General features: G+C 37.8%; 15 protein-coding genes, 2 long non-coding RNA genes and 1 pseudogene across 35 annotated transcripts in view; 3 read left to right on the top strand and 15 right to left on the bottom strand.

Moving 5' to 3' along the window:
- LOC133716604 (disease resistance protein RPS6-like) overlaps positions 1 to 1,034 on the bottom strand; it is a 2,370-nt gene extending 1,336 nt beyond the window's left edge. Inside the window, exon 1 of the mRNA XM_062143290.1 lies at positions 169 to 1,034. Within this exon, the coding sequence (XP_061999274.1) occupies positions 169 to 1,034 (866 nt within the window). The remainder of the gene's footprint in view (positions 1 to 168) is intronic.
- The window catches only part of LOC133715370 (putative disease resistance protein RGA3), a 7,470-nt gene extending 1,949 nt beyond the window's left edge, over positions 1 to 5,521 (bottom strand). For 2 of the 4 annotated variants that reach the window (XM_062141853.1, XM_062141854.1), the window contains exons 1-3: positions 4,512 to 5,296; positions 3,183 to 4,333; positions 26 to 2,757 (exon numbers count right to left, since the gene is read on the bottom strand). In XM_062141853.1, the coding sequence (XP_061997837.1) occupies positions 1,051 to 2,757; positions 3,183 to 4,333; positions 4,512 to 4,605 (2,952 nt within the window). In that variant the 5' untranslated portion in view covers positions 4,606 to 5,296 and the 3' untranslated portion in view covers positions 26 to 1,050. Of the gene's footprint in view, positions 1 to 25; positions 2,758 to 3,182; positions 4,334 to 4,511; positions 5,298 to 5,325 lie in introns of those variants that run through there. The other 2 variants (XM_062141855.1, XM_062141856.1) reach the window with 2 other exon arrangements.
- A 3,707-nt stretch (positions 5,522 to 9,228) lies between these two features.
- LOC133716047 (protein transport Sec1a-like) lies at positions 9,229 to 17,228 on the bottom strand. Its single transcript, XM_062142784.1, has 23 exons — positions 17,190 to 17,228; positions 16,965 to 17,030; positions 16,489 to 16,544; positions 16,241 to 16,322; positions 15,584 to 15,662; positions 15,440 to 15,490; positions 15,215 to 15,311; positions 15,072 to 15,104; positions 14,824 to 14,949; positions 14,381 to 14,572; positions 14,190 to 14,273; positions 13,987 to 14,085; positions 13,828 to 13,904; positions 12,769 to 12,865; positions 12,025 to 12,150; positions 11,846 to 11,941; positions 11,502 to 11,618; positions 11,313 to 11,393; positions 10,725 to 10,933; positions 10,314 to 10,404; positions 10,130 to 10,219; positions 9,720 to 9,824; positions 9,229 to 9,615 (listed from the first exon to the last, which is right to left on the bottom strand). The coding sequence occupies exons 1-22, from the start codon at positions 17,209 to 17,211 to the stop codon at positions 9,771 to 9,773; spliced, it is 2,025 nt and encodes a 674-aa protein (XP_061998768.1). The 5' UTR covers positions 17,212 to 17,228; the 3' UTR covers positions 9,229 to 9,615; positions 9,720 to 9,770.
- A 1,728-nt stretch (positions 17,229 to 18,956) lies between these two features.
- Positions 18,957 to 21,720, bottom strand: LOC133718563 (vestitone reductase-like). The gene is made up of 4 exons (XM_062145424.1): positions 21,494 to 21,720; positions 20,476 to 21,000; positions 19,348 to 19,543; positions 18,957 to 19,265 (listed from the first exon to the last, which is right to left on the bottom strand). Exons 1-4 carry the CDS (start codon positions 21,612 to 21,614, stop codon positions 19,124 to 19,126), a joined length of 984 nt encoding a protein of 327 aa, XP_062001408.1. The 5' UTR covers positions 21,615 to 21,720; the 3' UTR covers positions 18,957 to 19,123.
- A 4,640-nt stretch (positions 21,721 to 26,360) lies between these two features.
- On the top strand, positions 26,361 to 28,961 carry LOC133718377 (kinesin-like protein KIN-7C, mitochondrial). Of its 3 annotated transcripts, XR_009850264.1 has the most exons (5): positions 26,361 to 26,892; positions 27,045 to 27,170; positions 27,747 to 27,917; positions 28,276 to 28,331; positions 28,530 to 28,961. XR_009850264.1 is itself a non-coding variant. In XM_062145212.1 (4 exons), exons 2-4 carry the CDS (start codon positions 27,075 to 27,077, stop codon positions 28,572 to 28,574), a joined length of 312 nt encoding a protein of 103 aa, XP_062001196.1. In that variant the 5' UTR covers positions 26,361 to 26,892; positions 27,045 to 27,074; the 3' UTR covers positions 28,575 to 28,961. The 3 variants fall into 3 exon arrangements, 2 of the variants coding, with proteins under 2 accessions (XP_062001196.1, XP_062001195.1); XM_062145212.1 differs by lacking the exon at positions 28,276 to 28,331; XM_062145211.1 differs by lacking the exon at positions 28,276 to 28,331 and having other exon boundaries at positions 28,527 to 28,961.
- Positions 28,962 to 30,130: 1,169 nt separating this feature from the next.
- Positions 30,131 to 32,590, bottom strand: LOC133715921 (serine/threonine-protein kinase Nek5-like). 2 transcript variants are annotated; one of them, XM_062142621.1, is made up of 7 exons: positions 31,937 to 32,590; positions 31,755 to 31,821; positions 31,581 to 31,646; positions 31,423 to 31,469; positions 31,270 to 31,315; positions 31,081 to 31,161; positions 30,131 to 30,509 (listed from the first exon to the last, which is right to left on the bottom strand). In XM_062142621.1, the coding sequence occupies exons 1-7, from the start codon at positions 32,032 to 32,034 to the stop codon at positions 30,417 to 30,419; spliced, it is 498 nt and encodes a 165-aa protein (XP_061998605.1). In that variant the 5' UTR covers positions 32,035 to 32,590; the 3' UTR covers positions 30,131 to 30,416. The 2 variants fall into 2 exon arrangements, with proteins under 2 accessions (XP_061998605.1, XP_061998604.1); XM_062142620.1 differs by lacking the exon at positions 30,131 to 30,509 and adding an exon at positions 30,518 to 30,994.
- Positions 32,591 to 44,929: 12,339 nt separating this feature from the next.
- On the bottom strand, positions 44,930 to 47,339 carry LOC133715308 (vestitone reductase-like). Its single transcript, XM_062141754.1, has 4 exons — positions 47,099 to 47,339; positions 46,112 to 46,636; positions 45,311 to 45,506; positions 44,930 to 45,220 (listed from the first exon to the last, which is right to left on the bottom strand). The coding sequence occupies exons 1-4, from the start codon at positions 47,217 to 47,219 to the stop codon at positions 45,079 to 45,081; spliced, it is 984 nt and encodes a 327-aa protein (XP_061997738.1). The 5' UTR covers positions 47,220 to 47,339; the 3' UTR covers positions 44,930 to 45,078.
- Positions 47,340 to 48,634: 1,295 nt separating this feature from the next.
- LOC133713602 (vestitone reductase-like) lies at positions 48,635 to 51,577 on the bottom strand. The gene is made up of 4 exons (XM_062139633.1): positions 51,381 to 51,577; positions 50,534 to 51,058; positions 49,318 to 49,513; positions 48,635 to 49,013 (listed from the first exon to the last, which is right to left on the bottom strand). Exons 1-4 carry the CDS (start codon positions 51,520 to 51,522, stop codon positions 48,872 to 48,874), a joined length of 1,005 nt encoding a protein of 334 aa, XP_061995617.1. The 5' UTR covers positions 51,523 to 51,577; the 3' UTR covers positions 48,635 to 48,871.
- Positions 51,578 to 57,109: 5,532 nt separating this feature from the next.
- Positions 57,110 to 64,219, top strand: LOC133717324 (uncharacterized). 6 transcript variants are annotated; one of them, XM_062144015.1, is made up of 10 exons: positions 57,110 to 57,288; positions 57,389 to 57,519; positions 58,503 to 58,574; positions 61,512 to 61,605; positions 61,712 to 62,263; positions 62,357 to 62,572; positions 62,776 to 62,868; positions 62,972 to 63,073; positions 63,286 to 63,549; positions 63,718 to 64,219. In XM_062144015.1, exons 4-10 carry the CDS (start codon positions 61,588 to 61,590, stop codon positions 64,027 to 64,029), a joined length of 1,557 nt encoding a protein of 518 aa, XP_061999999.1. In that variant the 5' UTR covers positions 57,110 to 57,288; positions 57,389 to 57,519; positions 58,503 to 58,574; positions 61,512 to 61,587; the 3' UTR covers positions 64,030 to 64,219. The 6 variants fall into 6 exon arrangements, with proteins under 6 accessions (XP_061999999.1, XP_062000000.1, XP_062000001.1 ...); XM_062144016.1 differs by having other exon boundaries at positions 57,112 to 57,288; positions 62,357 to 62,462; positions 62,762 to 62,868; positions 63,286 to 63,609; XM_062144017.1 differs by having other exon boundaries at positions 57,112 to 57,288; positions 62,357 to 62,467; positions 63,286 to 63,609.
- On the top strand, positions 58,581 to 61,361 carry LOC133717325 (uncharacterized). The gene is made up of 4 exons (XM_062144018.1): positions 58,581 to 60,094; positions 60,182 to 60,466; positions 60,547 to 60,652; positions 60,753 to 61,361. Exons 1-4 carry the CDS (start codon positions 59,973 to 59,975, stop codon positions 61,359 to 61,361), a joined length of 1,122 nt encoding a protein of 373 aa, XP_062000002.1. The 5' UTR covers positions 58,581 to 59,972.
- A 5,962-nt stretch (positions 64,220 to 70,181) lies between the features above and the next one.
- LOC133713910 (uncharacterized) lies at positions 70,182 to 74,425 on the bottom strand. 3 transcript variants are annotated; one of them, XR_009848320.1, is made up of 7 exons: positions 73,694 to 74,425; positions 73,077 to 73,331; positions 72,793 to 72,903; positions 72,628 to 72,654; positions 71,862 to 71,989; positions 71,375 to 71,483; positions 70,182 to 70,558 (listed from the first exon to the last, which is right to left on the bottom strand). It is a non-coding gene; the product is annotated as an uncharacterized LOC133713910 (long non-coding RNA). The 3 variants fall into 3 exon arrangements; XR_009848318.1 differs by having other exon boundaries at positions 72,628 to 72,903; XR_009848319.1 differs by lacking the exon at positions 72,628 to 72,654.
- Positions 74,426 to 75,037: 612 nt separating this feature from the next.
- On the bottom strand, positions 75,038 to 76,684 carry LOC133718657 (uncharacterized). 4 transcript variants are annotated; one of them, XR_009850463.1, is made up of 5 exons: positions 76,357 to 76,684; positions 75,937 to 76,052; positions 75,676 to 75,801; positions 75,451 to 75,558; positions 75,038 to 75,356 (listed from the first exon to the last, which is right to left on the bottom strand). It is a non-coding gene; the product is annotated as an uncharacterized LOC133718657 (long non-coding RNA). The 4 variants fall into 4 exon arrangements; XR_009850461.1 differs by having other exon boundaries at positions 75,711 to 75,801; XR_009850464.1 differs by having other exon boundaries at positions 75,510 to 75,558; positions 75,711 to 75,801.
- A 12,409-nt stretch (positions 76,685 to 89,093) lies between these two features.
- On the bottom strand, positions 89,094 to 91,504 carry LOC133715835 (vestitone reductase-like). 3 transcript variants are annotated; one of them, XM_062142494.1, is made up of 4 exons: positions 91,282 to 91,501; positions 90,294 to 90,821; positions 89,462 to 89,657; positions 89,094 to 89,379 (listed from the first exon to the last, which is right to left on the bottom strand). In XM_062142494.1, exons 1-4 carry the CDS (start codon positions 91,400 to 91,402, stop codon positions 89,199 to 89,201), a joined length of 1,026 nt encoding a protein of 341 aa, XP_061998478.1. In that variant the 5' UTR covers positions 91,403 to 91,501; the 3' UTR covers positions 89,094 to 89,198. The 3 variants fall into 3 exon arrangements, with proteins under 3 accessions (XP_061998478.1, XP_061998480.1, XP_061998481.1); XM_062142496.1 differs by having other exon boundaries at positions 90,294 to 90,716; positions 91,282 to 91,490; XM_062142497.1 differs by having other exon boundaries at positions 89,237 to 89,387; positions 91,282 to 91,504.
- A 5,884-nt stretch (positions 91,505 to 97,388) lies between these two features.
- On the bottom strand, positions 97,389 to 99,863 carry LOC133713521 (protein BRI1-5 ENHANCED 1-like). The gene is made up of 4 exons (XM_062139568.1): positions 99,706 to 99,863; positions 98,863 to 99,387; positions 97,941 to 98,136; positions 97,389 to 97,622 (listed from the first exon to the last, which is right to left on the bottom strand). The coding sequence occupies exons 1-4, from the start codon at positions 99,827 to 99,829 to the stop codon at positions 97,481 to 97,483; spliced, it is 987 nt and encodes a 328-aa protein (XP_061995552.1). The 5' UTR covers positions 99,830 to 99,863; the 3' UTR covers positions 97,389 to 97,480.
- A 13,022-nt stretch (positions 99,864 to 112,885) lies between these two features.
- LOC133716603 (uncharacterized) lies at positions 112,886 to 117,013 on the bottom strand. Its single transcript, XM_062143289.1, has 2 exons — positions 115,919 to 117,013; positions 112,886 to 115,810 (listed from the first exon to the last, which is right to left on the bottom strand). Exons 1-2 carry the CDS (start codon positions 117,011 to 117,013, stop codon positions 112,886 to 112,888), a joined length of 4,020 nt encoding a protein of 1,339 aa, XP_061999273.1.
- A 2,126-nt stretch (positions 117,014 to 119,139) lies between these two features.
- On the bottom strand, positions 119,140 to 121,670 carry LOC133715938 (vestitone reductase-like). Its single transcript, XM_062142641.1, has 4 exons — positions 121,351 to 121,670; positions 120,073 to 120,597; positions 119,465 to 119,660; positions 119,140 to 119,349 (listed from the first exon to the last, which is right to left on the bottom strand). Exons 1-4 carry the CDS (start codon positions 121,469 to 121,471, stop codon positions 119,187 to 119,189), a joined length of 1,005 nt encoding a protein of 334 aa, XP_061998625.1. The 5' UTR covers positions 121,472 to 121,670; the 3' UTR covers positions 119,140 to 119,186.
- A 7,346-nt stretch (positions 121,671 to 129,016) lies between these two features.
- Positions 129,017 to 130,228, bottom strand: LOC133716602 (vestitone reductase-like; annotated as a pseudogene).
- Positions 130,229 to 132,261: 2,033 nt separating this feature from the next.
- On the bottom strand, positions 132,262 to 136,520 carry LOC133717981 (vestitone reductase-like). The gene is made up of 4 exons (XM_062144749.1): positions 136,333 to 136,520; positions 133,810 to 134,331; positions 132,813 to 133,008; positions 132,262 to 132,704 (listed from the first exon to the last, which is right to left on the bottom strand). The coding sequence occupies exons 1-4, from the start codon at positions 136,451 to 136,453 to the stop codon at positions 132,563 to 132,565; spliced, it is 981 nt and encodes a 326-aa protein (XP_062000733.1). The 5' UTR covers positions 136,454 to 136,520; the 3' UTR covers positions 132,262 to 132,562.
- Positions 136,521 to 139,566: the final 3,046 nt, after the last annotated feature.

The raw sequence follows: 139,566 nt of genomic DNA, 5'->3' as shown, positions 1-139,566 counted from the left end.
TTGAGAAAAAAGAAGAAAAACTCACAATAAATGTTTGGAATATGGGAAATCTTGGGCCATTCTGGGCCACTCGCCTTGCTGCATCTTTCTTGTAATTTGGGACATGAGGAAATTTCTAACTGTTTTAATTTGGTGAGGCGTTGCATCGATCCAACTGATGGTAGATACATCAGACTAGAGCAATTCTGAATACGTAGGACCACGAGAGATGCAAGGTTTCCAAACCATTCTGGAAAAGCCTCCACTTGTTCGAAGGACTGTATAGTCAATTTTCTCAAAAGAGTCAGGTGTTGAATTTGTTCAGGCAGAGACTTGAGCTTAGGCCACCCCCACAACCTTAGCACATCAAGCTGTTGTGATGTAACTTCAAAAGCAAGGAATGACTCAAGATCCTTTTTGAATCCACCAATTTCCAATTCCTTCAGACAGGTGAGGCTGGTAGGTGAGGATGCTATTTCTAATGCTACCCCACCGGGTAGACTTGTTAATCCAGAACAATTGGAAATATTCAACATTTGAAGGGAGGTGAGATTACTTAAACTTGGAATAGTCTGCAGATTACGGCAATAGCTTATCATCAACTTTTCAAGAGAGACATGGCTTTGTAACCCATCCGATAAATACCTCAAGCTTCCACACATAGAGATGTTGAGTGATTTCAGCTTCGGAAAAGCTTCTTGCCCGATTAGCAAACAAGTCAATCTCTCACAACCTTCAATTATGAATTGACGGAGTGATGTGAAGCCCTGTACAGTGGAAACTGACTCTAGACTCTCACAATACTTTATAGACAACTTGCCGAGGGATGGGAGACTGTGAAGTGAAATTGAGGTTAGCTTATCACAATTTCTTATGCTCAAATTCTGAAGAGAGGTGCAGTACTCTAGCCAACTCGGTAGGCTTGATAGTTGAAGACAATCTACAATATCTAATCCGCGAAGGAGTGGAAGGCCATGACCTATTGGAATGGAAGTTATTTTAGAGCAGCTCCCTATTTCCAACATTTCAAGAGAGGTGCAACTTTCTAACCCCATAGGTAGACTACATAACTTAGGACCAGCCTAAAATAGACAGTTCCTGGAGAGATGTAAGGCCTTCTGCAATTGGAATGAACTCTAGACTCTCGCAATTGTCTATAATTAACTGCTTAAGACACTGTGGGTGTAGCCCTTCCGGTAAATACCTCAGATTAGGACACTTTGAAATGTTCAGTGACCGAAGAGCTGTGCAACAACCCATTAATACATCAGGACCAATAGAAGTCAAATCTTGGCAACTTCTTATCTCCAAATAGGCAAGATTCTTGTTGTTGCTTAATGTTCCATCTGGCAGAGAAGTAAGTCCCTTCACATTCATAATTGTCAGGGAAGTAAGAGTGGTCAACCTATTGCTCAGAATACTTGCTATTGGATTGCAACTATCCATGTGTTCTATGACCAACCTCCGTAGAGATGGAAAGTGACTGGGAGCAATTGTCAACTGGCGACAATGAAGCAAGGACAGCTCCTCAAGGCAAGGAAACGCTGGCAACACTTCAGCTTCCATCCATTGAAGAAGATTACTTGCTTCTATAATAGACAATGTTTTCAATGCAGGGAACAATGCATTTGTCTCAATCCATGATGGTAAATTATCACCCATAAAGTTGTTAATCTCCAAGCATTCCAATTGAGGAGGTGGTTTAAGGCCCTCCAGGACATCTTCATCATGCTTGTTTCCTGGCGGCCAGTACTTTGCCCACTCAAAGCTTAATTTTCGAATCCTTGTCTTTTCCACTAAATTTGCTTTCTTTGCTTCATCTCCATCTTTCACAAGTTCCAGATGATAAATAGACAAGTTGCCTTTCAATTGATTTAAGCTGGCCAACTCCTCAATTCCAGGACTTCCCTTTTGACCCACAATGAAAAATGGAATTGACTGGAGATTCGTGAGTCGCCCAATTCCAACTGGAAATTTATTGAAACATAACCGAGCATCAAACTTAACATGTCTCAAGCTGATTAAATTTCTCATTTCCTTTGGAAATTTAATAAGCTTCAGGCCGTACATTCTCAGCGTCTGTAGGTTATAAAGCTTGCCAATAGACTTGGGGAGTGTTGTGATTTGTGTTCTAGATATTTCCAGGTACCTCAAGTGTAGCAAGTCTCCAATTGAAATTGGCAATTTCAGAATATTTACCATGTACAAGTTCAAAACACGCAAACATCTAAAGCTGGGAAAGATGTTATCAAGAACAACTTGGAAATAAGGATTCAGAAAAAACGAGTGCAATTTCTGAACACTTCTTTTTGGTATACTTTGCAGCACTGAAGTATGAATGTGCCCCACATGTCGAATGTCATTGGAGTTGCTCTTTGATTTTGATACATGTTCAGCAAGATCATGCACAAGATCGTGCATCTTGCAATGGGTGATAACACCGAATTCATCCTTGGTAACATCTTGAAAGAAAGAGTTCTCCAATAGAATATTGAAATATGCATTGCCTGTATCCTCCATCTCTCGATTGGGAGAAGGGTGAAGCAATCCCTGAGCCATCCAAAGTTGGATCAAATCATTCTTTTCAATTTTGAAACCTTTCATGAACACTGAGCAATATGCAAAGCATTGTTTCAAAGATGGTGATTTCAATTCATCAAAACTCAACTTCATAACCGAAAAGATCCTATTTTCTTCTTCTGGTAACTCCCATAATGTACTTTCTTCAATTGCCGACCATTCATCACTGTTTTTAGAACGCATTATACTTCCCAAAACCTATTGTACATGAATTACAGAATTTCTATATATTAAAACATATTAGTGCAAAATCAACATTATGACAACAAACAGTGGAAAGTCTTCAATACAATAGTATCTCAATACATTAATGGTATACCAACCCATGCAGTATAGACCAGCTCCGTCCATTGGTAGATCATGGAGAGTAGTCTAACACTGCATGAGCTGGTTCATTAATATATTGGTAACTTAACGCCACGAACAATAAGCAACTTAATTGAAGATGGCTGCTTAGATCTGTGGTCATCAGCACTCATCAGTGCTCACTAGATGTCATTCATTCTTCAGGTATTTACTTAAAAGTTTCACTATCCAACAGAAGTGTAGTTATTAAAATCTAGCTGATAGTCAAATATCCCAATAATTGATAATACCGAAACCAAATAAGTAAATTGACATACCTTTGCAACTAATGGTACACCTCCACATTTTTTAGCAATCTTCCTTCCAGTTAGCTCTTGCTCTTTAGACATGGGAGCACTCCCAAAGGGAACAGCTTTATCCTTTAATATGAGCCAACATTCATTGTCCGATAGTTTTCTCATATCACATCTTGGAAGCGTCTCAACAACTTTTGCAGCTCTGTCACTTCTGGTTGTGACAATAATATTACTTCCTCGGGTATCATTGACTTTTAACAAACAACTCATCAAATCATCCCATTTTTGAGGATTATCATTCCAAACATCATCTAGTATGAGAAGATATCTTTTCCCTTTCAAATCTTCTTGCAGGTTTTTACATATTGCATCCTTCCCTTTTATTCCAGCCTTTTCTGGTTTAAGAGATTCCAAGATCCCACTTAGAATCGCTTTCACCTCAAAAGGGATAGATACACATATCCATATTTTTGTGTGAAAGTGTGTATCTATCTGACAGTCATGATAAACTGATTTAGCCAAAGTTGTCTTCCCTATTCCAGCTAATCCTACAATTGCCATCACAGAAGGAGTATTTTCTAGGTTATTGTTTGAATCAATCAAGGTTTTAACTATAACTGACAGAAGCTCCCCCCTTCCAATTATGTTGTTTTCATCTATCTGAAAGTTGGAGTCGGTTTCCCTGTCAACTCTTGCATCAATATCATGAGAAGTAGTATCTAAGGACACTAACCCAATGCTAGCTGCCTCATTCTTCAAATTCACCAAGGATAAGTTGATTTTTTTAATTTTATGTGCCATGTTTACACGAAATGCTAATGGATTATGGAGTGAATAGAAGTTTTGCACCTTTTTGTACATCTGATTTTGAAGTACCACCTTACGCCGTAGAACTTCATATTCGTACTTATCCAATACATCATCCGCATCATGAGCTATGTCTTCAAGTTTCTTCACCCAGATTTTCAGCACCTCAGGAGCCCGATCTTGTCGTTGTTCAGCATCTCGTAACATAGCCTGAATCAGGGATAACGAATCACGCAGTATTTGAAGTTCTCCTTTGAATCCCCATAAAAGGCTGAAATTTTGTTCGGCAAGTAAAGCCACCCTTGTCAGTATTCCCTGGGCAGCAAAAGTAAGAAACTCTGCCATCTTTCTTTCAATGCTAGCTACTACAGACAACACGAAGAAAAAAAAAATTAGAATTAAAGCTGGCTTTATTAATCAGAAAACTAGAAGATAGACTGATAGAGCAGAGACACTATTATGTGAGAAGCATAGTTCCAGTAGCATTCCTGGAATGGTAAACTTGATCATGGCCGGCCTATTTATGAAACACCTTAAACTCACCTTTGGTTATTTTTCGCAATTGAATCATAACCCTTGATAAACTGGCACAGGCTTCTCTATAAATAGGGACGATTCTCTCAGCAGAATTACGCATCCAAAAGGGATAGTTACTAAAGCTACTACTTTTTACTTTTAGACAGCTTTTTATCAATCACTAAGATCAGTTTTGTTTCTTTCTTCAAGAACATCAAGTAACAGAAGAAGAAAAAATGATTAACCAAATTTACACTTCCCATTTACAAAATATACCCCTTTCATTTTTGTTACTCAAATTGTCAAAACTACCGCTTTCACCATCTCTCAGCTCGATAATTCTTGCCGCAAATCTGATTCTCTTCTTCCTTTTATCTGATTTTGATTGATTCATTATAGTGCAAAAATGCCTAAAAGCAACAAATGAGACCGGGGTCTACAACCTGGTGATATGACTGGAGTGGAGTATTACTTGTAGATTGGCTCCATTAAGCTGATATTCATGACTGACATGAGGAATAGGAACCAACAGTAACTGGGTTCAAAATTTGGGGATTCTCAAGTGGAATATACACAGTAGAATCAAACACGGATTCATTAGAGCTCAATCGATGCTACAGAAAATTTAGAAAAAGAACAAAGAAGACCATACCAGTTCAAATTCAAAAGCCACTTCATTATGTAAAGCTACACACACATGAAAATCAGATTGACACTGACTAATGACTATGAATACTCCACAAGTGAACAGTATCTGTTTTAGCATTTTACCACAAACTAAACACAACCAAATAACCCACAGAAATATATATATAGTTAATGGTAGAGCAAGAAGACTCGCCTGAGTGATAGAGGTAACGATGCGGAGGTGATAGTGACTATCTTGCAAGAGAGCGCAAGTTTGAGTGCTTGTAGTTGTAGACTTGTATTTAACTACAAGTTGAGGGAGCGCGAGGAAATGGGTTTTGATGGGTGTAGACAGAGTCAACTGATTAGTGGGAAGAGGAATAAATATCCAGGGAGGCCTGGTGGTGGAAATGTTGTTGGGAGGGAGTTGATGATTGGTGAGTTGTTGTTTTGTTGTTTTTAAAATAAAATTGTTCACGTGTATGGTTTGAAAATTCGTCACACGTGTGAGAGCGTGTTGATAGTATAATTTCCACATGAAAAAATATGAGGATCTTACTTTTGAGTTTATAAGGTTTTGGCCATTTTCATCCATTATCAATTGAGTTTGGATCATTGGATGTGAAAAGCCCATATTATCATGGTGTCAGAGCAAATTATCCCACGTGTGCATGCCTCGGAATATGTCACCCAATATAAGCTATTCACATGTATGGCTTAAAAATTTGCCACACATGTGGGGACATGCTAAGAATATGAATCCCACCTGGAAAAATGGAGACTTTTGCCTAGGAGATTATAATGATTTGAGCCACTACATCCTTTGCTAATTAGTTTTGGTTGTGAAGCCTAGATTACTTTATATGAACCCGCATGAAAAAAATGGAGATCTTGCCTATATGTTTGATCCAAATTAACTCCATCGATTGTCAATAAGTTTTGAATGTGAAACTCATTTTACTTTATCATCGTATCAAAGTGAATTATTGCACGTGTGCATACCTAAAGGCTACATAAGCTCCACGTTACCCATATAAGTTGTTCACATGTATAGTTTGAAAATTCGCCATACATGCGGGAGCGTGTTGAGATTATAAATCCCACACGAGAAAATGAAGACATTGCCTATGAGTTTATAAGGGTTTGAGTCAGCATCAACTTCATTCATTGTCAATTGGTTTTGAGTGTGAAGCTCATATTACTTTATCATGGTATCACAAAAGATTATCTTACGTGTCATGCCTCGCGACCACACTAGTTTCACGTTACCCAATATATGTTGTCCACGTGTATGGCTTGAGAAATCACCGCACGTGCGGGGACGTGTTTACAATGTGAGAACTATAAATAACTCTCACATTGGAAACATATAACATTGTGGATGGATTTATAAGGATTGTGAAGCCTAAATTACTTTATTAATGATAAAATTAACTAAGAATATCGGATCATTTAGTTCGGAACTTCGGATTTGAGTCCCAGACTCGGGTCCATAAGTGACTTCTTGTATCACCTAAAAGAAATGTTGATACATTTCAAGGGATCCATGATCCATCAGTGTGTGGTTACTCTCGCGAGGTTTTTGCTTGAACATAGGAAGAGGCTTGCAAGAAATGGTTCCAAGTTCCCAGCTGCTCAAATGATCCAACAATGCATCTCTTTGGGAAGACAACATTAGTTTACTGGAGGGAGATTCTCGTGCATCTGCTGATGTCAAACTCTCAGTTGCTTAAACTACTTCGCGATCTCGATTGTGGATAACATTTTTAAAAACAATTTCATTCCCACTAAGGGTGCCAGTGCCGACATAGTTGATTGATGCATTTTCTATTGGGTTCTTGACCAAAAGCACCAAAATAACAAAAAATTATCCCACTTACCCCAGCAACAGTTTTTTCATCCCACCTACACAATTTAACAACAAATGACTATTTTGCCCTAAACACAATTAATAAATTACAGCTTCACCACTCAATATCAATCTCTCTGACTCTCTCTCCTCTCTCCCAACTGACCTCCGGCTCTCTCTCCTCTGGCTCCGGCGATCGACCCAGTCCTCTCTCTCTTCTGGCTCCGGCGCTCGACACGACCCTCTCTCTCTCTCTCCCCTCCAGCTCCGGTGACGACGCAGCAACTCGGAGATCGGAGGAATCCGGCTTCGTTTCCGGTTTCATGTGGTGTCGCCTTCCGTCCTCACCGCCCTCAGGGGCATCGCCGCGGACCTCAGCGCCGCCCTCAAAACAATGTCGTCTTACTCCAAAGGCAAAATCTTCGTCCTCATCCACTGCCTCTCCCTCTGCAAATCCCTCAACGAAAACACCGTCGCCGTCTCCGGCTGGCTGGCCCTCCTCGACTCCGTCGTCGAGGACCTCCCCGATCTCCGCAAAAAAATCGCCGATCTCTCCAGAGACATGAAGCAAGCTCAATTCAAAGTAAGTGAAGTAATCCAAGCTCTGTAAATCAATTCCTCACTGTTGTTCGAAATTGAACCTCTCAGTATTGAAATTTAGGTCACAGAGAACGAAGAGAGAACTGATTTGGACTAGGCCGATCCTGTCACGGCGAAGCAGACGACCATCATCCACGAAGGACGTCAGCGACATGGAAATGAGTGAATCAGATCGGGTTTCGAGGAGGCTCTGGGCTCGAGCTCCCGGAGGACGTCAGCGACATCATCCACGATCTTTGCCTCGCCGGAAGACTACTTCCGGTCTCGGGTATGCAGTCGGAAAGATGGGAGAAGATGACATGGGTGCCCAGATCATTTTCTGGTGCCCAATCAGTTTTTTTTTTTTTTTTTTTTTTTTTTTTTAAGTAACGGGACAGTGAAAGAAAAAAAAAATTGAATGTCTATTGGGGGGCAATAGACGTTTTGAATTGATGTAATCTTTTTTTTTTTTTTATAATCAAAGTTTTAGTTGTCTAAATTTAGGGAGATTAATTCTCATTCTAGCGATTGAAAGTCCTATTGGAGGGCAATAGACGTCTATTGAGGAGCAATACATGGCTGATAGTCATCTATTGAGGGGCAATACATGGCTGATAGTAGTCTATTAGGGGGCAATAGAGGTCTATTGTCCCTCTATTGGGGGGCAATACATGGCTGATAATCATCTATTGGGGGGCAAGATCATTTTCTGGTGCCCAATCAGTTTTTTTTTTTTTTTTTTTTTTTTTTTTTAAGTAACGGGACAGTGAAAGAAAAAAAAAATTTGAATGTCTATTGGGGGGCAATAGACGTTTTGAATTGATGTAATCTCCTTTTTTTTTTATAATCAAAGTTTTAGTTGTCTAAATTTAGGGAGATTAATTCTCATTCTAGCGATTGAAAGTCCTATTGGAGGGCAATAGACGTCTATTGGGGAGCAATACATGGCTGATAGTCATCTATTGAGGGGCAATACATGACTGATAGTAGTCTATTAGGGGGCAATAGAGGTCTATTGTCCCTCTATTGGGGGGCAATACATGGCTGATAATCATCTACTGGGCAATACATGGCTGATAGTCGTCTATTGGGGGGCAATAGACGTTTATTGGGGGCAAAAAAACTTTCCGGTGAGATTTTCAGCAAATTCCGGTGGGTGGTAGCCGGTGACTGGAATCTGGCGAAATTTGACCGAAATCCGACGACCGTTGACCGGAATCTGGCGAAAGTTGACCGGATTCCGGCGACCGGGCTCCGGCGAAGTCTCTCATGGTTTCTCTCTCTTCCATTTTCTCTCTCTCTCTAAGTAATAAAGGGGTGAGGGTAAAATGGTATTAAAAAAAATTAAAAAACAAAAAAAAAATCTTAATGGGGTATTAGGGAAGACCTCCTTAGAGTGTTTTGGGTAGGAGGGAATTAAAAAAACTTAATGGGATAAGTGAGAAAAAAATCTCTAAAAATGGTGTAAATGGACAAAAACCATTTTCTATTTGTATAAGCAGTATAGTAATTTTGTTGTTGGTTCAATCTAAATGTTAGAGTGGCATGATTACAACTATAGCTCTTAATCCTCTTATTGCCCGAGGTTTGCACATTTTGAACTTTGCTCCTGGACTGTACAACAAAGTCTAGATTTCCAATTAAGGAAGCAGAAAGATCAAACCATCCACATACTATATAGGCTTTTAAGAGTCAATCGTATATTGCCATCCTAAGCACTCAAATGAAATTTCATCTTTAGAGTGAGTCATTACATACATCAGGTACCATTATCACTGAGATAGTTTGAATCATAATAATTGATATCACAAATCTGAAACACACCCATATACATGCAGTCAGGTGTTGGCAAGAACAGAATGAACACTCGTTCAAAATGTATAGATAACACACTTGGCTGATTCAATTCCAATGCAGAATCCTAATGGCCCTTTTGTATTTGGGAGCTACCAACCCCTTTCCGACTCTCTGATATGAACAGCGATTACCAGTTGAATAGAAGTATATATATGCATCATGGAGCTGCAGGTTCTTTTATGTAACTTGTACACAACCATGCTTCAACAGGCAATGAATCTGCGAAAACACAGGAAAAAATGTCATTGTTTCCTTCAATGCCAAAGAGTGAGGGCAATAGGAGGCTATAGACAGAACAATGATAATGAAACATTATGGCCAACCTTGTTTCATAGAGCAAAGGTGCATTTGGGAATCCACTGGCACCCTTTAATTTAGAGTTTAAGGCCATCAACTGACAGTTCTTTTTCTGATAGCAGCTTCAGTTTCTGGAACATATGGAATAATCATAAGAAACCACATAAACAGATGAGCTGCAATTGATATCTTGTGCAATAATTAGTCTATATTCATTCTCTGAAAAGTGATTGAAAACTAAAAATGTCTAGATTCCTATCTAAACTGCATGCAGTATTTTATGTGATTCCAGAAAGGAAATGATGAGAATAGTATGGGCATACATACCGTATTATAATGTGGTTGAAAACTAAAAAGACTATTCCTAACCAAACTGCATGTGGTATTTGATGTAATTCCAGAAAGAAAATGATGAGATTGGTATGTGCATACATACCGTAATATACTGTGGTGGTTCTTGGATACTGGTAGTTCCAAGGATTACTTCCCTTTTCAATTTTGTTGTCATCTTGTAACAAACTCGTAGCTGAAGATCGCACCAATATAATACATGAGGGGAGATCTGTAAAACCACTATGCAGATATATAAACCAAGCAGAAAAGTTTTTGACAAATCCTACCTCCGATCGAGTTGCCCCACCAATCATAAATACAAAAATACGTTTCCCCAACTTCTTGAAATCCGTAGACTCACCTCTCAAAATCGAATCACTACAAAAGTAGTAGAAGAGCAACAAATAGTTGAGATCCAAGAGTCACGCAGGTCAGAGTTTCCATATTAACATCTTTTAAAATTCAAAAAAAAAAAAAAAAGGCGCTGAAGTTCTATCAACAACCAAATACTAAATCAGATATCATCTTGTTTCTGACAAAGTATGTTAGGAGTGGCAGGGGATATGACCATATGGACTAGTATGATCTCAAGAAATTTAATTCAAAAGATGACCTGGCCACATTGTGGAAGTTTGGAAATCTCTGCACATTAGCGAGTGAGCATAATACTCAACTAGATACGGGCACTGTGACGCTACCTTGAATATCCATCATCAGAATGCCGAGCCCGTCCCCAATTTGCAGTTCTCCTTGATCTTATCGAATGGGGATTAGTCGACTGAGTTGACCTTTCAGATGTACTCTGAGTACGCCTCTGGCTTCCTGGCTCAGGAGTTGGACCAGGTTCATTCATACATGAATACTCATCCTTTGGTAATAGACCTTTGTTAAGATTTTCAATGAGTTCCTAAAAAAAAAAAAAATCTAATCAGATACTGCTTTTATAATAAAAAAAATTAAGCTCCAATTACAAATCCTACTTTTGTAAACTAATTCAGCTTCAAATCTGTCTGTGGTTTGGACACACTCTTCTACCTTTCTTCTTTGGCGAGCATCTTTACGTTTATTTTATGAATAAGTGTGTTTGTTTATTTTCTTGATACTATAGATTGTCATACTTAACTAATGCTATAGAATCACCAAGACCAGTCTCTATTCCCATCTGTCAGAAGGAGAGAGTGTAGAGTGGGGTTGTAGTTCAGATTAAAAACACCAGTTGAAAAAATGTTGCATGTTGTGGAAGGAATACATGTGGAGAGGCCTGCATGATGTTCAAGCATACATACCTCCATCAGTGGAAAAAATCGGAATAATTGCCACGTTTCCTCCTCTTCACCTTCACGATCCTTTCTCGCTGCTTGTTTAGTCTGATTATTAAAACAAGAAAATTTATGAACTGAAGCCTTGCTTTGCCCGCTGCTTGTTTTCTGATAAAGGATTCTTCACTAATAGACAAAAGCATCTAATGTGCTTACCTTCGCATTATTGAACTTGAGTGAAAAGCTACCAGTCGTCTTTTTGGAATCTGATGATCCCTTAAGCGATCGCATGTTATCCACAACCTTCATGTCCTCATGTGATAACCTTGCCAACTAAGTAGATAAACAAAAACCAATTAATTTAACAATAGTTTTTTCTTTCTCTTTTAGAAGTTAACCTAACTAGTCTAAATATTAGATATTCACTCGGATTTTAACATATCCATAAATTCCTAATAACTGAAAGGAGTTGAGGGTGCTTACTTCATCAGAGGAAGACAGGAAACAACTAATTATAGTAATTTCCACATGAAAAAAAAGGAATTGAAAGCTATAGCTACCTGCATTAGCTTATTAGCTTTGTCCCCTTCAAACTTCTCAGGATATACAGAGGCATAAATCATTAGCAAACGCAACTTATTTTCAGGACTTGTATCCTGCGTAAATCAGAGAAATGAATAAAATACTATTGAGTGTTAACAAGTACTTAGTACTCAGCTACATGTCCTCTGTACATCACCTGATTGGTCCTCAGATAATTGATGACATCCTTGGCTCCTGCATCTCCAAAAACAAGATCCTGCTCCAGTTGCCCAAGGTCTCGAAGTCCTGTTTCCCTGATGATTTTGTTAAGTTTTCCTGCAATCTAAGACAAAAGAATCCAGCAAAAATAATCAGCATGAAAGACTACATCCAAAAAACTAAAGAAGCAGATGGGAGAAGGAACATATAACAGCAATTCTTAAAATCATAAACCAAAAGCAATTTGCTAGGTTGTCATACATGCTGATACAAAGTAGTCAGACATTCTCTACAACCACCGTCCAGGTTCTGCTCCAACATTTCCCATCCCCAAACATAGGCTTTCTTTGAAACAAAGGAAGTAAAAATTAAAAGAAATTAAATGATTTTCTAGACCTAAAATCTAATTCTATCCGGTTTCTTCATATTTTTTCACATCTGGCATCTCACTTCTCTTTTGTTTCTCTGCCCTCTCTTTTTAACCATAGAACACAGAACATTACCAAATGACCACAAGTTACTGAGCTTCAAACTCCAAAAAATTAAATAATTTAGAATCTTGAGAAACTGCTTTTTAATGGTTCTGAGTGTCGTGACATTGGTTCCTTCAAACATACAAAGAGAAATGAATCCAGCTTCTACTTAACATTGTGATAGGTTAATGCTTTACGATTCTATCAGAAGTAAAAGCATAGATATTCCATCCAAAGACACACAATGCCAGAAAATGATCAAAGCAAACCTCAACATGGAGAGAAATCTTTTCCATTTGTTCAGTGTATTGTGGCAGAGCTTGAACCATTTTCTGCAAGTCCCGTGTAGATAATTCATTGCCATCTCTACATAAATACATACATTAGATGTGTATGGAAACAATATCTCATAAGCCATAAGAACTTAAATTCAAAACATAATCTAGAGCAATTACAAAGAAGCAAACATAATTTATAATGCTTGAATACCCTGTTATATCCTTATGACCTAAATAACTATCTTTTAAAATTAGTGTGTAGTGTCCTCATTTTACATGATATATATTTCTTAAAATATATGACCAAGTCTCCTCTATTATGATTCAAAAACCCTAAAATCCAAATGCCCCATCAACAAATGATCCTAATGAAGGAAACCCATGCTGAATTACGGAATCTGAGAGTAAAGTTCAGTGTGCAGGATGCAGCATGAAACGTGTAATGCTAAACATAATCTGGACTGCTTTTGAGGTCACATTTCAACACCCATAACATGGTCATTTTCACACAGTTATAGGACAGCTTTGAAACCAGTCCTCCATTTCTTCCACAGTTGAAATGAAACCTAGAAAACATGAAATACAACTGAAAAGTGATGCTTAATCATCTACTAGAAATATTCAATCCCAACAGATATTACATATGTTGCCTCTCTATAGGTGACAGCAAAAAGATAAATGTGCTATCTGGTCTAGAGGCAAACTAAAACCTATTGGACAACTCGTGCTCCTAATAGTTAGTCAGACAGCTAAGTTGTGTAATCATAGTGATTATTTGTGCTATTTTCTTCAACAATGACTCCTGAATGGAGGACAGGTTTCTTATGGGGTTAAACAGCATTCATATTATTATATACCATAAGACCATGATATCAAGGTCTTCAATCAAATTCTAATAATATGAAGCGCAATACATAGAAGATGACGAAGAATGTAGGTGAATGGAATGATCATATATACTGCCAGTAATATAAGGACAGCAACAGTAAAATACATCCTCTTTGGCAAACAACTTCCAAAGAGTTCCTATTAGACACTAGTAGAACCAACCTTGCACTCTGTTGGAGCTGTGCAGCTTTATTCTTTGATTGAAAGGTGGAGAACTTGTCGCTCAATCGTTCACTAGCCTGGTATTTCAGTTAGTGGACCATAGCATTCACACTTATAATATATTCATGTAATTGAAAAGTTTAAGGTCGTGAAATATACATCTGCTATATGTGTATGGCGAATCTCGAGCCAGACAGGATCATTATCTTCCAAAAGGACCTCCTTTCTCTCAGGATCTCCACCAGTTTTGCTAGGAACCTAACATAAAATATATGTCATTCCTTTATCTAGAGAAAACAACTGCAGTTGAAAATAGGTATTAAAATAAAAAGGAAAGGGTTATAAAAAGCAACAAGGCATACCTCATGCACATATTTGTTGCCATCCATATTCAATAAATCGTGACACATAGCATCATATGTCCATTCGTGTATGACAGGAGCAATCTATACATGCGAATCCCACACATTCAAGAGATCAAAATATAAGATCATAGGAAAAAACAAAAAGAAAAAAAAAAAAAGCTGGCCAATACAGGACAATAAATAAGAACCTGATCAACAGTTCTATCCAAGATGAGTAAGTCGCATGTTTCTTTCTGTGGAAAGTTGGGAATAGAAGATTTATATTTTGAAAGAATGTCCCAAACAGCAGTAGCAAGCTTTGTAGGAATTAAATCACGAGGTGTTGCTTCTGCTGATTCATCCAGTGCCTTGGAAGCACGGTATCGCACATATGGCAGCTCCTGAGATAACGTAAACTTGTTTGTAAATTATCAGCCAAAAAGAAACAGCAGGGTACAAAACACCCAATTTTGTCCCCCTCCCTCCCAAAAACAAAAATGGTAAAGGTGACCAACTATGTTATTCTTACTACAAACTTAAAAGAACCAAGCATGTTGGAAATAAGCCAGAAGCAGTAATTGCAGTAATTAAGGAGCCTCATGAAGTTTATGGCATCCTACCAAACCAACATGCTGAATTATGAAGACCATACCTTCATTGAAGCAAAAACTGTCGCAATTCGAGTTGCCATTATGTTCAAGCACTTCTCGACTCTCTTAGAATTCTCAACATCACCGAAAAGCTCCTCCAATGCCCTATCTTGATCAGTGATAAAAGCCTGCATTAAAATGATCACACTGAAGAAAGTATTCCCTACATGCTTCTGTAAACAGCTCCAATATATAAAGCTATTGATAAACCATGTTTGAGGAATGATAAATGAAATATTCATACAATTACCTGATTATCTATGGGAAAGTATTCCAAATTCATCTGCATATTACCAGCCAAAAATAAGATCGGAAAAGAAGTAAATGAATCGTCAAAAGAATTATTAGATTAAAAGCAATAAGAAGATAATTTTTTTTTTCTTTTTTTTTTACCTCTCTCAATGCACCTATACGTGGTAAAACACTTGTATCACTCTTTATGTGATTTACAAGTTCCTTTGGGATAGGTGAACTGAAAAATATGAACGCTCTGGAACGAGGAAACAAAGATACACAAGAAAGCAAAAGGAAACCACAATCAGATGGTGCCGGTTGAACTAAGAAGTGATAAAAGCTAAAAGAAAAAGATTTAAAAAAAAATTAAAAAACTACTCTTACTTCCTGTATAAAGGCTCCCTTCCAGACATGTCAGACAAGAGCATGACAATACTGCATGCTAGCAAAAGATAGGGTTAAAAAGAGTCTAAACGAAAATCAAACCACAATCAGAATAATGATTGCATATTTTGACAAATTCTGTACTTCTCTTTTGTTGGCTGGATAAAATAAATAACATCCATTGACGGCAATGGCTCCCTCCTCCGAAAAAGGTCTTCCACCACTGTGATAAAACATACTCAATTTTTAGTAAGTTTCAACTAACATGCAATAAAAAGAATCATGAAACACATCATGAATATATTTCTTAAGATGTTTTACACAATACTGTAAACAATGACTTGTAGCCATTGCAGTGCACTCACATTTCAATGATTCAGTAAATCCTGGTAGTGTTCACTTCATCGGAATAAACCTTAGAAAAGAAGGTAAATTCTCCAAATTGATGGATGGTACCAATATTTAGATTCCTTACTAATATTCATTTATTCCTATATTACCATCTAACTCACTCCATATTCCAGCTTGTTGTGAATCCATTCCATTTCAATCTCAATTCTGTTTCAACCAAAAGTTCATTCCGCAGCCAAATACTTGGTACATATCAACAGTTTGGAATTACTAGGACCACAAACTTTGAAGAAATATAAGCATTAAGGTGGAAACGAAAATTGACACATGCATAGATTTCCTGTATCTAACACAAAAGAGACATGAACATTGTAAGAAGAACTGGGAATACTCCCTAATTTGGAAAGCAGGAGAAAAGAAAACGAACAACAAAGATTAAGTTGTGCTCACATGAAATTTCTTGGTCTGTGATATCTGCCATTTTACATGAATGGGACATGACTTTCACTGTCACTTTATCCATGATGAGCACCTGTTGTAAAACATTTGAGGATGATCAGAATAACAATAGCTGAATAGCATTATGTAAATAAATGAACTCATTCCACTGCAAATAATTCAAGTTGACCTAACCAAGTACACAATGATGAGTACACGAAAAATCGAAAACTTTATAAAGGAAAAACATTGAACACAACCTTCCAAGACTTGGAATTCTCCGTTCTGGTTGATCCAAGCATTTCGTGCAATAACCCTACAAAACCATCCAAAGAATCTGAATCACAAACTTACAGTTACTCCACGCATTTCTCAACCCTAGGAAATCCAAACATGAAAATGATCAGAATCAAATCTCTATTTCATTTTTTTCTTTTATCCCCACCCGGACGATTCTCAGTGAGATTTGAACCCATCACCTCACAACGGAGAATAACATGTGACCTACATGGTGATGGTTTTATAAATAATCAACCGACCACAGCTCCCCGGAAAATTTCTATTTCATTTCCACCCATACATTTTGTGAGAAAACAGAAAGTGCCTAAGATATATAAACCAAAAGCCATAGCCTCAATGCCATTCAATTCTACATTTGATCGTTCAGAATCTGGGGATTCAAAATTTTGTAGCTCATGCATGTTGTCGGGAACCGGACGGAAGAGAAAGTACTTACGGTCACGGCTGAACTGACGGAAACACTTGTACTCCGAGACTCCGCCATGGGAAGAGGATTCAGAGTCTGAAAACGACATCGTTGCAGGAGCAGATTATATCAGATTTCAAATTCCAGGAAATAGTGATAAATTAAAAGAAGCATTCAGAGAGAAAGAGAGAGAAGAGAAGAGAAGAATGAGTTTCAGAGGCGAGAAAGGAGCGGGAAAGAGGAGAAGGTCGTTACAGAAGTCTTGGACGTGTCGCATGAACCGTTAGCTTCGCCTTCGTTTCACTTTTACGGACGAGCAAAGGCTTCGTACTCTTTATTAGTACTCTGTCTGCTGACGACGTCGTTCCATTCTTCTCTTCTCATGTGAAATTTTTTTTTTGGGGGTCATAATTCTCTCTTTTTGAGAATTTATTTATTAGTATTGTTAATCACAGAGTGGTGATTGGTGAACGAAATGTTGATTATTGGTTTAAAACTTTAAACATAAAAAAATTTGATTAGTGTGAAATGTATCGGGACATTTACATAAATCAACAATTATCAGTAACTAGCGTACATAAATTCGTGCACGTTGCTCTCATCAAAATCCGACAGCATAAAAAACAAAAAAGATAGAAGGGCATTAACACCAAACTTTTGCTTTTGAACATAAAAAACAAAAAGATAGAAGTGCATTAACACCAGACTTTTTTTTGGGCCCTCAAGAGATCTCAAACTTTGAATTGTATAACATTTTTATTCAAAAATAGAGTTATGTTCACTTACTCAATTAATTTCATATTGTGCTCCATTGTCATTGGATCTAAATCATATGATGGAAATAATAATGTGGTTGGAATTTATTTATTTCCATTAGTATCCTCTACCATTGAATTTAGATTCAACGGTAATTGAGTACAGCTGAGTATTCATACTATTGACTAGGTGAACATAATTGTTCAAAAACAAAATTAGAAGACTCTCACTAATGTTTATTACATAATTTGCATCTGAATTTGATAATGTGCCCACACTCACCGACAGGGCCACAGACCCAATGCTCAGTGCTGAACTTGAAACATCACTTTTCCAGTTTTCCCTATTTGATTGCCTCACAGAAAGAAAGGGTGCTCTATATGACTAAATTTATTTATTTATTTATTTTTATTTTTTTTGAGAATGACTCTATATGACTAAATTTAACTATCATTGATGAGGATTCTTTGTACCTAAAAAAGGCAAGCCTTAACCTATTAGAATGATGAACGTGATATTTGCAATTAGTTTCTTTTTAGTCATCTTCAATGAGTTCAGTCCCCTAATAATTAACCATTCCAAATCATTTTAGGGTGCGGCTATTTCCACCTTACCATTTTCTTTGTTCACCCTACTTGCTCATTACACCCTACATTTTAATTTCAATTATTAAATTTACTTATGTAACCCATTTCTATTTCCTAGAATATCCTTATATGACATATCCAATTAAAAGAGATTTTTCTAATGAAAATCTCACATTTAATTTATACCAATAAAAAAACTATAATATATTAAAATTTCTTGACAAAATCATAATCTAATTTACTTCCTTTTTTTTATTTTTTCTTTCTGCTTCAATGTTCATCTATTTCAATCTATGTCAAAATATTAGTTAGTTAATAACTATGAGTAATGAAGAAGATATTGAGATTTTTCTTGTGTGTTTTAAATTTTTACTTTCAGTGTTCACAAAAGGTATTGCAAAGATTTTGATGTAGTTAACACTAATGAATTTGTAAATTAAATAACGAATTCAGGATGAAGAGGTAACAAAAAGACAAAAAAATAGTAATAAATGCAAATTTGGATGGAGAAGATGAAGATTAACGTTATCCAATGAGAAATTAAGTAATTTTTCTATTTAATTCATTGGTTATTTATTAATTTTTCCTTACAAATTTGGATTTTTAGAAAATTAATGTACTTAGTAGTCATTTTACACTTGGGTAATATAATATTTCAATAATTCAAATGTTTATAGGGTGAACAAAGAAAATGGTAGGGTGGCAATAGACGCACCCATCATTTTATTTCTACATTATTAATATTAAACCAGAAAAGTTCCTTTCCCAACCAAATTGGGAATGATTGTACCGGTAATGTATTAAATGCATATGACCATATGTAGACCTTATAATGGCAGATGGGAATTACAGATAACCATTCTCTTTGCAGCAGTGAATTGCCTCACTGAACATCTCATCAACCCCATACTTAAATTTGAAACCCGTATCCAAGAGCTTCTTTGATGACAGACCAGGAATCTTAGGACCTTTAACTTCCTTCAATGACCTGCAAAACATAGATAGATCCAAGACTAAATACATTGCAAAAAGAGAGATTGAAGTAATATGAAGTAGAACAGTTAACTTACTCTGTTGAGGGTATTTGAAATTCGGGGAATTTGGCAGAAAGGAACTTGGCCATTTCTTCAATTGTTATGACATTTGATGAGCAATTGTATCTCCCTTTTGCATCATGATGTTCAAAAAGGAAAATGTGTGCTCTGGCGACATCATCCACATGTACCACTGATAAATTGATAAGAATAGGATATTCATCCCTGTTACCTGCATTAAGTATAGATGTCAAAGAAGTTTTTTGACGTGTGGTTAGGAGTTTAGGACTTCGGAATCAAATAAATTTTTAATTATTATAGATTTGGATTTTAGATCCTTCATTTTCATGTCTGTCATTTTAAATGTGCAGTATCCTTTACTAATCCATGAAAAGAGAGCATTTCCAAATTTGCCGACTCCAACAGGCTAACTTGGAATGATATAAACTCATACAGATTAAAAAGATACTTCACCAAATAAGGAACCTTGATCGAATTCTAGACGTCAAACATCTATTCCTAACATCGACTTTCAGTAAGAATGTACTAAACTCATGAGTTGTCTGAAAATGTTGTTATACTTGATTCAAAACAGCCTTATATATATTATACTAGCATTTTTCCACACATGCATGTGCAAGTTATTAATTTTTTTTTTCAGAAAATAAAAAAGAAAAAAGTTGGTTATTGCAAAGAAAAGAAAGTGAGAGAGAAAAAAGTGGGCTGTGGATACTTTTTTTTCAAATTTTTTAAATAAAAATATATTTTGTAAATGTCTTAATTATCCATGTGATTTAATTAATTCTCAAAGTTTATTAATATTCTAGAGTCAATTCTGTCAAAATTTTAAATTTTGGCTAACAAAGCCTCTTCTCTTAATAATAGTATAGATTAGGTGTTTGCTTATCCTAAGGCCTAACATTATATCCGGTAGTATTGCAAATACGAGTATAATTGCGTTGTTAAAACAGACTTCTTGGATGCATGCAATGATGTTTACAACTTCAAGGAAGTACATTGTATGCCATTGAAGCCCCCAAGTTTAACAGAAGGCAAAGTAGATGGTTTGCACAAATAGAAATTGTATAGGATATACTAGTACTAGTTCTTTTTGGACATGCAACCAAAGCAGAAGTGTTTTTAGTCATTTTATGCTAAACATACCTAAAACCAGAGCCAATGCGGATCGAATAGAGCTGGGGAACTTGGGACAAATGAAGGGGCCAACAACAAAAGAAGGAATTACTGTCACAACATCCAATCCATTTTTCTCCGAAAATTCAAGAACTGCTCTTTCAGTCAATGTCTTCGAAATCACGTATGATCCTCCATATGGCTTTAGAGCTTTAATGTAATCTGTGTCACTCCAAAAACTCTCATCCATGTCTTCCACATCCTTGTTGTTAAATTGAACAGCAGATAAACTAGAAGTGTACACAACTCGTTTCACTGTTTTTGCATATAGGCACGCCTTGAGGATACCAAGGGCTCCATCGACTGATCGTTTGGTCACTACTGGTTCAGGTTCCTTGTCTTTGAAGTCAACCGGAGTAGCAACATGGAACACTCCGACGCATCCTTGGATGGCTGCATTGAAACTTTCCGGGTTGCTTAGGTCCGCGTTGAAAATTTGGAGCCTTTCTTCTGCTCCAGGTAGAGCTGTGAGGAAGCTTACATCTTTCTTGTGTTCTGATTGAAAAAGTATTATTGTTATGATTTGATTTTCAAGTACACACTAAGTAAGTAGCTAGCAGTAAATTTGCGCCAAACTTCAGTTTGTGCTAACAATAAAGACTTCTTTATGTGTGAGGCAGAACAATTCAACAATAAAGAAAACTTGTAGATTGGCCTTTTATCCCAATATACTGAAAAAATGTTTCAGAAAGGCAAAGGTTTGAACATTCATAGCAATAACTCACTTCTAGGCATTAAATTTAAAACTTGGTTCAATTTCTTTTACAGGTTTACAAAAGGAAAGTTCATATTTTATTTTTTTTTTGAATAAGGGAAAGTTCATATTTATTATGATCAAAACATACCCAGAGATAATTTGGCAAGCAGATATATAAACAAACAGCTCAATCAAAATTAAAACCCCTAGTTCTTTAATCGAAAAATCAACTAATTAATTAATACCCACATTTATAAAAGCAAAGGAAGTGAAACTGTGAAGGTGGCTCACCTGGGTCTGATCTAACAGTGGTATTGACATAGTAACCATGCTCAAGAAGCCTCATAATCAACCAGGACCCTATGAACCCTGAACCTCCCGTTACACATACTCTACCTTTCTCTCCTTCCATCTATATCTGTGAGACTCTGTCTTCAGTTCACAAATCTTGTTCGTTGCATTCTCTAGATCTATGTATTCATTTTTACCCCATACTATTTTTTCAACTCCATTGTCTCGTCACTTTCTTATCAATTCTTCTGGAGTGCACTAGACTTTTCCCATGGTTGTTGGTGACTTGGTGGATGCTGGGTCCCTATCCCATGATTAGAAAGGCTCTATTGTCGTTGTTGTTCTTTTCTAGTTATTTTTTTTTTAATAAAATAGAACATATCAATAGTGTGCCCCGATTTATAGATAAAGAATAGTACAGAAGACTACTCCGTTTAAACACTTCTATTCAGAGTAATATATGCCACATAAAAATACCTCATCTTGCAGGCAATCTAGTTTACCTAACGTTACACGCCGAGCACACAATTGTGGTACACTAAAGCTAAACACTTCCACAAGACACATAGAGATATTCTTAGTTTCTCACTAACATATGCATTTATTCTAGACAAAATAAGCTAACTAAGCAACTACAGGCCCAAGGGTTTGAGCCCTCCGCAACATCAATGATGGTAAAATGCAGCAGGCCATAAGGGATCCTGACTTGGGCCCAAAGGCAACCAAAAAGTTGTCAATTTTGATCTGGACACCCAGCCATCACTGGGCACCCAACCACGGCAGAGCGCGGCCTCCACCTCTGATCACCTCTGCATCTCTGACGTTGACCGCAACAAGGCAAACATGCCTTTGCCGACCCAGCGAAATCAACCTTCGAACAGCCTCCAAACCAGAAGGCAGCCACCACTCTGCGGCACCGCAATTGAAGCCAGTATCAGAAGCCCAGCCTTGATTCCGCTGTCAAAGGTCCGCCAAAGCTGACGAGAGAGAGGACACCCACTGATCCAGAACCAAAATCCCCGACCCAGAAAGCAGCAATCACGAAGCCTACCCCGTTGGGGTCGAGGCACGAATCAAAGCAACCCAACTAGCACCACTAAAAAAATCGAGATCCACCAATCCTCATATAGAGGAGGCTGCCCAATGATGGCGGCAGTGCTAGGGTTTCGAGAGAAACCGCCCTCCATTTGTCCAGATATATTTTCACGTTGTTGTTCTTTTCTATTATTCTTTTTTTTTTTCTCAAAGGAATATTTTATTATTAATAAAGGTTACAATACATGATACATTGTCGGATATGAATATTCAATACCAAATTATCAATGAACACCGATCCTCGGTTCAACCGTGCAATTTAGAAGACGCAAATGCACTCCTCATTGGTAGGTGTGTTGCCCCTATTACATTGTACTGAGCTATGTTAACATAGAAGATAGCAAGACTAAAAAGTGCACAACCCTCCTTATTTAGGCATTTCTTCTAGTAAGATAATATTAGTTTTTATAAACTCATAGATATTTTTGTCAAAATAAATAAATTCATAGATATACTTATTCTTTTGTTTGGAAATATTAAGAAGGAAGATTGTATTATTTTTGTTGAAGGAAACCCAATTTGTGTGTGTCTGGCACAAACATAATTATTTCTTCTAGTTGCAATAGGGTAGAATATTCTAGATCTTCTAATCCATATTTGGTTAGGATACTTTGTAACTCAAGAAATTGTACATGTAATCTTTTATATAAAGAGACTCATATTATCAATCAAAGGATCTCAGTATTCTCTCAAACTTTCTTATTCTACAATAGGTTATCAGTACGAATAGAACAACCAAAATAGAAAATCTGCCGTTAGCCTCATAGCCCCATCACTGTTTCGATCTAATTCAATATCTCTTGGAAATAGAATTTCTTGGTAGCGAATTATGCTCAGAAATTCATATTGTTTTTGTGGTTAGCTTTTAAGCTCATAAACTGACTCTGTTCTTATTTTTCCTTTCAGGATGTCAAACTTAAATAAGCTTAATTTTGCTCCATTGGACACAACGGGCATTGGATATCACAAATGGGTTCGTGATATCTGAAATCACCTCAAAGCACAAGGGATCATATTTGTGATCCAAGAGCGTACTACTGATGTGCTCACCAAATACGCCTCAGATACTTTGGAGACCAATGTGCCAAAGCAATCATTCTGATGGGACCTCATATGAACAAGTCTCTTCAATTCGAGTACCTAAAAGAAGAAGATCCTAGAAAAGTGTGGGTTTCACTCGAGGAGTGTTTTGGTAATGTTTGTGACTCCCTATTTCCGGATTAGAAGTGCGATGACATAATCTCCGATTCTGTGATTTCAAATCTGTTCTTGACTACAATTCGGAAGCTTTGAGCATCAAATCTTTGATAGATTTTTGTGGTAAAGACATCACAGATACTATGTTGATTGAGAGGACTCTCTCCACAATTCGTATTGAAGTGAATGCGAGACGGATCACAAGATTTCATGAGCTCATTAAAGTTATGTTTGTTACAGAAAAGCATGACAACATCCTTGTGAATAATTATAATTTGAGACTTGTGGGAACTAAGCCTATCCCGAAGTCCGATTATAATGGCGCTCCAAAGAAAGGACGCTGCGAGTGAAACCCAAAATCTAGGGATCAATTCGGATGTTCTGGTCCACATAATCACTCTACTTAGGAAGGTAAGTGCTAGAATAAGCGGACATGGAGTTGAGGAGACACGCCTTTGGGAAGAGAGATGCCGCCGTTGCCGGCCTTAAGGGGTATCCTACACGCGTTTTGTACGCGCCTTAATCAATTGAGTCTGATCACAAAGACGTGTGTTTTGATGTGGAGCATCCGGTCATTGGGCAGACATTTTTAGAGCATATAAAAGTCTAGCTGCAACATACAAAGTGTATCACGAAGCAAGAGAAGCTCACACCCTGAAACATGAAGACCAAGAGGTCAAGCTGAGGGTTGAAGACTTCAAATCTAGCGACGATGAAGAAACAGCCGATTTTGTTTAGAGTCCTTTTATTTTCCAAAATCGATTGTAATAGATATTTACCATTGGCTTTATGAATAAAATTTTGAGTTCTTTCATATCGACTCTCTTTTAATTCTGAGCTTTTCTTTTAGGAATAGACTTCGGAAAACTTTATTTTCTTATGGATAGTGTGACTAAGCACACAATTCTCCGCCATAGGCAACTGTTCTTGGAGATGTTGCCTACACATTCCTTTATGACTACAATGACAGGACCATTGAATGTGGTTCAAGATAGTGGAATGACCCAATTTTTGAGATCATGGAAAATTGGTTTCTTATTTTTCAAAGGAAAAATAATTCCGAGCTATCTTTAGTTGAATTTCTAGTATATATTTTTATACTCTTTCTAGCATTGGAAAATTATTTAAATTTTTGGTTTACCAAATTTTATCTTCTGAGCCCGTAGATTAAACTAGACATCGTTACGAGTTTGTATGAATTTTCGGAGGATTTTTCGGACACCCAAGCTATTTTTAATGATTTTTGGAAGTTAGAATTGTCCAAGAATTATTTAAAAATATAGGCTGCTAGACCTGGACCATTGATTTTAAACACCGTTTGATCTCGACCATTGGATTTGATTTATATACAACGGATCAGCTCAGAACCCTTAGACCCCGACCCGGTTCCTCGACTCGTTTCCTTCCGACGATGACCCGACGGGTTCTTCGTCATGGGGCCACCTCCTGGCGTCACACTAGTGGTGGCCGCTTCGTCTCGATGGTGCCAGACGGAGACCCGTCATCTCTACTCCAAACGACCGGCTATGGCTGCAGGAAAATCCCCGAAAGTTTATAGGGTTTTCCGGCCGGTTTTGTGATTCTGACCACTTCTCGGTGACAGACGGTATTGACAGCTTCCTCTCGACAGCTCCCATGTTGCTGTGGTGTTAGTTTTTCAAGAGAAGCCTTGAGGAGGGAGAAGCGAAGTAGGGAAGCTTTGGTGCTTCCGGCGAGTTTTCTGGTTTTTCCGGCAACTTCGGCCATTATCGGCAGGAGTAAGGTATCAAAATTCATCCCCTCGTTGAGCTCTACATGTGTATGCACTTGGTTTTCAATTTCCATTCATGTTTCAAGATTTGTTAGCTTTTGGTATTCCGGCGAGTTCTCTTCCTTTTCCGGCATCTCCAGCCGGCGACGACGATGAAAGCAGGAAACAAAATTGACACATGCTTAAGTTTCCTGTATCTAACCCAAAAGAGACGTGCACATTATTGTAAGAAGAACTGGGAATACGCCCGAATTTGGAAAGCAGGAGAAATGAAAACGAACAACAAAGATTAAGTTGTGCTCACATAAAGTTTCTTGGTCAGTGATCTCTGCCCTTTTACATGAATGGGACATGACTTTCACTGTCACTTTATCCATGATGAGCACCTGTTGTAAAAAAAATTGAGGATGATCAGAATAACAATAGCTGAATGGCAATATGTAAATAAATGAACTCATTCCTCTGCATGTAATTCAAGTTCACCTAACCACCAAGTTCACCTAACCAAGTACATAATGATGAGTACACGAAAACTTGTTGAACACACCTTCTAAGACTTAGAATTCTCCATTCCGGTTGATCCAAGCATTTCCTGCAACAACCCTATAAAACCATCCAAAGAATCTGAATCACAAATTTACAGTTACTCTCACATGAGGTGTATCAATTAACTTTATTATAATTTAATTTGTGTATCAATTAGATTTATTTTGTATCAATTAGCATTAGTGCTATAGTTGACTTATATTAGGATTGATTACTTTTCTTTTGTGTATATGGATGTAATATTATATAAACCTTCTTGAGAGATGAATAAAATTAAGGGAAATTATGGAAAAGGTCAAATTAGAGTATGAAATGATAAAAAGGTCACCTAGTTTCCCACTTGATAAAAAGGTCCATCATGAATTGTTAGTAATATTAATTTAGTCCTTGTTAATAATGAGGTGATGTTAAAAAAAGTCGGTTTATGATATTTTCGTTTCCGATTTTACCCCTATTAGTAACCTACCCGAATTGTGTTTCAATTTCAAAAAAACCAGATCAGTTCTCTCTCTCCTCCCCACGCTACTCTCCGACTCTCCATCGACCCCCTCGCCGTCTCCGAAGTCGATGTCGTTTGCGCCTATCCTTCTCCGGCTGGAGCCGAGTCGCCGGTGACCATTGGACCTCCATATCCGACTGGAAAGCGACCTAGAGACGAACTGGAAGCCGACGACAATCATGAAGACGACGGGAGCTGCGGTTGAGATTAGGCTTTTGAGACTCGATCTGTACCTATAGCTTCTTCTTCCTCATCGCAGATTTCGCTCGCCTCTACTCCGCCATCGAGTCCGACATTGAAGCTGCTCTTCAGGTCGGTCTCTTTCTCAGTCTCTCTCGATTCTCTTTCTTTGATCTCTGTTTGGTTTCTGGAACGTAGGTGGATGAAATTGAGTAGAATTTTAGTTATTATTTGGTCCTATTTTTTCAAATTGAGACTGAAATTTGAGTAATCTTAATCTGCAGAAAGCGGAGCTTGCTTCAAAAGAAAAAAGTATGGCATCTGCAGGTGCTCTGACTGCCAAGATTCGCCGGACCAAGGCTCCATTGCTTGAAGAGGTTCCCAAGTTGCAGAGATTGGCTGTAAAGAAGGTTGGCCTGCACTGTTTGAATCAATTCTATTTCCGTGCTTCTTCATAATTGTGCATTTCATAAAATTGTTTGATAAATTGATGTTTAGTGCAGTCCTCTGCATATATGCTAGAACTTGTTTAGCGCTGGAAGGTGATTTTGGATGGGTATTGATTGGACAAAAGATGATTGCTTTTGAAGAGAATTCTTGGCAGATAAATGAATATACATATGCCTATTGATTTCTCCGCTTGTATGCATCACATATCTACATCCTGCTAATTAGCTCATGAATGGTGTGGTCTTCAATTTCTGATACAAAAACACATTCATGTATGAAAGTACATGTAACATTGAGTCTGTTAGCAAAACTGCATATCATTTAATTTTTATAACAATCCAGTAGTTAAAATTGACCCATTTGGGGAAGATGAGGTGGGTGGTCTAGTATTTCAGCAGTTAGGATGGATTACAGATTCATTGAATTTTGTTTTGAGTGAGAACTTGTTTTATGATTTGGATTTCTCAAACTATAAACTGTAAACCACTCCTGTGATCTTCCTCGTTAGGTTACTAATTGACCCATTTTCAATGCAGCTAGCATATCTGCCTGATAAAAAACGGGAATATGTGATTGATGATGATGCTCTAAGTCATGCTTCCGAGCTTTCAGTGGAAGGAAGAGATGATATCACTAATCTTGATGAGTTGGTCAAGGATTACAAAAGAAACAGAAGACGTGGAATGCTCGGATGGCTTAAACTGAAAGTAAGTACTCATTTGTTTCTTTAGTGCTGACTTCAGTATGGCTTTGATATATTTAGAGTTTGTTTCAGAAGGACAAAATATAGGATTTAGTTAATGCGATGACAGTCCCCCTTCCCCTTTTTAAGCCAATACTTACTTTCAAGCTACACCTTGGTTGCCTTCTTTACTCTGCTTTCATTCTGAGTTTTGGGTAAAACATGTGGACTGATATATAAGTCAATGCCCGTGAACTATACTATTTTGTAACATCTATTTTTCAAGAATTTTTATCACTAATTTGATTTGGTAATATCTAGAAACCATCTTTTTCTTTTTGTATGCTAATGCCTAGACTTCATCCTTTATATGTTAGGAGCAGCTGTAAATTGGAAGAAACGATTGCATGTCTTGTTGACTTGAGCTTCATATAGTTAGGTGGGCATAACATTAAAAGGATGCATTGTTGTCGGATGATTAAGTTGAAAGCTCAGATATATTGTTAAGCCTTATTATTTCTTCCCCAATAAGATATTAGTTAGTTCAGTCACTATCTGTATATTACTATATATTCATAACTATACTACCGAGCTTTTGGGTAGAAGACTAAGCTATCTGTGATGTTAATGTTAGCAGTCCAAAGTTGGAGATAGGCTACACACATCAATGGATGTCAGTTAGTGAATCCAGCGCTCAAGAGTTGGAGAGTTCCATGAAAGTTTTGACAAAAGTGGACTTGGACTTGGCATATTCTGCTGAGAAGTTGGCAAATCTACAGGAGCTTATGATGCGCCTATTCTCTCAAGAAAATGATCTTGAAGCAATGGCCACCGCAAATAACTATATCATGAGAAACTATTGTGATTCAGATTTTTCTAGATTTTGTTTTAAAAAGTTTGTCATTTCACTATCTATAAGGCCAATGTTGTGGTATATGGTTTTGACTGAAAATCTAGCAGTCTTTTTCCTACTTGTTCTGGTTTTTGTATGTATATTTGTTAAATCAGAGGAGTATAGTTATGATTTTCGCAATCAAGCCTTCTTTGATTTGCATTAAGCCCTCTTGTAGTCTTTCCAATAATATCTATTGTTTCGTTTGTCCATTTTAATACCTCTTATAGTCGCTTTCTTCCCTTTGTTTCGTCTGGCCAGTAACATAATCAGTGACTTGGCAAGTGACATGTGATTAAAAGTGATTTGGCAAGTGACATGTGATTGATAGTGACTTAGTCAGTGACTTTGTGTATAATAGTAACATGACCAGTAACATGCAATGCGACCTGGCCAGTGATATGGATCTAACAGTGACTTGGCAAGTGCCGTGATTGACAATGACTTGGCAAGTGAGATGTGATTGGTGGTGATATGGTCAGTTACTTAGTTAGTGACATGTGATTAACAATGACTTGGCTATTAACTTGTGACTTGGCTATTGACAGTTACTTGGTCAGTGACACGGTCAGTTACTTAGTTAGTGACATGTGATTAACAGTACTTGGCTATTAACTTGTGACTTGGCTACTGACAGTTACTTGGTCAGTGACATGGTCAGTTACTTAGTTAGTGACATGGTCAGTTAGTTAGTGACATGGTCAGTTACTTGGTCAGTTACTTGGTCAGTGACATGGTCAGTTACTTAGTTAGTGACATGTGATTAACAGTGACTTGGCTATTAACTTGTGACTTGGCTACTGACAGTTACTTGGTTAGTGACATGGCCAGTTACTTAGTTAGTGACATGGTCAGTTACTTAGTTAGTGACATGTGATTAACAGTGACTTGGCTACTGACAGTTACTTGGTCAGTGACATGGTCAGTGACATGATCAGTTACTTGGTTAGTGACATGTGATTAACAGTGACTTGGCTAGTGACATGGTCAGTTACTTGGTTAGTAACATGTAATTAACAGTGATTTGGCTATTAACTTGTGACTTGGCTACTGACAGTTACTTGGTTAGTGACATAGTCAGTGACATGGTCAGTTACTTAGTTAGTGACATGTGATTACAGTGACTTGACTATTAACTTGTGACTTGGCTACTGACAGTTACTTGGTCAGTGACATGGTCAGTTACTTAGTTAGTGACATGTGCAAAATCAATCAATTTCTATCTCAAAGTTGGCTGATTATGTTCCTAAAAATGATTGATCCAACAGTGCCCATTAGTTTGAGAATTATACCAAACCAATTCAAAGAATGATAAGCATCAACTATAATACCTCCAAGCACTAAAAAATTGCTTCATGTAAATAGACTTCACTCATAACAAAAAAATAAAATTCAAGTATCTGAACTGTCAATACTCTAATTCAAGATAGAGAGGAATGTTATTGGGAAAGAACAGGATTCACCATAGCAAAAATCATTACATGATATATGTTGCAATGCTATTACAAACTAAAGTCACACTAATTCATTGTCAAGACTCAGAAGATTCAGAGAAAGGAAATGCAATTCGACTCAGATCTCTGCCAATTATAATTGAACGTCATTTCTTTGATTAACCAAATCGGAGGATTGCTAATAGCAAACTAAAGACCAGATATCAGATTTGAAGCCATAAGGAATATCAGCAAGCAGTTCAGGACACATGTAATTGGGGGTTCCTACAACCTGCCACAAAAATATAGGAAAACAATCAATTCCATAATAGCAGCAATGTCACTATTACCATCAAGTATAAATAGCTCAACTTTTCCAGAATAAGAACCAAGTTGTTTCCTTCATATATAAATGTAAAAGCTTCTAGTTTGACCCCTCAATATGGTTTTCTAAACATCTATTTACTCAGTTTATTAAATCTAAACGGCATACACTAGAATGTGAAAGGAATTAATTCAGGAAAAAGTTAAATATATAGAATATCCAGATACTTGATCAACTTAACTACCGACTTTTTGTAAGCATGGAGAGTTGTAGAAGAAAAAAGAGGATGCACGGTAGCTCTATACAAAACATGTCACTATGAGAATATGATTACTAAATGGATATATATACATATCAGGGTCATTTATTTCTAGATTGCACCTCATTAGCAGTAAAGAATGATAGCAATGAAGGATATGTGACCTCATAAACAATAACAATATATTGGAACACTGCAAAAAAGACCAGCAGATTGATCTTAAAAACTGTAAAATGCAATAGGAATTCAGATGGAAAGTGGTAGCAGTGGTAAATATACTTTTAGATCACGATGTAGAACATAATTTGAATGCAGGTATTCAACTGCCAAGAGTAGCTGCGTGAACCACCTGCATAGTTTCTGAGCAACATAGCACAGTCACAACAGGAGCAACACGGAAGTTAAATTATGAACTTAGCTTGTGAGATCAGAAAACGTGGTCTTGTTTGAATAGAGAAATGAGTGTACCTCCTCAGGAAAATAAACCCCATTGGATTTCTTCATCAACTCAGCCCTGCAAAGTTTATACATGACAGACAGTGTAAAAACTAAGGGTATACATGCAACATTACAAGAATCCAGACCAAATAACAAGGTTTGTAACAACTGTGAACAACTCACATATCTCCACCTTCACAGTATCCAGTGACAATGCAAACATAGCAACCCTACATTACGAATCCAATTCAGGAAAAACACAAAAATCTAAAAGCCAAACCAATAAGATACAAATCTGATTTATACGCATCCACATACACACATGAACAAAAGTGCCTCACCTTCTCAACCCAGGCTTCCTTAAATTCCACAATGTACGGGTGCTGAATCCGGGCAATAAGAGCCATCTACACATCAACCAACAAAACTACATAACTAAATCTACACCAAATAGCAGTAAAACTATATCTTATGACAACAGAACCGGAAATCAAAGTATTGAACTTGAAAACTACCTCTTGATGAGCAGATCTCCGGCACCACTCCGTCTGCCTCGCAAGCCGGATCTTCTTCAACACATACCTGAACCAAATTGAAACCAAAAAAAAAAAAACACAAAAAAACAAAAGAACAAATTAGCTTCAAAAAAACAAATAAATCCTCTGCATTACACAGATTCAACATTTTCAATCCTCACTTCTTCTTCTCAGCCTTGTGATGAACCAAAATCGCGGCTCCGAAAGCTCCCCGGCCGATCTGCTCCATCAGCTCATACTGATCCATCCTAGACTCCATCCCTTTCCTCTCTCGATCCAAATCAACCACAGCAATGCCTCCTATTTTACCTGCGGGTGTTTTCTGTTTGCGAAGATGAAACTCATGGCGTGGATCGGAAAAACTCAAGACGTCATCGGCGACGGCGAATCGGGTTCTGCGGCCGTGGCGGCTTTGCGATCGACGGCAGTGGCTGCAACTCGAGACTCGGCCTGTATTGATCTTATCTCTTGATCGAGTTGAGTTTCCGGTATGGCGACTGGTTCACTTCCGGCGTCGCTCCGCTCATGGCGTCGCTACTCGTGGAGTTGTGGCTCCGCATTTCGAGCGTGACGATTCCGACGGACATGGCTGGCTCCGATCACACAGAGAGAGAGAGAGAGAGAGAGAGAGTAATGGTCTGAGTCCGAATGGAGAAGGGTTCAGACAGGCTTGGGTAACAGGAGGGAGAGAGAGAGCCGCGGTGGCAGTTTTTGTAATTAAGTTCAACTCTAGTGGTAAGTCGTAAAGTGGTGACCTTAATTATCATGGAGACAATTGTGTATCCTGAATTATAATAAAACACTTTAAAATGACCTCTTTTATCATTGACCCATAAAATTATCACATTATTCCCAATTACTTTCTAATATGGTATCAGAGCATATTGCTCTTGAGACCTAAAATTCTCATACCCAATTCCGCCTCCGAAATACCAAATATCATAAGAACTTTGAACTTTGAACTTTGAACTTTGAAGTTTTTTCGTGACTTTAGATTTTGGTGACTTTCAGAGAAAGTCAGCCCAGACAGAAATTCTGGCAGTGATCGGATTCCGACTTCAAGAGAGTAAGTCGACCTACCAGATCACACCCAAGACTCGACCCAGCTTCCTGCAGCACCAGACCCGGCTTCCTGACAGCACCAGACCCGACCCGGTTTAGTCGCCATCTCGACGGCGACGACGTCGAGACTTGACCAGAAGCGCCAGCGCCACGACCTCCACCTACACACCGCCGCCAGCACCACGACCTGCACCTGCAAGGTGCATCTCGACGCCGACGAAGGGGACGACCGCTCCAGACAACTGACGAGCGTCTTCCTGTCATTCCGAGACCGGCGACGACCCAGACAACGAGCCCTCGCCGCCTGCGTCCCCATACCGCCGACGAGCCACTTCGATCAGACGACCTCATCTGCTTCACTCCGGCACGACTGCTCAGGCTGCAGATCACCGGCATTCGATCACCCATACGAGAACAACTCGGACCAGTGACCAGCGATCGTCGACTCCGGATTCGTCTGCAGACTCCAACGTCTAAGGCAGCGTCAAATTCCGGCGACTCCACCTGCTGGATTAGAACACCTGGCCCAGACCTGAAGCAGGCGACACGGATCGTGGCGTCAGTCTTGACCTTCATTCTGCATTAGTCCGGTCTGACCCACTACTGAAGAAAAAAGAAAAAAGAAAAAAGAAAAAGAAAAAAGAAAAAAGAAAAAAGAAAAAAGAAAAAAGAAAAAAGAAAAAAGAAAAAAGAAAAAAGAAAAAAGAAAAAAGAAAAAAGAAAAAAAAAAAAGAAAAAAAAAAAAAAAAAAAAAAGAGAAAAAAAGAGGTCGGTTGAGTTGAAAACCCAAAAGGGCAACTCAAGCAAAAGTTAGGACAGGAAAAAAAAAAAAAAGGGTTGATAGAGTTGAAAACCCGAAAGGGAATATACTTGGTGGCAACAAGATGTTGTCCTCAAAGACGAATGAGGTAAATCAGTAGTTATGCTATGATTCTGCCTTCGCTTCAGCCTTTCAGGCTAACTCAGGTACACATGGCAACTCTTTGAAAAATTCAAACTTTAAATGGAAAGATATGTGGATAATTGACTCAGGTGCAACTGATCATATGACTCATGATCCTAATGTCATCCAACAATTATCCCCTGCCCGTATGTCAGTTGTCACAAATGCCAATGGTGACGCATATCCTATCACTGGTGCTGGTTCTGTATCTTTGACACCCTCTATAACCTTAGATATAGTTCTAGTTATCCCCTCTTTGTCAAATAACTTATTGTCTGTGCGTCAAATTACTAAACAATTATATTGTTGTGTAATCCTTTATCCTTGGTGTTGTGTCTTTTAGGACATCTTCACAGGAGAAATTATTGGTCATGGTATTGAGAAGGGGGGATTGTACTGCATGGAAATGACACACGCTGGTGACCTCCGTGCAAGTGAAGTACACCATATTCCGAAGGATACTTCACTGGGAAAAGAGAATGAAAACATATGGTTGTGGCACCAGAGATTGGGACATTCATCATTTAGCTACCTGAGGTGTTTGCTTCCTACCTTGTTCAAAACATGAAAGGAGTCTGATTTCCAATGTGAGACGTGTATCCAAGGAAAGAGCCGTCGTGCTAGCTATCCCATCAGCAATTCTCGCAGTGTCATGCCATTTGATTTGATCCACTCAGATGTATGGGGGCCATGTCCAACTACTCCATATGGTATGCAGTATTTTCTGTTATTTGTGGATGATTGTACAAGAATGTGCTACGTTTACTTGTTGAAGCATAAAAGTGAAGTTTGTTCTGTGTTTCAAATCTTTCATACTATGATCCAAACCCAATTCCAGACTCCCATCAAAGTCTTTTGCACAGATAATGGTGGTGAATATGTGAACCATGCCCTCCATCATTACCTAAACAACCATGGCATTATCCACCAGACCACATGTCCCCAAACTCCTCAACAAAATGGTGTGGTAGAACGGAAAAACCAACATATCCTTCAAGTTGCCCACTCCATGCTAATCGGAGCCCACATGCCTAAGTATTTATGGGGTGATGCCATCCTTAACACCGTTTATCTCCTAAATCGCCTACCTGCACAAGCTCTTAAAGCACCAAATGAGGATGCACACATACGTCCAAAAACACCACTTGAAGCTCTTGGCCAGTTTCAACTCCATACCCTCCCACCCAAGATCTTTGGTTATGTAGCTTATAGACACATTCCTTAATTATAATCAAAGAACAAAGTTGGATGCTTGTGCTGAAAAGTGTGTTTTTGTGGGATATGGTTCTACCCAGAAAGGATATAAGTGCTACAATCCCTCTACCAGGAAATTGCATGTTACCATAGATGTAACATTCTCTGAGCAACAACTTTTCTTTGCCCTGAAGACTTCTCTTTAGGGGGAGAGCACATCTAGAGAAGAGTAGTCTTCTTCAATATTGGAAGTACCAGAAATTGTTGTGGAAGAAAGAATTGTTGTAAAAGAAAGAAATCAAATGAATCCAGAAGAACCAACAACAGGAAATGATGATCATTTAGAAGTGGCAGCAACATGAATTGATGATCAACCTCAGTCAGTCTTGCCAGATTCAACTGAAGACCCCTATACTCCTACCACATCGGTCATTATTTCTCATGAGGTAAGTCTCAATCCTGAACTTGAGTAAGATATTGTTATAAATGATGAGCATCTCCTTGATCATGAGCCTAATGATATCATAAATAATGAGGATAACCCTGAAACAAGTGTGCCCCCCCCCCCCCCCCCCAAAACCTAACACTTTTCGGTCATTATTTCTCATGAGAATCCTCCTGAGGTAAGTCTCAATCCTGAACTTGAGTAAGATATTGTTATAAATGATGAGCATCTCCTTGATCATGAGCCTAATGATATCATAAATAATGAGGATAACCCTGAAACAAAACCTAACTGAAACAAGTGTGCCCCCCCCCCCCCCCCTAAATATCAATTGCCAGATCGCACAACAAGAGGGAAGCCTAAAGCCCAGTATGAGCCAAATCTTAAAGCCAAAGCCAAATAACCATAAGTAATTATGTGTCAACTCTTAGGTTGTCTGAGTCATATGCATCATTTGTATTTCAATTATCTACTATTGTCATTCCAAATAAACTGCAGGAAGCATTAGCAGATCCCAAATGGATTGAGGCAATGAAGGTTGAAATGGAAGCTTTGGTGAAGAATGATACATGGGAGCTAGTACCAAAACTTCAAGGAAAGAAAACAGTGGGTTGCAGGTGGATCTATACCTTGAGGTATGCTGCTGATGGGACACTTGACAAGTACAAAGCAAGGTTAGTTGCTAAAGGCTACACATAAACATATGGTATTGATTATCAGGAAACATTTGCACCTGTAGCCAAGATTAGTATTATCTGTGTACTATTATCTCTAGCTGCGAACTTGGATTGGCCCCTGAAGTAGTTTGATGTGAAGAATGCATTCTTGCATGGAGATCTGAAAGAGGAGGTACACATGCATGGATCTACCCCCAGGGTTCATTGCACCTTCGCAAGAAGGTATGGTCTGCAGATTGAAGAAGTCTCTATACAGACTCAAGCAATCTCTCAAAGCATGGTTTGGAAGGTTTAGACAGTTCATGAATGCATTTGGGTACAAGCAGAGTAACTCAGATCACACTCTCTTCTTGAAGCGTAGAAAGGATAAGATAACTGCCTTGGTTATCTATGTGTATGATATGATCGTGATAGGAGATGATCAGGAAGAATTAATTGAAGAAGTTAGAACCTTATCTATCATCTGAATTTGAGATGAAAGATCTTGGTGGATTGAAATGCTTCCTAAGCATTGAGGTGGCCAGATAAGAAGAAGGCATTTTCCTGTCTCAAAGGAAATATGTCTTAGACCTACTCACTGAAACAGGCATGCTGGATTGCAGACCTGCAGATACACTTGTGGAGCAAAATCACAAGTTAGCAGAATGTCCTGATCAAGTGCCTACTAACCGAGAAAGATATCAAAGACTAGTTGGCAGACTCATCTATCTCTCTCACACTCGTCCTGACATGGCATATGCTGTGAGTGTGGTCAGCCAATTCATGCATGCTCCAAGTGAAGACCACATGAATGTTGTATATCATATTCTTAGTTATTTGAAGTCAGCTCTTGGAAAAGGGATCATGTTTTCTAAAAATAATCATTTGGAGGTGGCAGGACACACTGACGCAGATTGGGCTGGAAGTATCACTGATAAAAGATCAACCTCCGGATATTTCACATTTGTGGGAGGTAACTTTGTTACATGAGGAGCAAGAAACAGAAGGTAGTTGCTGTGATGCCCCGGAAATTCGTATTTATTTTCCGAGGATTTTCCGGAATTAAATTTAATGATTATCGGATAGTTTGGTATCAGAGCGTAAGGTACATATTTGGTGATAATCAGTACTACTCGAGTGATGGCCCGTCTGCAGTGGATCCCCATCTGATGCTCTTCAGTATTGATATAAAAATTGGGTATGTAGGAGTGCTAGTTGTGAGTTAGAGTGTAGAATCTTCAGAGCATTTGTTTGCTCTGTTAGTGAAGTTGTGAACTTAGGTATAGGTTCCTTGAGTTGCAGTCCTTTGAGGAATGGGAACCTCTGGATTGAACTCTGGTGAGGTGTTAAGGATTGTTTTCGGGGAAAACTGTATCCTTCCATACGAGCTTAGTTGTTTGATTGTTGAAGTCATGTTGTTTGACTTATACTTGTGTTTGAAGATTTTACAAGTATTAACCAAGGTTGCTATGCTCCTTAGGTGATGGATGCACAAGGAGGCCGAGGTAAGGGTCGAGGTAGACCCAGAGGCAGGGGTAGAGCTCGAGGTAGGTGCAGGATTCCTCCTGTTGAGGAGATTTTTTAGGATGAGGTGGAGGCATCGCACGTTGTGCAGCCTACTACACCTGTTGTGGATGTTATGGATGCCACTCGTTTGTCGAGGTTGGCAAAGGAGATCTCGAGGCTGGAAGGAGTTCCATTTCAGGGAGGTACGGATCACATGTTGGCAGATCACTGGATCAATGTTCGAGATGGTTGTCTGCGACGACATTGAGAAGAGAAAGATTGCGGCATTTATGCTCCAAGGCGATGCACGGGTATGGTGGAGCGGTACACAGAGAGTTATGGATGTGTCCACCATGACCTGGGATGGTTTTGTGGAACTGTTCAGGAAGAAGTAATTTCTGCCTTCAGTGAGGGAGCAGTTGGAAAGGGAATTCATCTCGTTAGTCAAGGGACTAAGAGAGTGAGGGAGTATGAGGCTGAGTTCTCAAGGCTGTATCGGTTTGTGAGACAGATGGATGCTGAGAGCTTAGCTCTGATGTTTCAGCGGGGACTGAATGCTTCAATCAGGCCCGATGTCGCTGTTCTGTAACTGAAGACGATGGTGCTCATTTTCGCTAAGGCTATGGCCATTGAGCAGGAGAACCAGACTTTCCAGGAACATGAGTCGGCTGAGAGGGGCTCCTGAAGGAAGGGGAAGGCAACTGCTGAGAGCAGTGAAGGGACAGTTTTCCAGGTATTCGTATTGATGGCTGAATCATCACGCATGTATAATTATGAGATTATATATCAATTTTTATTTGTGTTAAAAATCAGGGGCGTGACACTTGCCAAATCTAGTGAGGAGGCAGAGTACAGAGGAATGGCCTAAGGTGTTTGTGAAATGTTATGGCTACGTAACTTACTGAAGGACTTGGGGTTGAAGCCCAAACAGGCTATGAATCTCTTTTGTGACAACAAGGCAGCCATAGACATTGCACATAATCCAGTTCAACATGACAAAACAAAACATGTTGAAGTGGATATACACTTTATCAAGGAAAAGCTGGAATCAGAGATTATTGATGTACCTCATGTGAAGACTAGAGATCAACTTGCAGATATTCTGACAAAAGCTGTTTCTGGTAAGCTATTTCACATCTCACTTGACAAGTTGGGCATTCGAGATATCTATGCACCAACTTGAGGGGGAGTGTTGACATGAACTGTATCAATTAACTTTATTATGATTTAATTTGTGTATCAATTAGATTTATTTTGTATCAATTAGCATTAGTGCTATAGTTGACTTATATTAGGATTGATTACTTTCCTTTGTGTACATAGATGTAATACTATATCAACCTCCTTCAGAGATGAGTAGAATTATCACATTATTCCCAATTACTTTATAATATTTCTCAACCCTAGGAAATCCAAACATGAAAATAATAAGAATCAAATCTCTATTTCATTTTTTCTTTTATCCCCACCCTAACGATTCTCAGTGAGATTTGAACTCATCACCTCAGAACAGAGAATAACATGTGACCTACACGGTGATGATTTTATAGATAATCAACAGACCACAGCTCCGGGTAGTATTTCTATTTCATTTCCACCCATACATTTTGTGAGAAAACAGAAAGTGCCTAAGATTAACCAAAAGCCAGAACATCAATGCCATTCAATTCTACATTTGATTAATCAGAATCTGGGGGTTCAAAACTTTGTAGCTCATGCATTTTCTTGGAAACCAGACATAAGGGAAAGTACTTACGATCATGGCTAAACTGACAGAAACACTTGTACTCAAAGACTCCGCCATGGGAAGAAGATTTAGAGTATGAAAACGACAACGTTACAGGATCAGATTATGTCAGATTTCAAATTCCAGGAAATAGTGATAAATTAAAAGAAGCATTCAGAGAGAAAGAGAAGAGAAAAATTAGTTTGAGAGGCGAGAAAGGAACGGGAAAGAGGAGAAGGTCGTTACAGAAGTCATGGACGTGTCGCATGAACCGTTAGCTTCGCCTTCGTTTCACTTTTACGGACGAGCAAAGGCTCGTACTCTTTATTAGTACTTTGTCCACTGATGACGTCGTTCCAGTCTTCTCTTCTCATGTGAATTTTTTTTTTGTTTGGGTTATAATTCTCTTTTTGTGAATTTATTTATTAGTTTTGTTAATCACAATGTGGTCAACGAACTGTTGATCATTTATTGGTTTTAACATAAACAAATTTAATTAGTGGAAATGTATAGTAACATTTACATCAATCAATAATTGTCAATAATTGAGGATAGAAACAAACAGAAAACCCTAGCCGCCTGCTGGGGTGAGAGAAGAGCACGACTTCTGCCTAGGCTTTTGCGAGTTTTTTCTCGTCCGGCGGCGCTCCAGTGTCAGCGCTGGCTCTGCCTCGCCGACGTTGTGACGCTGCCGGACGGGTATTGATGGTTATGGTTCTTTTGGCTTTGAGGCTGGCTATATTCGGGCTTGCTAGTGCTGGTCGGTGAGGTCTGGTTTCGTCGTTCTCTGCGCTGAGCGACCGTGGGTACCGAATCAAGGACGACGCGGGCGGCGTGGGCTGGTGATCCGGGCAGCGGTGATGGCGTCTTCAGAGGGGTTTCCGATGGCGGCTTGAAGGTTGGGATCTATCGGTTGGACCCAAGTCTGGCTGTTTTGGTGTCTTCTCTGTGGTGGTGGCATCGTGGTGGTGGTGATCTTCCTTGATGCGGGCGGCAGTTCCTCGATCACGGTGAGTCGTGGTGGTGGGATCGTCGTTGTGTGCGTGTGGCAGGTGCAGAGGGAAGTGGAGGCTGGGCTGGGCAGGGCCAGGCTAGTTTGGGCCTTGGATATTGCTTTCTTTTGGGCCAGTTGGACTGTTGCATGAGTTTTTTCTTGTTTTTTTGTTTCAATAATTCCCTTATTGGGTGCTATAGGCCTTGGCCTTGTATACCTTGTTTCTCTAGGACGTTACAATGTGCCCAAAGATCAGTACTGATGTACACCATTAAGGTCTTAGGCGGATGTACTGGTTTTTTTGGTGTTGTAGCTTCTTAGTGTTCAAGGCGTAGTAGTCTAGGCTAGTAGTCATTTTTTATGTGCATTCAGTGCACTACTTGAGCAATGATTGTAATATGAGGGGTGTTTGTACCCTTCATGCTTGACCGAGTGAGGTCGTATGATTTTATATCAATGGATCAGTCTTCCGGTCCCCTCAAAATAATAATAATAATAATAATTGTCAGTAATTGGGTGAGATTTTAACGAGGACCATTAAAATTAGGATTTTATGAAGACTTTCTAATAAACCGTTGTGAGACTCACTTTTCAATCACATTTCAGCAAATTAACCGTTAGATGTTTAGGTATGAATGAGTAGATCATTTCTGCAAATTTTCTTTCAAATTGAAAATCGTTAAGACATTCATTATCGTGATTTATCATTTATGAACATGAAATGTTCAAGTTTGACAGATTTGGTTCATCCATTGATTTAATCTAATTCCACACCTTAGTGATTTTTAATTGGTTTCAAATTTGTAGAAATGATCTACTTATGAATATCTAAACATGTAACGGTTGATTTGCCGAAATGTGATCGAAAGTGGGTCTCACAACCAGTGGCGGGGCCAGAATTTCATACCAAGTGGGGCATTCAGAAGTTTTTTTTTTTAAAAAAATTGGTATTTAAAATATATACCAAAACTTTAATAAAAGATAATAAATTAGAATAAAATTACGGTAATATTAATATTTAAAAAAAAAAAAGATCAAAGGGTTTCACTCTTGCCCCCATGGTGACTCGAACCATGACTTCATACATATTTTTCTTAAAATTACATACTTTATTAATAAAATTTAGAGGATTTAAATCAAGGTCCAATTTCGTAGTTCAATAGTGAATGCAGTCCGGTCACTTTTTATTTGTTAATCTAACCACGAGGTATAATTATAAAGAATTTTAAATTAATTTAACCAAAAAAGTATGCAAGCATGAGTGTTTTACCTCATGCAAAGGCATATATTTTTCACTTCGCAAAGAGAAAAAAAGGTATTCTAGTATAAACCTAACCAAAAGGTAGAAAGTGATGAACATTAAATCAACCTAACTACAAGGTACATATAATTATAAAACACGAAATTAACATAAAAAATAATATGTAAACTAGAATGTTTAACCTCATATAGAGGTATAATTATTTTCACCTCATAAAGAGGTAAGTCTTTCACCATATATGTCCAAAATAAAGGTAAAAGTTTAACCACGCACTATATATACCTCATATGCAGATACATAAACAAAAATTATATTTACAATATAACAAATCATCAATCCATTGATAAGAGAGAAATGGTTCGTGTAAGAGTAGGAATGGGATTACGGGGGCGGGGTACCCGCGGGTTTTCCCCGCATTTGTCAAGCGGGAGTGGGGGCGGGGGCACTTATTTCCCCCGCGGGGTTGCGGGGGTGGGGTTTCCCGTTACCCATGCGGGTTCTCCATTTTTTTTTTCAACCGGGGCATTTTTATAATTTTTCTTATTCCTCATGAGGATCCGACAATTGGATCTTCGTATAATTGTGAAAAGACGATTCAAAAGGAGATCCGTGAGGATTCGACCGTTGGATCGTCGTATAATTTTGTGAGGATGATTCTAAAGGCGATCCGGGACGATCCAACTGTTGGATTTTCGTATAATTTTGAGAGGATGATCCTAAGGGCGATCCGTGAGGATCCGACCGTTGGATCTTCGTATAATTGTGAAAAGATGATTCAAAAGGCGATCCATGAGGATCTGACCGTTGGATCGTCATATAATTTTGTGAGGATGATTCTAAGGGCGATCCTAGACGATCCAACCGTTGGATCTTCGTATAATTTTGAGAGGATGAACCTAAGGGCGATCCGTGAGGATCCGACCGTTGGATCGTCTTATAATTGTGATTTGTGAATTATTTTAGGGGAATCCCCGTTTGCTCATTCTTTAAGAGAGTGATGAAGACAAATTAAGTCAACAATTTCAGTACACACACACACACGGAATAATAATATTTACCTCAATGGTGGTGATAAGAAAGACGAGACAATATTGATAGGCGATGAGAGAAAGAAGAAGAAGAAGAATAAGGAGAATGAGAAAAAGAATGAGGCAAGATCAAAGAAGAATAGTGTCTTATTATATATAGATTTTTCTTTTGAATTCAATCAGTAATATAAATTAATGTCAACATATTAAATTTCCTGATATTACATTAAAACAGATTGCAATAATTTAGGATTATAGTTAATATATTAATTTTTTGTGCAAAAGATCTTAAATAAGGGTATATTAGGAATGAAAAATTTAGGTGTTGAGTCGGCAAGATAGAAAAGGAAGTAAATCCAATATGGCAGCTGAGTTATAGGATCGCAATTAACAAAAAAATTCATCCGGACTACAATCAATATAGAATCTAGATTTGGACTTTAATCAAATTAACTCTAAAATTTATAGCTTTAGATAGTAGACAATTTTTACAGAGACATAATTTATTTTTAACTTTTAAAACTATAAGGAAATATTGTGTTAATGTTGTCAAAAAGAAAAAAAAAATTGAAAAACTAAGGGCCCGTTCGGTATCATTTTGCGATACTGTTTTTTGTTTTATGAATTCAAAAATTTATGAATTTGCGTTCGGTGCATTAAATTTGAAAAACAAGGAAAATAAATTTTAGGAAACAATTCAGGAACTATGAATAAATATGAGAAATGACTTTTTGACGTTTTCATTGTTTCCTGAAAACAACTTGCCCTACAATTAGAGAAAGTGATTAATTTTTTTTACTTTTAAGCACATAGATCCACAAACTCTTCTCCTCACTTTTGATCTTTCTCTCTTTCTTTCCCACAATTTCCATTGAGACTTATCATCTCTTCTCATGATCTCATCTACTTTATATGTTGTTTGAACTTTCTTCTTCCCCGTTTTTTTCAATCAATTGAAACTTGCAGAATTATGCAGTAGAGAAGAATGAAGGATTTAGAAAATCCCTCTTTCACGTGTCAGATCTAATTTATACGGATGATTTAGGGTGAAAGCTTCGGTATTTTATGCTTCAATATAATTGGATTATCTCATGGGCAAGAGGAATTAACAACTAAGGTTGAGACATTTGATTGAATTATCTTTTTGAACTAAAGATTCAAGAGCTTGCAACTTCATATGATATATTTTATAAACAAATTTGAGGGATTTGATTCTTCTTGTTCAATCTCCTTCACAATAATCTGTTTATTTTCTCATAACAACCAATAAAGGATTCATAATCAATACAAACAAAATAGTCAATTTTTCATGATTACTCAGGAAAAACTAAACAGAGTGCTATAGATATGTTTTTTTTTTTTTAAATGATAGATATGTTTTTGATATTTCAAGTTTTGAAATACTTGTACCGAACATATATTTACATCTTAAAAACTTGTAGTTTAATTCCCCATTTTCATTCTACAATCCAGTATTACAAAAATAATTTCATAAAACGTTATAGGACACACCCTAATCTTCCCAACATGCATGATTTGAATCAAGGACTAGCTGCAAAATCCATGCCCTACCACTACACCAAGTTGGCTAGTGGTAATGTTGTAGAAACGCTAAGCTACTTATAAACGTTTTCATATACAGAAATAAAAAATATATATATATATATATATAAGTGAGTGGGGCACCAGACCCATTGGGTCCCCATGTGGCTCCACCCCTGCTCACAACCGTTGTTTAGAAAGTTATCATTTTAAAGGTTTTCATTAGAATCACTACCATCAATAACTCACGCAAGTACATTGCTCTCATCAAAATCCAACAATATGAAAAACAAAAAAGAGAGAAGTGCATTAACACAAAACCATTTTTTTGGGCCCCCAAGTAGACATTAAACTTTAAATTCTATAGCGTCGTTATTGAGTCATATTCACTTAATGAATTTTATGTTGTGCTTCATTGTCATTGGATCTAACTCACATGATGAATATAATAATGCAGTTAGAATTTATTTATTTCCATCAATATCCTCCACCATTAGATTTAAATTCAACAGCAGTTGAGTACAACTGAGTACGAAAATCACTGAGTATGTGAAAATAATTGTTCAAAAATAAGATTAGAAGAAGACTCACTAATGTTTATTACATATATAATTTGCACCTGAATTTGATAATGTGCATACACTCACCCACAGGGCCACAGACCCAATGCTCAATGCTAAACTTGAAATCACTTTTCCCTGTTTGCCTCACAGAAAGAAAGGGTGCTCTATATGATTAAATTTAAAGACTACTTATGGAGATTATTTGTCCCTAAATCATCTTCAGTTCACCCCAAATAACCATTCCAAATCATTTTATTTTTATATTATTGGTATTAAACCAGAAAAGTTCCTTTCCCCTCCAAATTGGGAATGATTGTACCCGTAATGTTTCAAAGTTTACATAGCATAGGACCATATGTAGATCTTATAATGCCAGAGAGGAATTAGAGACAACCCTTCTCTTTGCAGCAGTGAATTGCCTCACTGAACATCTCATCAACCCCATACTTAAACTCGAAACCTGAATCCAAGAGTTTCTTTGATGACAGACCAGGAAACTTAGGACCTTTAACTTCCTTTAATGACCTGCAAACAGACAGATCCAAGACGAAATACATTTAGAGATGGAAGCAAAAAGAGAGATTGAAGTAATATGAAGTAGAATAGTTAACTTACTCTGCTGAGGGTATTTGCAATTCGGGGAATTTGGCAGAAAGGAACTCGGCCATTTCTTCAATTGTTACGACATTTGATGAGCAATTGTATCTCCCTTTTGCATCATGATGTTCGAAAAGGAAAATGTGCGCTCTGGCGACATCATCCACATGTACCACTGATATATTGATAAGAACAGGATATTCATCCCTGTTGCCTGCATTAAGCATAGATGTCAAAGAAGCTTTTTAACGTGTGGTTAGGACTTTGGAATCTAATAAATTCTTAATTATTCTAGATTTGGATTTTAAATCCTTCATTTTCATGTCTGTCATTTTAAATGTGCAGTATTCCTTTACTAATTCATGAAAAGAAGGCATTTCCAAATTTGCCAACTCCAACAGGCTAACTTGGAATGATATAAACTCTTACAGATTCACAAGATACTTCACCAAACAAGGAACCTTGATCGAATTCTAGAAGTCAAACATCTATTCCCAACATCGATTTTAAGTAAGAATGTACTAAACTCATGAGTTGTCTGAAACTGTTGTTATAGTTTATTCAAAACAGCCTGCAGATATATATTATATTACGTGTTTGCTTATCCTAAGGCCTAACATTATATCCGGTAGTATTGCAATAAGACTATAATTGCGTTGAAACACATTGTATGCCATATTGCCATTGAAGCCCCCAAGTTTAACAGAAGGCAAAGTAGATAGTTTGCACAAATAGAAATTGTATAGGATATGTCTACTAGTTCTTTTTGGAAATGCAACCAAAGCAGATGTGTTTTTAGTCTTTTTATGCTAAACATACCTAAAACCAGAGCCAATGCGGTCCGAACAGAGCCAGGGAACTTGGGACAAATGAAGGGGCCAACAACAAAAGAAGGAATTACTGTCACAACCTCCAATCCATTTTTCTCCGAAAATTCAAGAACTGCCCTTTCTGTCAATGTCTTCGAAATCATGTATGAGCCTCCATAAGGCTTTAAAGCTTTAATGTAATCTGTGTCACTCCAAAAACTCTCATCCATGTCTTCCACATCCTTGTTGCTAAATGCAACAGCAGATGCACTAGAAGTGTACACAACTCGTTTCACTGTTTTTGCATATAAGCATGCCTTGAGGATACCAAGGGCTCCATCAATTGATCGTTTGGTCACTACTGGTTCAGGTTCCTTGTCTTCAAAGTCAACCGGAGTAGCAACATGGAACACTCCGACGCATCCTTGAATGGCTGTATTGAAACTTTCTGGGTTGCTTAGGTCTGCGTTGAAAATTTGGAGCCTTTCTTCTGCTCCAGGTAGAGCTGTGAGGAAGCTTACATCTTTCTTTTGTTCTGATTGAAAAAGTATTACTGTTATGATTTTGTTTTCAAGTACACACTAACTAAGTATCTAGCAGTAAATTTGCGCCAAACTTCAGTTTGCGCTAACAGTAAAGACTTCTTTATGTGCGAGGCAGAACAATTCAACGATAAAGAAAACTTGTAGATTGGCCTTTTATCCCAATATGAAAAAATGTTTCAGAAAGGCAAAGGTTTGAACATTCATAGCAATAACTCACTTCTAGGCATTAAATTTAAAACTTGGTTCAATTTCTTTTAGAGTTTTACAAAAGGAAAGTTCATATTTATTATGATCAAAACAAATAATTCATACCCAGAGACAATTTGGCATGCAGATACATAAACAACCAGCTCAATCATAATTAAAACCCCTAGTTCTTTAATCGAGGAATCAACTAAGTTAATACCCACATTTATAAAAGCAAGGGAAGTGAAACTGTGAAGATGGCTCACCGGGCTTTGATCTAATAGTAGTATTGACATAGTAACCATGCTCAAGAAGCCTCAGAATCAACCATGACCCTATGAACCCTGAACCTCCCGTTACACATACTCTACCTTTCTCTCGTTCCATCTATGATTCTATCCCTGTGAGACTCTGTCTTCAGTTCACAAATCTGATTCTTTGCATTCTCTAGAGTCTAGATATATCTATTCATTTTAACCCCATACTATTTTTTCAACTCCATTGTCTCGTCACTTTCTTATAAATTCTTCATTTCTACTCGAGTGCACAAAGACTTTCCTATGGTTGTTGGTGGAAGACTTTCCTATGGTTGTTGGTGGAAGCTAGCTGGGTCCCTATGCCATAATTACAAAGGCTCAATTGTCGTTGTTACGGTTGTTGTTCTTTTCTATATTTTTTCGTTTTTGGAAGGAATCTATTATTATTAATAAAGGTTACCATACGTGATACATCATCGGATATGAATATTCAATACCAAATTACCAATGAACACCGATCCTTGGTTCAACTGTGCAATTTAGAAGACGCAAGTGCACTACCAATTAGTAGGTGCGTTGCCCCTATTACATTGCACTGAGCTATGTAAACATAGAAGATAGCAAGACTAAGAAGTGCACAACCCTCCTTATTTAGGCATTTCTACTAGTAATAGGAAAATTATAGCATGGTTCCAGACCATGGTACACGTAGTGGTCCCGGTTAATGTTATTGGTACAAATGTCTTGCAGTTATTTCTGATTTTTTCTGATTGGTCTCTTAATTTAATTTATCTCTTTTTCTTTCACTCCTTGCATGGTCCCCACCAAATTCGAGTAATACTATTGGCTTGGACCACCACGTGGCACTTTACTCCGTGACCACAAAATAATTATTCAGTAAGATAATACAAGTTTTTATAAACTCAGATATTTTTGTCAAAATAAATAAATAAATAAATTCATAAATATACTCATTCTTCTGTTTGGAAATATTAAGAAGGAAATATACGCAAGTGCACTACCATTTAATTGATGAAGTTAAGTTGTTAATTCAGTCTTTTCCTAGTTGTAGTAGCCATTTTGTGAGACGAGAAGGTAATAAAGTTGCCCACCGTTTAGCAAAAGAGGCTTTGAAAGTTAGTCAACCGTTACTTTGTTTAGAGTCGGGGCCGAATTGGCTTCATCAGTCTGTCAGTATGGATTTCCAGTGTGAAGTCTAGTTGGGTCAATGTTTTGCAAGGGTCACCATATCGGTGTGCTTTTATAGATTGTTGATCCACAACTCATTGTATTCAATTCATTATTAATGAAGTATTCTTTTGATCAAAAAAAAAAAAAAGAGGAAAATTTTGTTGAGTTTGAGATGTCATTTATAATGAGTAAAATTATACATAATGAAAGGAAAGTAAAGTAATTCCTATTAGAAAATTAGAATAACAAATTCACCTCATTCATGACTCACGAGGAATCTGCAAAATTTTTCATTTCATGAATTTTGCACTCTATGTGGGGGCAAAGCAAAGGTATTTCATCTGCACTTACAACCAAGCCCCAGATAGAACCAGATAAAGGTGTACTAGAAAAAAGTGGTAAAAATAAATAGCTATTCTCATCATCGATCAGGCCGGTAAAGGTGTTGCAAATATATACTTCCTTTCTTAACATGAATCACACGCACACACATAGTTAATCTTCTCACTTATCTCTAATGCTAATGAGATTTGAACATGTAACTTCCATGATGTTAGTTAGACACGGTCCACAGCTCACTGATAACATGAATTATAGAAAACCCTTCTCTTTGCAAGATTGAATAGCGCCATCAAACATTTCCCCAAGGCAGTATTTAAATTTGAAGCCAGTATTCAACAGTTTCATTGAAAATACATTAGTTCCTTTGTAATCTTTAATCTCCATTAACTGACTGAAAAGGAACCAATTAGAAAAAGTGAGTAGGCATTGACACATTAATTTGACATCACAAAAGAAGAATTAATGAAGAAATGTTTTGAGGTATGTTAGCTTCAATCGTTTACGCTCATGTGAGTTAATTTAAACCGTAAATCATTATTGGTCTAAGACTTACTGTGAAAACCTACATCGATCATATGTCATCATTATATGGGCCGTTTTGAATTGCTGATTATTGATGTGAGTAACACATATGCATGCACTACTAACGCTAGCATTTTATTTACAAGAATATAACAGGAGAAACGATGTCTTACTCTGGTATTGATATATGAAGTTCTGGGTATCTTGCGGAAAGAAAGTCATATAACTCATGAATCGTTGTTTGGATCGACGAACAAATGTACCTCCCTTTTGCATTAGCATGTTCAAGAAGGAAGATATGGGCACTCGCCACATCATCTATGTGCACCATATATGTGCTAACAAGATATTTACATTGCTCTTGGTCACCTGCATGGATTGAAAAAACACTAGCTAATTGAGCAAGTTAAAATTCAATTATATAGAATGCAATAAAACTTCAGAAAGAAGTGGCATGGAATCAATTATATCCAACTTGCTAATAAAGAGCATATCCCAAATGATGTACAGATGTAGTACTATTTGGCAAATATGACAGAATAAATGATTTTGTGTGTGTCAAAAATGGCTAGCTAGCATTCATGTTTATGTCAAAAATGGTATGATCGATCAAAGAATTCAAGTATACAAGTTAGAAAACCAAATCATTTTGATACCGTCAAGTTAAAAAAACTAAATCATTTGGTAAGGCCGGTATGCAGAGTTAGAATTTCAAACTTTCATGACATTAATTTTATATATCAAAGAAGTTAGAACGATTTACATTCTTGATGTGAGATACACTTCTTGTCAACAACATGAAATGAATATGTTAAATTAGCATATATGACAATTGGTTTGTCCCGGAATATAGCATTGACATACATGCATCAAGGCTTAGAATGTCAACAAAATCCTTGAAATGAACAAGTTTTTGTGTGTACATGCACATTAGAGCAACTCTAACAGATTCCCTATATTTTGATTTTTCTCTACTTTAGGGAAAAATAAGCCTCTTTTGCTCCAACAGATTCTCTATAACTATCCCTATTTTAGGGAAAGTGAGGAAAGAGAAAACCAAATTCCCTATATTTACAGCAAACTCTAAAATTTTAAGGAAGAATATGGAGATTTTAGAGATCGTTGTAAAATAGAGAATCTGTTGGAGTTGGAGAAGAAAAAGAGGCTAAAGCTTTGACTTTTGCTTCCCTATAATACAGAAATTATAAGGAAGCTGTTGAAGTTGCTCTTAGTTTAGTTAATTTTGCTCAATACTTTATATACTTTCCCTTATTTTTGTGTTGATACCTTTCTATTTTGACCCTCGATGTATCTAATTTCCTGATATTTTAATCGTTTCATGCATTGTATTAATCCAGTTTATAAAGTATAAAGGGAAAAATAGTATACCAAAAATGGGAGCCATGCCCATGTACACGGAAGCAGGAACATTTGGACAGACGAAGGGTCCAACTACTATAGGCAAAACCACAGTGACAAGATCCAAACCATTCCTCTCTGCAAATTCCAGGGCTGTCCTCTCCACCAGAGTCTTGGAAACCAAGTAAGAAGAGCTCACAAGCTTGTTACTTCTGCATACATCAACCTCACTCCATGTGTTTTCATCAGTTTCTTCAAGACGCTTGCTGTTGTACAATATTGTGGCCAAACTGGATGTGTAAACCACTCGCCTCACCGTCTTGCAACTTAGACATGCCTTCAAAATGCCTAGTGTTCCTTCCAGGGCTCGTTTGGTTACGGTTTCCTCGGGTTCTTTGCCTTCAACGTCCATAGGGTGAGCAAGGTGGAAGACACCGGTGCAGCCTTGGATGGCGTCGTTGAAGGTCTCGGGGTTGTTGAGATCTGCATGGAAGATTTGGAGTTTCTCTTGTGCTCCTGGAAGGCTTGTCAGGTAGCTGATATCTCTCTTGCCTTCTGCCATAAACAAATGGAACATATACAAGCTCATTAAATTAGAGTCTGCAGATTATTTGATCAACTCTGAACCCTAAAACTACGTTGCTTAATTTGGACAAAAGTATCCGATCTGGTTAACTGGTTCAAACCGCGTGTTTATGAAACCTGAAAGGCCTTAAAAGCGAGTTAAATTTCTGGAAATAAGAAATTAGCTTGAACAAATTAAGTTATGCACGCAATAGAAAACATATCATACATATCGATTCTCTGAATCGTTTGGTATATGAATATTTATTAAAACTAACTGCATCTCTGTCCATATATGCTCCCAATTACTTACTAGCAGGGTTGGATCTAATGGTGGCTCGAACCGAGTAACCATGCTGAAGCAGCCTCAGAATCAGCCATGAGGCTATATATCCTGTTCCACCAGTTACACAAACTGTGCCTCTGACTTCTTCCATCGACCGATCTCTCTCCATCACTGTGTAATTGTCCTACTTAATTAATTAGCTAATTAAGGTGATGGCTATAGAGATGATGATTTAGCTTTCACGGAGAGCTTGAAATGATGGGTCAGTCCCTCCTTAATTGGAGGAGGAAATCCATGTGGTGGATGAGGAAATCATTATTTTGTGTAGCCTTGGTGACCCATTGAATGCAAAGAAGGCTAGTTGCTATATGAATAGCAAAGTTGGTGCAGTAGAGTTTGAAAGGTAAGAAACAAACCTATAAGCATAGGTTGGAGGTGGCAGCAATCTTTGAAGATGGAGGAGACATGCATTAATAAGCATGCAAGCATTGAATCATGAAATAAGGAAGAAAGCTTTGTAAAACCATAGTTACATGCTCACAACATATGCACAACAATCATAATAGGATTAAGGCTTACCTTCAGCAATAACAGTCATGGATTCCATCTTATGCAACTGCTTAACTCGATCACTGAATATAGTCTTCTGTTACTTACCAACTTGCTTCTCAATGGACAGAACTTATGCAATAGTCGTGGTAGTAATCAGGGACCAATTCATCTGTATATATATGAGACTTAAACCTCAAGAAGCTTCCCATTAAAGCATTCCTTGTCGGTTTAGGTTTCACTCTTAGATTCCTAATGTATCACAACTTGTAGCCTTTCTTGTCGACTAAGCAATGGATTACTATCCTTAATGAATTGATACACTACTTCATTAAGTCACTAGTATTGATTCACTGTTTGTATCCATGTTAAACTAGGATTGATATTAAGCTAATCATCAATTACTTTATGATGACATGTGTTATGTCCATATTTGATCTTACAATCTCCCCCTTGGACTCACACATATCATGCTCGATGATTTGCACCAGAAAACATCAAAACCTACTTAACTTACTGAAGTGCGCGCCAGATAACAAACTCAAATCGAAAATCCATTTCAACATGGTCAGATCACAGTTACTTATGCAGAGCAAGAAACAGTATACATTTTAACAAAAATGCAGAGTTTCAAAACCACTAACACAAGCTTCTGCAATCCACATATGTTCAACCAGAAGTGATACAATATATGTTAATGTGTATCAACAAGTAAACATATATTAGGTCCTACTTTATGTTTCTAAAACCAGAAACTCAAGCAAATTCACTGAACACTGATGGCTTAAAAATATTGCTTGAACCTTAACATCATGCTTCACATGATTTAAGCCATCTGATAGCAAGTATGATATTCAAAACAAGATGATAATTTCCAAAATAAAACAATAAAGCTGCAGCAAAATCATAACTGGAAATACCTCAAAAGTTTATTGATAATAATAAAATCTGTCATTACAAACAAGTTGTGATAAATAAAGTCAAGAGACCACAACTAAAAAATACAAGAACTCAAAAACCTTAGAAATTTAAATTGCTCCAACTGGATTAACTCTCTACTGAACCTAAGCATCTAGATTTGCTAAAACTCCAATGCTGGCTGTATGTTTCTGGAATGCTGCTACTGACAAGGCCTTGGTGAAGGGGTCTGCTAGCTGCGAATTCGTGTCAATGCTCAAAACAGCTATCTCACCATGCTTAACCCTTTCTCTAACACTGTAATACTTTAAATCAATATGCTTAGAATTATTTGATCTTTTACTGTTCTTGCTAAAGAAAACTGCAGCTTCATTATCGCAATAAATCACAAGTGTGTCTGCCACAATGTGACTTAACACTTTGGTCTGCATCAAGAAATTCCTGATCCAAAGTCCTTCACACACAGTTTCATATACTGCAATAAATTCAGCTTGCATGGTGGAGGTTGAAACTAGAGTTTGCTTCATGGTTTTCCAAGCAACTGCACCTCCTGCTAGCATATACACGTATCCACAAGTTGACTTCTTGGAGTCTGGATAATTCCCTGCGAAATCAGAATCTGAAAATCCAACGAGGTTCAGATCCTCCACTTGCCTATAAACTAGCATGTGACTTTTAGTTTTCTGCAGGTATCTCAACACTTTCTTCCCAGCTACCCAATGTTCATGGCTTGGATTAGACTGAAATCTTGATAAAATCCCTACTGCAAAAGACAAGTCTGGCCTAGTGCAGACTTGTGCATACATGAGACTTCCTACAAGTCTAGCATAAGGCTTTGACTCCATATTTTCTTTCACAACATCACTTTTGGAACTTTGCTTCTTGGTTAGTTTATCTCCTTTGGACATGGGGACTTCTCCAGTTGCACACTTCTCCATACCAAATCTCTTTAGAATTTTGGTAACATAATTCTGTTGAGACAAACCAAGTAGTCTCTGTGCTCTATCTCTTTTAATCTCAATGCCTAGTACATAGGATGCTTCTCCTAAGTCTTTCATGTCAAAATTCTTTGACAGAAAGCTCTTGGTGTCTTTAAGCAGTTTGATGTTACTGCTAGCCAAAAGTATATCATCGACATAAAGTACTAGGAAAATAAAATTGTTCCCAACTGTCTTCAAGTAAACACACTCATCAACAAGATTCTCTGTAAATCCAAAAGTAGAAATCACAGAATCAAATTTCTTGTACCACTGTCTAGAAGCTTGTTTAAGGCCATAAATTGATTTTCTTAACCTGCATACTAAGTTTTCACTTCCAGCTTGCACAAAACCTTCTGGCTGCTTCATATAAATCACTTCATCTAGTTCACCATTCAAAAAGGCTGTCTTAACATCCATTTGGTGTAGCTCCATATCAAAGTGAGCAACTAAAGCCATGATTATTCTAAATGAGTCTTTTGTAGAAACTGGAGAAAAAGTCTCAGTAAAGTCAATGCCCTCCTTCTGTGTAAAACCCTTGGCAACTAATCTTGCTTTATGTCTCTCTATATTGCCATTTGCATCTCTTTTGGTTTTGAAAACCCATTTACAACCTATAGGTTTCTGATTTGGGTCAGGTTCAACTAATTCCCAAACTGCATTTTGACTCATGGAATTAATTTCTGCTTCCATTGCTAGCTGCCATTGATGAGATTCACTACTTTCAATGGCCTGGTTAAATGTAGTTGGATCATTGTCCTCTGCACAATCTATTTCAATTTCTGCTTCTTGCAGATAAACAATGTAGTCACTATCTTCCCCCCCATAAGTTGGTTTTCTTGCTCGCTGTGATCTTCTAGGCTGAGGGTTGTCAGTTACGTGGTCAGTTACCTGACCAGTGACAGTTACTTGGTCAGTTACATGGTCAGTGACATGACCAGTGACAGGTACTTGACCAGTTACTTGGTCAATGACATGACTAGTTACAGGTACTCGACCAGTGACTTAGTCAGATACTTGACCAGTTACATGGTCAGTGACTTGTCCAGTGACAGTTACTCGGTCAGTGACATGGTCAGTTGCTTGACTAGTTATAGGTACGTGATCAGTTACTTGGTCAGTTACTCGACCAGTGACTTGATCAGTTACTTCTTGTTCTAAAGGCAATGCTACGCTTATATTCTCATCCGACACAATTTCCTCAAAATCTGAGGATAAATCCTCAAGGTTTGTATTGTGAACTTTTTCACTTAGAAACTTTACTTGATGTGTTTCAAAAATTCTAGGTGAATGATAAGCAGAATATAATTTATAGCCTTTAGATTTATCTGGATAACCTATAAAATAGCAACTAACTGTCTTAGGATCAAGTTTATTCAAGCTTGGATTATAAATCCTAGCTTCTGCATGACATCCCCAAACATGGCAGTGATGAAGACTAGGTTTCCTGCCACACCAAAGCTCAAAAGCAGTATTTTCTATGGCTTTGCTAGGTGTTCTGTTGCAAATATAATTTGCAGTTTTTAAAGCCTCACCCCACAGAAATTTAGGCAAACCTGTTGTACACATCATGCATCTAACCATGTTCAAAAGAGTCCTATTCTTTCTCTCTGCAACACCATTCTGTTGTGGGTTATAGGGTGTTGTATATTGAGCTTTAATTCCATTGTCTTGTAAAAACAAGGCAAATGGACCCTTTTGTTGGCCGGATTCAGTGTACTTGCCATAGAACTCACCTCCTCTATCTGATCTTACTGTTTTGATTTTCTTTTCTAGTTGATTTTCTACTTCAGACTTAAAGATTTGAAAGGCTTTCAATGCTTGTGCCTTTTCTGAAAGTAGATAAATATAACTGTATCTAGAAAAGTCATCAATGAATGTGATAAAATACACATTTCCACAGATAGTTTGATGCCTAAATGGTCCACATATATCAGTGTGTATGAGTTCTAATAAATTTTGGCTTCTATATGCAGTCTTCTTTCTAGTATTAGTTATTTTTCCCTTAAAGCATTCAACACAGTCTGTTAGATCAGAAAAATCAAGTTCATTTAGGATGTTGTTTTTCACCAAAATTTTCAGTCTCTCTTTTGAAACATGGCCGAGTCTTCTATGCCATAAAAATGCAGACTTTTCATTTAGTTTGGTTCTTTTAACACCTGTTAAAGTGCTAGTACTGTTAGTGTTATTTTCAACAAGTAAAATTTCTTGTTGAGCCATTGAACAATTTAACTGTAAATAATCATTCATAATAACACCAGAACCAATTTGAACAGAATTTTTAGAAATAAGAATTCCATTACTATCCATAACAAGTCTACAACCAGATTTTACTAAAAGAGAAACTGAAACCAAATTCCTTCTCATGGAAGGTACATAAAAAACATTGTCCAGAACTAATAATTTTCCTAATCCTAAATCGAGCTTTAAGGTTCCAATAGCCTTGACTGCTACTCTCATGCCATTTCCTACACACAGGTTCACTTCATCACTTTTTGGGATTCTCCTCCTTATGAATCCCTGCAAAGAATTAGTAATATGAATAGGTGAGCCTGAATCTATCCACCAAGACTGTGGTTCAACATTTATAAGATTAATTTCTAAGGAAAAAACTGTATTAGAAAAAATCTTACCCTTTTTGGCTAACCAGTTCTTATAGCCAGTGCAGTCCTTTTTCATGTGTCCTACTCTTTTGCAAAAGTAGCACTTGAACCTGAATGGCCTGTTTTCCTTGGCCACTACAGCTGTTGAACTCTTAGTTATGGCTTTGGTAGGCTTGAGCTTATTCTGGGGCTTTTTCCTTTTAGGCTTCTCAATGAGGTTAATGGTTGTAGCAGGTTCCTTTTCTTCCTTGATCCTAGATTCCTCATCCACACAGATGGATATAAGTTCATCTAGAGTCCAGTTTCCCTTTTGAGAGTTGTAACTGGTCCTAAGATGACTAAAACTGTTAGGCAAGGAATGTAGTGCATAATGCACTCACTACAAGAAAAGTAGCCTACCACAACATCAAAATAACAACATGCTGTAAATGCTCATTGTTACTTACAATATTTCACAACGGGCAAAAGATGTGCGTTGTAGCAAACCATGTATTACCACATGGGTCATTTGCATGTTGTTAATTTAGTTATCAACAACTTACTTTGCGTGTTGTTATCTAAAAGTTGTTAATTAAGTTATCAACAAGCAGGTGTGCACGTTGTTGAAAATTTTTCGGAATGACAACATGTGGCGAACGCTGTCAAAACTTTGAGATAAAAAAAAAAAAAAATTGGTGAGGGGAGCTGTCAGTTTTATTCTAATTATTCTAAATTTTAGGAGAAATTTGAAACTCCCTTGACCTAGCTTGTGAGAAGCGAGCTATCACTAAACTCTCCCGCCACCAAAAGCTCTCGACTCATCGACTCATCGACGGTGACCTTCATAATGTTCGACGGGGTCGGAGCCACCTAGTTGTTTCCTTCCCTCTCGCCGTCAACTCTCTCAAGGTACTTTTCAAGCAGCTCTTCGTTCTCAGTTTTCAGTTTCAAATTCTCTCAAGGTATCAAAATCAAAAGCTCAGATATCAACTCACTCACTCACTTGCAGCGTCTCTCAGATCTGCTCACTTCTCTCTCTTTGATTCCCAAGAAGATCAGCTCGCTTTTCTCTGCATGTATGAAGATCAGCTTGCATTACTCCCTTTGATTCCTGCAATGCTTCTCCAATTCTGATTACAGGTATTGTCTTTGACTTGTTGTTCGTTCATGGGCAATTGAGTATATAGCTATGTGGAATTGAATGGGCAATTGAGTATATAGCTATGTGGAATTGAATGGGCTTCTCTTTCTGTATCTGCAATCTATGAATAGTTTTCTGCATTTTGAGAAAATAGGTAGAGCAAAGTCAATAATATGAGTTTCAAATTGATGTTCTTGTATGTGTTTGTGTATTTTACGTTGGAGTTTAGGCTTTGAGAAATTGGGCCTATGGTTTTTGAGAGAATGTGTTGTAGTGAGCATGGGGGAAGAGAAAATTAATGCCAATTTGGGTTTAAGATCTATCTCAGAGTTTCGATGTGGTGCTTCATATTATCAAAATTGCCTCGTTTTAAGATCTATCTATCTCTTGGTATGTATGGAGATTTTATTCTGAAGTATTGGACACGATTCGAGTTAGCTTTACAGGTCTGTTTCAATGAAGGGTCATTATTTGTTTGGCCAGGCGTTCCTCCAGGCCACATTGAAGGGTCATTAGACTAATGGAAAAACTAGATGGCATGGGATTTTCTAATCAGTTTGAATATCATTTCAAGGATATGATTCTAGCTAGTGGTTTATGACCCACATGTTTATTAATGGAGTAAATGCAAAATGCTATAGATATATGAGTCCTGTTGTTCTTTCAATTCTGATGGCTGCAGTCCCCAGCATAGCAGAACAAGCCATCCGTGATTCATTCAATTCACAAATTAAATGAAGAAACTAGACCAAATTCATTCTCACGTTGCATGCTAGAATTCAAGTTGCATGCAAGAAGTATGTACCAACATGTGCTTTTCCTCTGACTCTTGTATTAACAAAATGTATTCTGATATTATATATTATATATTTGTTTGTTATCTGTACTTTCAGTATATTATATATTCATAGCATGCATCAGTATATTATATATTCATAGCATGCATCAATCTGGGACTGATTTTATGCTTTTCCAATTTTAGGCTTAGCAAGTTGACTTGGAGTCTTTGGCTGTTGAATTAGACGAGGAGAACAAGCGGCTTTTGAAAGAGAAGGTAATTGCTTTTGAATTAGACGAGGATTGCTTTTTGAGAAGGTCATCACTTGGTTGTTGCACCGAAACTTACTGTACATAGTATTTCAATTAGAATACTTGTCCTTGTCCTTGTGGTTCAGAAGGAATAGCAATTGAGTGGCACTGTAGTAGTGGTTTTTGTTAAGATGGAGAAAGAATGGCTGCAATTTGATAGATTTAAGGATGAATACAGAGTGGGAGCTCGTATGTTTGTGGATAAAGCAAGGGCAGATTATGGGAATTCTGAAGATGAGATTATATGCCCATGTATCAAATGTAGAAACTCTGAACACCACCACTTTGAGATAGTCTATGAGCACTTGGTAACAAGAGGAATGGATCCTACTTACAAAATTTGGATTTGTCATGGTGAAACAGGAAGTGAATCCAATCATGAAGATCTTGAGATTCCTGAGACATATAAGTTGTTTAAGGATTTATGTTTTCAACATGATGAAAATGATGAAGATGATGAAGATGTAGATGACACTATTGAGACTAGAGAGGCAGAAATTTTAAATTTAGTACGAGAAGCTGAAACTCCCTTGTTCTTTGGCTGTACAAACTATACGAAGATGTCAGCATCAGTTGCTTTATTGAAGATGAAAGCAAGACATTATTTGACTGATATTGCTTTCGATGACATTCTTCGCACTAGCCGTAGTTTCTTACCAGAAGATAACACACTTCCAGAGTCCTTATATTCAATGAAGAAGCTAGTGAAGGCATTTGATCTTGGATATGAGAAGATACATGCATGTGTCAATGATTGCTGTTTATTTAGAAAAGATTTGCAGCATCTGGAAAATTGTCCAAAGTGTGGTGCTTCAAGATGGAAACTTAATGAAAGCAGTTCTAAAATTCAAAAAGGCATCCCTGCAAAAGTTTTGCGTTACTTTCCAATAATACCAAGGCTTAGGAGAATGTTTGCTATTACTGAAACAGCAGAACAATTAAGGTGGCATTCGAATAATAAAAGTCAAGATGGTAAGATGAGACATCCTGTTGATGCATTAGCATGGGAAACAATAAATAGAAGGTGGCCATCTTTTGCATCAGATCCTCGAAATATCAGATTTGGCCTTGCTACCGATGGGTTTAATCCATTTCATGATCTTAGGTCTACGTACAGCTGTTGGCCAGTCATTTTGACAATATATAACTTGCCTCCATGGTTATGTATGTCTAAAGAAAGTCTCATGTTGACGTTACTCATACCAGTTGTCAATTGTTACCGGTTGCTTTGAGGGGTTGTCTACCAAAAGGACCGAGGATTGCAATTTTCCGATTGTGTGCGTTCTTCAATGAACTATGTCAAAAAGTTCTGGACAGAAATAAATTGGAACAATCGGAGGAAGATGTTGTTGAGACATTATGCATGTTGGAGATGTATTTCCCGCCTTCATTCTTTGATATTATGGTTCACCTCACAATACATCTAGCACGAGAAGCTCGTCTATGTGGGCCTGTCCAATACCGTTGGATGTACCCGTTTGAGAGGTTAGTTATAATCTACTTACATTATTATTTAATTTTTGGTAATTCGCGTCTGAATTTTCATTAATGATTTACCTAAATATGTCCTAGGTATATGAAAATATTGAAAGGATATGTGATGAATCGTGCACACCCTGAAGGATGCATAGCTGAAAGGTACCTCGCTGAAGAATGCTCAATATTGTGTAGCAAATATATAAAACAAGCTGTTGAAATAGGCCATAAATATGGACGCAATGAGGAGTTTGACAATGGTTTGTTGATAGAAGGGAATGCCCTTTCAAAGGCAAAGAAAATAACTCTTGCACCTGAGATGTTACGTGCTGCTCATCACTATGTGTTGATAAATTCTGATGAAAGCCGACCATATAGCAAGTAAGCATATTTCCTTTTACTTTTTCATGTTTTGGTATTGAAAAGAAAAATAATAATATTAACTCAATTTTGTACCATAGTTTACATTTGGAAGAACTTCAGCGTTTGGATAAACGTCTATCAAAGAATGAAACATTATTACACAATAAGCACAAAAAGTCATTTGCTGAATGGTTTGAGAAAAAGGTACACTTTTGATACATTTTTGACAAAAAGTAGTCTTGGTGCGCTTTTGATTAGGTTATATATTTGTGTATATCTAACTATCGCCTCCCACTTTGAGCAGATCAAAGATGAGTCGATGGTCCAGGATGTGTCAACTACATTAAAGTGGCTTGCTGGTGGACCTATCGACCTGTCTCTTTCTTATACTGGTTTTATCATCAATGGTGTTCGATATCATACCATAGAAGCTGATAAATCTCGACAAACATGTGGTATTTCAATTGAGGCAGATACCCTTTGTAGATCTAGTGCAAAGGATAATTCAATGAAGGATTCACCAGTTTCTTATTATGGGGTGTTAAGAGATGTGATAGTCTTATCATATCATGCGTTTCAGATTGCTCTATTCAAGTGTGATTGGGCAAACATTGCCAATGGTGTGAAATTTGAGGATGGATTTACTTTAGTTAATCTCCATGAAGGATTAAGTCAGTCCAAGAGAGACCCGTTCATCTTAGCGTCGCAGGCCAAACAAGTTTTTTATTCTAGGGAGGATGAGTCATCTAGTTGGTATGTTGTCATGCAAGCACCACCAAGAGGATTTTACGAGATGGAAAAATGCAATGAGACTGCATTTACACCATTCGAGACATCAAGACTAGATTATAATGAAGATCATGATGAACCTTATGCAAGGATTGGTGTAGATGGCATGCTATGTGATGCATAGTTTTATAATTAGTCATCAGAATGTTTGACTTATGTTTCTTTAGCTATGTAGCTTTCGTCATCAGAATGTGTTGGCATTTTTTGTCATTATATATCAGAGACATGTTTCCTTTGTATTGTAGTTTAACTAATTAGTGCTTTCATATGTTAGCTTTGATACAAGGTCTTAAAGCTGGTCTGGACTTACAGAATAAAAGCTTTTGGATTGATTCGTACAACTCCAGAAGATGTCTGAGCATATTGAGGTGAGTAAAGTAATACCAGCAACTCTGTGAGGGTGTTTGGTTATCATGTTTTTGTATTCATTGTTACAACTCTATATGATATTGTATTCATTTTTTTTTGCTGAAGTGTTCCAAGAAAGCTTCTAAGAGGAAAAAGTTTCTGAGGCGTGCTCTAGTTGCTGCTTCTCTCAACTCTGGAAATGCAGGAATTAGGATAGCAGACGAGCAAACTAGTGATGGAGATAACCAGCCAAATGAACGAGTAGCACAATCTGAAGGAGTGATTAACAAAGGAAAAAAGTCAAGGAAACTGCACAAGGGTAAAGAAAAATCTGTAGTCCAAGACACTGATGGAATTGATGAAGTTATATCAAGCAATAGGAGGGTCAATGATACATCAGCTGAAGTGGAGAGTAATGTAGAAGAGTCACATACAGAGAGACCACAATCTGCAGAACCAAAAAAGAAGCGAGGTCCAACCACAATGGGAATTATTCCTGAAGGCCAAATCACAAGGATGAATGTCACTTTCAATGCCAACGGACAACCTTATGGCACAAATTCAGACAAATTTGCAACAGTTCTTGGGGTCTTGACAAGAACACATATCCCAGTTACCCATCCAACATGGAAGGATCTCGATCCCACCAAGAAGGACGATGTTTGGAAATTAACTCAGGTTTGTTTATCCCTTTTTGCTTATTTAGTTTTGTATTGGAAATCTGACTTTTATTGAGGAAATTTGACATGAAAATGTTTGAAAAAAATGTAGCAATACTTCATTGTGGATCCGGTGCATAAAGGCATGGTTTACAGAATGCTTGGAAATTATTGGAGACAATATAAGTGTGCAGTTACAAAAAAGATTCTGAAAGCAAGTAGGAAAAAGCATAAGAAACGTGCAATTGACAAGGTCAAGCCAGCAAATGTGAAATCTCAGATAGAATGGGACAACTTTGTGAAATACAGACTTGGTCCTGAGTTTCGGGTAAATTTCTCCTTCTATTAGATGCTTTTTGGACACATGGTATTGCATCATTAATTCATGATCTGTTACAAAACTTCTATTAATAGGATCTATTTTCTTGAGAAACTCATTAAGTTAAACAATCAATGTGTGTTGCTGTGCTTTATGGGTGTGTTATTTATATCTATGCTTTGTGGGTGTGTTAATTAGATAATTGTATACAGCTGTTAAGTGAGAAGTTCAGAAAAATGCGGAAGAAGCAAGAGTACACTCACACATTGAGCCGAATGGGTTATGCACGCTTGGAGCACAAAATGGTATGGTTTTCAAGCGTATAAGTAAATATATAGCTGTGCACTTTTTTATAGTATAGTGAATTCTTGATACTTAAGAGTAGTTTCCTATTGCATCATTGTTTAGAAAAAGGAAAATCCTACTGAAGAAGTAACAAGAGTCAAATTGTGGACTAAAGCGCATGAGAAAGGCGGTAAACCTGTTAATGAAGTTGTTGGTGCCATATTGGTAAGAAAGTTGAGTTCTCTGATCTTTTGGTTTTAATCAAAAAAGGTTTTTTTTTTTTTTTTTGTGGTTACAAAAAAGGTTCTTTCTTGTAAGTGGTGTTTCTGAATATTGCTGGAACCATAAGCAAGTGGTGTTTCTCAAATATTGTTGTTGTCTGCACTGTTGTTATACTTTTACCTTTCCTATACTGAGATCATGTTGCATGTTTATAGGAAGGTTTAAAAGCGTGTAATGAGTCACAGGAGAACCCACCATCTGCAAATTCCATAAGGGATGATGCACTTGCAAGAGTTTTAGGACCTGAAACTCGTGGACGAGTTCGTGGGCTTGGGTTTGGTACTACACCATCTCGAGTCAATGCTACTATTCAAGGCAGTGCAAAGGTTAAAGAACTTGAAGCTACTGTATTAAGTCAATCACAGAGGCTTGCTCAGGTTGAAGCAAAGCTTGAAGCTCTTTTAAAGGCCACTCAGGAGGTCCCTCAACAGAACAGAAACTTAGAGCAAATGATAAATGCACATGCAACTACTTCTCAGGTATGTAATCTCTGCTATAATTTGTAAGCTTTACGAATTTTAGGTGAAACAACTTCTAGTTAGATGTTTAAACCAATATTTGATTCTCTTAATTTCTTATATTTGTAGTCACAACAATCAAGTCGACCAATCAATGCTCCAAGCAATGATCTTGAAAATAGAAGATGTGCACTTTTGAATTGGAACAATTATGAAGAAGATGAAGTAGTGGCTGAAGGGAAGATCTCTTCAACAAATCCAAGTACAAAAGTTCATTGTGTGCCTCTTGGACGAGATTGTTGGAAGGTTTGGGTTGATGTGGTGTTTGATAAGTATCAGACTATGGAAGTGTATAGAGCAACCATGGATGCCAAACAACTTGGTGAAGCTGTAGGAAGCACTCTTGCATGGCCCAAAAGCTCCATTAAAATGCTCCCTTAGTAGTTGAAGTAGCAGGTACATTTTGCTTTACTAGAGAATATATGTAGGTCAGGAAGTACCATGCATGTTTTGTCAATGCTGATGGAACAAAGAATCTAGTACAAAGTTTTGTAAAGAACATATGTATAAGAGAATGTGGCACTCCGCACTCCTAATGAAATGTATATTTTTCATACATGGTTAGTGTGTACTAATATTGGCATGTGAATGTGTTTAAGTAATGGTGAATGTTTATAGAGGTACAGGAAAGCAGAGCCCAGCAAATTGGGTGCAATAATATGTACTGAAATTTATAACAACGTATCCAGTAATATGACAACATGCCATGTATGCTGTCGAAAACTAAAGACAACATGCTGAGAGTGTTGTTAAAACTTACAACATGCGCTTGAAACATTGTCAAAAATTTATGACAACGTGCAGAGCTCATTGTTGAATAATTACAACAACATGCTTTGCCTCTTTTTGACAACGTGCAAAGCGCGATGTTAAGAACTCGTGGACTTTTAATGACTCTGGCATCTACAACATGCGCTAAACGTTGTCAAAAGTGATTGACAACGTGAATTGCATGTTGTTAAACATGTTTTTTCTTGTAGTGACTACTTGCTCATCCCTAACCCCCATTAAGAGTTCCCTGAGTCTGCCATTTATATTGATCATCTTCATAATATGTTCTCTAACTCCCCCTGAACCCATGTACTTCAAATCATGAAACTCCTTGGTTAGCCTAGCTGCTTCTGCTTTTTCACTTTCTTTAAACTTAGCACCTATGAGTTCCAGAAAATCTGATGCTAGCTCAGGCTCTTCTATACTTCCCCTGACAGTCTTAGACATAGATGTTCTGATGAGGTTCTTAGCCATTCTATTGGATCTATGCCACTTCTTGTAAAGGTCAGTATCTTTCTTGGTGCTCTTTTCATTTAACTCTTCAGGCTTATCCTCAGTAAAGCAGTAGTCTATGTTCTCATGCATTCCCATATAATTTTCCACAGAGTCTAGCCAAGCTCTATAGTTGGTTCCAGTTAACATCAAGACACTGTTCAAGTTCATGTAAGAGTTACATAAGGAGCAAAACAAAAATTCGAGTGAGTTCTCAGTTTGTAAAGAAAATATATTTAAGTTTTCTGTGTTTTATTTAGCTTTAAGTAACCAAAACAAGAACATACAGAAAACCTAAACAACCATACTTGCATTCATGTCAGTCCATAACAAAAACAATATTAAGCATCACTTTTGAGCAGAAACTTAATATCCTGGAGTTCTTTATCAATATGCCATGTTCAATGAAAACAAGTTATCCAAAGAAATTTATCCACATCTTTAGACAGAAGAAAAATTTCTAAGTATCCGTATTTATTTTCATCAAGCATGCATACTGCTGTTTTGTATTCTAAAACCATACTTAACCACTTCTTTGGAAGATATAACTGAAGCATAGTTTTAAAACACAAAACACAATTTCAGTTTTGTTACTCGATCAGGTACAGTTACTTGGTCAGTTACATGACCAGTTACATGTACCTGATCAGTGTTTTCTGCCAATATCAATGAAGGATGCTTTGTGCATCATAATCACTTATGCCAACAGAAAACCACAAAACACTTGAGCTTATATATTCTACCCAGATCATTATCTTTATAAGAAATTTAAGCTCATGCATCTGTCAATTTCAACGATGTGCAAAATTTGGGAGATTCTGGTTCTTCATACATCGTCATACGATCACAGATGCAATACCATATAAACAATCAATTCAACATGCATATCAATTCACACATACACATTGAAGCACAGACAATTGTTTCGATTCCTAGAATCCACAGAACAATCAAGAAATTGTAAATTTCATCCGGTCACCATCTACTCTAACCTAACGCATGCCGGGAATGCTTCTAGGGTTCTTGAGCACAATCAAAACTTAATTATCATGCTATGAATCGAAAACAATTTTTCACAGAAAAACCTGTTTTTGCTTTTTCCCCAATTTGCTGCTAAAAAATCATAGCGGAAGCGTGAATTTTATAATTAACCAGATGCAGCAGTCGACTTAAGTAACTTACCTTGATCAGGTACCTGACCAGTTACTTGGTCAGTTACCTGGTCAGTTACTTACTTGGTCAGGTACCTGATCAGTTACATGACCAGTGACTTGGTCAATAATCTGATCAGTTACTTGACCCGTAAAGCAAAAACCCTTAAAAAAAATTTATGTTTGTTTTGCAAAACCCTAAAACGATTTTTCATATTTGTGAGCCTATGCTCTGATACCAATTGTAAAACCATAGTTACATGCTCACAACATATGCACAACAATCATAATAGGATTAAGGCTTACCTTCAGCAATAACAGTCATGGATTCCATCTTATGCAACTGCTTAACTCGATCACTGAATATAGTCTTCTGTTACTTACCAACTTGCTTCTCAATGGACAGAACTTATGCAATAGTCGTGGTAGTAATCAGGGACCAATTCATCTGTATATATATGAGACTTAAACCTCAAGAAGCTTCCCATTAAAGCATTCCTTGTCGGTTTAGGTTTCACTCTTAGATTCCTAATGTATCACAACTTGTAGCCTTTCTTGTCGACTAAGCAATGGATTACTATCCTTAATGAATTGATACACTACTTCATTAAGTCACTAGTATTGATTCACTGTTTGTATCCATGTTAAACTAGGATTGATATTAAGCTAATCATCAATTACTTTATGATGACATGTGTTATGTCCATATTTGATCTTACAAGCTTGACTTTGCTTCCAATTGCATGTTACGTGCATGAATTGCATGGTATGTGCATGAAGCCAATTGCCTACATATTGGCATGAAAGATTGCAGCAAAACAACCAAGGCAGAACATCCAAACTACAGAGAGTTTGTGATAGTAGTGAGATCCTCACTTGAGAGATTAGTGAGAAGAAAATTCCTCTTGAGAGATAGAGTGTGTGTTACCACTTTGGTGAAGTTTAGTTACTAAAGTGAGATTGTTTCTTGTAATCCCATTATTTTATATAGTGGAAGAGAGTACTACGTACTACTGCCCCGAGAACGTAGGCACATTTGCCGAACCTCGTTAAATATTGTGTCTTCTTTTGTTTATCTGTTGCTATTTCCGTAAATCACACGAGGGGTGGGAAAAGTTAGATCCTGAGATAACCAATTATCCATTGGCCTTGTATTAAGGCAGCCCTTCTTTCCCAACATGAAAGTGTGATGATTTGCGCTAGTTAAGGGTCAATGGATTGTACCTGTCATTACAGCTAGTTCTGTACATTCTTTGAGTTTCTTTTGGAGGCATGAGCAGTACCCTAAACCCTAACTAATTGACAGATGTGACAAAACCATTATGTAATTAAGTTCTTTTTTATGTATGCAAATCAACCACGAGTCCACGATTAAAAGTTTAAAACGATATATGTATTACACCCGTATCCTCTCTCTATTTCTCTCTCTCACAGGGTCAGTGTATAACAGCTATAGAGGCATATAAATCTAATGATTAATTGAGCTTGTTAGCCAGAGCATGTTTGACACTTCCAAAAGTACTTCTAGTCAACTAGATGCATTTTACTGCGTTTAACAGATCAAAAAGTTTATCAATTAGTTCGGTATGCATAAGAGCTAGCCCTAGATCGAGCTTTTTGGGTGCTTCTAATAGAATCGCTTTTACAACAATCGTTCATGAAAGTACCATATACATGCTCCCTAGATAGCTAGCTAACAGATCCCACATATATCTAGCCGTATTAGTTCTAAATTTTGTACGAGTACCCACATCTAGCCGTACTAGTTACTAAATTATTAGTATTAACGCAAATTTTATATAATTCTCTCTGCAGACACACACACACATCATTGGATAGGTTCAGCATAAATTTTATGTTGCACAGACGACAATAACGAGGTTATATAACGTTTACTTTAGTATTCCACATGCATGATTGATTGGTCAACGATTTATCATAGACTCATAGTATAAATGTGGTTTTCATATATAAGGATTTTTTTTTTTTTTTGTCATTTTAAGGGATCCTTTGTGGGACCAATTTTTTTATTATATATTGACATCTCAACCGTTCAGTTAAGTTATGATTTATTCATATAAACATAAAAACTGAACGGTCAAGATGTTAATATGTGACCGAAAAGTTGATCTAATAAGTAATCTCTTAAAATGACCAAAAAAAAAAACACTTGTATCACTCTTTATGTGAATTACAAGTTCCTTTGGGATAGGCGAACTGAAAAATATGAACGCTCTGGAACGAGGAAACAAAGATACACAAAAAAGCAAAAGGAAACCACAATCAGATGGTGCCGGTTGAACTAAGAAGTGATAAAAGCTAAAAAAAAAAAAAAAAAAAAAAAGAAGATTAAAAATAAAATAAAAACTACTCTTACTGTATAAAGGCTCCCTTCCAGACATATCAAACAAGAACATGACAATACCGCATGCTAGCAAAAGATAGGGTGAAAAAGAGTCTAAATGAAAATCAAATCACAATCAGAATAATAATGACTGCATATTTTGACAAATTCTGTACTTCTTTTTTGTTGGCTGGATAAAATAGATAACATCCATTGATGGCAATGGCTCCCTCCTCCTAAAAAGGTCTTCCACCGGTGGATAATGTCATCGGCGACAACCTAAAGTTGTCATAAAAAGTCTAAATTTCTCGCTGAATTGAAAATGCGACGACTTTGGGTTGTTGCAACAAGCTGTCGCCTTATGTGTTTTACTGATTGTCAAAAGCAACGAAATTACACGATTGTCGCTTTTTCAATATGCAACGCAATTGGTTCCTCGCATTTTAACAAATTTATACTCACAAGTGTGTTACCAAAAACTATATGCGAGACTTTATATTTGTTACTATTTTAAATATACAAGGCTTCGTTTACGTCGCATATTCCATATGCGGGGCTTGAATGCTTCTCGCATTTTCAATAAGCGATGCAATTCGTTCCTCGCGTACGACATCTTGCGAGATAAGTGAGTGCGTTACAGAATGCTATAAGCGAGACTTTATGTTTGTTACAATTTCTAATATACGAGACCTCGTTTACGTTGCATATTCCATCTGCAACGCTTATATGTTTGATCAAAAATTTATATGCGAGACTTTTTTTTGTTGCAAAAAATAACTGCAAGGTTTCATTTTTGTTGCATATAATAATATGTGACACATATGTATTTGTTGTAGAAAATTATATGCTAGGCTTCTTGTTTGTCTCCTATAATTCTGTCGATGAACTAATTGCATCGCATATTGAAAAAATGACAACCATGTAATTTTATCGCTTTTGACAATCAGTAACACTACTACAAAAAGTTAATCAGACAACGGTGGATTTCTGTTGTCTGATGACCAAGTCCACCGTTATCTAAGTCAGTGTTGTGTGATTGAAATCACACAACGGTAATTCCACCGTTGTCTAACAGTAGTTGGCTCAACAGAATAGCTATTTTTTCGTTGTGTGAATTCTGCGCAGCAGGTGCCTGCCATGGCATGCGCAGGGATGCCTCGGCCATTCAGACAACAGAAGATAATTTTTGCTGTTGTCTGAGATTCATAACACACAACAGCCATAACTCTTTCTTTGTTGTCTGAGATTCATAACACACAATAACTATAATTCATTCTTTGTTGTTTGAGATCAATAACACACAACAGCTATAATTCTCTCTTTGTTGTCTGAGACACATAACACACAACAGCTATAACTCATTAATTGTTGTCTGAGATTCATAACACACAACAGCTATAACTCATTGTTTGTTGTCTGAGATTCACAACACATAATAAATATAACTCATTCTTTGTTGTCTAAGATAAGTAACAGACAACCAAAGTGAAATTATCTCCCTTGTCTGTTATTGCATTCTGACAACAAAGACAATTTTATTTCTATTGTGTGTTATCAATCTCACACAACAGAATTTTGTTGTTTTTGTTGTTGGTTGTTAGTTCACACAACAGTTGCATTTGGTTAGATGTGGTGTGAATATTGTAATCAAATTGACTAACAGCCAATGACTGTTGTAGAAGAAGCCTTAATTTTGAACTCTTCTGCGCGCAGTCACACAACACATTGATTTGCATTGTGTTGTAAGACTATTGGACAGTAATTACAACATAAAAAGTACTCAAATCCATATCATCCAATTACCATTTTTCAAACATCCATACATTCAAGTAACTAGATAATGTACCAAACAAGAAAACATTCCTAGCTAGCTACACATGAATCAAAAGATGATATAATATCTTTTTGCTTCAACAAAACCTTCTTGTGCCATTTTATCAAGCATCTTGTGCACTATATTCTCATTTGCATCACCTCCAAGCTTGTTGTGAAGCTTCACAAGTTAGCACATACTGCAGCAGAAGAGCATGATACATTACCAAAGGGGGTTATCAGCTTTGTTGGTTTTCCGGAGGAATGAAGAACAAGAGCATGTAACCCAAGTTCAGGTGCCTTTTCCCCACTCACTAGCACCAATGCAGCTGCACCATCACTGCCCAAGAGAAAAGTAGCACCCATTATGCACTGTTAAAATTAGAGACCATTATGAGAAGTTCCTAAACACTGTAAAAAAGCATTGCCAGCAGTAACCGTACCCCCATAATATAAAGTTTCTAATAGATGTACATGGGGTGTGGGTAATTATTTTCTCTGTAAAAAAGGTAATGTACTTCCTACTCAATGAACTTGACAAGCACAACCAAAATTTTCAGGTCCGACAGTTTTATGTAGAGAAGTCATGATTTAGAGATTCTTTTCCTAATGGACAGATTGCTATCAGCCTAAGCTATTACCACTTCTTTATGTTGCTGATTACATATACACAAACTCAGTCTGAAACAAGAAAGATCCCAAAACTAACCCACCCAGCTGGAAAGGAAAGCCATATTCACCATAAAATTGATCTAGACGAATGTTACTATATGCAAACTGATCGATCAATAACAAAAACAAACTATGATGGAAGTAAACATTGCAGAACTTGTATTTGTCACAATTCACAAGCCTAATATATAGCGTCCTACAGTCAATTACCCTCTTATAACAAGATTGATAAATAGAAATCAAAACGAGTAGAGTAGCAGAGTGCTTATCCTAATCGATCTATATGAGGATAGCAGAGTACTTTGCCTAATCTATGTGAGGAACTAAATTGTGTGAACTAGCCAACATTCCAGACTAGGCATATCTAAACAATGTAAAAAAAAAAGACAAAAAAAAGTATCTAGGATGGAGTCATCAAAATGAGAGAAAATGAGAATGCAAAATTCTGAATTATGAAACGCTGGATTTTAAGGTGTTGATGAACCTTGTTGGTACCGAGCCATTTGCTGATGCATTCACTATGGTAAAGATGCTTGCAGGGCAATTTGATTTTTCGAGCTCCTCTTTTGTACATCCCCTAGCATATTACACATCTGCTTTTCCAAACAACAGTATTATAAATGAAAAAATGCCAAAAGCTTTTAGGAAAAATAAGGATCCCCTGCCTCTACTTCAGAAAAGAATGGACGAAAAATACAAAATGAACTTCCACAACCAGCACTACAAAGTAGATATTTTATATGGCATACCAGTGAGCTTTATCAATGGCAAGATTTCCAAATTTAAAATAATTGCAGAGAAAATTTCAGATTGTCTAAACAGGGAAAGGGAAAAGAGAGGCAATCATATTTACTTCTACTTATGAGATGAGGGGTAGAAAGGCAATGGAATAAGAAGGTCTGAAAATAGGTTTGCTGCTTTAGCTATATAAAAGTCAGCATTACTTGAATGCCTATAAGTCAGAATGTTACCTCTCTCCAGATCTCTTTCTTGAGAAAAAGCTTACACACTTGTATTTGGTTGTCGGAAGCAAGCTAATGAGCTCGTCAGAAAGCCCTCGGCTTTGAGTACCAACTGCCGCACCCAAGTCGAGTAATTCCTAGGACCAATATAAAACTACACATATTAATGACATTCATTAAGACCAAAAACGTATGTGTGTGTGTGTACATATACAATGAAGTTTATAGGCAAACCCTTGCCCTTCATACCCATATTTGTTTCCAAGTTTCAATCATGAATCACCAATTAATCTAAGACATGTGATAATCTTTCAAACTCAGTCTATGTTTCATACAATATACACTTAAACCAGAATGTCATAAACGGATGACATTGACAACACTGCAAATCCAATTACGCTTCTGTATAGAAGAAAAAGATAACTGCATACTATGAATATGACATCATATATATAGATAACTGTATACTATGAATATGATTATATATATATATATATAATGGCCACCAGCCTTGGTCCCGGGACATAAGAGATCAAAGATCATAATTCATTCACTCCTTGGTTTTTACATTTTCTATCAAGCTTTGTATACTCTAAAGCCAATTCTAATCTTGTTAATGCAACACATTTGTGATTTGATTATCAGATTGAAAATCATTGTTCAATATATTCTGAAACCTATAGATCCATCAAAACTCAAAATAAATCGAATTGAATCAAATCGAACAAGCTTCACTTCAAATCAATCAATTACAACTTAATAATCAAATACTAACCACGAGCTTGGCGTCGTCATCTAGAGACTGAAGATTTCCAGATTCAAAAATTCAATCAAAAATCCAAAGAATCGTCTAATTAGAATAGCATCACCATCAATTATGAATTTTAAAGAACTTGAGGCTAAAACTCATAATGAAATTCAAAGAGGTAGAATTGCATACTTGCACTTTTTCAATGAAGCTCCGACGAGTCCTTAACAACTTTGAGGTGGTTGACTACTCCCTAGACACATCCACTACTCATCTAGCATTGGAAACACACAACAACAAGACCTAATACAAGAATAACATAGAAGAAATTAGAGAAGAATAGCCCTGTCTAGATCCTTATCCACCAGCTATTTAAATCAAAAGCCAAACACCCATCAATTATCCCATGAATTAGAGTAAGATAAAAACTAATCTAGGTTTTGGAATCGAGTTTTGAAAAGTTCCTAGAAGCTTACCTGAACATTCTTGGCTCCGTCATAGGGGGTATCACCCACAGGGACCTTATGAGTCCCATGGAACGACTCAGATCGAGTCCTCGAAACTCCGAGAGGCTTGGCCGGAGAGGAAGGAGCGAGCCCCAATTTGAACCCATGTGGGTCTGAAACCGGGTGGTGCATTCCACATATATATCTTCGAATCCAATATCGATTTCAATCAAAGATGAAGAGCGAGCCCCAATTTGTTTGCACCGGATATTGCAGCTCCAAAATCTGCAAACCTCGAAAATTCAACGTCATCTATATGCCAAACAAATTGGAAAAAGAAATAGAGACCTCGAAAATTCAAAGTCATCTATATGCCAAACAAATTGGAAAAAGAAACAGACTCAAGCAAAATCAAGACCCATGAAAAATTTCTACTAATCATTTCAAAATTTTATTTCTTTTTCTCCATTTCACAACTTCCTCAGCAAGAACTCAGACTTCGAATCCAATTATTCCACACAAATCTTGCTATGAAATGTAACAATTTCAATCCTTAAATGAACTAAACAATAAAACAAACAACAAATGCTCCATAGTAGCAAAATTCAAAATTACTGCAATTGAACTAGTGGATAACAAATGCTTACCTGAGTGCCCCACTGGCCTTTCAAGCAAGAGCTGGAGTCAATGGCGCCATCCCTGACGAACCCATCAGCTGCTCATCCAAGTTGATAGAAATGGTGATGACAAAATCCACATGGCACAGATCGGAGAAAATTCTGAACCGGAAAGGCATCGTCTTCCTTTTTAGGGTTTTTTGATGAAGAGAGAGGTAGACAAGTGCAGGGGAGGAGGAAGAAGCAGCGAAGGTTCTAAGGGTAGAAAGCGTTTTGGGTGTTTGGGTGGTTTGAGATTTCAATGTGATTCATGAAATTTCTGGAGAATTTTGGGGTTTCAGAACTATGAGAGAGAGATGACAAGAGAAAGATATATGAGAGAATGAGGGACTTGATTGTTTGATGGCTTCACGATAGTCGTGGCCGTCGCGGAGCTTGCGTGCTCAGGGAAGAAAAGGAACAGTTTGAGGTTGAAATGGAGTGATTTGGGAACTGGCCAGGGTTCTTGGGAAGGATTGAAGATGAAAAATTGGGTTTTTAGGGTTCGATGGAAGAAGGGAAAGGTTCAGGTCGAAGAAGTCTTATTTCGACTCAAGTGCGGAAGAGAGAAAATGAAAGGAAAAGAAATGGTTTGAACTTCAAATATTACTTCTCAAGTCGATCCCACAACAGAAAGACAACACACTGTCGTAAGAGTGTATGACATAAAATCAAAATGTCAAAACATGGAGGGAAATCTGCCGCCTGCTGCATTTTGAGCCGAAATGCTGGCCCCTATGTTCCCACTTCACACAATAGAAAAGTATAACTTCTGTTGTCTAATTTCTACAGGTTGCACAAGGTTTACCTAGTGGAAGATATCCAAGCAAGCTTCCTCAAAATTTGGCGTCTAGTTTTCAATCACACAACGGAAAATGTCAAGCACGGTTGTACTAAGTACCCCAAATTTCAGATTTCAAGAGGCAACCAAGACTCGAGAGTGGAGGGAAATCTGCCGCTAAATTTTCAAGGCTCAGACAACGGACAATACTTAATTGTGTTGTGCAATGTAGTTCTGAGAAAAAAAGTTATCACTTTGTTGACATTTACACAACACAACATTACTAATACCGTTGTATAACAGATTTTACTTAAACACACAACAGAAGATTTTTGTTCCGTTGTGTGATTAGTGTTGTGTGATTAACTTTTTGTAGTAGTGTAAAACACATTAGGCGACAACTTGTAGCGACAATCCAAAGTAATCACATATTTAATTAAGTGAGAAATTTAATCTTTTTACAACTTTATGAAGACTTTTTACTTTTGTCGTTCTTGATTCTCTAATCTATAGCAAGAAAATTCATTTTCATAGCATTTAATAGATAGTAAAGATGAGCCGACAAAATAAGAATATATTAACCCAAAGTATTCTTTACAATCAATATCAAGTCAAAATAGTTAGATCAATAATAACTCAAAACAGTCTAGAGATCCGTGTGTACTAAATCCAACATACTGGTAACCAAATTATTGGTCGTTGATTTGTTGGAAAGTGATGCAATGAACTCCTCATCTTTTTGGCATGCCCACCTGATCACTTCCCTAAATCTTGGAATGTTGTCTACTCGCTCTTGCACTTTGAACTCATTACTGGAGACACACTTGCCGCGCTGAAAGTTTATTTTTAGAGATTTTGTAGAGGCTGTGGCATCTGCAGGGCAAAACATGACTCAGTTCTAAGAAATGAGAAGTGCATGACAATGAATGGATAACTTGGCTTAAAAAGAACAATAGTGCAAATTTACCTCCACAGTTCTCGTGATGGAGAAGTAATTTGAATAATAGCTTCATTGCATCTACCAACCTAGGATTCACCAGATTCTATTGCAGCCCAAATAGCTTCTACATCATGCCTGCATAGTATCAGAACAGCAAGTATGTGAGTTGCTCAATCTAATCCCAAATCCCAATTAACTCAGTTCTCTACCTAAAATTGAAAAAATTATTGATTAAGTAAATAGAAAACAGACCAAATTACATGGTGAATTGGCCAAGAAACAATCACCTCAGTTGCGGTGCCAGTCAAAGCACTGAAAGTGGACTGTTCCACATCAAAAAGCTTCATTTTATTCCATAATCCTTGACCAATTGTATCACTAAAGTCACAAGTTCCAGAATAAACAATTTCATATTCAGAATTCAATTAACCATTGGGAGAAAAATCCAATCATCACATAGAACTCAATTAACCATTCATGGATAAAACTCTAATAGATGAAAAGAAATCTTACAGTAGTAACTTTGAGTTGGAGAACAATGACACGAGGGAAAGTAAGTTTAACAATAGGCAATGTTAAACATGCTACTTCAATAAGAATTCCTCCAGCCATATCAGCTCTTCATTTCTCTAAAATGCAATCAGCACCAAAACAAAATCAAAGCTCAATCATTAAAGCGAAGAAAGAAAAATTCTGTAGGATTTGATTGCCAAAAGAGAACTAAAAATACAAATAAAAGCTTAGTGATCATGATTACTTGCTACTGGTTTTGCTTTGCCTAGAAGGCAGTAGAAGTAACAGCTAGCAAGATTACTACTACTAGGGCTATTAAAAATCAGGCCAAAGTTGAACAGATGAAACAGATGTGAGATGTCAATGAAGAGTGTAATTAAACAATAGAAAGTTAAATTAAACCCGAAGCAGGAGATTCACCATTGTTTTTCTTCGTGATGTGATGGAAGGAGCTCGCTCGGTTTGAGTGAAAACGGCTCCGTGTAGATGGCGACGAACGCCGAGACAGCGGAGTGGATCGCACTGAACCCGGTCCGGTAGTTGCCACGGTGGACAGCAGTGACGAAGGCAGAAACTTTCATTTTCGAAGAACGAGGAGCGTGACGGAGGCAACTACCAGACTGGGTTTGGCGCAATCCCCTCCGCTGTCTCGGCATTCATCGCCATCTACTCATGACGAGAGATTGAGGGCGTATGTTAGGTTGGGGGTGACGAGAGAGAAGTTGTCTTGGAAGGTAGAGAAGAATACCGCCGCCAGCCTCTCTCTCTAGATTTAACTAGGTTTTTATTCTATTATTTCTATGCTTATTTTCTGATAAGGGAGAAAATACAAACAGTACCCAACCTATGGCCCACTAGTAACTTCAGTACCCAAGTTTTCAAAACTATCACTTTGGTACCCAGGTTATCTAGCCCGACCCAACTTTAGTACCTGGAGCCGTTAACTCAGTAACGACGTCTGACAAGTGGCATATATTGAAGGGTAATTTTGTCTTTTCATATTTAATTCATTATTTATATATATATATATATTTTTTTTTTACCTCTTCTTCGCTCTCTCTCTCTCTAACCATTATCAACGACCAAGACCCGCGCCTCCTCCTCTCCAGCTGCCCCCCCGCCGCAACCCCTGCCGCGAAAATTCAAGAGCTCACCAAAACCCTGTCCCGCCAGTTCTGGGGCGTCGCCTCGTTTCTCGCCCCGCCGCCCAATGCGGCCGCTCCGAAACCCGCCGAACAGGGAGAGCCGTCCGATCCGGAGCTCTCCGAGGAGGACGTGATAGCCGGAATCCGGAGCGATTTCGCGGAGATCGACTGAAAGTTCAAGAGCGGGATCTCGAAGCTTTCGAGCAATATGGCGGTTTCGGAGTTCACTAAGATCGCTTCGAATTTGCTTCAGTTTGGATCGGAGGAAGAGGCCGAGGCGGCTAGGCTGGCTCTCGGTGTGACGCCGGAGGTTCTTGCGTTCGTGAGAAATGTTTCTATGCATCCCGAGACTTGGCTCGATTTCCCTCTCTCTGATGATGATGAAGATTCAGATGGTATGCTTGACTTTCGATTGAACTTCAATTTGAGTAATTTGATTCAATGTGTGTTGAATTGTTGCTTAATTTGGTTGTGTTAGTGTAAATTAATGTTTATTTGTTCATCATTTTTATGAAGGATTTGATTTGAGATATTTGCTTTTCGCAAAGAGATTTCGTGTTTGTTGCGATTGCAGCTCTACATACTGAGAATTATGCAACTTAGAGGTTTTTCAGATAAGAATGAGGTGAATCTCAGCTAGGTTTTTCAGACCTGGAGGCCCTGCCGAGTGAAGCTCTCGACGGCTTTGTGGTTCTCTCGGCCAAGCTCCCGATGCCTCTCTCTCTCTGAGACTCACTCACACTATGAAGATGGGAAATGAAATTCCAAAGATTTGGATTGATGTTGTTTGATGTTTCCCAGGCTGTGAGGATCGGAGTTAGGGCCTTGATTGGTGGTGGGATTCGCTGTGACTTCTCTTTTTCTGGAAGATGCGACGGCTTCGGGGACGGTTTTGAACTGCAGACGGCGACCGGGTTTTGGTCACGAAGAGAGTGTGAGGAAGAAGAAGACGAACAGTGAAGGGACCATAATACCCTTCAAAGTTTGCCAGGTGGCTAACACCGTAACGGCAAACAGTGTTTTTTTTTTTTTTTGAAAGGGGTTTGGAACCCAGCCTAGCTGGGAGGCTCAGCCCCACGCCCGGTTCCATTTATTGAAGTAATACTTTGCAACGGGGGGGGACATAAAACCTGAACCCCGTGATACATTAGAAAGATTACAAACATCCTCATAGAGAACATCCCGAATAATAACAGGAGTTTCATCTAACCATACATCAGAAATGTAATTAAAACTAGCAAGGTGCGCTAACCTGTTGACTACACCGTTTGCTTCACGGAAGATGTGACTAACCTGAATTGAGTGAAAAGATGTCAAATATGACTTACAATCATCGATAATACGCCCAATCATCGTAACGGCAAACAGTGTTTTAGGTACTAAAGTTGGGTCGGGCTAGATAACCTGGGTACCAAAGTGATAGTTTTGAAAACTTGGGTACTGAAGTTACTAGTGGGCCATAGGTTGGGTACTGTTTGTATTTTTTTCCCATAAAATCCCGGTCTTTTGATGAATTGCGCCTCTCTTTTTCCAATCAGATGGGGCGGAGTTTGTGACATATAGATTGTAGTATAGTAGTTTAAGCGTCTTCCTAGTAAAAGTCTTATTTTATAAATCTTATTCTGTTAAAAAAAACGAACAACTATTAAGACACTAGTTTACCCCATATAAGACTCTGATTTCTAAGTTAATTCAATAGTAGAAACATAGCATATACAAATCTAAAAGCTTAAAATAAAATTATAAGGAAATTTTACTCTTAAAAGTTGTGATGAAATATACCTATTTTCTTTTGTCTCTTAGTGAGATTATTCTTTAATTTCCACAAGCTTGTTAATTACACTATCCAATTGATTCTCTGCTAATCTGCTATGTTGTGCGCAACCACCATTGTAAGGAAAATTCATAAAAGCAACACTTTATCTCTCTCTGTTTGATCAACCAATAGTCTCTTTGTTTGACTTGGTATTCCATATTTTTTCTTTTTGGTTACAAGGATGTCTTAAACATTAACATTAACCGACAACTCGTAGAAGTATGGTATTACATATTCTTAATTTCTTAAGATCGATGTTTTACATGATACTATAAACAATGACTTGTATAATGTAGCCATTGCAGTGCACTCACATTTCAATGATTCAGTAAATCCTGGGAGTGTTCACTTCATCGGAATAAACCTTAGAAAAGAAGGTAAATTCTCCAAATTGAAGGATGGTACCAATATTAAGATTCTTTTACTAATTTTTCATTTATTCCCATATTACATCTAATCACTTCATATTCCAGCTTATTGTGAAGCGTTCCATTTCTATCTCAATTCTATTTGAACCAAAAGTTCATTCGCAGCCAAATACTTGGTACATATCGACAATTTGGAATTACTAGGACCACAAACTTTGAAGAAATATAAGCATAAGGTGGAAACAAAAATTGACACATGCATAGATTTCCTGTATCTAACACAAAAGAGACATGCACATGAATAACTGGGAATACACCCGAATTTGGAAAGCAGGAGATAAAAAAAACGAACGACAAAGATTAAGTTGTGCTCACACGAAATTTCTTGGTCGGTGATATCTGCCATTTTACATGAATGGGACATGACTTTCACTGTCACTTTATCCATGATGAGCACCTGTTGTACAACATTTGAGGATGATCAGAATAACAATAGCTGAATAGCATTATGTAAATAAATGAACTCATTCCACTGCAAATAATTCAAGTTCACCTAACCAAGTACACAATGATGAGTACACGAAAAATCGAAAAACTTTATAAAGGAAAAACATTGAACACAACCTTCCAAGACTTGGAATTCTCCGTTCTGGTTGATCCAAGCATTTCGTGCAATAACCCAACAAAACCATTCAAAGAACCCTAGGAAATCCAAACATGAAAATGATCAGAATCAAATCTCTATTTCATTTTTTCTTTTATCTCTACCCTAACGGTTTTCAATGAGATTTGAACTCGTCACCTCAGAACAGAGAATAACATGTGACTTACATGGTGATGGTTTTATAAATAATCAATGCATACATTTTGTGAGAAAACAGAAAGTGCCTAAGATATATAAACCAAAAGCCATAGCCTCAATGCCATTCAATCTTACATTTGATCATTCAGAATCTGAGGATTCAAAATTTTGTAGCTCATGCATGTTCTCGGAAACCAGACGGAAGAGAATGTACTTACGGTCACAGCTAAACTGACGGAAACACTTGTACTCCGAGACTCCGCCATGGGAAGAGGATTCAGAGTCTGAAAACGACATCGTTAAAGGAGCAGATTATATCAGATTTCAAATTCCACTAACAGTGATAAATTAAAAGAAGCATTCAGTGAGAAAGAGAGAGAAGAGAAGAGAAGAATGAGTTTCAAAGGCGAGAAAGGAGCAGGAAAGTGGAGAAGGTCGTTACAGAAGTCTTGGACGTGTCGCATGAACTGTTAGCCTCGCCTTCGTTTCACTTTGCCGGACGAGCAAAGGCTCCGTACTCTTTATTAGTACTGTGTCTGCTGACGACGTCATTCCATTCTTCTCTTCTCATGTGAATTTTTTTTTTTTTTGGGAGTCATAATTCTCTTTTTGAGAATTTATTTATTAGTATTGTTAATCACAGAGTGGTGATTGGTGAACGAAATGTTGACTATTGGTTTAAAACTTGGGTTTTTTTTTTCCATTTACCCTAATTCTAGGGATTTTTTTTGCCACTTATCCCATTAAGTTTTTTTAATTCCCCCTTACCCATGAAGACTCTAAGAAGGTCTTCCCTAATACCCAATTATATTTTTTGTTTATTTTTGAGACTATTTTACCCTCATCCCTTTGTTACATATATATATATATATATATATATATATATATATATATATATATATAGAGAGAGAGAGAGAGAGAGAGAGAGAGAGAGAGAGAGAGAGAGAGAGAGAGAGAGAGAGAGAGAGAGAGAGAGAGAGAGAGAGAGAGAGAGAGAGAGAGAGAGAGAGAGAGAGAGAGAGAGAGAGAGAGAGAGAGAGAGAGAGAGAGCCATAGGAGACTTCGCCGGAGTCCTGTCACCGGTCGCCAGAATCCGGCCAACGATCGCCAGAATCCAGTAAACAGTCTCCGGAATCCGTCCAACGATCACCGTAATCCTGTCACTGACCGCCACCTACCAGATTTCTCTGAAAACTTCTCCGAAGGTCCCCAAAGAGGTTGTCGGAAATCTCATAGGTCGCCGGAAAAGATTATTGCCCTCAAATAGACCTTTATTGCCCCTCAATAGACCTCTATTGCCCCTTAAAGACCTTTATTTGGGGGGGGGGGGCATTAAAGGTTTATGAGACCTTGCCGGAAGTCTCCAAAGAGGTTGTCGGAGATCTCAAATGGGGCCGGAAATGTTTATTGCCCCCTAATAGACTTCTATTACCCCTCAGTAAAACTTTCAGTCACCGGAATGAGAACTAATCTCCGTAAAATTGGACAAATAAAACTTTGATTAAGGAAAAAAACGAGGAGATTACATTAATTCGTAACATTTATTACCCCCAATAGACATATATTGCCCCCCAATAGACTTTTATCAGACGTCTATTGGGGGGCAATATACGTCTATTGCCCCCTATAAAAAAAGTTTATCTTTTTTCTTTCTTTCTTTCCTACTAGGCCTTCTGCCCCCATTTTACCCACAAAAGAAACATTTGCGTGGCATTTATCTCCATGTGCTTCCGTGCTTTGACCCCTCCAGAAATCAAATATACACAATTGCATAGCTTCTGGCGCAGTAGTTGCAGAATTAGTAGATGCCAAGCCCAGCTGAAGTTTTTGACTTTTTCCCATGTCTTCCCAATGTTAATAATGTAAATACATGACAATCACCATAGCAGCAATCAAGTAATTGTCAATGCCCGACAAAAATTGCTTTCTATGACTAAAGCAAAAGCAAACCAGATCACAGAAATACCACTCTTATCTTTTTTTGGTACAAGAAATACCATTCTATCACCATCAACGTACGATACCATAAACAACATTTACAATGTCAATTGATTGATAAAGTAAGCCAAATCCTAATAGTTTATGCATTACCAATGAGCCGCAAATAAACATCACAAAACAAGCCTGGTTGCCGGAATTCGATTCGGAGCAGCCTGAGGTTGTCATCGTGATGAGCTGGAGATCTGGGAAGCCGTAATTTGGTTTAGCTTATTGGTGCGCAGTACAGAGACGCAGGTTGCAACGGGCAGTGCTGGTTCGAGGTGAAACTGAAGCCGGTCTAGGAATGATGGGAGGCCGTTGGCCGGTCGACATCGACTCCGACGAGGAGGGAGCGACGGGGAGAGGGAGAGAGAGAGAGAGAGAGATAGAAACCAGATCAGAGGAGGAGAGAGATGAGGTAAGTGGGAATAAAATGTAATTTATTAATTAGGCTAAGGATGAAATTGTCATTTTGCTTCAAATTGGGTTAGTGGGAATAAAAATTTGTTGCTAGGGTATGTGGGACAATTTTAGCTGATTTTGGTGCTTTGGGTCAAGGATCCTTAAAACTTTAAACATAAAAAAAATTTGATTAGTGTGAAATGTATCGTGACATTTACATAAATCAACAATTATCAGTAACTTGCGTACGTAAATTCGTGCACGTTGCTCTCGTCAAAATCGGACAACATAAAAAACAAAAAAGATAGAAGGGCATTAACACCAGACTTTTGTTCTTGATGAACATAAAAAGCAAAAAAGATAGGAGTGCATTAACACCAGACTTTTTTTTTGGGCCCCCAAGCAGACCTCAAACTTTGAATTGTATAACATCCTTATTCAAAAATAGAGTCATGTTCACTTACTTAATGAATTTCATATTGTGCTATATTGTCATTGGATCTAAATCATATGATGGAAATAATAATGTGGTTTGAATTTATTTATTTCCATTAGTATCCTCCACCATTGAATTTAGATTCAACAGCAATCGAGTACAGCTAAGCATAAAAATCATTCGGTAGGTGTTGGTGACGAAAAAATCCGTAGAGGATTTTGATGCACAAATGCATGCGGACTCGAGCGAGACCTGACCAGGAATTTCATATTGTGCTCTATTGTCATTGGATCTAAATCATATGATAGAAATAATAATGTGGTTGGAATTTATTTATTTCCATTATCCTCCACCATTGAATTTAGATTCAACAGCAATTGAGTACAGCTAAGCATAAAAATCATTGAGTAGGTGTTGGTGACGAAAAATTCCGTAGAGGATGTTGATGCACCAATGCATGCGGACTCGAGTGGGACCTGACCAGGAATGATCGAGAAGTTTCTATTTGTAGCTGACCTGGTGATGATGAGTCAGAGACTTCTCTTCGTCATGGACCTAATGACAACGAGGCGGAGACTTCCCCGTGACATGACGACGAGGCAGAGGCTTCCATTCGTCTATGACCTTGACATCGATGAGGCGGAGGCTTCCCTTCGTCCATGAGCTTGACGTCAATGAGGCGATGACTTCTCTTTGTCTCTGACTTGACGATGACGAGGCGGAGGCTTTCCTACACCTTTAGCCTTAACATCCACGATGCAGGGGCTTCGCTTCGTCACTGATTTGAGGAGAAGGGGAATAACTGTAGAAAATCCTCCAATGCCTAAGTCAGTAACTGTCTAAACAATATGTGATAAAAAGAGTCGGAATGAGATATCATACCTGGTCGTCTTGCCCCCTAATTATAGGTGTGAGGCGACTTGGGTCATAAGTCATGATTTATTACCGCTTTATACCTGTACTTAGTTCCAAGCTTTATGATCGTCATCAGTGCCGCGCTTAATAGCTGCCATCATTGCCGTGCTTAATAGCCGTCATCATTGCAGCATTTACAATCGTAATTATCACCGTATTCATCGTCATATTTACTCATATATTCATGGCGGGATTCAATCGTCATGATCGTGAGTCAAATTTATTGACCACCCCCACAATGCCCCCAAATTTTCTATTTTGACACTTGTCCTAAGAGGAATTTTCTAAAATTTGGCCCTGACTTGAGCCCAACTCAGAAGTCCCCTATCTTTTGACGCCGTATAATCTCCTTTTTCGAAAGAGTTCAACACAGTCTCCTCCTTGAGTATTTGCCTTTTCAAGTCTACACCTCCTCGAAAGTTCAATTCCTCAAGCCTTTGCATCTTCGAGAGTACACCTCCTCGAGAGTTTTTCATCTTGAGTCTTTGTCTCTTGGAGAGTTCACCTCTTTGAGAGTCCTTCAGCCTTCATCTCTTCAAAAATTTGTCCACTCGAGAATTCACCTCTTCAAGAGTTTTTCTTCTTAACCCTTCATATCTTCGAGAATTCGTCTCCTCGAGAGCCCTTTTATTCCCCATCTTGCTCTTTTGTTTTTCTTTGCTGTGCACTCATAAGCACAAGAAGAAAAACAATATGTTGCTTATATATCACTGCTGCCTTTCCAAGGATCAGTGCTTACAAGATGTTCAAATAATAATGAAAAACACAAGTATATTCAAAGCACAGAGTTGAAACCAAAACAATATATGATGAATTCATGGGTTGCTTCTCAAGGCGAAGAGTTAGTCTCTACATAGGACACAAAGTCGCCCCCATTTCAACTTATCAAGGCGAAGAGTTAGTCTCTGCATGGGACACAGAATTGCTCCCATTTCCCCTCGACTCTAATAGACAACATTTTATTCATTTTGGCCACTGGCCTCATGTATATATTTTGGCCACCACCCTCACACATTCCTCTTGGCCACCGGCCACACACACGCATTTCGGCCACCGGCCTTATGCATTCATTTCGGCCACCGGCCTTATGCATTCATTTCGGCCACCGGCCTTATGCATTCATTTCGGCCACCGGCCTTATGCATTCATTTCGGCCACCGGCCTCATACATGCATTTGGCCACCGGCCTCCTGCATTCATTTCGGCCACCAGCCTCACATATACATTCTAGCCACTGGCCTCGTGTATTATTTTGGCCACCGGCCTTATAAGTTTATCTCGGCCACCGACCTTGTGTTTACTGTTCGGCCACATGCCTCATGTATTATTACAGTCACTTGCCTCGTGTATTATTTCGACCACCGGACTCATGTATTCATTCCAAAATGAGACATTTGTTCCGCAGGCAAGGGTTACCGTAAAATCACACAAATTAAGCTAACAATATTTCAACCATTTCGGCCGCAAGCAAAAATTAGAAAAACCATTTCTAATGGAAAGAACATTAGTCTACATTATCGGGATTTTGCCTTTTTGATGCGGGTTCCATCCTCAATCGTACATCAGGATCATGTAACAGATTCTAGTAAAAGGGCGTACCCAGGCGGAGTCATTCTCTAGACGCATTGCCGCGTCCTGGGGGTCACAGCTGACATGCATTATCTCTGTCTTGATTAATTCTCTTGAAGAAACACCATATTTTTTTTCCACACTTTTTGCTTGGAGTTGAACAGATTCACTACATCATTCTTTTGCTTGCAACTGCGAAAATATTGGGAGATGAAGGTTCGGCTCAATGTCGTGGGCTTTTTCCTCACCAAAAGCTTTTTCCTCGCTGAGAGGTTTTCCTCGTCAGTGATGTTTTTTTTTTTTTTTTTCCCTTCGTCGATGATATTGGCTAACCTCGTTGACGATATTTTTTCTTTATCGAAGGCTTCTCTGCGTCGAGGATATCTTTTCTTCATCGAAGGCTTCTTCTCATCGAGGATATTTTTCTTCGTCGAGGACTTTCCTCATCGAGGACATTCTTCTTTTGTCGAGGGCTTTCCTCATTGAAGGCTTCTCCTCGTCGAGGATATTTTTCTTCGTCAAGGATATTTTTTCTTCGTCGATAGTCCTTTTACTCCTCGCCGAGAGCCTCTTTCCTCTCCGAGAGCTTTTTCTATTTGAGGTTTATATTCCATCACTCTCAGGCCCCGTTTGGTTAGCTGGAATGTCAAAATTGGAAAAGGATTTATTTTCCTTTCCAGACGGATATGGAATGGAATATGATTTGGTATTTCCATGTGAGTGTTTGGAATATTACTAGAAATTAAATTTTGGAATTAATTTTTCATTTCTATTGTAGTGTTTGGTAAGTCATAAGAATGAAATATGGAATTATAATTTTCAATAACGCCCTTTTACTAATTAAAGTACATCAATTTATAAGGAATATTGGTGGGGAATATAAATTTTTAGAGGGATAATTAATGTAATTTTGCCTTTGACAGTGGGAAATGGAAATAGAATACCACCCATGACTAGGTAATTCTATTCAGGCTTTATGAGCTAGGGAGTCAATTTCCAGTCAAATCTTATTTTTTATTTCCTTTCCAATCTTTAATTACAACCAAACAGCACATCTGAATGGAAAATGAAATTAATTCCCATTCCATACCATGATTTCCTGCCATCCAAACGGGGCCTCAGTCCTTAGTGACGGAAATGAGATTCCTTGAGGTGCAGCTCTCGCCATCACTTTTTAGGAAAAAGTGTTCCCACAAACGATGCCACTCATTAGTGACGAAAAATTCCGTAGAGAATTTTGACGCACCAATGAATGCGAACTGGAGCAGGACCTGGCCAAGAATGATCGAGAAGTTTCTATTCATAGCTGACCTAGTGATGACGAGCAGGAGGCTTCTCTTTGTCATTAACCTGACGACAACGAGGCGGAGGCTTCCCTTCGTTCCTAACCTTGACGTCCACGAGGCGGAGGCTTCCCTTCGTCCATGAGCTTGACGTCGACGAGGCGATGACTTCTCTTCGTCCCTGACCTGATGACAACGAGGCGGAGGCTTTCCTTCTCCTTTGACCTTGATGTTGACGAGGCAGAGGCTTCGCTTCGTCACTGATTTGAGGAGGAGGGGGGGTACCTGCAGAAAACCCTCTGATGCCTAAGTCAGTATTTGTCTAAATGATCTGTGATAAAAAGAGTCGAAATGAGATATCATACTTGGTCGTCTTGCCCCCTACTTACAGGTGTGAGGCGACTTGGGTTATAAGTTGTGATTTATTACCGCCTTTATACCTGTACTTATTTCCGAGCTTTATGATCGTCATCATTGCCGTGCTTAATAGTTGCCATCATTGCCGCACTTAGTAACCTTCATCATTGCAGTATTTACAATCTTAATTATCACCGTATTCATGGTCATATTTACTCGTATATTCATGGCGGGATTCAACCGTCATGATTGTGAGTCAAATTTATTGACCAACCCCACAGTAGGTGAACATAATTGTTCAAAAACAAGATCGGAAGAAGACACTCACTAATGTTTCTTACATTTGCATCTGAATTTGATAATGTGCCCCCACTCACCGACACGGCCACAGACCCAATGCTTAGTGTACGTGTTGAACTTGAAACATCCCTTTTCCCTATTTGATTGCCTCACGGAAAGAAAGAGGTGCTCTATATGACTAAATTTAGGGGGGTGTATTCATTTAAGAGTCTACAAGATTTTTTTGTATTTTGAAAATCTATGGGTATTCAATTGAGATTTTAAACAATCCTTTAAAATCTTGATGTATTCAATTAAGATTTAAAATTATCCATTCAAATCTGCAGATATTCAAAAGTATACGGATTTTTAAGGATTTCATTAAATGCTGGATTTTGAAGGATTTTATAGTGCTTTTTATACTTATCAAAACTCAAAAACAATCCAACCATTTTCCAAGAGATTTTGATGGATTCTTTCTCACTCAAAAAATGAAGAAGGTCTTCACCAAACAAAAAAAGAAAAAAAAAAGAAGAAGAAGAAAAAGAACAAGAAGCAGCTCTCAATAGGTGACACTCATCTATTTTGTCTTAAACCTATCTTCCCACTATCCTCCTCTGCCTGTGCCTCTGCTCTCATCTAATAATTTATTTTTATTTTTATCACTATAGCTCTGGAAGCCTTAATCCTTCTAGCTAATTAAGCTCACTTTCAATGGTATTGTTAAGATGATACATACAAACATGTTTCTTTTTTTTGAATCAAACCCGAAACTGGGTGCTGATATATATACATATATTCATCTAAAACCAGAATGGGCCGTTACATACACACATGTTTCTTTTGTAAATTAGATATGAAATAAATTATGTCATTAGTTTACTACTTTATTTTTTGTGTAACATTTTGGTTGATTAGTTTTCTCTTATTATTCATATATCATTATACACAACATAAAGAATGGTAGATTATATATATATATATATATATACAGATTTTATCCAGAGCGATGCCTCGCTTTGAAATTTCAGAGCGAGGTTTGGGTTTAGGGTCACTTTTCGGTCGTATTTCCACATCTCGACCGTTCAGTTTTTAGCTACTAATGTATAGATCATCTCTGCAAAATTTCAACCAAATTGATGGTCGTTAAGGCATTGATAACTGCCTTAAAGCTAGTACGGTTTAGGTTGGACAGATTCAGTTCGTCCACTGGTTTAAGTGAGTTAGATACCTTAAAGATCATCAATTTGGCTGAAATTTTGCATAGATGATCTATACATTAGTACCAAAAAACTGAACGGTCGAGATGTGGATATGAGACCAAAAAGTGACCCTAAACCCTAACCTCGCTCTGAAATTTCAAAGCGAGGCCTCGCTCTGGATAAAATCTGTATATATATATATATATATATATATATATATAGACACACACACACTTTTTTGTCACTGATCTAGCATTATAGTTGGATCCATACACTTTTTTTTTCCCTTTCAAAAAAAAAAAAGAAAAAGAAGAAAAAAAAATAACCTACCAAAAACATCATAAGAACTTGTAAAATCTAAACAAATACTAGTAAATCAATCCATTAAAATCAATCAGAGTCCATATAGAATTTAAACAATCCGTGGATTAAGTAAATCCATGGATTATAAAAACTCAAACAAAATCTTTTAAAATCTGAATTGAATACACCCCCCTTAACGACCATTCATGAGGATTCTTTGTACCTAAAAAAAGGCAAGCTTTAACCTATTAGAATGATGAATGTGATATTTGCATTTAGTTTCTTTTTAGTCATCTTCAGTTCACCTTAATAACCATTCCAAATCATTTTATTTCTACATTATTGGTATTAAACCAGAAAAGTTCCTTTCCCAACCAAACTGGGAATGATTGTACCGGTAATGTATTAAAGTATACATATATATGTAGACCTTATAATGCTAGATGGCAGATAACCCTTCTCTTTGCAGCAGTGAATTGCCTCACTAAACATCTCATCAACCCCATACTTAAATTTGAAACCCGTATCTAAGAGTTTCTTTGATGACAGACCAGGAATCTTAGGACCTTTAACTTCCTTCAATGACCTGCAAAACTTAGATAGATCCAAGACTAAATACATTGCAAAAAGAGAGATTGAAGTAATATGAAGTAGAATAGTTAACTTACTCTGCTGAGGGTATTTGAAATTCGGGGAATTTGGCTGAAAGGAACTTGGCCATTTCTTCAATTGTTATGACATTTGATGAGCAATTGTATCTCCCTTTTGCATCATGATGTTCGAAAAGGAAAATGTGCGCTCTGGCGACATCATCCACATGTACCACTGATAAATTGATAAGAAAAGGATATTCATCCCTGTTACCTGCATTAAGAATAGATGTCAAAGAAGCTTTTTAACGTGTGGCTAGCTAGGACTTTGGAATCAAATAAAGGCTTAATTATTCTAGATTTGGATTTTAGATCCTTCATTTTCATGTCTGTCATTTTAAATGTGCAGTATCCTTTACTAATTCTTGAAAACAAGGCATTTCCAAATTTTCCAATTCCAACATGCTAACTTGGAATGATATAAACTCTTACAGATTCACAAGATACTTCACCAAATAAGGATCCTTGATCCAATTCTAGAAGTCAAACATCTATTCTTAACATCGATTTTAAGTAAGAATGTACTAAACTCGTGAATTCTCTGAAACTGTTGTTATTGTTGATTCAAAATAGCCTGATATATATTATATTAGGTGTTTGCTTATCCTAAGGGCTAACATTATATCCGGTAGTATTGCCAACGACTATAATTGCATTGCTAAAACAGACTTCTTGGATGCAATGATGTGTACAACTTCAAGGAAACACATTGTATGCCATTGAAGCCCCCAAGTTTAACAGAAGACAAAGTAGATCGTTTGCACAAATAGAAATTGTATAGGATATGTAGTACTTTTTGGAAATGCAACCAAAGCAGATGTGCTTTTAGTCATTTTTATGCTAAACATACCCAAAACCAGAGCCACTGTTCTTCGAACAGAGCCAGGGAACTTGGTACAAAGGAAGGGGCCAACAACAACAGAAGGAATTACCGTCACAACATCCAATCCATTTTTCTCCGAAAATTCAAGAACTGCTCTTTCAGTCAATGTCTTCGAAATCGAGTATGAGCCTCCATACGGGTTTAAAGCTTTAATGTAATCTGTGTCACTCCAAAAACTCTCATCCATGTCTTCCACATCCTTGTTGTTAAATGCAACAGCAGAGGCACTAGAAGTGTACACAACCCGTTTCACTGTTTTTGCATATAGGCACGCCTTGAGGATACCAAGGGCTCCATCGACTGATCGTTTGGTCACTACTGGTTCAGGTTCCTTGTCTTGGAAGTCAACCGGAGTAGCAACATGGAACACTCCGACGCATCCTTGGAAGGCTGCATTGAAACTTTCCGGGTTATTGCTTAGGTATGCGTTGAATATTTGGAGCCTTTCTTCTGCTCCTGGTAGAGCTGTGCGGAAGCTTAAATCTTTCTTGTGTTCTTATTGAAAAAGTATTAGCGTTATGATTTGCTTAAAATAAGTAAGTATTACTTTGTTCTCAAATAAGTAAGTAGCTAGCAGAAAAATTGCGCCAAACTTCAGTTTGTGTTAACAATACAGAACAATTTAACAATAAAGAAAACTTGTAGATTGGCCTTTTATCCCAATATATTGAAAAAAAATGTTTCAGAAAGGCAAAGATTTGAACATTCACTATAACTCACTTCTAGGCATTAAATTTAAAACTTGGTTCAATTTCTTTTACAGGTTTACAAAAGGAAAGCTCATCTTTATTATGATCAAAACAAATAATTCATACCCAGAGATAATTTGACTTGCAGATACATAAACAACCAGCTCAGTCAAAATTAAAACCCCTAGTTCTTTAATCGAGGAATCAACTAAGTTAATACCCACATTTATAAAAGCAAGGGAAGTGAAACTGTGAAGGTGGCTCACCTGGGTCTGATCTAACAGTGGTATTGACATAGTAACCATGCTCAAGAAGCCTCAAAATCAACCAGGACCCTATGAACCCTGAACCTCCCGTTACACACACTCTACCTTTTTCTCCTTCCATCTATCTCATTGAGACTCTGTCTTCAGTTCACAAATCTGGTTCGTTGCATTCTCTAGATATATCTATTTATTTTAACCCCATATACCATCTTTTCTAGGTGTGCTATTTTTTCAACTCCATTGTCTCGTCACTTTCTTATCAATTCTGCTTGAGTGCACTAGAACTTCCCTACGGTACGTTGTTGGTGGAAGCTGGGTCCCTATCCCATGATTATAAAGAGGCTGTGGTTCTTGTTCTTTTCTGTTATTTTTTTTTTGGGCTAAAGTCTGTTTAGTCCCTGTACTATGCCTCTCTCATCGTTTCAGTCCCTGACATTCCAATTTAATCTGAAAAGTCCCTGAGGTCTCAATTTCCGTCTAATAGGTCCTTTCCGCGGGAAATTAGGAATTGGCCTTGAGTGAAATGTCCAATATACCCCTCAGTTATTTCTTTTTTCTTTTTTTCCTTTTTAATTAATTTTTTCCTTTTTAATTTCTTTTTTTTCTTTTTTTTTCCTTTTTTCTTTTTATTTTTTTCCTTTTTCCATTTTAATTTCTTTTTTTTTTCTTTTTTCTTTTTCCTTTTTAATTTCTTTTTTTTTCTTGTTTCTTTTTTCTTTTTCCTTTTTAATTTTTTTTTTCTTTTTCCTTTTATTTTTCTTTTTTTCCTTTTTCCATTTTCATTTTTTTTTCTTTTTCCTTTTGAATTTCTTTTTTCTTTTTAATTTCTTTTTTCCTTTTTTTATTTTTCTTTTTTCCTTTTTAATTTCTTTTTTCTTTTTTTTTTTCTTTTTTCTTTTTCCTTTTTAATGATCATCGTATTCTGCTGCATCAATAGCGCCACGTCGGCGAACCAATCCAGATCGACCCGAAACCCCAATTCTTGTTCTCCACGCCAGCGGCCATTTTTCTTTTCCATCACTATTCTTCTTCTTCACTTCTGGTTTTTGTCAACTTGGCCATCAAAAACCACCATTTCAACCAAACCCAAAATCCAAATCACCATTTTGAGCAAGACCCAAAAACCTCATAGTTTGAAAAAATGGTAGTTTTCAGTGAAAAGTTAAAAAAATGGTAATTTTCACTGAAAAGTTTCCAAATTGAGGCTTGATGTGGAGAGAGAAAGTGGGATTTGAGTGGGAGAGAGAGAAGTAGACTGTGAAAACAAGAGGGGAGTGGTTTAGCGATGAATTTCCGAGCTGATTGGGAAACAGATGGGTTGTGGAGTTTGATCGGAATGGGACTGGTGGGTTGAGGAAGTAGAAAGTAGGCAAAACGAAAAAGAAAAAAGAACTTAAAAAGGAAAAAAAATTAAAAAGGAACAAGAAAAAAAGAAGAAATAGCAAAAAAGAAATTAAAAAGCAAAAAAGAAATGAAAAAGAAAAAAGAAAAATGGAAAAAAAGAAATTAAAAAGGAAAAAAAAAGAAATTAAAAAGGAAAAATGAAAAAAGAAAAAAAAATTAAAATGGAAAAAGGAAAAAAATAAAAATAAAAAAAGGAAAAATGAAATTAAAAAGGAAAAAAAAAAAGAAAAAAGAAAAAAAAAATTTAAGAAGGAAAAAGAAAAAAAGGAAAAAAATAAATTAAAAAGGAAAAAAAAAAGAAAAAAGAAATAACTGAGGGGTATATTGGACATTTCACCCAATGCCAATTTCTAATTTTTCGCGGAAAGGACCTATTAGACTGAAATTGAGACATCAGGGACTTTTCAGATTAAATTGGAATGTCAGGGACTGAAACGATGAGAGAGGCATAGTACAGGGACTAAACAGACTTTAGCCCTTTTTTTTTCTTCTAAGGAATCTTTTATCTAAACTATTATTAAGATAAAATGACTTGCTCTCCCAATTATTATTTTTTTACCAATTTAAGCCTTATATATTAAAATATTATTAAATATGATTAATCAATAGAGATAATATAGTAAATTGTAAAATAAAAAATAAAAGAATAAAAAAAAGAAAAATATCAGAAAACGTGATAGTTGTATTAAAAACTTTCTCACTACCTTTAACTTCTCTTCACATACATAGTGGATGGGCCCTGCTAATTATTAATAAAGGTTACCATACATGATACATCATCGGATATGAATATATTCGATACCAAATTTACCAATGAACACTGATCCTCGGTTCAACCGTGTAATTTAGAAGACGCAAGCGCACTCCTAACTGGTAAGTGCATTGCCCCAATTACATTGTACTGAGCTATGTAAACATAGAAGATAGCAAGACTAAGAAGTGTACATCCATCCTTATTTAGGCATTTCTACTGGAAAGATAATACAAGTTTTTATAAACTCATAGATATGTTTGTCAAAATAAATAAATAAATATATAGATATATATACTCATTCTTCTGTTTGGAAATATTAAGAAGGAAAATTGTATTATTTTTATTTTGTTGAGTTTGACACCTCATTTATAATGAGTGAAATTATCTATACTATTATTAAGAAAATAGGCTTTGTTAGTCAAAATTGATTTTTTTTACCTTGTCAACCCTCAAAGATTAAAATATCATGGATAACATTTTATTCATCAAGGACAAAAGTGTCAAAACATAATAAAAAACTAGTTAAAAAAAATAACAAATTACATATAAGTTATTGACAAAATATGACTTAACAAATACATCATTTAAAGATTGAATTAAACATATAAGGACTAAATCTTATAAATAAGGACAATGTGCTCTCCACTTGCCACATGTCATGAGTTAATTTACTTTTTTACCCTTAACTACTTCTTTTGACTTATAAATTCCTTTATAATGATTAAATCTTACAAATAAGGACAATTTGCTCTTCACTTGCCACATGTCATGAGTTAATTTACTTTTTTACCATTAACTATTTCTTTTGACTTCTAATCCTTTTATGTTTTTTTTTTTTTTTCTGAGAAACATAAACGGATTATACTTTTTTTTTTCTTGAGAATAATCCGTTTATGTTACTTTTTTTTTTCCTTGAGAATAATCCCTTTATGTTATTTCATAAGATCTCACTCTCCTACTGCTCTCATCTCATCGCCTAATCCTACTATTGCACTCGTCCAATCCTGCTACTGCACTCGCTGCACTCATACTCATCAAGTTCTGCTACATCACTTGTACTCGTGTCCAGTTCTGCTACTCATGTTCGGCTACTGCACTCGTCCAATCCTGCTACTGCACTCGCTGCACTCATACTCCGTCTAGTTCTGCTACTGCCCTCGTACTCGTGTTCTGCTACTGCACTTGTCATCGTCCAATCCTGCTACTACACTCGTCCAATCCTGCTACTGCACTCGTCTAACCCTGCTACTGCACTCATCCAATCCTGCTACTGCACTCGCTGCACTCATACTCGTCCAGTTCTGCTACTGCCCTCGTCATCGCCTAATCCTGCTATTGCACTCGTCGAATCCTGCTACTACACTCGCTGCACTCATACTCGTCCAGTTCTGCTACTGCCATCGTCATTGCCTAATCCTGCTACTGCACTCGTCCAATCCTGCTACTGCACTCGCTGCACTCATACTCGTCCAGTTCTGCTACTACCCTCGTCATCGCCTAATCCTGCTACTGCACTCGTCCAATCCTACTACTGCACTCGCTGCACTCATACTCCGTCCAGTTCTGCTACTGCCCTCGTACTCGTGTTCTGCTACTGCACTCGTCATCGTCCAATCCTGCTACTGCACTCGCTGGTGTTATTCATTTTACAAGGATTCCTCTTTGTTTGTTTATGCCTATTCACAGAGAACTCAAGGATTTCAATTAATCAAAGTGAGTACAGCAAGAAACCAGTACTTTAGTTACTTCAAAAGCATGTGGGAATAAAATTTCCGTGCTTACACACAATGTATACATATACTTACAACTTATGTCCAGTATCACAATTAATGGTAAACCAAGTATACTGGCTGGAAACTGGCATATACCAAATTAACTAACAATCTATACACTTCCATCTCTTAAGTTCATAATCTTACTAAGAGCCACTGCATTTCTTAATTACCAACAATTATCAAGTAACCGCTACTTTGCAAAAGGTACAGCATCCAAATTCCAAATATCTTTCTTTCCCCTTCTTATTTCACGTTTAAAGACCAATTTAGTCAATGCATATACTGATATACAATGGTTCTCATCTTTCTATATAATCACTCTTAATTAAGATTGGATACCAAACTACCATTCTCTGTGAAATGAACTCAAATAAGCATGTAAACCCATTATCATTGTGCACAAACAACCATATCTCACCAAAGCCAAAATCTTTAAATAAAACCCAGCTGACCTTGACGACATAAATTTCAAACCCAGCACCTTCGTTGTACATCCATACTTTCCTGCATCAAACTTTCATATTCATTTTTTATAATAATCATGAAGAATCAAGTGTCCAATTCTATAATCAAAGTAATTGCCAAACTTTGTTAATTTTTCAACAAATATCAATATCTACATGTCGAGATCATTCCCAGTATAGAGAATTGTACCTTTATGTTGCGTAGTCCGAACAAACCAAAACTTCCCAGCCCTTGTTCTAATTCCAACACAACTTCTATCAATCTCTAGTCTGCCCGCATCTGGCCAACCGATTAGTTCACATTGAAAGCAAACGGGCTAGCTATTCTTCTTTGATAACTCGACCAAAGACAAAGCAAATTCTCCGATTTCCATCAAGTTCTTCAGCTCTGTGAACCAAGCATTATCCAGTATTAATCCATGCCCAGAGGAACAAATTGAGGTCGGAAAAGGGCCAACCAAACCAAACTGTCACTATGAACAGCGAACAATACAGTCGAGGTCTCCCAAATTCCAAATCTTCAAGTATAAACCAAAAGCTGTGTTCACCCACAGAAATTGGAGTAAGGGCTTACCTTATCGACCTTCATTGAAGCCAGATTCAAGCTGAGTGCTGCTGCTTCAGAGATTTTGCAATGCGTTTTGGATCCGTCGCTGGAGGTTTTAGCGTTTCTGATTTGAGGTTTGCGTTTTGCGTTTTGAGATTTCAGTTTTTGATTGTTGTGGATTATGTCAGTGGCATGCGCGTAAATTGTGATGAAAATTGGACATTTTAGTCATTTTCCATCAAAATTCGAAGCCATGCCTGCTTTATTTGGTTTTGGGCTTGGGCTTGTGTCCTTATTTGTATAAAACTATTTGAAGGTGGGTTTTCTGTGTTTATATCTTTGGTCTGGTGCTACTGTGTAATTTTCTATAAAAAAAATTCCTAAAACTACCCACTCTAAGCATAACTACCCGACCACTACTCCCACACAGCCACACCCATCGGGTGTAGGCAATTTCTAGTATATATGAAAGGAAAGTAAAGTAATTCCTAATAGAACCTCATGATTCATAGAGAATTAACAATGCTAGCCATTTTTGAGTCAAATTTTAGCCAGAATAGCTAAAAAGTCATTTTGGCTAACCACTTAGAAATACATCTGCATCAGTACTCTATATTTTAGCTAGTTTTGAATTTACATTGTTTTTAAATGAAGATTAAATAATTTAAATATATATATATATATATATATATATATATAAATTACACAAAACAACTCAAAATGAATGTTTTAAATTATAGAGTCTCATCTCACTCTATATTTAGGAATGAGATTAAAAGTTATAATAGAGAGTTACTTAGGAGTCTGGTGCAGTTGCTAAAATAGATAAGAAGCTAAACATGTTCTCCAAAATAGTACGTTAAGGAGTCAAAATAGAGGGTTTGCTAAAGATGCTTTTAGAATAACAAATTCACCTCATTCGTGACTCACGAGGAATCTGCAAAATTTTTCACTTTGTCAATTTTGCACTCCATGTGGGCAAAGCAAAGGTATCTCATGTGCACTTACAACCAAGCCCCAGAGATAGAACCAGATAAAGGTGTACTAGAAAAAAGTGGTAGAAATAAATAGCTACTTTCATCACCAAGGTAAAGGTGTTGCAAATATTTACTCCCTTTCTTAACATGAATTACACACACACATACACATTTAATATTCCCACTTATACCCAATGCTAATGAGATTTGAATTGTGACATCCATGATGTTAGTTAGACAAGCTAACTAACCAGCCACAGCTCACTGGCTAACATGAATTATAGAAAACCCTTCTCTTTGCAAGATTGAATAGCGCCATCAAACATTTCCCCAAGGCCGCATTTAAATTTGAAGCCAGTATTCAACAGTTTCGTTGATGATACATTAGTTCCTTTGTAACCTTTAATCTCCATTAACTGACTGAAAAGGAACCAATTAGAAAAAGTGAGTAGGCATTGACACATTAATTTGAAATCACATGCAGAAGAAGAATTAATGAAGAAATGTTATGAGGTATGTTAGCTTCAATCGTTAACGCTCAAGTGAGTTAATTTAAAGTTTTAAACCGTTAATCATTATTGGTCTGAGACTTACTGTGAAACCCTACATCGATCATATGTCATCATTATATGGGCCGTTTTGAATTGCTGATTATTGATGTAATACATATGCATGCACTACTAACGCTAGCATTTCATTTACAAGAATATAACAGGAGAAACGATCGATAAGTCTTACTCTGGTATTGATATATGAAGTTCTGGGTATCTTGCGGAAAGAAAGTCATATAACTCATGAATCGTTGTTTGGATCGACGAACAAATGTACCTCCCTTTTGCATTAGCATGTTCAAGAAGGAAGATATGGGCACTCGCCACATCATCTATGTGCACCATATATGTGCTAACAAGATATTTACATTGCTCTTGGTCACCTGCATGGATTAAAAAAAACACTAGCTAATTGAGCAAATTAAAATTCAATTATATAGAATGCAATAAAACTTCAGAAAGAAGTGGCATGGAATCAATTATATCCGACTTGCTAATAAAGAGCATATCCCAAATGATGTACAGATGTAGTACTATTTGGCAAATATGACAGAATAAATGATTTTGTGTGTGTCAAAAATGGCTAGCTAGCATTCATGTTTATGTCAAAAATGGTATGATCGATCAAAGAATTCAAGTATACAAGTTAGAAAACCAAATCATTTTGATACCGTCAAGTTAAAAAAACTAAATCATTTGGTAAGGCCGGTATGCAGAGTTAGAATTTCAAACTTTCATGACATTATTAATTTTATATATCAAAGAAGTTAGAACGATTTACATTCTTGATGTGAGATACACTTCTTGTCAACAACATGAAATGAATATGTTAAATTAGCATATATGACAATTGGTTTGTCCCGGAATATAGCATTGACATACATGCATCAAGGCTTAGAATGTCAACAAAATCCTTGAAATGAACAAGTTTTTGTGTGTACATGCACATTAGTTTAGTTAATTTTGCTCAATACTTTATATACTTTCCCTTATTTTTGTGTTGATACCTTTCTATTTTGACCCTCGATGTATCTAATTTCCTGATATTTTAATCGTTTCATGCATTGTATTAATCTAGTTTATAAAGTATAAAGGGAAAAATAGTATACCAAAAATGGGAGCCATGCCCATGTACACGGAAGCAGGAACATTTGGACAAACGAAGGGTCCAACTACTATAGGCAAAACCACAGTGACAAGATCCAAACCATTCCTCTCTGCAAATTCCAGGGCTGTCCTCTCCACCAGAGTCTTGGAAACCAAGTAAGAAGAGCTCACAAGCTTGTTACTTCTGCATACATCAACCTCACTCCATGTGTTTTCATCAGTTTCTTCAAGACGCTTGCTGTTGTACAATATTGTGGCCAAACTGGATGTGTAAACCACTCGCCTCACCGTCTTGCAACTTAGGCATGCCTTCAAAATGCCTAGTGTTCCTTCCAGGGCTCGTTTGGTTACGGTTTCCTCGGGTTCTTTGCCTTCAACGTCCATGGGGTGAGCAAGGTGGAAGACACCGGTGCAGCCTTGGATGGCGTCGTTGAAGGTCTCGGGGTTGTTGAGATCTGCATGGAAGATTTGGAGTTTCTCTTGTGCTCCTGGAAGGCTTGTCAGGTAGCTGATATCTCTCTTGCCTTCTGCCATAAACAAATGGAACATATACAAGCTCATTAAATTAGAGTCTGCAGATTATTTGATCAACTCTGAACCCTAAAACTACGTTGCTTAATTTGGACAAAAGTATCCGATCTGGTTAACTGGTTCAAACCGCGTGTTTATGAAACCTGAAAGGCCTTAAAAGCGAGTTAAATTTCTGGAAATAAGAAATTAGCTTGAACAAATTAAGTTATGCAATAGAAAACATATCATACATATCGATTCTCTGAATCGTTTGGTATATGAATATGTATTAAAACTAACTGCATCTCTGTCCATATATGCTCCCAATTACTTACTAGCAGGGTTGGATCTAATGGTGGCTCGAACCGAGTAACCATGCTGAAGCAGCCTCAGAATCAGCCATGAGGCTATATATCCTGTTCCACCAGTTACACAAACTGTGCCTCTGACTTCTTCCATCGACCGATCTCTCTATCACTGTGTAATTTTCGGACTTAATGCTAATTAAGGTGATGGCTATAGAGACGATGATTGAGGTTTCACGGAGAGCTTAAAGATAAGATGATTTGCGCTAGTTAAGGGTCAATGGATTGTAAGCCTGTCATTACAGCTAGTTCTGCACATTCTTTGAGTTTCTTTTGGAGGGGCATGCGCAGTTTTTAATTAACTAATTGACAGAGATGTGACTATACCATTACGTAATTAAGTTCATTGTTATGTATGCAAATCAACCAGGAGTCCACGATTTAAACGATATATGTATTACACTCGTATCCTCTGTCTCTCTCTCTCTCTCTCTCTCTCTCTCTCTCTCTCTCTCTCTCTCTCTCTCTCTCTCTCTCTCTCAGAATGGGGATAGTGTAATTGGGGACAGCTGATTTTATCCCCTCTCTCTCTCTCACAGTCACAGCTATAGAGGCATATAAATCTAGTGATTAATTGAGCTAGTTAGTTAGAGCACGTTTGAAACTTCCAAAAGTACTTCTAGCCTTCTAGATGCATTTTATTGGTTTAACAGATTAAAAAGTTTATCAATTGGTACAGTATGCATAACAGCCCTAGATCGAGCTTTTTGTGTGCTTCTAATATAATCGCTTTTACAACAATCGTTCATGAAAGTACTATTTACATGCTCCCTAGCTAGCTAGCTAACAGATCCCACATCTGGTCTAATAGTTCTAAATATTTTGTAGGAGTACCCAAATCTAGCCGTATTAGTTACTAAATTTTGTATTAATATTAATGCAAATTTTATATAATTCTCTCTGTAGATACACACACTTACACATCATTGGATAGGTTCAACATTAATTTTATGATGTGCAGAATGACGAGGTTATATAACGTTTACTTTAGTATTCTACATGCATGATTGATTATTGTCAACGAATTATCATGTATAAATGTGGTTTTTATATATGAGGGCACTACCATTGAGATTCTCATTTTTTGGTTATTTGAAGGATGTTTTGTGAGACCTACTTTTCAATCACATATTGACATCTCGACCTTTTCAGTTCTTATGACTTGTAGATTAATTTGCAAACTTTTAGCCAAATTGAAAACCGTTAAGATATCGAATTAGATTATATTAATGGACAAACCAAATATGTCCAATCTGAACCATTCAAGTTTATAATTGTAAATTGCAGTTAAGAATGCCTTAACGATTATTAATTTGGTTGAAAATTTATAAAAGTGATATACTCATATAGACCTAGACCTAAAAATTAAATAGTTGATATGCCGATATTCGATCGTAAAGTTGATCTAATAAGTGATCCCTTAATATATATATATATATATATATAGGGAGGGGTTTCAAAGAGGACGTCCGCACTATTGCTAAAGTGCGGGCGTCGACGCAGCAACCTCGATCAAGCTTCGACGGGGCGGTGCCGCTTGCCGGACGGAGGCCAGGGGTAGGACAGACTGGTCTGCAGTCAGGTGGAGTCGCCGGCGACGAGGTTGCAGCTCTGCCCAGAAAGTTGCAGTTGCAGGTCGAGTCGTTGCCCAGAACCTGCAACCTTGACCTCCTCCGACCTCGATCGCTGCCCAGAACCGTCTGGGATGCCTTCGGCCTCCGTCCGCCAAGCCCCGAGCAGCCATCGCCGCCTGGAACGCCTTTGCTGCGTCGCCGTCCGCACTTTAGCGAAGTGCGGACGTATATATATATATATATATATATATATATATATATATATATATATATATATTAAAGAGTATTGATGTGACCCACATATGAGGCAATTCATAATACAATATGACCAACAAGACTCCTTCTTTCCCGTTCTTTGCAATCCATCCTTTTCCCTATAAATGATAATCAATGCAGATTAAAGGGTATAAATTAAAATTTCGGGACTTTATTTCAGTTTAAATATTTAAATTTTAAATTTTAAATTCCTAAAATTCACTCAAGGAAATTATAATAAATAATATGCATTTAAATCTATGTAAATATATCATGTATACCTACATGAAAGGTCAATAAGTTCTCAAACAATATAGTGTATCTATATCATAGAGTCAAAAAAGAAAAAATAAAACAAACTAAGTAGCGTCGTTGACACAACAATACTTAGAGACATAGTAATAGACTAGTCCATAGTCGAGTTTTAATATTATTCCTAATTAATAGGTAGGGAAAAAGAAACCAACACTACTCTACCTTTTCTTATGATATGCAAAATGGATCTCCATTTCTAGAATATTATCTTTGTAATAGGTATGAAAAGTGCAATATATATATATATATATATATATATATATATATATATATATATATATATATATATATATGCGCACAAGGTAATGAAAAAAGAGTAAGGTAGTTTAAACATGGTTCCTAATAAAAAGGTAGGAAAAAAAATCATTGCAGCTTGCCTTTCTCTTAAGAAATTATTTTTGTACTAGGTATTAAAATTGCAAACATATCTATGCACAAGGTAAAAAAAAAATAGCAACTTAGTTTTAATATTGTTCCTAATAACAAGGTACTAAAAAAAAAAAAGAACCATCGCAACTTGCCTTTCCCTTAAGATATAAAAAATGCATCTCTCTTTCCAGATTCTCTCCTTTGTACGATTTATCTTGAGGTGCAAAGGTAGATCATGCATGTGATGCCCCGGAAATTCGTAATTATTTTCCGAGGATTTTCCGGAATTAATTTTATGGTTATTGGATGGTTTCGTGGCTCGTGGACGGAGCGGAAGTGTTTCGGATGGATTTTTATTCGAAGAATATGGTTTTAGGGGGGGTTGCAAAGGTTGAATTTTGATACGTTGAGATTCTCCGAAAACTTCCTTCAAGAAAGTTGTAGAGCGCATCGATACGAGTTCGTGGACATGTGGAACGCGAGAATCGGAGTTCGTATGAGAAAGTTATGAGCGTTTGAAAATTTGGAAAGTTCTATATATAGGGGTTTCCGTTTTCGGAAATTTCCATTTTTATTTTCGGAAGTTTCCAAAACCGGAAACTTAGAAACTCTCCGTTCTCTCTCCTCAGCCTCCGCGCGACCCGACCCGACTGGTTCTCTCACCTCCGGCCACCTCCAGCGACGGGACAAGCCGAAAGCTACTCAGACCAGCGTCGTGCTTGGCTCTGTGGTGTTGGTTTGCACGGTGGTTCACCGGAAAGTGGAGATCGGAGCAGCTACAGTCGACGCGATCGGGACCCGACCGGAAATCCACTTTTCCGGTGACGTCTCGGTCGATCCTTCTTGGTTTTGGAATCTCCTCCTCCTTCTGATCATCCTCATACCCGCCTTGAAGGACGATTTTGCGTGTAGAGTGGAAGATCAAGGGTTGAAGATCAGCGGTGCACAGTGAATCTGGAGTTTGATCAGACGGCAGCGATTGGTCGATCTTGTGAGCTTGATCTAAGACAATCTAGACCGATCTAGGCTTAGCTCCATGTATGAAAGTTGCTCTACTCTTCATGATGATCATGTTTGTTGGCCTTGATTTTTCGGTGGTCAAGTTTGACCCGGCGGCGGCGCCGGTGGCGGCGTTCCGGCCATGTAAGGGATAGTTTCTAGTATTATATATCTTCTACTCGTCGATACGAGCGTTTCGATATATAATATGCATATTTTGGAGTTCGTATGAAATTGTTATGATTTTTACGATTTCATACCGGTTGATTTATTCGATCCGTGTGGATTCGAGCGTCCGATCGACTTGTGATTTGGTCATATCGATCGTGGACGTATTCCAGAGGCTTTGGGAGGACTCGGATGTGGTTTTGCCTCGATTGGCGCCACTTTGGGAATTTTGGTTTGATTTAGGGTTTCGAACGTTATTCCTTGTGATTCGTTGACTGAATCAGAGCTGTGCTTCCTTAGGTACTTGGCGAAGTATTTGGACGGTTATTTGGTGGATTGGCTGCTTTGTTCTGTATTGAAGAAGCAGCGGGAGTTTCGAGGTGAGTAATCTCACAAGGTTCATTAATGAACGGAATACCTTTATTTTTTAGAGTTATTTAGTAACTGCAAACTATAGTTGGTATTAGTAGGCATTCCTGAGCGGATGACTACATATATATATATATATATATATTTACGTGAAATATATATGTATTTGTGGGTTTATTGGATTTATGAAAACAATATGCATGAATTGATGCTTTTTATTGTTTTGGGTTATGGCTTTCGGAAAACAATGATTATGGAAATGTTGATTTCGTTTGTTTTGAAAAGCGTTGAGATTTGTGTATGAAAACAATATGCATGGAATGATGCTTTTTATTGTTTTGGGTTATGGCTTTCGGAAAACAATGATTATGGAAATGTTGATTTCGATTTTTTTCAAAAGCGTTGCGATTTGGGTAATGTTTTTGAGTCCTGTGCGACTGCTTTAATGATTTGCTCCAAGGGACTGTGCGGCCCGAGGAACGAAGGTCTATGACCTTGGGCAGAATATCAGGTAATCACGTCTTTGGCCGGACGAGTGGTTACGTTCCAGTTAGAGCTCTAATCTGTCTGCCATATAGATAATTCATGGGGTAACGGGAACTGGTTATTGATAACTCATGACATTATGTGTTTTTAGGGAACAAGGTGTGAGTTGCTTCCTTATTAACTGTTTTTAAGGGGATAAGGTGCAAGTTGTTTTCCTTATTAACGATTTGATAGAATTCAAGTGTGTGTTGTTTTCTATGGTACGATTATGGTACAATTGATAGAAATCAAGTGTGAGTTGCTTTCTATGTTATTTTGATAGAATTCAAGGGTGTGTTGTTTTCTATGGTACGATTTTGGTACAATTGATAGAATTCAAGGTGTGAGTTGTTTTCTATGTTATATTTGATAGAATTCAAGGTGTGAGTTGTTTTCTATGTTAACTGATAGAAATCAAGGTGTGAGTTGCTTTCTATGGTACTATTTTGGTACAATTGATAGAATTCAAGGTGTGAGTTGTTTTCTATGTTATATTTGATAGAATTCAAGGTGTGAGTTGTTTTCTATGTTAACTGATAGAAATCAAGGTGTGAGTTGCTTTCTATGGTACAATTTTGGTACAACTGATAGAAATCAAGGAGTGAGTTGTTTTCTATGTTTCGTTTTAGAAGGAACCAAGGTGTAAGTTGCTATCTTTTATTTCGATTTGACAGGAAATTAAAGTGTGAGTTATTCTCCTTTATTTCGTGTTTGAAGGAATCAAAGCATGATTTGGTTTTCTCGATTGAAACGTGCGGGGTTCATCCAGTGATTTTGGTGTGAGTTGTTTTCAGTTACTCATACGGGCTTGCAAAAGCTTACCGGGTTTGTTGTGTGACAACCCGGTGCACCATTCCAACGGTGTAGGGGTTAATCCTGCAGGGTAGGATAATCGGGGCTGAAGCTGAGGTAGCTTGTTGGCAGCAGAACAGGTAAGAAGCAAATTTGATTGGCTTTGCCATTGTTGTGACTTTCGCTATGTAGTAAACTCTGATGAGCTTTTACGTTTTATCTTGTTGTTGGCAATTTAATTCGTAAGCTTATGTAATATATGACTCTGTGGGCGGGTCAATATTGACATAGTGGGTTCAAGGCATCAATACGTAAGTAGTTTATAGGGAAAAAGTTTCCAAGTGCTTGATTTTGATGGTTGAACGATCACGCATATGTAATTATGGGATTATATATCGATTTTTATTTGTGTTAAAAATCAGGGGCGTGACAATGCACAATGTAGAATATTATCTCTTTAGATGGATCAAAACCTTCTTATCTAAGATATCTATTTGATTGTATTGCTGTAATTTTGGAAAAAAAAATACTTGAGAGATAGAAGTTTGTATCTTGGATCCAGCATCATTGCTATAAGTAGAATCATGTTCAAGTCTTCAAGCTTTAGCCAATATTTTTGACATGCACTTCGTTTTCATCAGTCTCTATGCTCACCAATAGTGGATCATCACTGTTTATGCATTTTTTTTATCTCTCCCACTATGGTGCACATCCAGAGCAGAGGTTGTTTTGCTATTACAATTTTTGCTCCACTGAACATAAATGTAGCTTCATAGAATATGTTAGGTCCATAATTACCTAGTAATTATTACCCTAATCTTATGCTTTTACTTAATCATTTGCTTATTTATCTTTACTCAGTATGTTCCTAGTCATGCTAGGAAAAGGAGTAAAGGCTCGAAAATGCATTAAGATGTAGAATTTGACATATTCTCCAGAGATCGAAAGAAGAAACAAAGCCAAAGGAAAGAAGAAAAGTGCACTAGAAGACAAAACTTAACCGGTCAAGGTTAGTCAACTTCCAGCAAGATGGCGGCCGACATGGTGGAGCACGGTGGTCAACAAGTCTAGGGTGATCGGTCAAAGACTTTGTGAGCAAGTAGTTACGTTTTGAATTTTAAAAGAGAAGATGACATGCCCATATGCTTGATGTTGACCATTATCGCCTTATCCCCTTGTCAAATTACTCATTTGCCCCTATTTTTTCATCTCTACAAAAATATCTACGGGCACAAATGAAATTAAGAAGTCATGCCAAAAACAAGATCCACATTTTATGCTTACACATTTTGGCTATTACATCTCACCCTTGATTTCTTTTCATCTCCACCCTCCATTTAAATTGCCTTAGCCTATAAATACCTCCATTTTCGTCCTTACCATCATCTTCCTTCATCCATTTTATCTTCTTTCTCTCTCCATTTCCTCTCAATTCTCCTTAGTTCTTTACCTTTTAGTTAGTTCTAAGAGTTTTGTGCAGAGAAAAGTGTATAGCTTCTTGGGTTTGCTCTAAAACCGATGAATCTATACATCATTGATCAATGATACTCTAGTTTTCATATATTAAAGCTTTGTTCTTCATAGTTTCTAAGAGTTTTTTGGATTTATATGGTGATTTGGGTTTGTAGAAACCAAATTACCATACTTTGAAGCATTTCTCACCTTGTGCTGAATCTAGGAAGCTAGATAGAGCTTTTGTGCTTTCAGTTTGGTACCAAAACACCAAACCCATGGGTAACATTCAACTTCTCCACTCTAACTCTTATTTATTTAGATGTCTCACATTTTGTGGCTTTAATTTCTGTAATTATGAGTTGCAAGTAGAATAAGTTTGAGGCTAGGGCTACAAATTTGTGTATAAACTATGTAGTTAAATTTAATGTGAAGCATGCCATGAATTTCTACTTTGCTAGTTTAATTGTTCATCATTAATGCATCTTAGATTTATCACCTGAGGTGGGTAAGTGTTGATAATTTCATGGAAGTATGTTAGGCTTGACAAACATAGTAAACTAAAGCATGTTGCAGATGTAGAAACGGTAATCTTGTGATCGATATTCAAATAAGGTTGCTTGGTCTTACAATTGGGCTTATCATGTGGATGTTGGTTAAGTTTCTGATAATCAAGGAATCTTAACAGGTCTACTTATATCTAATAATCAAGGAATTGGTAGAAACTAAAAAGTCTGTAGAAAAGTTATTCTCAATAATCAAGGGGAAGCTTAAATACATTTTCTAGTATAATTGTTTCTTGGTTACTCGATAATCAAGAGAACCGAGGGGGATTTCATCTTGGCGTGAGCATGTTAGATTTGGTTACTTAGATTTGGCACAAAGAAGGTTAGGTGTGATGCCTTACAACCCCTTTCATCTCATTCGATCAAATCAGTTATACTTTGTTAGTTTATTTTACTTTATGTTCAGTTTAGTTTTTAATTTAGTTAAAATCAATTCAAAAGTCGTCTCACTACTTTCCATTGTTAATATCTCCATTTGGTAGTTAGGCTTCTAAAGGGCCAAAACTATTCAATGTGTAAAAAAGTAGACTTTGCATGTGTTTTCTAGATTTATTTTCACAGTGATCTAGCTTAGGGTAGAGTTACTCAATCCCTTGGGTACAATACTCTAAATTTCTCTTTACTAAAACTTGACCTCCTAATTTCTGGAAAAATAATAATAATAATAATTGACCTCCTGTACTTGGGAGTAGGGCATATTATTCATAAATTACATATACATTCATACTCAAGGATCTCCCAATAAGAATATCTTCAAAAGCTTCACCAACCTTATTGCATTTTCCCAGTCAGATGCATTTGGAGGCCCATCTCTCTCTTTTTCCCACTAACCCTCGCTTGGAAATAAAATTCAAGTTGTGAATCCTCATCCTCCAACCTCAAAAATGCTTTTATGTACTTCAAAGCAATGCCGAACATAAAATAGGTGGAATTCCACCATGTGCATACATCGAGTGGCACAATACCACTTTTGGATTCTATTTTCTCTTGAGCAGCACACTTCCTAAACTTCTCCAACCTACTAGGTGAAGACCACATAAACTTGACACAGTTTCCAATACCCTCAATGCTTGAATCGAGCTCCTCCATCCCATCCTTATCAATTAAGTTAACGATATGACAACAACACCTCATGTGCAAAGAACTCCCATTCAATACCAATTCTGTCCAATTTTCTATCTTTTCCTTCATATAATCAAGTGCTACTTGATTATGCCTAGCATTATCAACAACAATTGTGAAAATCTTTTCAATTCCCCAACCAACTAAGCATGTTTCAACAAGCTGACCAATAGTCTTGCCTCAATGATTTGGAATCACAACAAAATTCAATGCTCACTTATGCATATCTAATTATCACCGATAAAGCTATAATTAAGGACCATATAGTTGATATTTTTCATAGAAGTCCAAGTTTTAGTGATCACAGATACTCTCTATCCATAAGTCGCTAGATTGATTTCAATCCATGTCTTCTCAAATTGATAGAAACCCCAGATATCTCTAGCAATTCTCCTACGAGAGGGTAGCTTGAACAGTAACTGAGCTACCCTCATAAAATCTTTAAATCCTTCCCCCTCAACAAAGCTAAATGGTAATTTATCTCTAATTATCATTCTAGCTAGCCCATGCAACCCTACAATTATCCTTATCATAAATTACAGCAACAACTTTACCACCATTTTCTTGCGAATCAAAAGCTAAGTACCTTTGCTTTTTTGCTAGAATGTATAATGGGCACTTCTTCAATTTATAGAGCATGTGAATCCTCATCGAAGATGTCCCATTTGACTTTGAGTGCACCATGTGTGTATGCCAGTAGTAGTTGGATTTACCTCACGGTTTTGTCATCTTGGAACCATTTGGATTTGTCGGCTTGGTGAAGTGATCCCATGCTACATTTTTGTTCTTCCTTTTCAAACTACACTCAGCTTGCTGCTCAGAAGCTTGGTTTGGTGCTGCATGTTGGATCATAATTCATATATATATATATATATACAGATCTAATCTAGAGCGGAGCTCCGCTTTGAAATTAACGTGTGAAGTTCGAGTTTTCGGTCACTTTTCGGTCGCATATCCACATCTTGACCGTTCAGTGTTTAGGTACTACTGTATAGATCATCTCTGCAAATTTTCAGCCAAATTGATGATCATTAAGGCATCTAACTCGTTTAAACTAATGGACAGACTGAATCTGTCAACTTGAACCGTACTAGCTTTAAAGCACTTATTAATGCCTTAACGATCATCATTTTGGCTGAAAATTTGCAGAGACGATCTATACACTAGTACCTAAAAACTGAACGGTCGAGATGTGGATATGCGACCGAAAAGTGACCGAAAACTCGAACTTCACACATTAATTTTCAAAGCAGAGCTCCGCTCTGGATAGGATCTGTATATATATATATATATATATATATATATATATTTGAGCCCTAAAACATAAAAATTACTTGGTTTAAAGTCCAATTTAGTGTTAAGTAATCCAATTTCATGTTTTGTAGGAAATCATGACAAGAGGGTTAAAATGTTAATTTTGAGCCCATAATATGGAAATTGAAGTCCAATTGCGAAAATGAAATTCCAGCAAAATTTTGCACCACCACTTTTGGCGGCACAAGTAGCGGCCAACCACCACTCATGGTGGTGCCATGTATTTTTCGGCCATCTTCATGGTGGAGCAAAGAGGAGGAGTAACATTGCATCTACTCCATTACATCCATTCACCATCATTTTATTGTAACCAAATTTCAAACATTTTGGTTCAAAAGCAACACCACATTCTCTCTCTCTCTCCCTCCCCCTCCCCCTCCCCTCCTCTCTTTATTACCACCACAAAATCTCCATCTCTACATCCCAAAATCCAAATCCATAATCTCAATCTACTCCATCTCCTCAATCACATCCACCACAACTGTCATCTTCCACCACCATAAACTTCATCACTAGTACCACTACTCCATCACTACCACTCAAAGTTAGCCAAAGGAGCAACATATCTTCATCTCTCTTCCATTCATCATCAACAAGAAGTCCATCATCCATCCATTCTACCATGAAAGAGGATTCAAGAAGTTCACTCTTTTCTTAAACTCCTTAATTTTTCTTGATGTATATTAGATTGATGTTAGTATGTATGAATATGAGTATAGTTACTTTGTTGGGGTTAAGGTTGAAATCACTAGCAAATCTTGCATTGATTGATGCTATAATATGATGTGATGCAATTTGCTTTAATATGCTAACATGCTAGTTCAAGAGTTGAATGCATATAAACTTTACCACTTTGAGTATGTGTGTTTACTATGTCATTATATAATGTTTAGAGATTGATAACCTTTGAATATTAAAGCATGAAAGCACACTAGGTCTGCATGCAGGGGTTGTACAATCACTTAGAGATAAGCTTGGTTGGTTTGCAAGATTTCTTCATCTCTAAACTTTATGCACTAGATACCTAATCGGATTGAAATGCATGACTTAAATAGTAAAGTATTACACTCAAGAGGGGTTGCTTGATAACACAAAAAGAGCAATGTCCCTTGTCATACCCGAAAGAGATGCAGGAAGGGAAATTAGTTAATTAATTTAGCATCATTCATATTGAAATTCATCAATACTTGCAAGAGAGGTTAGTGATAGACAATCTAAATTCTAACTTTCATCCATTTGATCACTAGTTTAGTTTAGAGTAATTCAGTTTACATTTGAGTCTCTAGTTGTTTTCAATTAAAACTATATTCAAAAACCAAAATCAAATCACTATTCCATCTTGCACATACTCACCATGAGCCTAGATTTTCTTGTGATTCTAGGTTCATGACTGTACATTAATTTGCACATTCTAGCTCTCCTTAGGTTCACATCCTAGCTAGTGAAACGAATCCAATCCTCGTGCTTAAATCACTATACTATTACTTGTACCCGTTATACTTGATGGTGACTATTTGGCTGACACTGCAGGTTGCTTAGACTGAGCAATTGCTCCAGATGAAGAGGGGATACTCCATCATGAAACTACTCATAAGCTTGATTTGGGATGGTTTGAATGCTGGAATCAGCCTGTGTAGGAGTTAGGGTAGAAGATTATGAGTTACCCTTCATCATTTACAATCAGTAACAACATAAATTAGCACAATGTTGTAAACCCTAATTGAAAACCTCCAACTAAGAACCCTAATTGAATAAGTTAAGAACCCCAATTGAAAACCCTAAATGGAAAATTGAATTAATTGAAAACTCCAGATTGAAACTCTAAATTAAAATCCCAAATCGAAACCTTATTCTGAAACCCTAATTGAAAAAAACCCTAACTGAATAAGTTCATAACCCCAGATCAAAACCCTAACTTAGAATCCCAAATCATAAACCTAATTTTAAAACCCCAAATTGAAAACTCAAATAATTGAAAACCCCAAAATAGGCTAATAGAAACCTCAAATTGAAACCCTAACTAAAAGGCCCAAATCGAAACCCTAATTTAAAAACCCCAAATTGAAAACCAAGACAATTAAAAACCCCAAATAGGCAAGTCGAAACCATAGTGTTATCACTCAAATAACTTGAAAGAAAACCCAAACAATTCAAAACAAAACCCATCACCATTTTCAACTAGATCATGAAAAACCCTAATTTCAATTGGAAAATTGAACTCACCAATTGATGTTGATGTTAAGAGACTGAGAGACAGAGTGGGAGAGAAAGATTTTAGCTGTAGGAGAGGATGAGAGGTTCGATTTATAAGACTGTGGGAGATCAAGAGAGAAGGAAAGAGTCGAGAGAGAAAAAGTTTAGGAGGGTAAGAGTGACTAAATGAGGGATAAGGATTGACCCCGATCAGATTAGGTTTGTTGAGAGTGATTCTGTGTGGTAGGGTGCATAGGTTCATAGAGGGACAAATTAAAAATTAACAAGACATTAAAAGATAGGATAAAAATATATATATTAATTCAATCGGGTCAATTTCATGTCAGCTGGTTCCAACCCAAAACCGAACCTGCACCTTTTCATGGTACGGTGTAGTTTTCTCAGGCTCTCCCCCCCCCCCCCCCCCCGGTTCCAAACCCAAAACCGAACCTGCACCTTTTCACGGTGCGATGCAGTTTTCTCAGTCTCTCTCTCTCTATTTCTCCTCCCCTCCCTCCCTGTAATCGGTTCGGTTTTCTGACCTGAATTATTAGTGTGGGTTGGTCGGACTTCTGACCAGAATTTGGTTCTTGTCCGGCCCTCCCTCACTATCCCTGTAATCGGTTCGGTTTTTTGACCCAAATTATTAGTGTGGGTCGGTCGGACTTCTTACCAGAATTTGGTTCTTGTCCAGCCCTACTCATTTTATTTTATAAAAGAATTTGTCTAATTTACTTCTCAAAAAATCAATAGCCTATATAAAGGTCTACTAACCTAAGGGACAATTTTTAAAGGACTGTGAGGGACAAGTGAATCTGACGGCTGAAAATAAATGCACAGTTTTAAATTGTTATAGTTTATGATTTTATATTTAATACATGTGGTTGAGATGTATTTGTTCCTCGCAGTCCCTTAAAACTTTCCCTTAGGTGAGCAAATCTGAGCCTCTATATGCCTTGAAGGGAAAATTGAGAACCAAGTCAGGGATTAGGTAGAGCAAGTTAACATAAATTTTAAAAATTAATGAACTAATTTAAGATAAAACATAAACCTAATTTAACAGTAATTAGTCATATAGGAGTTATTTATCATTTCTTCTATTTTTTTTTTTGAAATAAAGCATATATAGATATAAAGTTAATGTGGAGGGCAGTCTGACCCCAGCTTCTTACAATCATGCTCTAGTACTTCCAGAATATAGTCTGGAGGATGATCAAACCATGATTCACCCATACTGGCCTCATAGGCAACATTGGCTAGACGGTGAGCTACTTGGTTACACAATCTGGGGGCATGCTGCACAATGACATTGGACAGCAGGGCAAGGTTACCTCGAATATCATCAATGAGACCTTCTGCATTAATATGAGTGCAGTGTCTATCTGCAATATCAGAGACAGCTTCGAGGCAGTCCGTTTCAATCACCACATTACTAATCTGTAGGGCCTTCACCATTTCAAGGCCTTTCATGATGGCGCAAAGTTCGACCTGCTTTGCTGAGGCAACTGATTGAATAGGGAATGCGAAAGCAGCTTTGAACTTCCCTGTATCATCTCTCAGTATGCCACCAACACCTCCATGAGGTATTTGGGGTACGAAGCTTCCATCAACATTAAGTTTCCATTGACCTCGAGCCGCCGGTTTCCAGATAGGCCTACTCTTTGGTTGCTTTGAGTTTTCTGTTAAATTTCCTTTAGCAAACTCTGCGAGCCATGCAAGAGAGCTAAACACCAAATTACTTGCAGGTTGGCTAGTATTACGCCAAAACATGTCATTTCTGTTCTTCCATATGGCATGAAGTACCATCAGGAGCTTAGCAAAAACTTCATTCTTAAGATGCAAGGCATGATCAAGCATCCATTCCTTGAAATCTATGCTAGGCAACAGACTTCTGTCCAAGTTAAAAGGTGGTGCAGCTAAAATGGAAATGGCAGTGGGGCACTTACAGAAGATGTGTGCAGCGTCTTCATATGGATGTGGACATAAGAGACAGTGTAGGTCACCAGTATACCCTTTAGTGCTTATGGTTGCCCGAGTTGGTAACAGATTTGAGCAAGCCCTCCATATGCATATTTTAACTTTGCCTGGCACCTTTGCACGCCAAATCCTTTTCCATAACTCCTGAAAAGGATTACCCTGGGAAGTGGAAGCAAGCACATTTTCTAGCACTTTGGTTCTGGCAATCCAATAAGCGGTTTTGACAGAGTAGAAACCCTTCTTTTCCGGGCTCCAACACAATTTATCTTCCATATGTCTACTACTAAGAGGAATACATAGTACCTGTTGAGCAATTACAGGTGGGAAGATGGCATATATGGCAGCGGGTATCCATTGTCTTGTGCTGGAGTCAATTAAATCAGACACAAGTTCAAAAACACAATCCGGTGGTTTATGAACAAGGAATTGTTGGCAGTTTGGGATCCACTTATCTTTCCAGATGTTGACTTGAGAACCATTACCAATGCTCCATTGTACTCCCGCTTTTAAGACTGGCCTTCCATTAAGGATGCTTCTCCAAGAGAAAGATGGAGAGTCTCCAAGTTCTGCTTCCCAAAAAGAGCTATTGGGGTGGTACCGGGCTTTAAACAGCTTGGCAATCAATGAGTGTGGGTTGGACACCAATCTCCATCCCTGTTTAGCAAGCATAGCAAGATTGTAGGCATATATATTTTTAAAACCCATGCCACCTTCAGGCTTGGTCAAACAGAGCTTTTCCCAGCTTCTCCAATGGATTTTCTTTTTCTCATCGGTATCTCCCCAAAAGAATGAGGCACACAGTTGATGGATATCATCACAAAGGCTTTTAGGTAACAAGTAACAGTTCATGGCATATAAGGGCATGGTTTGCGCAATTGCTTTTATGAGGATCTCCTTACCTGCTGCACTTAGAATTTTCGCTTTCCAACTCACAAGTTTCTTAGTGAGCTTCTCCTTGATGTATTCAAAAATAGCAGTCTTGGATTTCCCTACTCTCATAGGTAAACCCAGGTATCTATCATGCTCTGTGACACACTTGACTTCTAGTAGAGCAGCCATTTCTCTTTGTCTGTCAACATTTACATTATTACTGAAGACAATACTACTCTTCTGGAAATTTACTTTCTGACCAGAGGCCTTCTCATAAGTATTCAAAATTTTTCTGTATTGCAAGCACTCCTCATTTGTAGCTGAGCCAAAGAGTAAACTGTCATCTGCAAAGAAAAGATGGTGCAATGTGGGAGCTTGAGGGCACATGGTAAGACCCTGAATATTATGTTGATGCACTGCCTTTGAGATTAAAGCTGACAAGCCTTCACTACATAAAATGAATAGATAGGGTGATAGTGGATCTCCCTGTCTAATGCCCCGAGTAGGGGTAATCAGAGGAGAAGGTTCCCCATGAAGCAAAATAGAATAGCCCACGGATGTTACACACTTCATAATGATTTGTACCCATTGGGAAGCAAAACCTAGTTTCGTCAGCATAGCATGAATAAAGGTCCAATCAAGTCTATCATAGGCTTTACTTATATCAAGTTTTAGAGAGAAGAAACCTGATTCCTGGTGTCTCAGTTTGTGCATGAAGTGTGCTGCTTCAGTTGCCACTAAAGTGTTGTCCGAAATCAATCTACCTGGAACATAAGCACTTTGCAAAGGAGATACTATCTCAGGAAGCCACACCTTAAGTCGATTTGCCACAACTTTAGAACTGATTCTGTAAATAACATTGCAGAGAGCTATAGGCCGAAAGTGCATGGCCTCTTTCGGGTTTTGAAGTTTTGGTATTAAGCACAGATATGTGTAGTTTGACTGGAGCCACATTTCGCCTTTTTCAAGCAAGCCTCTAACTGCTACACATACATCCTGACTGACAATATGCCAATACTTTTGGTAGAAAAATGGGGACATCCCATCTGGCCCCGGGCTCTTTGACGGGTGCATCTGGAAAAGGGCTGCCTTAATTTCTTCATCTGTGTATAGGAGTAGTAAAGCCTCATTCATCTGTTGTGTCACTTTGCATGGAGTAGAGTCAATTACTGCCTCAATAGCCTCTTCATCAACCTGTTCCGCGGAGAAAATACTCTGAAAATAAAGCATTAAAAGCCTTTACACTTCACTTGGTTCAGTCTGCCAAACCCCATGTTCATCCAAAAGACCCTTAATAGTGTTTCGAGATTTTCTATTACTTGCCTTTCTGTGGAAGTAGGCAGTGTTTCTGTCACCTTCTTTCAACCATAAGGCACGAGATCTTTGCCTCCAATACGTTTCCTGGATGGTGAGTAACTGGCTAAAACGAGCATGGAGCTGTCTTTGTTCTTCATAAAGTTGCGGAGAATGAGGTTGTCTCATGAGGTCATTTAGCTTCTCCTGAATTTGCCCCATCTCAGTGTGGTGTTTGTTGTACTCAGTACGGTGCCAGGTCATTAATTTGTCACCAAGAGCCTTTGTCTTGCTTCCTAGTTGCTGTAACGCATTTCCAGTAGTAGGCACTGCCCATTCTTGCTTAATAATGTTCACACAGTCTTCCCTGCCAAACCAACACTCTTCAAAACGAAACGGTTTCTTGACTTTCCTGCGGAGTTGCTTTTCTCTATAGGCTTCAATAAGCAATGGACAATGATCCGAATCTGAAGGACTCAGAGTGATAACCCTACTATATGGAAATTTGTTGCGCCATTGGATTGTTTGAAAGCCGCGATCTAACCTTTCTTTCGTATGTCTATTGGACCATGTGAATCTGCCGCCTACAAAACCCATGTCAATGAGACCACAGGCCGTCATCGTTCTTCTGAACTTAGTCATTGCTGCCAGAACTCGAGGAGGTCCGCCTGACTTGTCTTTGCGTGACATCACCTCGTTAAAATCTCCAGCCATCAACCATGGCAAGGGACATCTTTGTGCAGCTAGGGTTTTGATTATTTGCCATGTATGATCCCGTCCACCTCTGTTAGCGACCCCATAGAGACCTGTAAATCGCCATAAATCGGTACCAGGTTTACCAATAGCAGTATCAATGTGGTTTGGAGAATGGCTACGCACATCGACATGAGTATCCTCACTCCATAAGATGGCAAGTCCCTGCGATTCTTCTTCATGAGGCACACAGAAACTCCCCTTGAATCCCAGTCTATGCGTTAATGAGTCAATGGTAGTCTTCTGTGCAAGGGTTTCAGAAAGAAAGATTAGGGTGGGTTTCTTGGCAAGTACGATATCCACAAGAGCTCGCTGGGTTTCATTGTTTACGATACCTCTGCAATTCCAGACAAGGATGCAGCCTTGATGCATTGCTTGGTACTTTTGTCGCCGGCAAATGACGGCGTTTTGGGTGGCAGCGCACAGGTTGGAGGCGGTGCCTTAGGGTTTTTTTGTTGTGGACCACTGGTGCTTAATTTTATGCATTGATTATCATTTCTTCTATTGTATAACCTTGAAGAGTACAAAAACAAAAACATAGACATTGGGTTTTGGTCATTTAGAAATATATTCTGGTCAATAAGCCGTCAGTTAAAAATCACTACAGCAAAGAGATACCCACAAATTTATTACAAACATTAAAAAGTGTTTTATCAATTTTATTTTATTATATAATAACTGGGAATACATAACAACTAAGAATACACATTAACTACTCGACTGCAAGTCAAAATATATTTGTGTAAAGAGAATTTCTGTTGGGACCTTCAAATTTGCTCATCTGACAGCTTATACTCTCTACACCTCTTTTTTACTTTTAAATAAAAAAGTTTGCTCACTAGACCGCCTTTTGAATTTCTATTATAACCTTGATTATATTATTCAGATACAAAATTGCTAATCATTAAGTCACTCACTATAGCTCCATTTTTATTATTTTTTGCATGCAAACTTAAGAACTTACCCAACAAAAATTTCTAAAACTTTCACTCATGAATCAAATGGTCATGACCCTCTAATTCACTAAGCAACATGCAATAGTAACCAGAACAAAAAAAGGAGGATATAATAATCCACTTTGGAGATAGTGGAACTAACCATCGACAACAAAACCTCTACAGCCAAGCAGCATGAACAATTAATACTAACTCAATCTCAATCTAAGTAACTAAGAAACATGCAGCAATAACCCAGAACACAAAACAAAACAAAAATGCAGCAATAAACTAATAACCCAAACTGAAGGGAAAAAAAAACAGAAAACAAAAAAGACAAAACCAAAAACCACCGTCGATCTCCCACCCAAAAACTCTCATCCTCCAACCAAAATTTGAATAAAATTTAGACTAAGAACTTAATAAAGGGTTCTAGAATTTTGTCTTTTAGCTTTTTAATCCGCAGCAAAGTTCATACATTCAAATTATACCTTGTTTGGAAGCTCTGAAACAACGAATTGTGTATCCATTAATGACAAAGTAGGTGCAAAAATCTTTTGCGCATCATTGGTTGTGACATTTGGATTGGAAAGGGATTGTTGCCATGGATGAGCGTAACTCATAAGATCACAGGTTTAGAGTCTTTCTAATGTAAAGTTAAAATAACTAGTTGAGAGGTCTATAAAGAACATAGGGCAAATTTCATTTTACCTCCCTGATCTTTACACTCTAAATCATTTGTGCCCCTACACTTCTAATTTCATCACGCTTGCACATTAGTGAATCGTCATCATACAAAGGAGCCCATTAGAGCCACATTTTCAAGTTACAAAGTACTTGACAAAAAAATAAATTATTGGACATAATTGATTAAATTGGAGAGCACAAGGGTACATGTGATGAAATTAAAAGTGCATGGCCACAACGAATTTAACATGTAAATGTTAGGGAGGTAAAATGAAATTAGCTCAAGAAAATACTAGTTCGTTATAATTCATTGTCTATAATTGCCATTTTATAAGAGGATATTGTTTATACCACATGTGTACAAAGGTACAAACACCGGAAATATACGGCTCGATAGCCACTAAAAGCTATGAAATTGTCACCAAATGCTATAAGATATGCACCAAGCATTAGTCACCCAGCCCTTGACATATAAGGGAAAACACTCCCACATCGAAGAGTGAGCAAATACACCGCCCAATATCTCCTATAAAAAGGGAAAATTCTTCCCAATCAAATAAGTCCACTATTCCACTCTGTACCTTTCTTTGTCTTTATCTCACAAGCAAATACTGTCTTAGACATCGGAGAGTTATAGGCGGGCAACCCCGGCCTCCCTGACATATTTCTGTCTTGACAGGTATCGGGACAGAGTGTCCAAGCCCACGACTCTGTAGATCATGCCTCCCAACACCGCATCAACAGATATGTGTGTGTGTGTGTGTGTGTAATTCAATAATTCAAAAGAGATGGAGGTCAAGTGAGTAAATTTAAAGGTCATAATAGAAAAACTCTTCTGTCAATTTGTCTAATCACTAGATCATTCTTGAAAAAAAAAAAAAAAAAAGAATCACAAGACAATTGAGTAGAATGTTTTTATGGAGTCATGTGTCCATTTTGCCAAAGATCCTTTCTAGAAAACCCTTTTCTCTGCAAGATTGAAATGCTCCAGTCAATATGTCATCGAGGCCATGCTTAAATGTGAATCCAGTATTCAGGAGCTTCTTCGATGAGAAACCACAAATTTTGTAAGCTTCTTTCAGTGATCTGCATGCAAGCCAATAGGAAGGTTAATAACAGAGTTTTATTATCTATCGGAGGATTCGGAGATTAAAATGATGGGAAGAGTGAAGATGAGAACAATTGGAATGGAATTACTCACTGAGTTGTGGGTATGCGAAATTCAGGGTATTTTGCATAAAGAAATCGGTACATTTCGTCTATTGATGTTGGAGTTGAAGAGCAAATGTACCTCCCTTTGGCATTAGAATTTTCAAAAAGAAAGATATGCGCACTAACCAAATCATCTACATGTACCAAACTTAGCTTGTGAAGTTGTGTAAAGTTATCTGCTTTTCCTGGATGCAGAAAATAAAATTAAATGTAAATAAAAACACATTGGTACATCCTCTCTAACGTCAAAGATCTGATATCTAACATATAAAGTGGTTCAAATTCACAATGTGACATAATATGTTGATAGACATTTCGCAATAAACAATATTCGTCTAATAATTAATCAATGATTTTCTATTGATGACTTGGTAACATATTTAGCACCACAACATTGCATGCAAGATTTAATATGCGAGCTTTTGTGACTTTTAATATATATATAAAATCGCACAATAAGACTCAACATGCGAGCCTATGTGACGATATATATATTAGACATCGTCAAACAACATAACTTGTGAGATTGTGAAGCAACTGTACGTACATATGTGAATATGTTCTTTTGCAAAAATAAAAGTTCATGCTAATACTTACCTAATATCATGGATAAGATCAATTCCACTGAACCAGGGAGATCTTTGCAGATGAAACCACCAAGGACGAATGGAGGGATCAAAGTCACAAGTTCTAATCCATTTTTTTGTGCAAATTCCAGTACTGCTTGCTCTGTTTTGGTCTTAGCAGCCACATACGATGAACTCCTAAATAATCCAAGAGACCTATGGTACTCTATATCACTCCATGAACTCTCATCCGCCATGTCTTTGTTGTTGCCACTATAAGCAACAGTTGCTGCACTAGAAGTGTAAACAACCTTTTTCACAGTCTTGGCATTTAGGCAAGCTTTCAATATGCCTAGGGTACCTTCTACAGATTGTTTGGTTACCGATGCTTCATCAAGTTCTTTGTTAGGCATAGGATGAGCAACATGGAAGACCCCGGTGCATCCTTCAATTGCTACATTAAAACTTTCAGGTTGGTTCAGATCCCCATTGAAGATGTGAAGCTTCTCCGATGCTCTAGGCAGGCTTGTGAGGTAGCTGATGTCTCTCTTGCATTCTGGCCGATATTAAACACCGACAAATGTATGTTTTAATTTTTTGTTACAAATTACAATGAACTCCTTTGATAAAAAAAGAGACGAAATAGTCGGATCCTTGATAAGTATCTTTATTCTAACCCATTCTCCACTATAATTTTAACTTATCACGCTATGGTTGTGCTAATTCTAAAATGATTACAACACTAAGAATTTAAATTGTTACAAAATGGGTCAATAATGTACATTAATCGTTTCTAAAAGGAAGTCAAAATTCCCCTATATACCTTGAAAATCAATAAAAGAGTTTTTGTTTTTGCTTATTCATCAATAAAAGAGTAATATTGTAGAGGATATTATTTCTCTTCATGATTCTTTACCTGGGTCATCTTTTACTCATGTGTATAGAGAGTCTAATTCTGCAGCTCATATGTTGGCTAAATTGGCTCTTAATTCTAGTCTTGATGTTTCTTGGAGTGGTCAGATTCCCTCTAGTCTTAGCAACTATGTTGCTACCCATTGTATGATTTAAGTTCATCAATAAAAGCTTGACGTCCTTCTCTCAAAAAAAAAAAAAAAAAATCAATAAAAGAGTAGTACTACACTACTACCGGCCAGCTGTCTCTACAAAGTTAATTAATTAAGCTCTTCGGAAGTGTCTGAACAACGCAATTAATAACATGACATTTACTACTGCATTCTTGATCCAAAGCAGGAAAGAGTGAGACTGATATACAGATCTCGGAGAGTCCGAGAGTAAGTAAAACACGTACCTGGATCAGGTCTAACAGTAGTTCGAACAGTGTAACCATTTTGCAGAAGCTTCATAACCAGCCATGAACCGATGAATCCAGTTCCACCCGTTACACAAACTGGACCCTTTTCCTCTTCCATCAATTCTCTCCTAATTTACGCCCAAACCGTAGCTTACTTTAGGTTCAGGTCAGGCTCGGCAGCTAGCTCTAGATGTGGTTTTCATATGAATAGGGAAATCTGAGAGGCTTCACCTGGTGATTAGTGATATAATATATGACCAAGAAGCCAATTTCTCTTGCAACTCTGCAAACTGGTGTTTAATTTAATAAGAGAATATGACCAACAAGTCTCTGGCAATGGCGGAATTATATATGACCGGAGTGGGCCCTGGCCGCCCAATTATTTTGAAAAATGCTGTTAAGCTATTGGTTGGCTTGCATTTTTATCCTAATCTAACTATACAATTCTTCTCTCAGCTTGCTCTCCAAAACTGAATTTTTTTATCAATTTAACCTTTATTTATTAAAAAACTATGAATTATAATGAATCAATAGGGATGATATGATAAATTGTAAAATAAAAAAAAATTAAAAAAAGCAGAAAATATAGGTAGTTGTACGGAAAATTTTTCCATTACCTTTAACTTCTCTCCACACACATAGTGGGTGGGCCCTACTAGTTAAAAGTTAATTAAACTAAAATTTACAATCATGCCACCCCAAATTGAAGTCTTAACACTAATTATTCCTTATAAACAGATAATTATAATAATTACCTTCATTAGTTGACTTATTTATCTTATAAAATTCTATAAAAAAAAATAATTAATAAGTGCATTTAAAGGAGAATATTAATGCATGCTTAATATATGGCATCAAAAATGAAGAAAAAATAGTTTTTGTTCAAGTAAAACCCTAATTTGTGTTTGGCCCAAACTCTAGGTTACTTGACCTAGTGGTAATAGAGTTTAATTAGAAGAATCTAGAGATTATCTTTCTTTGTATGATTCAGACTCTATGCATTGTAATCCTCTATATAAAGAGGCCCCTATTATCAATGAGAATACACAACGATTTCCTCTCAATTTCAGTTTCTCTAAAACACGTTATCAGCACGAAGCCCTAACCCTGAAACAAATAGCCAAACCCTGATTCAAGAAGCTAACAACCTTGAATCCGAATACAAAACCTTGAAGCCTTTTCTGTCTCCACCTCACACCTTGAAGAACTCGATTCCAGGAGTCCAGAACCGGCGGCGGCAACCCAAGAACCGGCCGGAAACCTACCGAACTGGCCACCGGAAGCCCCATACAACTTGCAGAAAATATTCCACCGGTTCACCATCTTCCGGACCTCCAATTTCCACCAAATTTTGGTAGCAGAAGCCAATTGATCTGACGTTTCAGGAACTGGAAGAAAAAAGTCCAAAAACTGGCCTAAAAAGACGTGAACCGGCCACCTGAGCAGCCGTATATTGAACCTGCAGAAAAGAAGAAAAGAAGAAAAGAAAAAGAGAAGAAAGGAAGCCCAGCCCAGAAAGAAAAAAAAAAAAGAAGTCAAGCCCAAAGAAGAAGAGCCCAGAAGCCCACTGACCTGACCCGGCCCACTGATACACCTGACCCACAGCCACATTATCATCCACGTCAGCACAGCCACATCAGCCTGCCACGTCAGCGACATCGCCACCTCATCCTGACACGTCAGCATCAGTGCCACGTCAACCTCCGGTCAACCCTCTTGTCAACATCTGGTCAACGCCGTCAACGACGGTCAACCACTTTTCCGGCAACTTCCGGCGACTTTTCCGACCACTTTTTCCGACCAAATTTTCCGGCGACCTATTTCAAGGTATTTTTTACTAAACATTCCCGTTTTTTTTTTAGTTTTTTAATTCAATTTCTCTTGTTTTTCGGGGACTTGCAACCTCCCTTCTTCTACCCCCCTTTCTTCATCATAGGGGAGACCAAATTAAGCCGAACTGTGGGGGTTCGTGTTCACTCCAAGCTTAGAGCTTGTTGAGATCTCCAAACTTAGAGTTTGTAGAGAATTTATGATCGACCACTTACGTCTTTGTTTCGATCTAATCCAATATCTCTTGGAATCGAATTTCTTGGAAGCGACTACGCTCGGAAATTCCTAATTTCTTGGAAGCGATTACGCTCAGAAATTTTATATGTTTTCGTGGTAGCCTATTTTGCTCCGAAACTAACCCTAATTTCTTGTTCTCTTTCAGGATGAGTAACCTGAACAAATTGGACTTTGCTCCATTGGGAACAACTGGCTCTGGATATCACAGGTGGGTTCGTGATGTCCGCCAGCATCTCAAGGCTGATGGAATCCTGGATATGATTCTCGATCCTAGCCAGGACGTGCTAACTGTTGAGCAAGCTCAAGCTTTGGAAGCAAATAGAGCAGCCTTAGAGGCAAATAAGGCGAAAGCCATCATCCTAATGACTCGTCATATGGATGATTCGCTCCAATACGAGTGTATGAATGAAGAAGACCCCAGAAGGCTGTGGGTCTCACTCGAAGAAAGATTTGGCAACGTCCGTGACTCCTTGCTTCCTGACCTAGAAGTGAGATGGCATAGCCTCCGCTTCTGTGATTTCAAGTCAGTTCTTGACCATAACTCGGAAGCACTTCGCATTAAATCCTTAATGGAATTCTGTGGTAAAGAGATCATAGATGCGATGTTGATTGAGAAGACTCTCTCTACCTTCTCCGTCTCTGCATTGATGGTTTCTAAGAACTATCGATTCGATGTTAATGCAGGACGAATCACAAGGTATCATGAGCTCATTGGAGCTATGAATGTCGCTGAAAAGCATGACAACATCCTTGTGAAGAACTATAATTCGAGATCCGTGGAAATAGAGCATATTCCAGAATCCAATTATAGTCGCGCCCCTAAGAGAAGGCGCCAAGAGCGAAACCCTAACCTTAGGGATACTTCTGGACGTTCTGGTCCATATAATCGCTCTACTTGGGAAGGTAACCGCCAATATAGGCGAACACGGAACCGAAGAGGTCGACGTGGAAAGAGAGAGGGAGGCAACGCCTCTGGCCATGTTGGTGGCGCCACCAACACTAAGAGCCATCTAAATGACGCTTTCAAAGCGCCTCAATCAATGGAGTTTGAGCAAAGAGAAGTATGTTCTCGATGTGGAGTGTCTGATTATTGAGCACACATTTGTAGAGCTCGTGAAGAAATCGGCACCGCCTACAAAGCATATTGTGAAGCAAGAGAAGCTCACTATATGGAACAAGAAGATCAAGAAGATGATCTAGAGTGAAGGGTTGAAGACTACAAATCTGGCTGGGATCAATAGATCGCCAATTATGTTTAAGTCTTTATTTTTCCAAGAGATGTAATAGGCAATTGACATATACTTCGTAGTAAATGCCAATGGTTTAAGTCTTTCTTCAAAGTAGGCTCACCCAAAATAAGTGTGATGTCTAGGAAGGTTTTGAGATTAGTGGTACTTAAGCGAGCCTTGCTCCACCGACATCTCTCTACTCACCTGGTCACATTTATTTTGGAATTACCGAAAGAAGTTAGACGACTACCATTGTTTTGCATTAGCTAGCATTTTGGATTAGATTTTCTTTGGTCAAAGAGATAATGATGTAACTCTGTTGGCTTATGAATAAAATTTCGAGTTCTTTATGATTCCACTTTGATTCTGAGCATATAACTTTTGTGACTACGATGGCTGGGTCATCAGTATTAATTCAAGGACATGGAATAGCCCAAGTTCCACTTGCCAAATGACACCTTAATTACTGTCACAGAAACTCTCTACGCTCCTAGGGCCAATCGCACCTATGAATAGCCAACGGATTCCATGCGAAAACGCATGTAGAGAACGGAAATGAGTTCCTTTGCAATACCTCTAATGATTGCGAACAAATGCGCATCTTAGAGAAGTTTATGTGTCTCTCTAGTGGACTTTATGTCACTATTCGAGCTATTAAATCCAATAAAGTTATGAGAGAATATCTCTTGGATTTAGACACATATTGGCTTTGTCACGACAGGATAGATCATCCTAGTCATGATATGATGATCCGTCTACAACAGACTTCACATGGACATTTTTTCTATCGAGCGAAATGAAGCATGAATCAAAAGTTGATTCTTGGATTAAGTGTGACCGACGCTGCTGCCTAGGGCACCGCCTCCGTCCACCACCAGCCTAGGGCTGGCATAGTCCCTATCCATGATGCCATAGATGGCGTCCATCATGGTGATGACGCCCCAGGTGATGCTGCAATCACCAACTTTGCTTCAAATAGCGTTTCAGACGCTCAGGCCCAACCAAAGTCTTCATTGGTTACTTCTAAAGCCTCTCGCTCGTTTTACAAAGCCCGTTCCTTAGGGAAACTAGGACTGAGACCGTCCTATGCAAAGGATATGAAAATACTGATTATGTTCTTACATAGAATCCGTAGGGATTCTCTGGACTGATTCAACCAACTTGCAGACGTTTAAATATCTCATGATGTTGGTTGACATGCAAACACGCTGGTCACGTGTTGTGCCATTGTCCACTTGTAATGCTGCTTATGAAACACTCCTAGCACACATCATATGACAACGGGCTCACTCCCCGAATCATCCTATTCAATCAATTGGATTTGACTATGCTAGTGAGTTTACATCGAAGACTTTCGATGGTTATTGCATTTGGGACTGATGTTGGACATCATATTCCCATGAGCACACCCAAATGGTCTCGCGGAAACGACTACGATGGTAGTCCGGACATTGGTAATGCGCACCAACCTCCTTATATCCGCTTGGGGTGATGCAATATCGCATGCAGCTATGCTAATTCGTCTACGACCCACTGCCACTCAATCTACCTCTGCGTTACAGTTAGTGACTGGGTACAAATATCGTACTTACTCATATTTGAGTGTGCCATTTATGTGCCAATTGCACCGCCACAGCGCTCTATAACGAGTCCTTACAGACGAATGAGCAACTCAGTTGGATTTGAGGCTCCAACAATCATCCGCCACTTAATGCCCTTGCATGGCGATCTCCTTACCGTTAGATTTGCGGATGTCACTTTGATGAGACAGTCTTCCCGTCGTTAGGGGGAGATAAGAACACAGATATTCAGCAGGAACGACAGGAATTGTCGTGGCCTGTTCCCACTATGTCTCATCTCGATCCCTACTAAAGTGACGAGATCACAAATATGCTGCAAACATTCCTGCAAGGATGGACGTCCCTACGAGAGGACGTATCGCCACCCTACACAGAGGTAGGCATGGCGCCAACGCCATAGAGAGTGACACTTTGGCGTTACAGGTCATGGCCCCAGCTAGGATGCGTGGGAGGCCCGTGGGTTCGAATGATACTTTGGCACACTCCAATCCTTTGATCATCGACACTCAAAATCCGTCTCATGAGTATCTTCCTGGTTATGGTTATCGTTAGGGGACGCCTCAACATCAGAACCTATTCCTGAGAATATAGAGCTCTATGAAAATTACACTAGTGTACATGAGACGTGGGATAGAAACTCCATCATAATGATGATGTAGTTGCGCATGCACATGAGTTTGTTGAGTCTGATGATATCGAACCACGCTCCGTTGATGAATGAATGCCAACGTAGAGAAATTTGGCCTAAATGGAAAGATGTGATCCAGGTTAAGATGGATTCTCTAACGAACAGGAAGGTTTTTGAGCCAATGATGCCAACACCTCCTAACATAAAACCTATTGACTAATGGGTTTTCGTTAGAAAGCGTGATAAGAAAAAGAGATGGCAATCTCGCCTTATGGAGCAAGGCTTCTCACAAAACGCCCTGGAATCGACTACGATGAGACATATTCTCTCGTAATGGATGTCATTGCACTCCACTACCTTGTCAGTTTGGTAGTTTCCTAATAACTGAACATGCAGCTTACAAATGTGGTCACTACGTATCTCTATGGGGATCTAGATACGAAATATACATGAAGGTTCATGGTGAACTTCATTTACCCAAGTCAAGTGGCTCTAGACCACGGAGTGCGTTTTACAAAGAGGTTGAAACGCTCACTAAGATGACTACTTGATTGGGAAGGGATATGCCCACGCGTTTCCATAACAAGTTTCGGATTCTATCGCGGTTCATGTTGGACATGATCTTCATTAGAAGCCCTTAAAGAGTTAAGGGAAACCGCTTAACACTAGAAATCCGAGTTTGAGATGAAGGATTTTGGGAGAACATGATTATGTCTCGGTTTGGAACTTGAGCATCGTGTTGATAGATGCTTAGGCATTTTGACAAGGTCAAACTTTCAAGCACCCCCATGATCGTCCGTAGTCTTGATCCTGAAAAGGATTCTCTTCGTCTGAAGGATGATGGTGAAGATGTGCTAGAGGCGGAAGTGCCCTACATAAGTACAATAAGCGCATTATTGTACTTAGCTCAATGCACAAGACCGGACATCTCATTTGCAGTGAGCTTGTTAGCTAAGGTATAGCTTTGCGCCAACGCGACGCCATTGGATTGGTGTAAAAGATATATTTTGGTACTTGAGATGTACGATTGATATGGGCTTGTTCTATCCCTACAGAGAGATGATGGATTCGGACCCATCACACACCAGGAATGCCGCCAACACTGGCCTGCGTCCATTATCCCCATCCCAAAACAACATGTGTTTTGGAAGGTTTTGCTGATATTGGGTATCTCTCTGACCCACACGAAGGTCATTCCCAAAATGGTTAAGTGTTCACCAAAAGTAAAGACCGTGATATCTTGGAGGTCTACAGAATAGACCCTAGTCGCTATATCTTCGAACAATGCAGAGATCATTGCTCTTCACGAAGTGGTTGGTGAATGTATATGGATTGGATCCATAATTACGCATGTTCGAACAATTGTGGTTGGAAGTCTACCACAGATGAGCCTACAAGCGTTTTGGATAATGCTACTTATTTTGAACAAATGAATCAAGGCTACATCAAAGCGACAACACCAAGTATAATCAGCAACAACAGACTCTCCTCAAGATCAAAGGGAACTAGGTTCAATCTGAGGACAGTATGGCAGACTTACTCACTAAGTCATTGCCTCAATTCCACTTTCGAGAAACATGTTGGTAGCATCGTTTGCGGAAGTTATCCGAACTCCCATGACCGTAGTCATCAGGGGAGATTCAGACATCAGGGGGAGATGTCTACATGTATGGTCTCGAAACGTGAAGGGTGTGTTGTGCTATTTTTCCCCTTCGACCGAGGTTATTTTTGTCCCACTGAGTTTTTGTTACTCGGCAAGGTTTTTAGCGAGGCAACGAGAGAAGCACCGCGTTTGGGCAACACAAGGGGGAGTGTTCAAGTAAAACCCTAATTTGTGTTTGGCCCAAACTCTAGGTTACTTGACCTAGTGGTAATAGGGTTTAATTAGAAGCATCTAGAGATTATCTTTCCTTGTATGATTCAGACTCTATGCATTGTAATCCTCTATATAAAGAGCCTCCTATTATCAATGAGAATACACAGCGATTTCCTCTCAATTTCAATTTCTCTAAAACAGTTTTCTGTTTTTGTTATTCAATATTTGTTTTTATTTGAATTTTATAGTAAATATCAATTGTTGAAAAAAAAAATTTATCAATATTTTCTAAAATCTGAGATTGGAATGATGAAAAATGATAGCATCTGGAACACTCACTGACTCACTGAGTTGTTGGCATATGAAAATTCGGGTATTTTATAGAAAGAAATCGGTACATTAATTTCGTCTATTGATGTTGGAGTTGATGAACAAATGTACCTAGCTCCCTTTAGCATTAGAATTTTCCAAAAGAAAGATATGGGCGTTAACCAAATCATCTACATGTACCAAACTCAGCTTGTGAAGATGTGTATAGTTATCTGCATTTCCTGCATTCACAAACTAAAATGCAAATAATAACATGAACATTGGTACGTTACTTAGTGTCAAACATGAAACATCTTACATACAGCTGACAATTTAGACAACCATTTAAAGGAGTATTTATCTCATCTATACTAGTTTAAATTGACAGTATGACTCTTTTTTTTGCTAGACAATCAACAATAAACAAGTTTTCTATCTAACAGTCGATGATTTCGATTGATAATCTAGTAACATGACTTGCTACACTATTAGACCGCCTCTATACTGGTTTAAATTGACAATATGAATTACTTTTTGCTAGACAATTTAGACCAACATTTAAAGCAGCGCTTGTCTAATCTATACTGGTTTAAGTTGATAGTATTACTTATTTTTTTGCTAGACAATCAAGAATAAACAAATTTCCATCTAATAGTCCATGATTTCAATTGATAATCTGGCAATATGACTTGCTACACTATCTTCAATGGCATGAAATACTTCATAGGCGAGACATATATAGCATGTGACCGTATGTTACTAAACAAATATTACATATTAAATAACATAATTTGTGAGACTGTGAAGCAACCTTAGACATAAAGTATGTCACTGTTTGGCAAAACTAAAAAATAATAATAATAGCATACCTAGAATCATGGATAGGATCAACTCCACTGACCCAGGGAGATCTTTGCAGATAAATCCACCAAGGACGAATGGAGGGATTAAAGTGACAAGTTCTAATCCATTTTTTTTCCGCAAACTCCAGGACTTGCTCTGTTTTGGTCTTGGCAGCCACATATGAAGTTCCAAATAATTTAAGGGACCTATGATATTCAATATCACTCCATGAACTCTCATCGACAATGTCCTTGTTTTTGCCATTATAAGAAACAGTTGCTGCACTAGAAGTGTATACAACCCTCTTCACAGTCTTGGCATTTCGGCAGGGTTTCAATATTCCTATGGTACCTTCTACAGATTTTTTGGTTACTGATTCTTCATCAAGTTCTTTGTTAGGCATAGGATGAGCAACATGGAAGACCCCGATGCATCCTTCAATTGCGGCACTAAAACTTTCGGGTTGATTCATATCTCCATTGAAGATGTGAAGCTTTTCTGATGCTCTAGGTAGGGTAGTGATAGATAATGTCTCTCTTGCATTAACAAAATTATAGCCTAGCAACAAAATTTCTTTGGTGTGTATGGTTTGTTGAGCATCTTCAAATTGGTCAAAGGCAATTTGGGAACTTGAAAAAGACACCAAAAGTAATGCAAAGTTGCAAACAAAGGGAGGTCGAATAGTTTGTTAGGCAATCTTCAAATTAATGAGGGGCAACTTGGGAAGATTGAATATTTCACTAAAGATGAATAGTCAATCAGGCCTGGTTTTTTTTTTTTTTTTTTTTTTTTTTTTTAATAATCAGGCCTGGCTTTACTAATAGAGAAGACATGAATTTTTCTTTCTAATCTCGATCGATAATCTAATATAGTTTCCCATTATCATAATAATCAACACTAACGCAATTGTGCCAATCCTAAAAAAATTAAATACTAAGAAATTAAGTTGCTCATATATGAGTCGATAATGTATATCAAAATAAGCTACACCAAGAAAATGTTATTACGAGGTTGTTTACCCTCAGAAACTCAAAATCAACACTGTAAAGATAACCACGATTTTTATCCCTAGACCACCCATCCCTTAATGTTAATGAGATTTGCACACTTAATGTTAATTTTAAATAAACAACAAGCAACAACACATCGACTCTTTTAAATTAAACATAAAGAAAAACATCTATTGGGTGCCATATGTAGTCGATAAAAGTCATCGAATAATAATCAGTTGCACATTCCTTTATTGTAAAAATATACGTCAACAAAAGTCACTCTTTTTTATTTTTTTTTGGTCTGAAAAAATAAGTCATTCAAAGCCTTTACCGAGAAAATATTCATCGCCCACATGCACTCGATAATGATAGGAATACACAATTAGCAACGAATGGCTTTTTAATATTTTTTTGTTTTGTTTTGGAGCTTTGCGACGAATACGTTGTCGGCAAAGTGTAACTCTTTTAATTTTAACTTTTATGGAAGTTTGGCAGACAAAATTTCCCATTATCTACCTTGAAAATCAATTAAAAGTGTAAACTACTAGCCGTCTCTTAACAGTTAGTTAAGCTCTTCGGATCGGAGGAAGTGACTCAACAATACAATTAAGCTAACTTTGACTCCTATTATTATTGAGTGCGGTTGTTATATATATGGATCTGAGATCGAGAGCAATTAAGTAAATTTTTACCTGGATCAGGTCTAACAGTTGTTCGAACAGTGTACCCATTTTGCAGTAGCTTCATAACCAGCCATGAACTGATGAATGCAGTTCCTTCCACCTGTTACACAAACTGGACCCTTCTCCACTTCCATTGATTCTCTCCTACTTCACTCGCAAACCATAGCTTTACTTCAGGTTCAGGTTAGGCTCATGCAGCTAGCTCTTACTACACATTTGCAAGTATGAAGCTCTAGCTGTGGCTTTCATATATGAAAAGAGAAATCTCAGATGAGCTCGGTGATTAATATATAATATGACAAAGAATTCAATTTTTCTTGCAAGCTGTAATTAAGAATTGATTTATAGAATATGACCAACAAGTCTCCGATTACCTTTGGAAGCTGCAGTTGATTATCTATATAATATCACATTCATACCAATCACTTCGTTTGCAATTGCAATCCATCTTTTGAATAACATTTTGGAGAGTGAATTAATATCATAAGTTCCTAACTGCGACGCAACAGTGTTATCTGGCATTCTGGCCTTGTATATATTTGTGTGGTTCTTCCAGATATATATGTTAAGACCTTTTGGATTGTTCACAACTTTGGCGAACAATGAATTTTTTCTTGGTGACAATATAACATGTACACGCACCGAATTGCTTTCTTTGTCACTTGAACACTATCTTAGCTCTTTTGTTCCAATCATTTGCAATGAGCATAGTCGGAGCAACAACAAAGGATGCTCGTAGTTAAAATAACTCTTGTAGACACTCGTTAAAATTTAATGTCAAATTTATGAAACACGACTGGGGATGCTCTTATTGTAAGCATGTTACAGTCCATGCCATGAAGCAAATCTATAAAAATCCGGAGTTTACGTGCTGAGTTTTTTTTTTTTTTTTTTTTTTTTGTCGTCTCAACAGAGGAATAAGAGAGGCAATAAATCTCCTTGTTGCCCAAAAATTTATTTAAAGAAAAATAAAAGAGATGCAGAGGAGGGGGCGGGGGACTAAGCCAATACCTCTCTAGTGAGTAATAACAAACAAATAAGAAACAAACTAGCGAAAATTATTTATAGAAATCCCTTTTCTCTGCAAGATTGAACTGCTCCCTCAAACATGTCTTCGAGCCCATGCTTAAATTTGAATCCAGACTTCAGGAGCTTCTCCGATGAGTACCCACACGTTTTGTGACCTTCAATGCGCTTCAAAGAACTGTAAGCCAAGTGGAAATAGTCAAAAAACAGATAATTGGCATATACGAGACTGAAATTAGAGAAGAGAGTGAATTTAGTTTAGAGCATGTGAAAAAGAATTACTTACTCAGCTGTCGGTATTTGATATTCAGGGTATTTTGCAGTGAGAAATCGAGACATTTCCTCTAAGGATACCTGAGCTAATGAACAAATGTACCTCCCTTTTGCATTAGGGTTTTCGAAAAGAAAGATATGTGCACTCACCAAATCATCTAAGTGTACCATACTTTTGTTTTTCAGATGTTCATAGTGATGCTCATTTCCTGCATGCAACGAAAAAAATTTACATGAATCATATATTTGTTGGTATCTGGCTGAGTTCTGATTTTTAGCTTGTGTCCAATATAGGTACGTTTCAGGGGAGATATTATATATATATATATATATATATATATATCTTTTTTTTTTTTTTTTTTGGAGTTGAAAAGGTCACACTTTTATAAATTTCAGCAAGCAGTACAATAACGGTTTGCCCATAGGGCCGTCAGAAGAAGCCATTACATAGAGCACACTACACTAGCACACCCCTCACACAAGCATACTACTCAGCACACCCCTAGCACACCCACCTTTTTTGATTAAGCGCAAAATCAAGAGAACACAGTTGCCCCAAGAACAAATAAAAATAACCAAAAAGCAACATGTCACTTGTCGATCTCTTCCACTCAATAAAAGAAAAAGGACTTTAACATCCTTTTGTAAAAAAACATGCAGGCCCAAAACTAAACCAAAAATTAAATAATTAGGAACCAATAAGGCCCAAAACCACCTCCTAGAAAGGCCCAAACCCCAATCTGAGGCCCAGGAACTACAACCTAGGATTATCGAACTATTAGTAACTGAAAAAAAAAATAGATTATCGATCTAAAAAATTAAAAAAAAAAAAAAATCATAACCGACAGTTTATTTAACAGTATAACATGTCATGCTAATATATATGTGTCATAAGTTGCAACATGAGTACATGACATACTATCAACATGCCAACAAAACAAAGAGTTTTATATAAGCCATAACAATATCTATGCTCGACTTTAGTAATAAAAATTCGTCATAAGTCATACCTAGAATCATGCATAGGAACAGACTTATTGAGCTAGGGAGTGTTTTGCAGAGAAATCCACCAATCACTAATGGAGGGATCAAAGTGACTATTTCCAGTCCATTATTTACCCCAAATTCCAGAGCTGCTTGCTCTGTCTTGGTTTTCGCAGCCACATATGAAGTCCCATATACTTTCAGAGACCTATGAAATTCAACGTCAGTCCATGTACTCTCATCCACCATGTCTTTGTTGGTTCCACTATGAGAAATAGTTGATGCACTAGAAGTGTATACAACCCTCTTCACAGTCTTGGAATTCAGGCAGGCTCTCAATATGCCTAGGGTGCCTTCTACTGATTTTTTGGTTACAATTTCTTCATCTTGTTCTTTCAGAGGATTAGGATGAGCAACATGAAAGACTCCAATGCATCCTTCAATTGCTGCATTGAAACTTTCAGGTTGGTCGAGATCTGCACTAAAGATGTGAAGCTTCTCTGATGCTCCTGGTAGGCTTGTGAGGTAGCTGATGTCTCTCTTGCATTCTGGTCATAATACAGCAATTCAGTGCATATATGTTACTTGTCATTTGATGTAAAGAAATGATGACAATAAATGGATCGATCAGTAGCTATTTTTTTTTTTTTTTCCATGCCAATAATGTTTACATTAATTAGTTAGTGGGATATGAGGCACTTGAGAATAACAAATAAGACAAGGCCTCGATTATTTCCACCTTGTAAGCCAACAAATAAGGAAGGAACTCAAATGAATATTAGGATATTTAAGACGATAATCAGTAACTCACAGCCCTTAGTCCCTAAAAAGAGAACCTAAAAACGAGGAGCAAAACCTAGCCTCCCCTAACCTTCGACTATTCTCGTCCGGCGGCTCCCCTACGCCGACGCTGGCCTCTGGCCTCGTCGGTGTGCGGTGAGTGCGGCCAGACGGGTAGATTTTCTTTCTGGGCTGATTGGCTTCCTAGAAGTCGGCTTCAATGGATGCATCTGAGGGATCGTTGATGATTGCGACAGACGCAGCGGATCTCTTTCTCACGGAGGTGGCTTTGCAATTATGGAGAAGGGGTAGGCGGGCAGGTTCGGCGCTGGCACTAACGGGCATGGTGAGCAGTGGTCGAGTCAACGACGGGGCGAGGGTGTTGGCGGTCAGACCGATCATGGGCTGGAGAGATCGGCTTAGGGTTACTCGGATTGGTAGGGCGGTCGTACGTGTCCAGACAGACAGAACCTCCTCCTCACTTATGTCGGGTGTGGTGGTACGCCGGTGGAGGTGATGCGGTCGCGGTGGAACGATGGTAGGGACGAAAGGGCAGAGCGGGTTTTTGCTAATGGGCTGGAGCAGGCCGTATGGGGTCTGGGCTTGGTCTTGGGCCTGGATTCAGGTATTGGGCTGCTATTTGTTTGGTTGGTTGATAGGTGGAGATCGTGGTGGATGGGGCGCCGCTGGTGGTGGTGCGATGGTGGATCGGGTTTGCCATGGTGGCGGGCTTGGCTGTTACTAGTGTTTTCGGGTCTGGTTTTATTTTATTGTTGGTAATAAGACACTACTAAAGGTGTGGCAGAGACGATCTTCTCTGTCGCGGTCTCGGGGATCGTTCCTGTTCTGAAGTTGGGCCAACAGCGGTGGCGAAACCGTTTGGCTAGACAATCATCATATCCTTGGCCTTCTAGTGGGTCCTTCCTATCTGGGATAGGGTCGGAGGCGATGGCGTTTTGGAGCAGTGGAGGATGGATGGTGTCGACAATAGGGTGGTGATGGTGTTGGGCTTTCTTTAGTCCCAGGTCTAAAAGTCTGGCAATCCTTTTGGTTGAGTTTAGGTCACAATGAGTGTTGGCTTGGTCGATCAAAAGCTGGTCAGGAGGACTCTGGTTGGTGAGTTTAGTGTCGCCACAAGTGAGTTGTCTAGTTTTAGAGTTCTTACTGGCTGGACGAGAGGTGAGATGTCAAGGATTCACTGCTCCTGCGCCTTTTGTCTTTGTCATACAGTTGTAGTGTAAGTTTAGAGTCAGTATATAGAGTTCCAATGGGAAGTCTAGAGGCTATTTCTGGGTCAGAGATGTCGCCTAAAACTCGTTGTAAGCAGTTCATTATTAATGAAGTTCTTATTTGATCAAAAAAAAAAAAAGACGATAATCAGTAAACCCAAAAAAATTAACACGTCAAGAAAAAATAAAAAATATGCATAACAAACTAGCACGGTCTTCTTTACCAAAAGCAACTTAAGATGCTCTTACATGCAAGTGCAATCTCTATTGAGACACTGCTTACAAATTTAGATTTGAAGGGAAAAAGGGGCCTTATAGAGAAAAAAATTTGGAACCTCGGAAAGCAGTCGAGAAGTGAAAAAGAAGGATAAAAACTTTCAAGTTCAATGCCTGATTACTCCAGAACTTTGATATCATGTTAAACAACTGTTAGACAATATAAGTTTAAATTGTTCAAGAAATTTGATCGATCAAAAAATTTCCCCGGCAAGATTAGAGTGGGGATTGATGGATTATTCATATAGCAAGTAAAAATTGTACCTGGGTCAGGTCTAACAGTAGTTCGAACAGTGTAACCATGTTGCAGAAGCTTCATAACCAGCCATGAGCCGATGAATCCAGCTCCACCTGTTACACAAACTGGACCCTTGTCTTCATCCATTTTTTCTAGCTCCTTCAAATGCAAAGCATATATGTATTACTTGAGTTCATGAGGCTGTTAAATATGCAATTAGGTTGGCAAGGAATAAACGATGAAAATGATACATAATAGATTAATAGTTATATATGGATTATTCTTCTCACAAAGTTGCCCAGTATAGAAGACAAAACACAGTAGTAGACAGAAGAAGCCTTGGAATTTTTCACAAATTGTGACATCAACAAGGCCGATGCAACACACTCGATCTGGGGGAATCAAAGTTACTTTTGGGGGCGGCAAATGGGTGTGCACTGTTTTCATGGCTTGATACATGCTTGAATAATTTTTTTTTTTTTTTTTTTTTTGAAAGGATAATTTTCCTTTATTTTCTTATACAAAACATTATTGTGTATTTTTTATATTTTTATTGAAATTAAGAATTCTAATTAGAAATTTTGAACTGTATCTCAAGTCGATCTATGTTGCAACAAATCAAGTTCAATCAGACCATAAAGCATACACTTCCATGAAACCCTAGAAACTTTTCTCTCACTTAGAGAGCCCGGAGGCGATCGATGAAGTTCTCGACACACATCCAGAGTCTAAGGTTATCCCTTGTTTGCGGTGGCTTTTTTTATTTGGTCCTTGTTTTTGTTCTACGGTTCTACGTACTGATGAGTTATGCTCTTTCATTTGAGCTCTGGTTGTGAAGACGACTTCTAGTCTCGGTGTTGCTAGTGTTTTCGATCTCGATTAGGTACGTCATGTTTGCTTTCAGGTTGTTGGCCGGTTGAATTGTTCTCATCTTGTTTTTCGAATTTGATTGCTGGCCTATGTTTTGGTGACAACCAAGTCTTGAGGGCAAGTTCCTCGGACAACATAGATAAAAATGTGTTTGGTAAACTCTTCAATATGCTCAATTCTGCTCATTGGTGCTTTTGGTTTTGATTGGATGATAGAGCCGTCTCTGGATCCGGATTGGAATCTGAGTGGCTTCTAGACCTATCTTTTAGAACTATGTCCGTCTTGATTTGAGTTTAGACTAAAGCCTTGGTTCAATTGTCTATATACTAACATAATAGTAGAACCCTAATCCTTCTTTCCTAGGTGGGTCGGTAGTTTGGATTATCTAAAGAGTAATACGGACATCCAACCTAAAATCAATTATTGACAATAGGTGCATAATGTTATGGGAGCTGAAATTTGCACACCTAGTTTTATATTCTACACACCCTTCGCCTTTTTTTAATATTTCTTATCAATTCATGACATTTCTCTTCCAAAACTACTACCCCCCTCCCTCTCCCTCTCTCCTCTTTCTCCATCCACAGAACTCCATTTGTGCAAGATGGAAAACAATGGAACCTGTAAACTCTGTACTTCCGCTTCAAACTTGGACAATTTCGCTTCTTGCAGCATCAGAGTCTGCAATTTAAGAAAGAAAAACTCATTAAAAACTAAACAGAAATTGCAATCTCAGTCCATCAAAATAAGCAAGCAACCAAAAATTTCAATGCAGCAAATCGTCGAACAGTTGGTGGGCATGGCATTACCCTCTGCAATTGGTGCAAATTCTCCAAGCTATCAGTGGAAACTGCGGAAATGGCAGACGTGATTGCCTCGGCATGGTCCATCGGCACGCCTTTGGCTTCCAAGCCCCTCACCAGAGCTAAAGTGTCCACCGGATAGGCTCGATTTCCGCCGGACTTGACTAGCTCCGAGGCGCGGGTGAAGACTCCGTTAGTGGACGTCGACGACGACGAGTAGATGCCTCGCCGGAGAAGAAAGGCAGAATCAGCGGCGGACTTGAGGACTTGAGGATGCGCTTACAGATAGTCTGGATAGTCTCCTCCTCCGCGTTCTCCCTCTCCTCCTTCAATCCACTCAAGTATCTACAAACCAACGACGCCGCAATAGTCGGCGAGCCACGGACAAGTCAGCAGCTTGCTGAACCGTCCATTTCCCCGTGCCCTTCATCCCCGTCTTATCCAACAACTTATCCACCAAAAACCCATCCACCAAATCGTCTTTCACCTTGAAAATATCAGCGATAATCTCAACTAAGAAGCTCTCCAGCTCCCCTTTGTTCCACTCGTCAAAGATTTCGGCCAACTCCGAATTCAAAAGCTCACCGATGTTCTTCAACACATCGTAGGCCTCCGAAATCAGCTGCATATCGCCGTACTCGATTCCGTTGTGGACATCTTGACGAAGTTACCCGACCCGCCTTCGGCATGCACGGCCCGTTCTCCACCTAGGCGGCGACCTTATGGAGAATATCCTGAACGTTGGAGTACGCCTGGTGGGACCCGCCGGGCATGAGACTTGGACTGATCGGCGACGATGAACTGAGAAAAAGACCCGAGGGCGGCGACGGAGCAAACAGCATCGCCGACTTTAAACTTGGAGACTGCTAGGCCGATGGCGTCGATGACACCAGAGATGGTTGAGTCGAGTGGGCTAGCTTCCATTGCTGTGGGGGTCTGAGATTTGGATCGGAGGGAAAGGGGGAGGGAGAGAGAGAGGGAGGGAGGGAGAGAAAGACTGGGTGTGCAGAATTTCAGCTCCCAATGTTATTTATAATATAATAAGTCAGGAGTGAGAATATATGTCAGACCGTCTAAATTTAAATAAGAGAAAATATAAATGGAATACCTACCGAAAATCATGGATAGGACAAAACCCACAGAGCTAGGGAGAGCTTGGCAGAATGGACCGGTCACTAATCGAGGTAGGCCTGGCAACAGTGTGATCACGGGCGGGCTTAACGGGCTTAACCCGTTAAGATAACGGGTTCGCGGGTTACCTGTTGGAACCCGTTAAGACCGCTAAGGTTTTTTTTTTTTTTTTTCATTTTAAAATTCTTTTCTAATCAATTACCCATTTTTTTTAATTTTTTTTTTTTTAAATCCTTTTCCAACCCATTACCCATTGAAACTCTTTTTCATTATTGCTTTGAAAATCAACAAACTCAAAGAAAATCATTAAATCAAACTATCAAAAGTTAAATACATATTAGACTCACAATTCTCATAATAGGTTAAATCCAATGTTACTTGAAACTAAAATATTACAAATTCAAAGAAAAACATTACATGAAACTAAAAAAGACTTGCTTATGCAAACCAGAGGAA

This window comes from Rosa rugosa, chromosome 6 (assembly GCF_958449725.1).
Source record: "Rosa rugosa chromosome 6, drRosRugo1.1, whole genome shotgun sequence".
Classification (NCBI taxonomy): domain Eukaryota; kingdom Viridiplantae; phylum Streptophyta; class Magnoliopsida; order Rosales; family Rosaceae; genus Rosa; species Rosa rugosa.
Note: the sequence above shows the minus strand (reverse complement) of the source record. Positions and strands in the feature narration are given on the sequence as shown.

Coding starts and splice junctions, on each gene's coding strand:
- LOC133716047 (XM_062142784.1), bottom strand. CDS start 17,211: ATGCGACACGTCCAAGACTTCT. Junction 15,105..15,214: donor GTATAGGTGCATTGAGAGAG/GTAAAAAAAAAA, acceptor GGTAATATGCAG/ATGAATTTGGAATACTTTCC. Junction 9,825..10,129: donor AACCACCACAGTATATTACG/GTATGTATGCAC, acceptor CATATGTTCCAG/AAACTGAAGCTGCTATCAGA.
- LOC133718563 (XM_062145424.1), bottom strand. CDS start 21,614: ATGGAAGGAGAGAAAGGTAGAGTATGTGTAACGGGAGGTTCAGGGTTC. Junction 21,001..21,493: donor CACTGTTAGATCAGACCCAG/GTGAGCCACCTT, acceptor TTTTTCAATCAG/AACACAAGAAAGATGTAAGC. Junction 19,266..19,347: donor TTTCAAATACCCTCAACAGA/GTAAGTTAACTG, acceptor TATGTTTTGCAG/GTCATTGAAGGAAGTTAAAG.
- LOC133718377 (XM_062145211.1), top strand. CDS start 27,075: ATGGCATCTGCAGGTGCTCTGACTGCCAAGATTCGCCGGACCAAGGCT. Junction 27,171..27,746: donor AGAGATTGGCTGTAAAGAAG/GTTGGCCTGCAC, acceptor TTTTCAATGCAG/CTAGCATATCTGCCTGATAA. Junction 27,918..28,526: donor TCGGATGGCTTAAACTGAAA/GTAAGTACTCAT, acceptor TGTTAATGTTAG/CAGTCCAAAGTTGGAGATAG.
- LOC133715921 (XM_062142620.1), bottom strand. CDS start 32,034: ATGGAGTCTAGGATGGATCAGTATGAGCTGATGGAGCAGATCGGCCGG. Junction 31,647..31,754: donor GGAGATCTGCTCATCAAGAG/GTAGTTTTCAAG, acceptor GTTGATGTGTAG/ATGGCTCTTATTGCCCGGAT. Junction 31,316..31,422: donor TACTGTGAAGGTGGAGATAT/GTGAGTTGTTCA, acceptor TAAACTTTGCAG/GGCTGAGTTGATGAAGAAAT.
- LOC133715308 (XM_062141754.1), bottom strand. CDS start 47,219: ATGGAACGAGAGAAAGGTAGAGTATGTGTAACGGGAGGTTCAGGGTTC. Junction 45,507..46,111: donor CGCATTGGCTCTGGTTTTAG/GTATGTTTAGCA, acceptor TGCTTAATGCAG/GCAACAGGGATGAATATCCT. Junction 45,221..45,310: donor TTGCAAATACCCTCAGCAGA/GTAAGTTAACTA, acceptor GTCTGTTTGCAG/GTCATTAAAGGAAGTTAAAG.
- LOC133713602 (XM_062139633.1), bottom strand. CDS start 51,522: ATGGAGAGAGATCGGTCGATGGAAGAAGTCAGAGGCACAGTTTGTGTA. Junction 51,059..51,380: donor CATTAGATCCAACCCTGCTA/GTAAGTAATTGG, acceptor TGTTTATGGCAG/AAGGCAAGAGAGATATCAGC. Junction 49,514..50,533: donor GGGCATGGCTCCCATTTTTG/GTATACTATTTT, acceptor CAATCCATGCAG/GTGACCAAGAGCAATGTAAA.
- LOC133717325 (XM_062144018.1), top strand. CDS start 59,973: ATGTTGGAGATGTATTTCCCGCCTTCATTCTTTGATATTATGGTTCAC. Junction 60,095..60,181: donor TGGATGTACCCGTTTGAGAG/GTTAGTTATAAT, acceptor AATATGTCCTAG/GTATATGAAAATATTGAAAG. Junction 60,653..60,752: donor CTGAATGGTTTGAGAAAAAG/GTACACTTTTGA, acceptor CACTTTGAGCAG/ATCAAAGATGAGTCGATGGT.
- LOC133717324 (XM_062144012.1), top strand. Junction 62,264..62,356: donor ATGTTTGGAAATTAACTCAG/GTTTGTTTATCC, acceptor AAAAAAATGTAG/CAATACTTCATTGTGGATCC. Junction 62,573..62,775: donor GACTTGGTCCTGAGTTTCGG/GTAAATTTCTCC, acceptor AATTGTATACAG/CTGTTAAGTGAGAAGTTCAG.
- LOC133715835 (XM_062142494.1), bottom strand. CDS start 91,402: ATGGAAGGAGAAAAAGGTAGAGTGTGTGTAACGGGAGGTTCAGGGTTC. Junction 90,822..91,281: donor CACTGTTAGATCAGACCCAG/GTGAGCCACCTT, acceptor TTTTTCAATAAG/AACACAAGAAAGATTTAAGC. Junction 89,658..90,293: donor AACAGTGGCTCTGGTTTTGG/GTATGTTTAGCA, acceptor TTCTTAATGCAG/GTAACAGGGATGAATATCCT.
- LOC133713521 (XM_062139568.1), bottom strand. CDS start 99,829: ATGGAAGAAGTCAGAGGCACAGTTTGTGTAACTGGTGGAACAGGATAT. Junction 99,388..99,705: donor CATTAGATCCAACCCTGCTA/GTAAGTAATTGG, acceptor TGTTTATGGCAG/AAGGCAAGAGAGATATCAGC. Junction 97,623..97,940: donor CTTCATATATCAATACCAGA/GTAAGACTTATC, acceptor GTTCCTTTTCAG/TCAGTTAATGGAGATTAAAG.
- LOC133716603 (XM_062143289.1), bottom strand. CDS start 117,013: ATGCATCAAGGCTGCATCCTTGTCTGGAATTGCAGAGGTATCGTAAAC. Junction 115,811..115,918: donor CTGCCTACTTCCACAGAAAG/GCAAGTAATAGA, acceptor CTTTATTTTCAG/AGTATTTTCTCCGCGGAACA.
- LOC133715938 (XM_062142641.1), bottom strand. CDS start 121,471: ATGGAAGAGGAAAAGGGTCCAGTTTGTGTAACGGGTGGAACTGGATTC. Junction 120,598..121,350: donor TACTGTTAGACCTGATCCAG/GTACGTGTTTTA, acceptor AATATCGGCCAG/AATGCAAGAGAGACATCAGC. Junction 119,350..119,464: donor TTTCGCATACCCACAACTCA/GTGAGTAATTCC, acceptor GCTTGCATGCAG/ATCACTGAAAGAAGCTTACA.
- LOC133717981 (XM_062144749.1), bottom strand. CDS start 136,453: ATGGATGAAGACAAGGGTCCAGTTTGTGTAACAGGTGGAGCTGGATTC. Junction 134,332..136,332: donor TACTGTTAGACCTGACCCAG/GTACAATTTTTA, acceptor TATTATGACCAG/AATGCAAGAGAGACATCAGC. Junction 132,705..132,812: donor TATCAAATACCGACAGCTGA/GTAAGTAATTCT, acceptor CTTGGCTTACAG/TTCTTTGAAGCGCATTGAAG.